Source organism: Triplophysa rosa, linkage group LG24 (assembly GCF_024868665.1).
Source record: "Triplophysa rosa linkage group LG24, Trosa_1v2, whole genome shotgun sequence".
Classification (NCBI taxonomy): domain Eukaryota; kingdom Metazoa; phylum Chordata; class Actinopteri; order Cypriniformes; family Nemacheilidae; genus Triplophysa; species Triplophysa rosa.
The window spans coordinates 6,822,122-6,953,322 of record NC_079913.1 but is presented as its reverse complement, the minus strand read 5'-3'; the positions used below and the strand labels follow the sequence as shown (position 1 = coordinate 6,953,322).

The 131,201-nt window shown below is 38.2% G+C and overlaps 12 protein-coding genes across 19 annotated transcripts; 4 read left to right on the top strand and 8 right to left on the bottom strand.

Annotated features, from left to right (window-relative positions):
- Positions 1-13,298: 13,298 nt before the first annotated feature.
- On the bottom strand, positions 13,299-37,288 carry ube2h (ubiquitin-conjugating enzyme E2H (UBC8 homolog, yeast)). Its single transcript, XM_057323908.1, has 7 exons — positions 37,028-37,288; positions 21,393-21,469; positions 20,340-20,414; positions 20,072-20,111; positions 19,609-19,661; positions 18,355-18,483; positions 13,299-16,934 (listed from the first exon to the last, which is right to left on the bottom strand). Exons 1-7 carry the CDS (start codon positions 37,276-37,278, stop codon positions 16,810-16,812), a joined length of 750 nt encoding a protein of 249 aa, XP_057179891.1. The 5' UTR covers positions 37,279-37,288; the 3' UTR covers positions 13,299-16,809.
- Positions 37,289-37,665: 377 nt separating this feature from the next.
- zc3hc1 (zinc finger, C3HC-type containing 1) lies at positions 37,666-43,094 on the bottom strand. Its single transcript, XM_057324289.1, has 10 exons — positions 42,469-43,094; positions 41,922-42,024; positions 41,500-41,650; positions 41,335-41,418; positions 41,121-41,248; positions 40,873-41,021; positions 40,527-40,782; positions 39,121-39,324; positions 38,618-38,830; positions 37,666-38,523 (listed from the first exon to the last, which is right to left on the bottom strand). The coding sequence occupies exons 3-10, from the start codon at positions 41,609-41,611 to the stop codon at positions 38,452-38,454; spliced, it is 1,218 nt and encodes a 405-aa protein (XP_057180272.1). The 5' UTR covers positions 41,612-41,650; positions 41,922-42,024; positions 42,469-43,094; the 3' UTR covers positions 37,666-38,451.
- A 1,146-nt stretch (positions 43,095-44,240) lies between these two features.
- Positions 44,241-51,570, top strand: klhdc10 (kelch domain containing 10). Of its 2 annotated transcripts, XM_057324697.1 has the most exons (10): positions 44,241-44,519; positions 46,678-46,770; positions 47,648-47,869; positions 48,081-48,235; positions 48,321-48,469; positions 48,704-48,788; positions 48,939-49,005; positions 49,116-49,163; positions 49,244-49,383; positions 49,463-51,570. In XM_057324697.1, the coding sequence occupies exons 1-10, from the start codon at positions 44,411-44,413 to the stop codon at positions 49,670-49,672; spliced, it is 1,278 nt and encodes a 425-aa protein (XP_057180680.1). In that variant the 5' UTR covers positions 44,241-44,410; the 3' UTR covers positions 49,673-51,570. The 2 variants fall into 2 exon arrangements, with proteins under 2 accessions (XP_057180680.1, XP_057180681.1); XM_057324698.1 differs by lacking the exon at positions 46,678-46,770.
- A 55-nt stretch (positions 51,571-51,625) lies between these two features.
- Positions 51,626-59,157, bottom strand: cax1 (cation/H+ exchanger protein 1). Its single transcript, XM_057324696.1, is given in 20 exon segments — positions 51,626-51,893; positions 52,348-52,456; positions 52,543-52,621; positions 52,713-52,807; positions 52,960-53,105; positions 53,199-53,317; positions 53,402-53,439; positions 53,530-53,648; positions 53,769-53,868; positions 53,999-54,182; positions 54,775-54,916; positions 55,034-55,133; positions 55,632-55,817; positions 56,273-56,455; positions 56,670-56,731; positions 56,845-56,961; positions 57,200-57,308; positions 57,430-57,542; positions 57,816-57,971; positions 59,051-59,157. Coding segments are annotated over 20 exon segments (2,334 nt in total). The 5' UTR covers positions 59,154-59,157; the 3' UTR covers positions 51,626-51,819.
- Positions 59,158-59,510: 353 nt separating this feature from the next.
- On the bottom strand, positions 59,511-67,949 carry smo (smoothened, frizzled class receptor). Its single transcript, XM_057324846.1, has 12 exons — positions 67,112-67,949; positions 66,379-66,587; positions 66,076-66,285; positions 65,401-65,573; positions 65,003-65,222; positions 64,792-64,915; positions 64,610-64,702; positions 64,216-64,324; positions 63,876-64,061; positions 63,634-63,782; positions 63,298-63,432; positions 59,511-63,004 (listed from the first exon to the last, which is right to left on the bottom strand). The coding sequence occupies exons 1-12, from the start codon at positions 67,374-67,376 to the stop codon at positions 62,400-62,402; spliced, it is 2,478 nt and encodes an 825-aa protein (XP_057180829.1). The 5' UTR covers positions 67,377-67,949; the 3' UTR covers positions 59,511-62,399.
- Positions 67,950-69,363: 1,414 nt separating this feature from the next.
- On the bottom strand, positions 69,364-75,427 carry tspan33a (tetraspanin 33a). The gene is made up of 8 exons (XM_057324292.1): positions 75,118-75,427; positions 72,296-72,350; positions 71,905-72,032; positions 71,695-71,769; positions 71,044-71,139; positions 70,798-70,926; positions 70,302-70,463; positions 69,364-70,211 (listed from the first exon to the last, which is right to left on the bottom strand). The coding sequence occupies exons 1-8, from the start codon at positions 75,205-75,207 to the stop codon at positions 70,110-70,112; spliced, it is 837 nt and encodes a 278-aa protein (XP_057180275.1). The 5' UTR covers positions 75,208-75,427; the 3' UTR covers positions 69,364-70,109.
- Positions 75,428-76,072: 645 nt separating this feature from the next.
- On the top strand, positions 76,073-87,723 carry slc26a5 (solute carrier family 26 member 5). Of its 3 annotated transcripts, none has more exons than XM_057323622.1 (20): positions 76,073-76,203; positions 76,292-76,318; positions 77,692-77,957; positions 78,459-78,598; positions 78,682-78,792; positions 81,218-81,390; positions 81,642-81,806; positions 81,974-82,126; positions 82,224-82,306; positions 82,389-82,536; positions 82,910-83,023; positions 83,215-83,292; positions 83,499-83,594; positions 83,839-83,945; positions 84,238-84,307; positions 84,869-84,961; positions 85,182-85,307; positions 85,629-85,838; positions 86,103-86,157; positions 86,392-87,723. In XM_057323622.1, the coding sequence occupies exons 3-20, from the start codon at positions 77,803-77,805 to the stop codon at positions 86,520-86,522; spliced, it is 2,208 nt and encodes a 735-aa protein (XP_057179605.1). In that variant the 5' UTR covers positions 76,073-76,203; positions 76,292-76,318; positions 77,692-77,802; the 3' UTR covers positions 86,523-87,723. The 3 variants fall into 3 exon arrangements, with proteins under 3 accessions (XP_057179605.1, XP_057179604.1, XP_057179606.1); XM_057323621.1 differs by having other exon boundaries at positions 76,292-76,322; XM_057323623.1 differs by lacking the exon at positions 76,292-76,318 and having other exon boundaries at positions 76,075-76,203.
- On the bottom strand, positions 87,724-90,791 carry psmc2 (proteasome 26S subunit, ATPase 2). The gene is made up of 12 exons (XM_057323624.1): positions 90,622-90,791; positions 90,248-90,285; positions 90,061-90,142; positions 89,832-89,931; positions 89,618-89,749; positions 89,467-89,539; positions 89,277-89,372; positions 89,024-89,188; positions 88,854-88,941; positions 88,440-88,642; positions 88,185-88,281; positions 87,724-88,000 (listed from the first exon to the last, which is right to left on the bottom strand). The coding sequence occupies exons 1-12, from the start codon at positions 90,689-90,691 to the stop codon at positions 87,843-87,845; spliced, it is 1,302 nt and encodes a 433-aa protein (XP_057179607.1). The 5' UTR covers positions 90,692-90,791; the 3' UTR covers positions 87,724-87,842.
- A 114-nt stretch (positions 90,792-90,905) lies between these two features.
- Positions 90,906-95,619, top strand: prdm4 (PR domain containing 4). 2 transcript variants are annotated; one of them, XM_057323619.1, is made up of 12 exons: positions 90,906-91,015; positions 91,366-91,417; positions 91,504-91,619; positions 91,699-91,887; positions 92,049-92,813; positions 92,890-93,039; positions 93,348-93,466; positions 93,599-93,684; positions 93,806-93,933; positions 94,052-94,477; positions 94,592-94,760; positions 94,928-95,619. In XM_057323619.1, the coding sequence occupies exons 3-12, from the start codon at positions 91,505-91,507 to the stop codon at positions 95,241-95,243; spliced, it is 2,463 nt and encodes an 820-aa protein (XP_057179602.1). In that variant the 5' UTR covers positions 90,906-91,015; positions 91,366-91,417; position 91,504; the 3' UTR covers positions 95,244-95,619. The 2 variants fall into 2 exon arrangements, with proteins under 2 accessions (XP_057179602.1, XP_057179603.1); XM_057323620.1 differs by having other exon boundaries at positions 90,934-91,417.
- Positions 95,620-95,816: 197 nt separating this feature from the next.
- Positions 95,817-99,146, top strand: akr1b1.2 (aldo-keto reductase family 1, member B1 (aldose reductase), tandem duplicate 2). The gene is made up of 10 exons (XM_057323625.1): positions 95,817-95,980; positions 96,573-96,740; positions 96,856-96,972; positions 97,105-97,182; positions 97,277-97,399; positions 97,735-97,841; positions 97,976-98,057; positions 98,141-98,224; positions 98,538-98,620; positions 98,731-99,146. The coding sequence occupies exons 1-10, from the start codon at positions 95,915-95,917 to the stop codon at positions 98,771-98,773; spliced, it is 951 nt and encodes a 316-aa protein (XP_057179608.1). The 5' UTR covers positions 95,817-95,914; the 3' UTR covers positions 98,774-99,146.
- Positions 99,147-99,152: 6 nt separating this feature from the next.
- On the bottom strand, positions 99,153-102,414 carry akr1b1.1 (aldo-keto reductase family 1, member B1 (aldose reductase), tandem duplicate 1). 2 transcript variants are annotated; one of them, XM_057323627.1, is made up of 10 exons: positions 102,199-102,414; positions 101,733-101,932; positions 101,268-101,384; positions 101,080-101,157; positions 100,863-100,985; positions 100,634-100,740; positions 100,305-100,386; positions 99,967-100,050; positions 99,743-99,825; positions 99,153-99,658 (listed from the first exon to the last, which is right to left on the bottom strand). In XM_057323627.1, the coding sequence occupies exons 2-10, from the start codon at positions 101,781-101,783 to the stop codon at positions 99,616-99,618; spliced, it is 768 nt and encodes a 255-aa protein (XP_057179610.1). In that variant the 5' UTR covers positions 101,784-101,932; positions 102,199-102,414; the 3' UTR covers positions 99,153-99,615. The 2 variants fall into 2 exon arrangements, with proteins under 2 accessions (XP_057179610.1, XP_057179609.1); XM_057323626.1 differs by having other exon boundaries at positions 101,733-101,900.
- A 5,514-nt stretch (positions 102,415-107,928) lies between these two features.
- On the bottom strand, positions 107,929-130,806 carry shisal1a (shisa like 1a). Of its 3 annotated transcripts, XM_057323486.1 has the most exons (6): positions 130,547-130,806; positions 124,416-124,455; positions 122,760-122,940; positions 117,467-117,680; positions 115,074-115,367; positions 107,929-109,193 (listed from the first exon to the last, which is right to left on the bottom strand). In XM_057323486.1, coding segments are annotated over exons 3-6 (576 nt in total). In that variant the 5' UTR covers positions 122,827-122,940; positions 124,416-124,455; positions 130,547-130,806; the 3' UTR covers positions 107,929-109,192. The 3 variants fall into 3 exon arrangements, with proteins under 3 accessions (XP_057179469.1, XP_057179470.1, XP_057179471.1); XM_057323487.1 differs by lacking the exon at positions 124,416-124,455; XM_057323488.1 differs by lacking the exon at positions 107,929-109,193 and having other exon boundaries at positions 115,073-115,367.
- Positions 130,807-131,201: the final 395 nt, after the last annotated feature.

Here is a 131,201-nt window from a genome sequence, read left to right as displayed (position 1 = left end):
TTCGCACGATGGTAAAACACTGGTCCAGAAGCACTTCTGTTTTTTTATATCTTACACAAAATTTAATCTTATTCGTGCAACATTTTAATTCTGTTATAAATGTTCTTTTGGTTGTGTCTTGTTCAAATATTGGTGTAGCATTAAAAAACTGAAACAGGAAGTTCTTATGGATCAGCATTGGAGCAGCGTTTACGTTTTTCGGAGTGGTCTATAAAATTATATTAAAACCAATTCATGTGAAAAGTTGCAAAATTATAATTTTTTAAAATGTGTCATCTTTCATGGACTGTTACTGTAGTGTCTTCAGTTTAAAATGTCGATCGTCCTTTAGAGAGAGCAACTTTACTCCAGAATCTCCTTTTTTTCTAGACAGATCTATTTCTTCCAGGTGTGAGGGGTTTGATCTCAGAGCTGAAGTCAGAGCAAAGCAACCTTCATCTGTGATATTACAATGATCCAACCTGTTGAGAACAGTGACACTCCTCTTTGTTCACAACACACACATCAGTTCGCCATATGAACTTTTGTACAAATGCAAAATAGTTTCATTGGTCTTAACATGTTTACATTTATGCTTACATTTTAGTACTGGCAGAATCATGCAGAATGTTAAATATAAAAAGCACTTTAACCTTAATATAGTCAATGCCCAAAAAAAACGTAAAAAAACGTCAACAAAAAAGTGAAATATTTGTGAACAAATTCACAACTTGTACACACTTAAAAAGATGTTCACAAATGAATAAATATGACAGTGATGAATCGACGTGCTGGTTTAAGGGCCAGAGAGGGTCCGTCATTTGAATGCATGTGGAATGAATTCCCCACATGTAAACTTCAGGGTTTTGTGCTTGTGATCAACAAATAGTGAAGTCGGATGCAAAGAGAGGACAATGGGGTGGTGATGGGGGGAAATACAGTACAAGAGTATCACTAAACAAGCTAAAGTTGTCTATAATACACTGTCCAAGCTGTAAAATGCACAGGAATCCTCATTAGTTTTATCTTTTTATGAGGCCTGCCATTAGCTCAGACAACACAAAAAGCCGTCTGGTGGTGTTGTGTCATCAGGGGAATTGGGCAGAGGTATTGATTGTGTTAAGGAGAGGATGTGAGGCTCTGATGGGGCTGAAGGAGCGGTCTCTGCAGGAGGCTCGTTCCTCCAGCCTGGAGCTGCAAAAACTCTGGACCAGAGCTTTAATCTCTACTAATCGTATCTTAATACACACTGCATCCCTCTGGTCCTCTCTCTTACACACACACACACACACATGCAAGAGTTCTGAACTAATGGATTATCCCCTCTATCTATCTATCTATCTATCTATCTATCTATCTATCTATCTATCTATCTATCTATCTATCTATCTATCATCTATCTATGTTTTAGCATACTATTATAATACAATTTCCATCCATCCTTTAGCATTAGATTCCCTGACGTGGTGAATAAAATTCACAGATACTGAAGCAGGCGATGCATTATTCCCAGTCACCATCAATATCACATCATCACTTTCGTACATCGTGTGATGTTCTCACCACCACATGCACCCCGGCACCAGACAGTGCGTAAGAGAGATGGACCCTAATCTCATTCCACTAATGCTCCCTTTACATTAGAGCACAGACCAAGCTCTGTCTCGCCCGTGCTTTTGCTCTCTCTCCTAACCAGGGATTATTCACTGAATGAGAGAGAGAGGGTAGTTGGTACAGAGGAGGGGGCCTGAAAAATGCTGTGTAACCCGACCCGTGCGGCCCATCTGGAGAAGGCCCACATGGACAGAGATTTCCCACAAAGCTATTACTGCAGCAGGAATCTGACACAATGCGTCTTTCTTCTCTCGTTTGCATATTTGCATCAGATTTTTCGGCACGGACAGGTAAACGCACGCATTCACAGGTAGAAAAGAAACAAGCGAAGAAAGCTAAATTTAAGGGAATATTCCAATGCTCCTGTGCCATTGTGAAGCATAAGCATCATAGTCGTTGTACGGGACGCGCCCCACCCCCAAAACTTCAGTGGTCGATCAATATGGGTTTTTAATGACCCCTTTTTAAGATATTACATTTCACATTGATTATTATCTTATCTGTAGTGATAACTGACCACAATGCATGCAAATAAAAAAACTGAATCTCCTGCGCAGTTTCAAATTCAAGTGCTTAACGCATGTAAAGGGAATTCATAGCATTACACTATGAAGGGTAATGTTTTTAGTCTGCACAAATTGATTTATGCAAAAGAAGATAAAGAGGACTTAATCCAGCAATCCTCTCTTCACCTACATGAGCAGCCCCTGACCCAGATACAGGGCCAGGATCTCCTCTTACCATGCACGCTATACAAAACACAAGCTGTTCCACACAAATGCTGAACCACTGAGTTGTATTTTAGACATTTGCTTTATTTATTTGTAAACATGAAAACACGTTGCTCTTAAAACTTTTACCTATTTATAATAAACATTCCATGCTCCATATTAGAAAAAAGAAACCCATGGTAAAAAAATGAGATTCACATTAGAGATTGGGGCAATGCAACGGCAACATCAAAAACAGACATGGAAGTCAGATCGTGACTGAAGCATCAGGAGCTTTGAGACTGTGGTGTGCAGGGGGAATATTTGAATCTCAGCCCAACCTGCAGCACTGTCAGTCACTCACTCAGGGTGGGGCCTGTGACATCACTGAAACACAGCTTTAACACTTCTGCTTAAAAGCTTTCCGCTTATTCTCGGGTTCACGGTTGAGATGTTCTCAAGTAGTAGTTGGCAAGTCTAGAACCACCGGATCTGACTATCTCACCAGTGTGAGTTCTACCATTGCCAAATACCATCAGAGTACATTGAACTCCAAAGCAAAAAGGTTCATGCGCATACTACAGGGATTTGAGATAAATGTGAGTTTCATTGTGAATTCTAAAACTAACAAATGTCTAAATTGGGTTGCAACATATTTTGATTAACAATGCTTTTCAGTAGTAATCGACTGGTCGTGTGATTTCAAAATGGCAGATGTGGTGAGGTAACCCATCCTATGAAAAACATGTCTGACATCATTGCAATCTCGTTCCAAACATTTTTACTAAAGTGCCATTAACTCCTGGAGTACAAAAAACTGAGTACAGCTGAGAAAGAATAATGAGTTAAGAGAATAAACAGGCATAAATTTAGACTCGGTGGCACAATGTTTTAGTCAGCGAGTATAGCATTACATACAGTGATGGAAAATTGTTTGTGAAAAATGTTCCTTTGAAAGCGCATACACTTTATTGATCGATGAAGATGCAGTTGCTTTTAAGAGGAGCCACGGCTGTTAGATGAATATCTGAGCATCCTCCGATAAAAATCCTTCCTGACGTCTGATGCTAAAACCATTTTAGTGTCATAATGTGTCACAATGTGCACATCTTTTTTTACCGTAAATCCACAGCGAGGAACTCTTTTTGGGGTTTCCACTGCACTGAAAGAAAGCAAAATGTCTCTTCGAAGAACTCCCGAGATTATCGATTTTTTGGCTTCCCGCAGCAAAGGTCACTTCTTAATTTACATACGGCAGAAGAACCGAAAATAGAACGTGACAAAGACGGAGATGACGGATCAAACATGTCAACGGCCTGTCTGTCCTTTAACTCATGTAGGGTTGTGATATTTCGCTGCATTTCTGTCTTCTCCCATATTGGCACTACACATAATTGCTCAACGTATATATAAAGAAGCAAAAATGTGCTAGTGCCAAAACAGGCAAAGACGAGTGACAGGAGAGCATGTGAAGTCAATCTGTCCACACAGCCGAGAAAGGAAGCCCAGGTTATCCAGCCATCCATGTGAGTCCCTGAGTCAAGACACCTCTGATATAAATGCCATGAAAGAAAGAAGAAAAGAAACACATAGATAAAGTAAACTGGGGTAAAATGCGTTGCCACGTGGTTCTTTCTCTGCTCTGTTTATGGCCCTTTGGTAATTCACTGATCGTGTGTTTTCACAGTGAATTCTACCAGTGCCATACACAGAACAGGAGTCTGTCAGCTTTGCCCAATCATCAGCCAGCTCTTAGGACAACCAGTCACCAATGAAAGAAAGAGTGAGCTAAGAGGGAATGTGGGGGGGTTGAGGAGGTGTAGAAGAACCCTTTTTCCTAAAAGGACAGAGAGGGAGAAAGACAGAGCTTGTAAAAAAGAGAAAATGCTAAAGCGCATCATACAGTAGGTTCTACAGTGTGTCCATAGCTAATGTATAAAGTGAAGATCAATAAAACAGTGAAATGTTGCTTTTATAAGCTGTAAATGTATTTCCATATTTTTGTTTACCAGAATTGAAACTTCGGTTCTATATCGCAAGCTAAGATTAGTGTCTTTGTTATACTGATGCTATAGGAAAGAAAATGGTTACAGTAAATATTACATTTTGAATAACAGAAAAGTTCTGGACAAAAAAAAGATTATCTCGTCACAGGAAAATGCACTAAAGAGAAGAACATCCCAGGTTATTGTATGATAGACCAGAGCTTTCAGTTGCATTGAAACAACTGCTGAGAAAACTGCCTTTCCAAAAACAACAGACCTTCACCATATCACCTTCAAGTAAGATCATCTAAAGGTCTTAACATAAACCAAACCGATCTCAAGTCACTGTTTAATAAAGTGATATGAAAGACGCCGTGTTGCTGGGTTCATTAGATTTAAGAAAGAAAACCCAATATTGCACAAGCACACATTACCCGAGAGAACTAGCACCTTCCCAGTTCCCATATCATTCCCTCTATTAGGCCTCCATCACATATATTAAGTATGATTCTATGCCATCTGCTAGGGAGAATCCACCAGACCTACGGCACCCTCCTCCTCTATAGCCAAACCCTGCAGCCCCACCCTGGAGGACCCAGGAACCATTAGCTCCTACTCCCTTTGCTCCAAGAGGAGATGGAGGCCAGATTGATTCCAGCTCAAAAATGATGTTCTAAGTGATTTTTCAGACGCCCAAATGGCTCCCGGAGCAGGACTCTTGCAATTTCCTGGAATAATCAATACCTCTAAAAAGCCAAGATGAGAAGTGTGCATAGTCAGATTGGTCTGGCTCGTTTGGTTTCCCTGCATAATGAAAGACAAAAATTCCTATACAATAATAACATAATTAAATCTTTATGATTCATTTTTGTTAGGTGTCTTGGCATAAAGGATTGTTAAATCTAAAATTTTGGGCAAAAACATTTTGGAAGAAAAAGCCATCCCAATTAATATGCAAAATCTGCAGTTTATACAACCACTATGCTTGAGGCAAAACCATAATCTTCTAACATAAAAAAATATTACAAATCTTAGAGTTAATTTAGGTGATTTGGTAAAAGTTGATTTAATTCAATAACCCACCATGAATTTATTTGTACTTTAATAAAACGGATATTTTCCACTAAAGGAATATTTAGACAAATGTTTTATATTATTGTTAATCATGTTATTATTATTATTTATCATTATAATTATCTTATTATTTTTATTATTATTTTGATAACTTGGTTATAAAATCAAAACCAAATTATTTGTATTTTTTTATATGATAAAGGATTATAAAATTATTTCTATACAATTGTTTGTTTGTTTGTTTGTTTGTTTGTTTAGGGTCATCAGGGTCTGGTCTTGAATGGGCTTTACATGGCATTTTGCCTGCACTGCGTCAAATTCTTTTTTTTTTTGCATTAAATACATCCAAAGTTACAACGTGTGTCTTAATTGAAGGCAAATTCATATTATTTTATTTATTCAAATTAAAAACTTTAAGCGTTGGTCACCTCTTGTTAAACTCAATGACTGTCTCAAAGCATTTGTGTTAATCGCATTTGTCGAATTACCGAGTATCTCCACGAAGTTCAGTTATTTTTGGAGAGATTTGGCTAGACCAGCCCAGTCTCCCCAAAAGGACACCGCCCGGGGCGACGTGCGCTCTCAAGGTGATTGAAGACAAAACAATCATTGTGTATAGCTTGTGGATTGTTTACCTGTGAAACATTCTTTAAAAAATGAAATACACATATATACTGTGCTGCAGTCCGTCGTGATGTTGGGAGATATAAAATTGTTCAGGTGCATGGTCTAAAAGTTTGGCAACCTACCTGAAAAATTTTGTCTAAATAAATCTAGATTATTTTTTTATAACCCAGGCGTTTATTGCGCATTTTTCTTCTTTTTTTATACGCACGGTTGCCCAGCAATGAGATTTTCCAACTAAACAAATCTCTTTAAACATATGCAAACGACGCAGGCCTTTTAACAACACTTGAAAAATCATATCGAATAATAACTGAAACGCATTTCGTTAAATGAAGGACCCTAGAAAGGTTTTAATATGATGCCCTGTACAAACTGCAAATACATTTCAACGCATGCCCTCTATTCTTACGTTAGGGCAATAAATATAATATTTAGTTAACAAGTATTAACAAACATAAACTGAAACTACACCTATATTTTAAAATACTTAAAAATGTATATTTTATTACTTTAGTTTAGCGGGGTAATCCGCAACAGTTAATGAATCCAAACGTAATTCCGCAGATTGTATTGCACAAAGAGTACGCAGCGTTTAATAGGCTACACAAATGCTATTATAAGTCTAAAATTTAGCATTTGCTCTCAGAAATCATTGAAAATCTTACCTGATGCGTGCGTCTCAAATCCTATTTTTTCAGACTCGGAATCTTCATTTAGTTTCTTTCTGCGCACTCACAAAAAAAACTAAAACCTAAAAGCCGGTTTTAATTCCCACATTTGCACATATTCAAAGGCATCTAAACGAATTCTATCGAAAAACTACCTGACTCGAAACGACTCAGCCAAGCCAGGCTGAAGTGAAGCACCTCCGTCGATCCTCTGCCGTTTTTAAAACCATTCGCTTCTACGCGTGACTCTCATAAACAGGAACACGAGATTTCTCAAGCTCTCTCACCGCATAATCGTGGATTTTTCAATGAGACAAAGAAGTCAAAGCGTCCTCACTGACTTCCTGAGTATCAAATAACAAATGCAGCCCAGTTTCCCCCACCTTACATATTCTCCCTCTCTCCTCTTTTCAAACGCTTCACTCTTTTTCACCTGGAGAGTCGCTGTACCTGCGCGTTGGCTCCAGGTGCTCGAGAACTCCCGAAATTCAGCTTTCCTCTTCTCAACATGTAGACAAAATTAAGCATCTCTATGTTTAGTCTGCAGCACCGAGGATTGGGCAGTGGAAAAGAGAATAAATTGTAAGCATCTTACCCCAATGCCGAAGGAATTATCCAACCCTCCTCTTGTCTCGTGCATTTTGCGATGTCACTAACGCAGGTGCTTTTTTTCTGTCCTTTTAAGGTGGAGCTGCCGGGAGGCGAGGCCACCTTAAACGCTCTGTGATTGAGCTATGCTGCAGTCTAAGCATACAGCTGTCACTGGGTTAGTTGATTTTCGGATTAACAGATTTTAAATCTGGATTCGTTTTTAATTTTTACCACACAAAATGATGATGCTAGCACATTTTTGTTTTTGTGATGACGGCACGTTATGTCGTGCCTTGGGGATATAGGCCTGCCTTGATTTTGTTTGGCAAAGATAACGGCGTTCAAACTATTTCTGTAGGCTACGTACTGAATTTCGAGTCGCAGCAGGCAATGCCGCTTCTCCAACATAAAACTGTAGATATTGCAAAAATGCTTTTATGTTCATTGCACCCATACGCGTATATTTTTTCACGCGTTGTAATAAAAATAAAAGTAGCCTATAATGTGTTCTAATTAACAGATTATTTGTTTACATTTTGGTTTGTATATAGGCTATACATGTTTATAATGTCGCAATGTTGCGTAATTGTAATGTGTTGTTCAATTTAGCAAGCAAGGCCGCAGGCGCACACAAATGCGGTCTAAATGTGACGTGTTAGGCTATGTCTGAAGTGGGCCAGGACAGGTGTTTACCTGTGTGAACGGCAAACAAAAGGGGCTCTGTATAGAGAGAGAGAGAGAGAGAGAGAGAGAGAGAGAGAGAGAGAGAGGGGTAAAAGGGGGAATTGGAAGGCTTTGTAGCCATAGGCAGTGCGGTGCCTATTGTGTTTGTAAATTTTTTAGTTTTTTGTTATTATTTCGATTATCACCAAGTGGCGTTTTTCGTTTAGCATTAAGTCAGGAAAGTACAGAAATAGCATGAAAAATGTGTGTTCCTGCTATTTCTGTACTTTCCTGACTTAATGCTTAACGAAAAACGCCACTGGGTGTTAATCGAAATAAAAAAAAATTAATAAATTTACAAACACAATAGGCACCGCACTGCCATATGGCTGCATCTATTTTAAATGAAATAAATATGAAAAATAAAATACCTTTAGCAATACCATTTGAAACGGGGAAACGGTTTGCTTTAGTTATCCCCCGCGTGTGTCCCTCTGGTCTTGGGTTTTAGGATCAGATGACATCATCCAGATGGTCAGTAATGAACAGGCGTTCAAACATACCATTTCATCTGCTCTATATGCCTGCAGGCCCTACAAGCTATGAGCATCCTTTTACATAACGCTTCTCTGTTAGTATATGCTGCTGTTTTTGTCAGTCCAGCCTTATGCAGAGCGCAGGTTGCTTCAACATTTTAAAATAAACTCTCCGAACTATATGCTGTTATTGATTTAGATGCACCATTTACCAGTACAGACGTCTACATTTGCTTTTTGCTTCTATTTAATAATCTATTAGACCTATTCAATTATTGTCTCTATAGAAAATACACTTAAATTAGAATTTAATAGACTTTGGATAGCCTAATGTGGGCAATAATAGGCGTATACTGGCTACGCCCCTTGGGAGACATAGCGTATATAAACGTCAAACAGGCACAGACGAAATTTCAGCTGTCAATCTAAAATCACAACTCTCGTGAGTAAATAAAATATTGAGCTATTATACGCATTACCCCATGCAGGCGTCACTTGAGACAGCATCCCTCCACCCTCGAAGACGTCAGGACTTCAAGGACATCTTTAGACCAGGCGCAGTGTGGTGCATCTGGTCCACAGCTCGCAGGCTGCAAGCGATGCTGTCCTCCATTGGGTCGCTCTTCATATTTATACCAGTCCACGATACCCACAATCCTCGAGTCCACTTACCTGCTGTTGATAATTGAAGCCTTACACCGACACCTCAGTGGAAAAAAAGCGTCTCCATATTTTTAAATTATGCCAGTAGTGTTAGTCTGGCGGCTCTGGTTACATCTTTTCAAACCGAGTAGCCCAGTGAAATCTATCCCCGGGCTTCTTTGTTGACCAGGCAGCCCGGGACGCATCACCTCCTCTCTTCATTCACCTGATTAACTTCTGGAAAAGTCGAAACACGAGCCACAGATCACCTGTGTGAGGGCCACACATTAATAGCTGAGTGATGCTCCTGAATTTTTAAAACAGTCATTTCGTTGCATGCTATACCTGCCCGTCCCGGGCCCATATGACGTTCAGAGTTCAGCCCTCCCCACCTGCCGGGGCGGGTATCGGGTGTAACCGGGCCGCTCTTCTGGCACGACTGGCTCTCATCGAAGGATACATGATACCGGTGCGCGGAACAAAGAGCGTGTGGTGGAATAGTTTACAGATGACCAGCGGTGCATTTGATATATTGACAAACCCACACACTGCATAAACCTCGTGCGTGTGCCATTCTTACAACACATTCTCAGGCAATGCTTTTAAAAATATGAAATGTATTTTAATAAGCAGTTTATGCCAAATTAATCTACAGTCCGAAATACGAGTGTTTGGGAGTTATAAAAGCTTTTGGGTGCAGTGTTTTGCGCTGCGTTCATTTTTAAGTTTCAATTGGAAAAATACCCATTTATTTTAATGGTTACATAAAAAAATCTGTAGTATTTTTACGTTGTAGTAGATGCAATTAAATATTTTTGCTTTAGATATTTTAGATGTGTTTAAATAGAAGATAATTGCTTTTATGACATCATACTTGATTCTGATTGGTCAATCGTGAATCGTTTAGTCGGCCTAATCTGGACTACATGTATTTCTTCTCGTTTTTTTTTGTATTAACACTGCATCGTTATATTTACATAGCGTAAATTATAATAAAGTTTATAAATGAAGTAAATAATTATCCTAAAAGAGAAACGTTTATTTCAAATATACAATATGATATGACATTAATCAGTTATATAGCCTAGGCCTAACATCCTGTGTTGCAAATGTAATCCACTATACAGGATTAAAGCGGAAATAATTTATCTCGCTATGAAAGAAAGCAGGGATAGGCCTATATTCATATTGAGAATATCAAAAGAAGAAACAAAGCAGATCTCTTTAAACAAATATTAAAAACAATAAACGAATATTGCAGACAGTGGTCTAAACGAGTGCCATATTTGTTTCATCCAAACAAATATATTGTTTAAAGGAGCCATTTGTAAATTCTCAGTTAAATTCTCAATAGTTTGCAGTCATTTATTTGCACATCTCCACTGCTGTTTTCTAAAGAACATTTCAGAGCATCATGAAAAAGCTTTCAAACAGCAGCAACAACATAAAACGTGCATTGCTGACTACTGAAAGTCATTTTTATCATCCTTGAGGAAACAATATTGTGGTAACACCGGAAAATGTTGATAATCAAGACTGCATAAAGACTGCAAGGATTTCTAAAATCGATTAAATATGGGAGCCTGCTTTTTTTAGCCATTAAACGGAAAAAACTTTAATAACAGTTGGCAGCTATATACCTGCAATTATATGAGCATTATTAGGCTAAAATACTGATAGAATAACTGCAATAATAATTTTTGTTCAGTCAAAGAACGTATGTCTCTTATTACTTCATATCAGCAACATTTTATATAGTTGGTATAATTATTCTCTATGAAGACGGTGAGTCAGAGCATCTGCCAGTTGTGCTTTTGTGTGAAGCCTTTTTAATCAGACGATCATCCATTAATAACGGAGTCGAGCTGGTATACTGTAGTAACCGAGAACTCGACATGAGAGACGCTCAGCCGGTCCAGACCCATCGTCTCACATGTCAGCATCAGCATCAGCATCAGGGTGGCATTTCAACTGGAGATGGCTTCTTTGACAATACATTGTGCTTTTGTTTTCTCTCACTTATTTTTATTTTTTGTTTACAATATGGTCTTATTAGCCTGTTTGTGTAGCCTAGTCCTCAATTCATGCTGTGATGGAATATAATGATTTACGGAACACATTTACGGACGAACTTTCAAAAGTGCACGGGGTTATAGTTAGATAGATATCAGCCACCACAGAATTCGTAAATAAAATCTACTTCTAAATTATTTTTTTTTAGTAATTTTTTATTTAATTTCTATTTAGAATCATTTCTTAAGCACTGTCAAAAATCTTTGGATACCTTTGCTTAATTGTGCATCTGTAGCCTGTCAATCTATCCCATTGTTGTGATAACAAACGCTATAACAGTGTCTTTAATTGTTGTCCAAATGTAAGTGATTATTTAAGGAATTAACAAATATAAAAGAAGGTTGGTGGTATCAGTTTTCTCCTGCGAGTTCAGCAAACCTGAGGGACAAGTCACGTGACAATAAAGCCTGATTATGGCCAATCAAAGCATCCGCCTGGGGCTGGGCATTGCGTCATATGGACCTGTAGCCCTCTTGACCATCGCACTGCAGATAAAGGCTTCTAAATATTTCATTGAGCAGCTCATGTTTCTCCAGCACTGAGGTCAGATCTTTGGAAAGAACTGGCATACACATCTCCGCCCAAGCCCCAAGCACTCTTTACCAGACTGCTTACGGAAATTTTTTGGCTTGATAAAGATGTTAATGGCGAAATTTGTCAGCAGTGGGTGCAAAAATCCGAAGTATAAATAAAGCAGAGGTGTAAAAACACCGAATTAGAACAGTATAAATTAATATCATACATTACACTATAGAATACAATAGACAACTTCATAGCATTGAATAATATTTAAAATTGAATAGACAATTTATTAGAATAGAATATAAACAAAAGAGACATAGCTTAATATCATTTAGCAAACGGGAATACAGAAAGTAATAGAATGAAACAGAAAAGACAACTTTAGAATAGAATAGAATAGAATAGAATAGACAGCAGGGTATCAAACATTATAAACGACATAACAGCAGAAGGACTTTCACTCACAGATCCAGATTATAAAAGGAACCCCATTTTAATCCAGAGAGAAGAGAGAAATGCATACGTTAACTTCATCTCTTTTTCCTTAAACTTGAAAGAACAAGATTAGATAGATTGGTGCGTGACAGGGACATTTTGGTGGAAAATATTAAATTGCCATTATGTTACCTAACGATTTCTTTCCATGTACTCTACTTCCCAACGACGATATCGCCCCCTGCAGGCCAACGGCGTTGGTACAGTTTCACTGTTTTTCTGCTTGGCAGAATTTGAGCGACACCTAGTGGTGTGTTTTGCAGTGTCCATGTAAAATGATAATACTGGCAATTTTAGCAATGTAATTCATTTGTTGATCATAAATAATAATAATAATAGTTAATTAATTTGTTCAGTATTCAATCCATTATTACATTACGATGGTACTAAAACTGTTCTTAGAGTAGACACACTTTATGGCCCAGTTTCACAGACAAGGTTTAAGGCTAGTTCCAGACTAAAATGAATATTTGACCTGTCTTAACTGAATATAACTTGCCCTGAAATGTCTTAAAATATATCAGTGACGTTGTTTTGTCTTAAGATGCTCACCAGTAATATATTCTTCTATTCTTCTCAGGCATTTTTACAAAAGCGACATAAATATCTTAATTCAACTAAGGCATAATCCTGGTGTAAAATAAACCTTGTCTGTGAAACCGAGCCTATATTTTTAAAATATTTTATAACTGACTATTGGAGTGCGTTTATTAACACGGAAATAACTGAAAATGTGGATTGATCATCCTATTTATGGCTTTAGTAGTGCTTAAAGTGTAATACTTATCTTTAAACTGTTTTTGCTACAAAAAACATAGGTCAGACTAAGATGCATTCTCTTTAGACAAACAGTTAATAAAAAGCATGAATAATCGTCTTTAACGCACAATATTTTCCTCACTTTTCGACTTGTGCATTGACTGTCATTGTTCAAAATAGGCCTATAATACATGTCACAAACGGCTAACACACAGTAAATGCATTACACAGACATTTCTAAGGCAGAGGATGAATGTGAATGTTCGCCCAGAGCTGCCTCGAAATTAAAAATATTACATTTTGATTTACATTCCTGAATATTTAATCTAACAAACAAAAAACCAAGACGCAAAGCATTTTGTACACATATTTAATATTTTATTAAAAAAGAAGTTATTACAGTTTACTGTACACAGCTATTTAAGAGATTATAATCCTATAGATAAAGAGCATTTGTCTTTTGTGACAGGCATGCCCACTTCACAATGCAAAAGATAAAAGAAAAGGCAAAAATAAAGAGTAAGGTTAATGGATAAGGAAATAAAAGGGGCAAATTACCGTAATACCTGTGATTAACAAAAAGTGTATGTTTTGATTTTTTTATCAGCGTATCACACACTAGGTACTAAATACAGATACTATTAAAAAAATCCATGCTGTGTGCCCACATAAGCCCGATGTCTGAGCACCCTTTGAAGCACAGGTATAAAAATTAAAGAAGTGGACAGCCAGGACTCAACTAGACTGGACTCTACACCAGACGCATGCAAAAGTGCACTGGAGAGCTGCTCAACACAAATGCAAGAGGAGATGTGATGCCATCGACCCAGAGGCCCAATAGGGCAAGCCTCTGAGGCCATGACAGCCGGAAGACAAAACTCTTCTTCCCTCTCTCTTTCTCTCTCCCTATCAAACAAACAGCTGGAGATCTTGACATTAATAACTGCTGTCCCCTGAACGTGTGTAGATGTGTAGTGCGTGTTTAAGCACTGCGGGTTTATGGGTGCGAAACAAAAAGGAACACACTGTAATTGTTTATTCCACCCCAACCACTAAACCAACTCTGAAGAGCGCCCTCTATCCTCAAACACAAGATATTGTCAATATTACCTGCTCCAAATGGGTGCCTCTGTTTTATTGACATTACAAAATAAATCTGAAAATTAGTAAATAATAAAAAATAAATTCACAATTTCAGTATCATTTCAAATTAAACTTGTAATGGAAGCACACAAATACATGTTTATTTCTCAGCTTCTTTAGTCAATTTTACTCTTTGACATGACAGTTAAAAACAAAGAAACAAATATTAGAACTAAATTTCCACAAGTCCAGGGAGCAAAAATAAAGCAGAAATAAAAGAAAGAGAGAGGCGGAGTGTGTTGTTCCTTATGACACACTGTGTGTGTGTGTTTGTTGCTATGCAACCAAACCACAATCGAGATGCATTTTTCATGTATCTGAGAGACAAGGGTGGGAAGGCCGTGTTGTATGGGAAACAAAGCCTCAATTCAAAAGAAAAGAAAAAGAAGACATCTCTCCCTCTGATTAAGAGACGCAGATTCACATCACCTCACATCGGTCCACTGCCCGTCTCTCGACTACCCCTCACTCAAACACAATACTGCATACAGGTGAGAAAGATGGTGTTTATGTAGAAAACCAGACCGGAAAATATTTGAACTTTTCTTCATTGCACTATTCGGCCAATTCTAGACACGGGCTAAACTTCAAAACTCTTGTTTTGCCCATGAAACATCGATCTGAGAAAACAGCAGAACGCAACTCTGGAGGATAAATATTGGCAGCTTTGTAACAACCACACGAGCCAAGTTTTGAACAGAAAACCCTATGCTATTCCACGGAGGCTGACATCCGCGAAGCTTTTATTTTCCAGACAATGAATAAATCTGGCGGACTGTTTGGCGTCATAATGTGAGAATACTGAATAAACACAACCGAACCAACTAAACGTGGTTCTTCGTGTTTTATATGTTGATTTCTGCAGGTGCGTGTTAAAAATCAAAAGCTCTTTATACAGAACACATCTGCCGTGCCAGCAAAAACTCACCTCCACGTTAGTAAATGTTACTCACTTCAACTAAAACCACAAGTAGGTTCTTATGAATCCTAACCGACGGAGGCAAATCTAACCAAACCTAATCCACCGGATAATGTGTATCCTGACAAGCAGGTTAAGCAAAACTTAAATCCATATGAACATTTTGACTTCACCACCCAGTAAACTAACTAGATCTACATGAGGTCAAACAACATCTAGCGTAGATACAGTATGCACAAGCAATAGGAAAGATGATTACTACAAATGTCTCTTCGACTTTTCTTCGAAGTCCTACACAACTCCACTTCCGTATCATACCACAACGTACAAAAAAGGGAGCCGAAAAGGATGCGAGACAGTAACAGAAAGACAAACACTCTTTTCATATACATTGTTATTAGAAAATGGAACATGGAGAGGCCAGACAGGGCACAGACTGTACTGTTCCTCAGGTGTCTAGAAAATAAAGACTTGTGCTCTTGTTCCTAGACATTTTGAGATGTCTTAAAATCCAGCCAGGGCTTCCACAAAGCAAAAAAACAACAAAAAAAACAGAGCTAGTTGAAAATTAGTGAGCTTCTGTTGAATCTCTGTGTGCTAGCCTCTTTATCTACATCTTTTAGAGACACTCATGTCAAAAGATTTGGAATATAAAGGGAGAGGTGGGGATATTTCCACAGTAGACAAACTGGAGCGGAACTGTGGGACTGGTTTGTATCTATAGACATTAATCAGGGTAAACGCCATATTTAATTTTTTGCAAATAAAAACTAAGATGTGAGGGATAGGTTGTGCTTGTGAAGGTTTTGTCATGTCTAATTTTCACAATACAGGGTTTTTTTTGGTCACCAAATACTTTGCAAAGATGTTTTTATCAATGTTGGGACGGCTAACCGATCGACAGCAAAGTAAAGAACACTGCAACCCAATAAACAAACAATACATCTAACGCTCACAGCTTTGTTTTCATTGGAAAAAATTGATGACATTCTGTAAAATCCTGATGATCATCTTGACACAGCGTGGAAACTTTCCCCCAAGGTGAGACCCAAATAAAAAGTGAAATAAAACGAAAACTAAAATCAACAAAATAACCTGCCATTTCCTTCGGCTAACATTTTTATCGTCACTTAAAAAAAATACAGCTGTTCAAAGAGAAAACAAACAAAAACGACAACCAGGCGATTATTCAAAATGACTTGCACTGGGAAGGTCGAATGGAATCGATCAAACCGCTGAGGTGAAACGAAGAAACAGGGATGTGTCTGGCAAAATGCGTCCAATCCAACAGCAACAACTCCAATTGAAGACCGTCCTCTAATCTGAGGGGGTTTACACGTCAGGGCATCACGGACAGAACCCGCAGGCGTCTCTGATACGCTAGTACGTCACAAGGGAGAAAAAGATGGGCACCCCCGCTTAAATACAGCCTCTGTTTAGAATCCGGTTCGAAAGGTGGATCAGGGAGGAGATGACATGCATTACGGCTGCGCGGCTAGGAAGGTGGAATCGGAGCGAACACTACGAGCCTTTCTTTCAGTGGGGTGACGGAGAGAGCGAGTGAGAGAGTGAAAGAGAGGTCAAGGGAAAAAAAAACAACCACCAGAAAGTAGAGACGGAACACCTAGAGAGGGTGCTGTATTCATCGTCAACGCTAGATATCCATAAAAATCCTGGTTTAGTAATAATAATAATAATAATAACGATAAAAAAAATCACCTTGTTTAAATATGAATCTTTATAGTCTGCTTCGCATGGTTAGGAAATCATATAGTCTCTGTGGTAAAGGGGAGAAACTGTCGCCCCTAACTACAACTCCATGTCCTGCGCTTCGTCCTCTGAAAAATCAGACATGGAGCTTTCTGAAGAGGAATCGCCTGCTCCTTCCTCCTGCTCCTTCAGGGCCTCCTCTGTTGCATATTTCTGGATGTATTCTGGGTGAAAAGGAAAAAGAGCGGGTATGCGGTCAGACAGAATGGCGATTCTTTTATATTGCACACAAAGTTAGCTCACTGCCATCTAGGAACCTCTTGCCTCTGCGAAGTGCATTAAAATCCTTTAGCGCACGGCTAGCTGTGGATTATCCCGCTTATACCACGGTCATTTGCCAAGTTAAATCTTTATTGATGTTTACAGTGAAATTTTTGATCAAACAGGTGAAAATTACAGTGATTTTGTCAGTTACATTTCAAATGTAATCAAACTGACTGGAGCTACCTGTGCGTTAAAGGGTTTTAAAGCACACCTTCCAGCCAATCAGAATCGAGTATTCAAACAGACCATGGTATAAAATAGGTTATCCGAGTATTTCCTTAATAAACAGTGTGCAAAACAGTGCACATAATGCAAATCAAGAGACAGATTAGAAAAAAATGTCACCTTGCGTGAAACTTTCTCAATAGACCAAAATGTAAGTTCATTTGCTACCTATGATTACAGTAAAACTAAAAGAGCACATTCATTTTTTTATCAACAGAGAGCTGTAGATTACATATACTTGGTATAAATTGATAATTAGGAAGTATTAATCAAAATAGGAAAATTGACCACGTTTCTCTGACACAGCTGTGTTACTGACATATAAAGACCATTTTGAAAGACGTAAATAACACTGGTCCTCCTGAAGCACTTCCTGTTTCAGTTTTTTATGAGTCTTAAATGTGTTAGTTTAAGACATTTTGATTTCATTTTTAATGTTGTGATGGTTGTTTTTTGTTCTAATGTTGGGAACAGGAAAGTGCTTCTGTCGTTTTGAAAATTTGAGAATATGTGCATGGACTTACACGTCCCTCCTTTGGTAGCTAAAAATAGAATATCAAATATATCAAACCCGATTTGTGATATCTTTTTAAGCATCGTCACATCTAAAACTTAAACGCATGCATGCATTTTTCCAAGCAGATGTGAAATACAGTGGTGGAAAAAGTTAAGAGACCTCTCCAAAATTGTTTTCTACTTTTCAGAATGTACCATTTACAGGTATGTGTTTAAGAAAAATGATCATTTTTGTTTCATTCTGTCAATTAATGACTAAATTCAGAATAAAAATATTGTTTCGATTTGCATTTATTTGCAAAAAAACTGAAACTGGACAAACTGGTCAAAACAACAAAAAAGCAATGTTTTCAAATCTTGAATACTGCAAAGAAACCGCTTTTATGCGTCTTGGCATGCTCTCAGTCTTGCACATTGCTGTCGGATGACTTTGTCACTCCTGAGGTTTGTTAATGTTGGAATTCAACAGACAATGCACGGGAATGGCTGCAAAAGGCACAACTGGAGTGACCTCTTATTTTCTCAAGACCTGTATGATGATACACATAAGCCCAGAGACTACAAGACACTTCAGATCACCTTTGATTTTCTGTTTGTAGTCCTCTGGCCGGTGCAGGTACATGGCTGCGGCGTCCCCGTTCAGAGGGTCGATGGGGTTCGGGTAGGCCAGCAACTGTGGCAAAAACGACTCGAAGATATTGGTGAGATCTGGAAGGACAAAGACAGGAAACTGAGCCTTTAATACAGGATCACTGGATGTTGTGTTATGAGCTTTACACGTGGCACAAAACTGAGTATTTGTGGCGAGTGACGCGATTATGGTTTAATCTCTCTTGTGCGAGAGCTGCAGTCGTGTATCTCCGTCATAGGCAGGACTGTATGTTCTGGCTGTCAGTCTTTCATACGAATACACAAACTGGACAATGGCACAAGGCAGCTGAGTACATCTAAATTAAGCAGGGGATCATGTGGAGTCAGCTGGTCTTTATGCAAAATAAACCCCCACGGGGTGATCGAGACCTTGCTTGTGACACGGCTACTTGTCAAACAAACAAATAAACATCAAATATTGAGGATAATGTATCAGAACATCACTTTCCAGAAAGCTCATATATATAAAAGGTAGAACCCAACAACACTGTCAATGTAAAAACCAAAGTCAGCTATTTGAAACCTGTTATTGTTATGGAGAACAAAGAAAATTGAGATAGATGAACACACGGTTGTTTTATCATGCTTGTCAGGTGAAGCGATGCCGTTTTCTGAGCTTGCAGGTATTAGGCTCACTGACAGAAGGTAAGAGGATTATGGTACACGGCGATCCGCTCTATTTCTCAAGCCACATCAATGCAATTTGTTCTATTCCTAACCTGTACATCTGATAATATAAACAGTTTCATCGGAAGCACGCATCGATCTGGCTAGTGACTAATAACATAACTATTTATATTTTATTTATATTAATATTTTATTGTATAATGATTGTATTAAATAAACGATTTGTTGAATTTTATTGTATATAATGTTTAATTAAATAAACAATTTATTTAGATTAGTTACAAGTTTAGCCAAGTAAAGGATTTTCTACTGGTTAAAAAAACCTGGCTAGACGTACGTTTAACTTGCTAACTAATGTAATTTACTTGTCATTTCTTTTGCTTGTTATCAGAAATAATCTACAGGGACTCTATTCTTTGCGGACGTTTACCGGAAGTTAAGTTTGGGCCACAAAAGCGTGAATGCGCAGTTACGTTTGTTTAACTGCAACAACTGTTGCGTCCGTCTATACGTGAAGGGTGAATCGAACGGTGAAGATCACATGCACACACATACCATAAAGAGCGGTCCATGTCTGATTGATCACATCTAAACACACGGTCCCTGACCTGGACAAAAAAAGTGACACATTAAAGAAACACAAAACAGAAGCATAAAATAAAAACTATTTCTACTTGAAATCTTTATAATTCATACAGAGTGTACATTTCTTATAGTAACATGATGATAAAATGAATCCATGCAGTTGTTTCACGCAGACTGTAAAAGTTCACCTTGCAACACAGGAATTTCATTTGTTTGCGAAAAAAAGAGCTTTTTTTCTTATTATTTTCAACACAATTTATATTATATTATTCTATGAACATCATTTGATTCACTTTGCTTTGGTGTATTACTCTTAGGGGCGATTCACATTTTGCGTCTAAAACCGCGTGTTAAGTACTCAAAAAGCACCTAAAAGACCCAAAGGTTAAAGAGCCACTAATGTGCTGTGATCTCTCATAAAAAGGAGACTTACGCTTCATCGATGTTCGGATGAAAAATCTTATTCATAAATCCTGTGAAGAGATGAATAAAGATGACATCACAGACAGAACTGAATTGCACAACACTGGTTGTGTCTTACATCAAACAAACTGACATCACAGAAAACTAATCCACCTTACACACCTCATGAGTGACTCTTGGAATGTACTCTGCCCATCATTTTAAAACCACACCAATTTGGTTTGCTTCAGAAAACATTTAAGTGTCCTTTTGAGATCCATGTGTAAGCAATACATTACCTATAGATGGAGATTTGAAGGGGTATTTGTCAGGAAGATCTACTCGCACCTTCCATACGCCGCCTTCATACGGTGCTGACGCAAAAAAACCAGAAACAAACAATGGCTAGTAAGACACAATGCAACGTGCTGATGTTTGCGTGTTTTGAAAAGACAAGCAGTAATGCCTACATGCATCTCTAAGTGACTAAGAGAACAGTCTTTGTATTCAAAAATGACTGTGTGTGGGCACAACAGCACTACCTAATTTGATCATTACAAACTGGGCATTTAAAGGAACACACGTGTGGGTGTGTACACATGTGTACTGCTGTTGTCGGTAGGATCTGAATTTGTTGGGGCACGGCGCAACATGCGTTCCATCCAAGAATAGCCTTCCGCAATATGACCTGTGTGACTTAGCAGCTCTAACTAGGAAAGGTGGCAATGCTGGAGAAGCCACAGCAAAGGCTCATTTCTGTTTTGAAATGGACCCCAATAACAACAAAAACACACTCCACTGAGTTCTTTTTTGGTGAACAATGACGGCACGTCCGAAACTAGGAGATGTGTGGGGTGAGCGTGGTTAAATTTGCTGTAGTGTCATCGATGATTCATGTGATAGCTGGTTAGAGGCATCGACTGACTAATTCTCATTTTTTGAAGTTAAATTTCACCCTACAGTTAAAAAAAAGAAAACGAAGGAGAAAACACTGTTATAGCTCATTTGCCTAATTGTCATAATTGTGTCATGATGAAAAAAAGAAAATAGTCACAAATATTTATTTATTTTGCTTTACAAAAAATTAATTTTGTATTTTTGAATGAGGTCACTTGTGCGCAATGAACCTCACCTGAATCACATCCATTATAGGGGTAATATCAATAACAATAACATTATTAAAATCAATAACAACAATAGTAATAATAATAATTTAAAACCTTTTTATTTATTATTATTATTATAACAATAAAAACACAATAATAACACATAATACCTGCTAATGGGTGAGATAATTGGGTGAAATGTATGGGATACATCTGAATGTTCAGGCAAAACAAATAAAAACTTACTTCCTTGTGGTCCATAAAACTTGACTACAAATTCGTTGAGTCCACTCAAGATCGTGACTTCATGTTTACTCTCAATGCTATAAGAAAACTGTTAAGGCAAACTCAAGCATTTCGATATTAGTCAAACCAACTTGCAACAAAAACATTTTTTTTTCAGACAATACATCACCGGAAGGGTCAACTTTCCCCTGTGAGCTTTTTATAAAGTTTAATCTAAGTCAGATTCGATTCGATGATGAGTTTACAAAAATGACTATTAACCTCAAATGACAAAGGGCAGGAAAAAATACATTTATTTTGTCGCACAGCCACTGTTGAGGAGCGGAACACAAAAATAGACTTTCCAGCTATTAAAAATAAAGTCTGTACCAACAGATCAATCAAAGTATTTGCAAAGATCCTCACTTTATCCATCGACCTTCAATAAGTATCATTAGGTTCAGTTCAACGGATCAAATTGCAAAAACGCACCCAGCGATGCACAAACACACACGAGGCATCAAAGCAACTCAATACGATGCTGCTGTCATTAGCTATGGCTGTCAGCTTGTCACTTCTCATATTGCCAGCACAGACAGCAGAAGTCAGACCCTCGCCGAGCAAGACAATACACGTTTAACAACCGAGACCATGGCGAGACCAGGGGATCCTAAAAGAGTCCTTGATCTCTGCTTGATTCCATAAACTCAGCATTATCAAGCAGACTTGGCCATTGTCATGTTTTTTTTATCTGATGATGCTATCAGTGTGTATCGTGTGTCAGCTGTTGTGTAGGTTCTGCCGTGACTTAAAGCCTGGATTGGAGAGGTTTTGTTGAAATTGTAATGTATGGATTTTATATGAATATAGATAAATGGAAGCTATATGGGAAAACAATAATCGATGTTTAAAAATACTTATAAATGTATAATGAAGTCAGTTAAGTCAAGTCTGTTAAAATAAAAGTTTGTTCCATGTGATCAACTGTTCAATTACTTTTTATTTATTTATTTATTTATGTCAAATGTCTAGTGATTTAATTTCATTTTCGATTAAACCGATCATTCTTTTTCTTGTCGAGGGGATCTTGAAGACACCAGCTTGCAGTCCTGTTCTTTGCATTTTTCACAAATTATACAATGCAGTTATCTCAATTTAGGGGAACAGGTCACCCAAAAAATCATCATTTACTGACCCTCAAGTTGTTCCAAAGCTGTATAAAAATCTTTATTCTGTTGAACACAAAAGAAGATATTTTAAAGAATGCGGGGAAACTAAACAGTTCTTGGGCACCATTAACTACCATATAGTTTTTCCCGTATGGACTATGGAAGTCTATAGTGCCCCAGATCTGCTACAAATATTCATCCAAATATCTTTCTTTGTGTTCAGCAGAACAACAAAATTTGACGGTGAGTACATGATGACGGAAGTTTCATTTCTGGGTGAACTGTTCCTTTAAATCTGAACAACATGAGACACACAGGTATCAACAGAGATATGGTGGCTGAATATTGAACATTTTTTTCATTTTTTTATCCCAAGAGATCAGATTTAGTTCAGGAATGCGGCCATCTGGAAGATCGTACAGGTCGCTTGTCATATAAAGATGGAGGTGTTTTTGGAGGCTTGTGCCTGTATAGTCATTCAAAAAACAGTTTCTACACTCACACAGAAACATGAAGTCTTTGAAGGCAGTTTAATAGACTGGCCCGCTGTTTCATTATCACAGTAACCCCACAGGAAGTGAGAAATTCATATTTTCAGTACAGGCAGAAAAATACATGTCACTTTGATCTGCAAGCCATCTTCTGCATCGTTCATTTAACATCTCTTAATATGCGAGATACAATCCTCTAACAATTCTTCAGCAGGAATATAGCACACGTTCGTCCTCTGAGGCATTGGTGACACAGATTTAAAATAGACAGCTATTAATTGTTCCTGTAGCTCAATTGGTAGAGCATTGCATTAGCAACACAAATGTCATGGGTTTGATCTCCAGGGAACACAAATACTGATAAAAAATGTATAGATTGAAGGTACTGTAATCTGCTTTGGATAAAAGCCATGTGTCCAATTTTGATGTCCAAGTGGTCCATTTATAATCCTCATATAATGTCTACCCACCTATCTCATCCTCTCCCCTTCAATGCATTTGCATAATGGTATATTATGGCTTAATCTGAACAATGTTCTTGATCGTACGTGTATAATGTAATCCCATGTTTACACGTCAGATCAATAACCTAAAGACTTAAAGGGGCAGTACACTCAAATATCTAACAAACAAGTTCTTCACACACAACTGTGCTCTAGCATTTCTTCCACTCATTTTTGGTTGTCCGTCCCTTTAAAGGGATAGTTCACCCAAAAATGAAATATTTTGTCATTATTTACTCACCCTCAAGTTGTTCCAACCCTGTATAAATGTCTTTGTTCAGGCTGAACACAAAGATAGATTTATGGAAGAAGGTTTGTAACCAAACAGTTCTGGGGCACTAAAAAAAAGTTGCTTTTTAAAAATATTTGTTCTGTTGAACAGAAAACAAGACATTTTGAAAAATCTAGGAAAGCAAACAGTTCTGGGGCACTATTGACGAACATTGTAATTCTTCCTTCATTGGTAGTCAAAAGTACCCCAGAACATTCTTCCAAATATCTTTCTCTGTGTTCGGCAGAGCAACAAAATGCATTCAGATTTGGAACAACTCGTGGGTGAGTAAATGATGACAGAATTTTTATTTTTTGGGTGAACAATCCCTTTCAGAAACACAGTCAGACCAGCGCTCGTGAGGTTTCGGCAACAAACGCTCCAGACATCCGCCAGCTGTTACAGTTGGTGGCACAATGTCGTCTTATGAGCACATTATTACTAATATTTGTAAACTCGTGTGAACAAACAGGCTGAGACTAGCATGCGTTTGGGATGATGATCTAATAAGGAAGCTGTCTTGCGTGGTGCGTTTGGTTGAAAAGTACAAAAAATCGCCAGCAGCTATGCGGCTAAACTCCACTTGGTTTTTACAGATTTCTTTCTTTCTTGTTTCAAATAAACAACATAACAGTAACAAAAATGAGATAAAAACTGTAATACAGGCACGCAGTCGGACGAACAGGTAAAGTGTGTTGTCAGTGTTTTCATTCACGCTGCTAAACCTAACCTGACGGCCGTGTTAAATCGCACCGTGAGTCACAGACTTCAATTAGAATTCAATCTGTCTACTGTGAGAAAGACTCAAACACAAACACAGGTTTCCCTTCCCTTCCTTCCTATAGCAACATATCTCTCCATTTACTCAGATTCGCCAAGGATGAGCGGTGGTGTCCATCAAGACTCGTAAGCACATGAGTGTGTCCTTTCCCCAAACACGTTCATTCATTATTACTAACAAAGACGAGAGAGAATATCGTTCTCCAGACGCTAATGCGAACGGCTGGTGCGGGGAAAATATTTGCCATCTGTGTGAAAAACAGTCTCCTTGTTAGCTCCACGTTACTTACAGATGATTAAAGATAACACATCACCGTTCTCCCGCAGGCCTGATGCGTTTGTGTGAGCGTCGTGATCTAAAATATTCATGTTGATGCCAGGAGCTGTGGACATTCTGTCCGGCGCATTTGCAATTTGTAGCACTCTGACACCTTAAGTTCACCTACTGTGTCTTAACAGTAGCATCTGGAGTTCATGGTACACATGTATTAAAGCACAAGCACAGTCACGCTTGGGTCCTCCCACAAACCAAATAGCCAAATCAGGATTTTGTGCTATTGACCATTTTTACTTAAACCTAACATGAAGTGCGACAGAGCACAACACTGACCATACACTATGTTAGTTTTAGTTGTTTTACTCATTCATTGGAGGGACAGTTCACCCAAATTCTGTCATCATTTACTCACCCTCGAGTTGTTCCAAATGTGTATAAATGTATTTGTTCTGATGAACACAGAGAAAGATATTTGGAAGTATGCTTGTAACCAAACAGTTCTTGGCCATCATTGACTACCATAGTAGGAAAAATTACAATGGAAGTCAATAGTGGCCCAGAACTGTTTGCTTTCCTACTTTCTTCAAAATATCTTCTCTTGTGTTCAACAAAGAAATTTATAAAGCAATTTTTCCTACTATGGTAGTCAATGGTGGCCAAGAACTGTTTGGATATAAGCATTCTTCCAAATATCTTTCTCTGTGTTCATCAGAACAAAGATATTTATACAGATTTGGAACAACTTGAGGTTAAGTAAATAAGGACAGAATTTTCATTTTTGGGTGAACTGTCCCTTTACGTTTTCCAAACGTGTCGCAACTAATATTTTCTGGATGGTTTCTTGGGCGCTGCATAATAGTCCGATGCTTACATCACTACTAAAGCAACCAATGCCGAAACACCATATATTAATTTCACAATCTAAACAAATAGATCCGATTTCACCACTTGCAAAATGAAAGTGTGAATAATCTATCCTAAGAATCAGATCTACAAAACAAATTGGTTTTGTCTGCAGTGTGAACGAAAGCTTTTTGTGCGAAAACGCAGCAAGGATATCACTGTCTGCAGCCATGCACTCACAGCCACGCGCACCATTTTTCTCAAGTTAGGCGGATGAAAGACAGGAAGTGTGGCAGATTTTAGTCTGCACAACACACTGAAAGGAAGTACAGAAGTTCACAGATGGAAAAAAGAGAACAGTCGCCTTAAGATTTCATTTAACCAGAAACTGAAAATGGGTCACAATTTGCATGGGGTTAAAAAGGACGCCATCTATGGACACTTCCTATCCTAGTGTAACCTCACACCTTCCCCAGGCAGCTGCCGGACTCAATGACTCGCTGTGTAAATGTGCTCCGCTCTGGACTAAAGTTATGTTATGTTATGTTATGTTATGTTATGTTATATGTACGGCCCACATGGGTCACGTTAGTTGTAAGGGTATAAGCATAGGGTTTTCTTTACGTTAACATGGATGGCAGCAGTTTAACAAGTTTGGCGTCGGCAAACTGAAGTAAAAGAAGGAACTGGAAACAGACAGACGTCTGTCAATGGTTAGTAAACCATCGCTGACAGAAGTACAGTTAAGCTAATGTTTTTCAATCTTTCAGTTAAGTCACTGCCTTAGAAGGACCGTTCACCCAAAAATGAAAATGCTTTTATTATTTATTCAACCTCATGTTATTCCAAATCGGTTTGAGAAGATATTTCGTGAAATGTCCCAGTGGTTTTGTGCCAAACAATGGAAGTCAATAAGGTCCAATGTTGCTTGGTTTGAAGCCATATACAGATGGATCTCACTGTACCACAGCAACAATTTAAACCGAGCACACCGGTCAAAACAGTGACCCCAGACACAACCACACATAAAATGCCAATTTTCACATTCTTGCTTATTATTGGGCCTCTATATTGTATATATTCCTTACATATGTGAGATGAACAGCACAGATGCAAACATGTGATCTACAGTATATGGGCCTCTTATAGATGCTTATACTACTATTAGGGATGTAACGATTCACCGTGAGCCGGTTGAAAATCGATTATAATGTGTGACGATTCAAATCGGTTGAAGTGTGAACTGAATTGCAATACATTTTTTGAACAGCAGGGGCCGCTATTTTCACTGCAGACATGCTGATATTTCTTAAATGCAAAAAAATCCAAGAAAAGCACAGACAGTATTAGTTTGTTTATATTAAAGAGACCTTTTCTTTTATTAATTTGTTTTAAAATTGCAGTTTAGTTTTTGTTATTTGAAATAAAACATAATTTTACTATACAAAGAAACGTGAAGCATTTAAGAAATAATGCAAGGGAAGTTGTTCATTTTTAATTTTTCAACTCATTTTGTAAAAATAAATTCGTGAGTAAATCGTGAATAAATCGCATCGTGAGATCAGAATCGTGAATCGCATCGCATCGTGAGCTGAGTGAATCGTTACATCCCTAACTACTATTATGAACCACTTCGTATAAACATGAATGTTAGTAGCCATCTGTAACCATCTTTGAGGTCTGTTGAATAAACGTTGTCACATTTGCAAGCCGTTGCTAACATGCATATCACACACCTATGGGACATACTGGCACATAAGTGTGCATCTGTTGATCTAAAAGCAAACAGCAGGCGGTCGGTCGTGTGTGTACAGTACCACCGGTCTTCTTCAACAAAGCACAACTAAAAGCTTTTACCTGCAAGATTTGCAACTTTATTCGCATCTTTCAACCTGCCACATAGCTGCCCTTAAACCCAAGCAAGAAGTAATGACTACTAGGTCCCACAAAAACTGACAGAGTATGTAAACAGAAAAAAAGAAGCTTAACACCCTTTTGAATACACTGATCTATTCAGGGTTATATTTAAGCTATAAAAGCACATGGGTGGTATTTTTAGCTGCTTCTATTTGGGGAGGGGAACACTGCACACTGATGGTGTAAGCTAACATCTATGGATGCATATTAAAATACACACGAAGATGACTAAAGACAGATGCATGAGCACTATGGAGCCAGTCTCGGTGTTACCTTGAGCTGGTGGAAATGTTGACCATCGTGATTGTGTGTTTAGCAGGGTCGAAGCCCAGCTGACCTCTGGCACACATGGCTAGAACGGACCCTGTCCTTAAATGGTGTCCGTTATGCCCAAAGCCATTTCACACAGGGTCCCATAAAGAAATTCACAAGAAGCTTCGAAGACTGAACTGGAAATGTAGTAGCGACAAAATAATGCTTTCTGTTGGCAACACTGGATCGCAAAGAACCAATGTAAGAATGTGTTTGTTTATGTTAACAAGATAGAACGTACACCCATTTGGCTACAAACCCAAGCAACAGATTTGGCTACTTGTGTCACTGTGGCTAAAAACAATACATTTAACAATTATTTAACTTTGATCGTCTAAAGAAAAAGTGAGGAAGGGAGCAAAAAATAGGACAAATCCATTGACACCGCCTTGCTTATGGTTTTACATCTGGGTGGCTTACTTACAACTAAGAAAAATATAAAGCCTGTTGTAACCTTAAGGACAGGAAATGACATCAGAGGCTCACAATTTCTGCAGTTAAAAAGCGGTTTCAGATGTGCATGTCCGCTGCAATACTCTCTTACAGAAACCAATATCACATAACCTGACAAACCTTCACTTTTAATCTGAAGCCAGATGTCTTTATCGTTTCTATTAATTGAATGTGCATTGATTGTTCTCTGTAAGGGAAATAACCAGGACCAGCGTAATTCTTCCTAAAATCAATTTCCCTATGCAAAGCAACCACACAAAACTGACCACACGCACCTAACATTCCAAAACTGTACAAGTGTTAAAAACTTCCATCTCATCCTCGATAAGAAATGGCATAAACCTGCTTAACATATCAAGTCCAAAAGCCAGACCGTGTTAGGCCAGGACGAAACGTGAAGCATTTCGATCACTGTAAAGCAAGGCAAATCTGTTTTGATTTACTCCGCATGTGAGGGGCTAACCTCCGACATCCCAGGTTTCCTATTCCAAGCGGAATGCTGTAATCTGAAGCACTGTGTTGGGATAAAAACGTATCCCAGAGGCCTGCACATAAGCCAAGAATACTGATGGAGCAGAAGAGACAGAAAAAGAAAAGCCTCGACACACTTTACATATCAATGCCAGTCTGAAGCCACAGTTCAAGGCAGTAAAATCTAAATGGAAATGCTCTCCTGGTTAGAAAACTGCAACTTGTGCAATGCAACGTATGAACTATACTTGTGTCCCATATGGTAAACGATTCAATGACATGGCCGCACATGAAATTGCGTTTCCAAGAATTAAGACAATGAGTAGAGGCATTAAAAGGCAATAGCGTTAATAAAGGATCTTTCTGCTCTCCTAAGGCCAGGTCGTGAACACAAACCAGCTCAATGCCACTTTCAGCCAGAATTTCAAACCCATGCAGTGGCCAAGTAGAACCTGATCTCATTTCCATAGACAAACAGCAACAGAGTACAACAATGCGTTTTCATTAGTCTTCTGTTTAGTGTAATTCCACCATCACATTATTAAAATGCTTATTTGTCCCCTCTATTTTCCAGAACAAGGGTTCCCAAAATGTATTTAAAGAACCACTGAAATATGTTAAAAGCGGCCCTAACACACTCGGTTTCTGCCAATCTCATATTAATCTCGAGTACCTATAGAGTAGTATTGCATACTTCATATCTTCGAAGAGTATTTAGTTTGATCACATTTATAAAAGATAGATACAGCTGTACGATTATTTCCGAAAGCAAACGGCGCGTGTGGGGGGGAGGGGTAGGCTGAACTGAAGCACGTGCGCACCCATTGCCAACAAAACACAGACATCAGTTTCACTCACCGCATGCGGTTCATGTCCGGCATCTTTTAGCGCTGGGACGGCTCCATATATCAGTTTCAAACGATCTCTAAATCCAGCGTTATATCCACCGTTTATATAACATTCATCACCCAAATGCAGTGAACAAACAAACACCTGAACTTCGCAAACGTACGCTCTCTCTCTCTCTCTCCTGCACACAAGTGAAACTGACGTCTGCGCATGCTCCTTCTCCTGCTCTCCTTGCTGCCGCGTGGGCGTGCCGCATGCTTTTCTGGGAGAATTGTCCAATAAGGGACTAAGAAAAATTGTTACGAAACAGTTTTATATGTTCGAAAAAAACTTTCTGAAACCTGTACGATCGCTGGGGGAGTGTATCGAGCACAGAAATTTTACTTAAAACACCCAACTTGTTTTTTGACAAGTTAACCATGTTAAGCATGAGAAGACAGCGCGTTTAACATTGTAGAGAAGTCAGAATGCATGACACACCGTTGCACCACCCCTTTAAAATGGAAATGATGAGGGGGAGAAATACATATTCACTCTCTTATAGCAGAGTACTTTTTTGTGCTTGTCATTGTGACTTTATACGACTCAGAGTGTTGAAAAGAACAAAACCCACAGAAAAACATTAAGAGACCATTTAAAATTTTATTAAAAATATATTTTAAAACTTTTTCTACATAAATGTACAAATATTACTGTTGTATTGTTTAAAAGTGAATATGAACTTGTTTTCTTTGCAGTATTTGAGGTCTGAAAAAATACAGAGCATCCTTTCTGTTATTTTGACCCGTTTCTCCAGTTTTCATTTTCTGTAAATAAATACAAATAGAAACGGTTTATTTTAAAATTTGGGAGAAATATTGCTAGTGCTTCACAGAATGATAGAAAAAAAAACATTTGACCTAAACATACCTAGAAATATTAAATTCAGAAAAACTGAAAATAATTTTGAAATTATCTCTTATTTTTTTTATATATATATATATATATATAGTACTTAACTAGCATTCAATTATAAAAAACTATCTAAACTATCAAATTTGCATCTTTATATTGTTTTCAACACTAAACATAATGTACATAATAACCTTCGGATCAGTGAAGTCATCCAAGCCAATTGAATGAGGAAGTGAGCTTTCTGACCGACTTAGTACTTCAGACTGTGTTCTATTCAGTCTGATTCACCAGTTAGCAGCACCAAATGATCTGTTCTGGAACAGGACAGCGCGTTGTCAAAATGTTATTTATGCAGGAAATACTGGAGTCTATATGAGGAAGATTATTATTACCTAATAATGTTCCAAACAAGTTTGATCAAGCCACTTTAACCTTATGTCACCTTAATGGGTGGTATGCTTCCTTTCAGAACAAGAGTTGCTGACATCTACATACACGAACAAAAGATCAAAAAAGCCTAGTCTTGGTTTTCTGGCTGCTCTAAGCAGGTTTCTAAAGGGGTTACAAAGGGCAGGGTCCATCAGCACTCAACACACCACGGCTCAGGCACGCATATCACCTGAAACATCCTGCAGCGCTCTGATTAAGCGTCTGCACCTCAGCTGATTACACGCCTCTCACCGTCGCAATACTTCAAATAAACAAGTGCTACTAAACTTGCCATATCCATACTGTTATTACACTCTCACCATGCATCAGATAGTCCAATATAGGTCAGGAAGATATTAATACACATCAAAGATAATCTGATTATCAAGTTTAACACGGTCGATTACATTAGTTCATCTTCGGCTTTTAGATTTGATCAAAGAGGTGATCGTTGTGTGTTTTGGACCGTTGTAAAAAGCATCTCATCTATTCTCTAAGGAGGGGGGCATGCATGCACGCCGCAGCCCCACATCATCAGACAAAGAGAGGAACTAGGAGTGCATCTGTTTTTCAGCCCGAGGTTGGCCATGCGTGCAGGAAACCGCAGTGTTATTGTGGGATTACAGAGGGCCTCAAATCTCCCACTGTCAGGGGACAGACGCATCCACGAACCGGCTATTTACTGTCCCCGTCTGTCAAATTGACTGTAACAGAAACAACCCTTTACAATATTACTGTATAAGACTCTGCTAAAGAGATTATTTAAAATGTTCAAGTTAATTATTTCTCTTTAAACTATAAATAACACACAATTATTTTACAAGGCATATCAATATGTTAATATATATTTATATAAACAAATAAAAAATTAGGAGGTGGTAGAAATCGTGACGGGCACGAGCAGTGAGGTTTTGAGACTCCAGCAAACGGGGCAGGCCGGATGTCATCTCGCACACAAAGAGGGCCAATCACACCGAATAAAGCTTGGTCCTACACACCAGGGCCTCAGTCTCAGCACCACAGGAATCCAACGCACTTCAATAAACACACAGGGCGTTTGCACAATCTCTCGCTCCACTTTAGGCACCTGAAAACCTCTGAACGTCTTACCTCGATTAATAATAAATGCTGGCATACTAAGAATTCCTACCTTGAGTTTTACCCTCTGAGCTTCATGCCACTCCCCCTTCTTGCCAAGCCACATACATGGAGTGTGGTAACAAACCTTGAGGCTGACAACAGCTGGTATTATGACGGAGACTCCGTGCCAAAGAAAGACAGCGTTCTCGTGGTAAGGTGCGAATCAGCCTGAGATAGTGGCTTGCTTCACGGCATTACTATTCGATCACTAACAGCCTTTCGGGAGAATTTGATACAGCCAAATGCTGTTTACAAACAGTGATGCCTGGGTATCTTAGAGAAGGTGGGATTGCATAACCCTCTTTGAAGACGTCTAACAGTAAATCTCTTTATTTTTCGGTTTAGAATTGCTTAGATGGCCTTTGTTTACGTGTCTTAAAGTGATAGTTCACCCAAAAATACCTAATTCTGTCATCATTTACTCACCCTCTTTGTCATTTCAAACCTGTATGACTTTCTTCCGCAGAACACAAAAGAAGATATTTTTAAAAATGTTTTAACTGGCCCCCATTCCCTTTTATTGGTTTTGTGTCCATACAACGGAAGTGAATGGCGGCCAGTGCTGTTTGGTAACCAACTTTCTTTAAAATATCTTCTTTTGTGTTCTGCAGAAGAAAGAAAGTCATAAAGGTTTGAAATGACAAAGAGGGTGAGTAAATGATAACAGAATTTTCCTTTTTGGGGGAACTCTGCAGCCGAACGAGTGGATAGAAGCAGTATTGCTTTTAGTTCATAATCCCCTACTGTTTCTTAGCAGTCATAACCATGGAATACTCGGCTGATGGTAAAAATGTGTGCATATTTAAAAAAATATGCAAGAGCTAAAAGCAATCCCAGTGGCCACTACAGCATTTATAAACGGGTCATGAATGTATTCTCATTTCTCAAATAATTCCTCAGAGAGATTAACAAGACACAGTAAGACTAGCACTTGATAAAAGGATAGTTTACCCAAAAATGAAAATTCTGTCATGAATTACTCACTCTCTAGTGGTTCCAAACCTGTATACATTTCTTTGTTTGGTTGAACACAGAGAAATATATTTGGACGAATGCTTGTAACCAAACCCCATTGACTACCATAGTAGGAAAATTTACAATGGTAGTCAAAAGTGCCCCAGAACTGTTTGCTGTCCTACATTCTTCAAAATATCTTATTTTGTCTTCAACAGAACAAAGAAATTGATAAAGTAATGTTTCCCTATGGTAGTCAATGGTGGCAAGAACTGTTTGGTTATAAGCATTCTTCCAAATGGTTTTCTTGGTGTTCATCAGAACAAAGAAATTTATACAGATTTAGAACAACTCGAGACTTGTAATGTGAGTGAAGACCACTATCTAAAATGGGAATGGTTCAGACACATCACTGTAAGCATTAAAACATAACAATAAAGCTGTCTGCTTCAGCCGCAAGAACTTTAACTGATTCGACAAAAATTGTGAAACACATTGCAAACAAGATTAGTCAAACCTTTGGGTGCTCAGTGAAATGGTACACCTGACCGATTGCTAAAGATTTCATGAGGATAAATCATTACACACACGAGGTAAATTGACCTTGTTAACTATTGATGCGCATTAAAGCCAATGAAATCAGTATGAAATGAGCACGTTTGTTACATTTGGTCTAGATAATCAGATCAAGGTTTGGCAATGCGAGAAAAAAAAACACAAGATAAGATCCAGCAGAGCTCAGTCTATGCTGATTAAATCAGGAGTTTCGGATAAATTAATTCACAAGACCTACATCCTTCAACGAACAGATGATACGCCAAATGAGAAATGCAACAGATGTTACGCAACATATTTACAGTATGCTATTCCATGCTTTTGCATGGGAACAGCCAGCTCTGACCTGTTTGAACATGTTTCAGAAGTATCTGGTGATGTCAACGATGGGTCATCATCCCTCTCTCTCTCTCTCTCTCTCTCCCTCTCAAGCTTAAGAAGTGCTTAAGGGAGCTCGGCAACGCCGAGGTCATTCAGACACTTATTTTGCGAATTCCCAGTTGAGCATGCTCCAGATTTGCAGCTCTCTGGTGCCTGAACAAAATTACGGCACGTGGATGATCGCAGTGTCCGATCATCGGAACAACACTGCCTAACTGGTCCTCCTGCCATTCCTGTCCTTTATAAGGAGGTATGAATTTCAGGTTTTGGTTACACATAGAGGTCAAAGGGAGAATGCATCAGTGACTCACCAAACCAATGCGCTTTAAAGACAATGATGCTTAGATCACATGCAGCAGGACTTCCACGCAGTTGCAAACACTTGCCCCAAGCAACAGGAGGAACTTTGGAAACCTGTTCGCAGTTGTCATATGCCTGTCGGTCTCCACATAAGGGGATAGGGAAGTTGGCTGTTACTGCACATTTTGGGGGAGGGTGGGCTACTTAGCATGTGTTTTGCAAAAGCTCTAAGGAATGGGAGAAATTTACTAGTCAACCCACCAAAGACGTGCCATTCCTGTTCTAGACTATCTACAAATCTTTGCATGATTAAACTTACTGTATTTAAAGCTGCAACTCGTCAGTTTTTTAAAAAGTAATAAACAAAATATGTAATAGAAGGAGGAAACTTAATTGTCTGATAATGATTTATATTTCGAGCCGTCGGGTACAAGTTCATTCTTTAAAATAATTATGTATTTTGTGTTTCAAACACTATCTAGAGGCAAGAGTCACTTTAAAGGTAAAGTACCATTTCTGTGCCACTAGCATCACGGAACGAAAGACCAAAATAATGCCGTTTTCAAACAGAAACACATGTCAAAAAAATGTCTTTGGTTATACTGATAAAGGCGCTTTAGATGCTCAGGCAAACACAGCACCACAAGTGTTTACATTTACCTATAAATGGCTCCTATTCTACTCCAACATCCAAAAAAGATAGAAAAAAAACATTTTTTAATTTAGTATCCAGTTTGGACAATTACTGTGCTCGTGTTTTCCTAGTAAATGGTTTGTGGGCATCCAAAATAATTATACAGGAGGCCAAAATTACATCATTACCGTTTTTATCTTTGTGTACATGTCTGAATTCCTCCGCCTAACTACTCTGAAAGGAGGAACATTTTGGCCTTACTTGTTACACCTGCTTGAAGTGCTGTAAATTATTTGCCCCTACCATCAGCCGTTTAAAGTAATTAAAGCTTTTCACATTTACCCTCCACCCCCCAGCCCAGATCCTGATCTTCAAGAAGGAAAAACTGTCGTTCAAATGTTTAGTCCCGCCCACTTGCAGTTTCCGGGTAGTAACAGACGGTCCAATCAAAAAGCAAGTTCCTGCTGAAGACAAAAACATAACGAGACATTCCCAGAGTCTTTCATGATTTACAACGTAGTTTCACAGTGGCCTTTTAAATATGCACTTCATAAAATTACAATCAATCGGCATTAACTATTCGTATGAACAAGTTGAGCTCAAACAATGTGAAACACGAAACTTTACAAATCTTAAGAGCAAACAAACATATTCTTTAAGTTTAACATAGAACGACACCACAGCACTTCATAAATGATCAACAAAACGTGACAAACGCGAGTTCACAGTTTAAAAAAACACGAGTTCTAGATATTTAGACGCACAAAAAAAAATACTCAAAACACAATGACAGCACAGCCAAAACACGTACGATACGAATGTTTGGGTACACGCGCACAACCGATTTTTGACCCCGCTGCAGCAAAAGTGTGCGATAAACACAACTCAACAAAAACTTTTGTTGTGTGTCATGACATGTAAACTAAATAGATTCTTATGGATGGTTGTGACACCGAGTCAACATCCACACCCCAACGACTGTATCAACAACACAACTTCCCCTTCCTCGCGTCAAAAGCTTTAAAATCAGAAAAAGAGAGAATCTGGAGAGAAAACGAATTTCCTGTCAGCACGTTTAACCCCAAACGAGAACATTCAACCTTAACAAAAGCCAGAAAAACAAGATGGATTCTCGATGCAAGGGAGAAAAACAGTCATACAAACGTCATTTCATCCCATTTAAGGGTTGTGCAATGACATTAAATGTGAAGTTTGTCTCATTTCTGATGTGCTATTATGTCAAGTGCTTTGCTGGATTAAACCTAAGGCCGTCTTTACTGTTATTTACATCAACAAACTGTACACGCGGACCCTGTTTTTTTTTCTTCATTTTGTATAAATCTATCTATCCGTGCTAGCAGACAAAGACACACCTACAGATGTCTATTTGGACAATTGTCCGGGAACAAAAACAATCAAAAATAAATAAATAACTGTCTGTTATGTTGGTTGTGCTAACTCGCTAGCAGGCCAAATGCATTAACAGCAACATTCACTATTTAAATCGAAAACATGTCTCATTTTGTCAAATATTATATAAATACAGATATCTGAACGTTAGATGTACAAATGTGCATTTGAATCCAACGGATGTCAAGTCTTAATGTGGCTTTGACACCAGTAAATAAGAGCAAAGCGACGAGAAAAACACACAAGACACAGAGCAATACATCTGCTATAAATAATCCTCAACATTTCTGCCTTTGAACACGGACAACGTACAAATGTGATCGAGAAAAATCATATTTTTAGCTTTAGTCTGCGAATTGTGTTATTTGAGAAACGAACGTCTGCAATTCTTGGCTTTGTTGCTGGCCGCACTGACAACCATCAAAACACTTTTGTTGTCAAAAGCTGATCACCATCCAGTAAACGATTTTAATGGCTTTGACAACTGTTTTTCATATCACGCGAACACGCAGGACGGTTTAAAGACAGTATGAGATATGTTTTCGGACGATTGTCATGAATACTGGAGGTATTTGTTAGCAACAGCTTTACAGTATTTGTGTTGTTTATATCTTAAAGGATACAGTTTCACCACGTCTGTGTCCATTCGTCTTTTGCCCGGACTTGGAGACGACATCTTTATCTCTCCTCTTTCAGATGACCAAAGCTCAAATCTTCTGCGTCTGATTCTTGATCCCTTGGCCTCTATCGAAACTGTATATTTTTGAACATTGGCATACGGCAGGCTGTCGGTTCTTGAGTTATTTTTCGCTCTCCACTTTCTGTCCGCAGCGGATAGTACTGGTAGTTCTCTGCCCGAACAGCTCTCTCTCATAGCTATCTATCCCTCCGCGGGTGACGTCATGTAAACGCGCCGAAAGGTGTCCCCCCTCCTTCTATGCGGTGTTTTAGGTAACGTCATAAACAGCGGACGACTCAAATTTGTAGTCCTAAAAATTGTAAACTTTTAATCCTTTTCGTCTTTTGTGACCATTAAACTAAAAAAAGTTGTTGTTTGTGTTACTGGATTATTATATTTCAGTATTAGTGGTTAGATATCTTTTCCAGTGTATATGTTTCCAGTGTTTTCAAGTTTCAAGGGGAAATTGTAGCTATCAAACTGTTCTGAAATGGTGTCTCTTCATGTACTAACAAGTTGTAATTACAGATTTAAAAGTATCCCTTTCAAACACAAAATGAAAAGAAATATGTTTATTACACTTTGTAATAAAGAGATGCACTCAGATTTGCATTATGGAGGAGACTACAAGTAGCAAAAATAGGAAGACAATCAAACCAAAACCATTTGCATTACCTTTCAAATTATGGCACATCTATATAAGATAGCATTTGGATAGAAGACAGTGTGGAAATCTTAAAAACAAGGGAGAAAAATAAAATCTTGTTTGTTCCATTCACATTTATGTAAGTCACTGTACACATTTGAACAATGCAAACCAAAAAAAACACAGAAACCTGCAATCACTGGAATATTTTTTTTTTAAATCTAAACTGGAATATTTTTTTTGCTAAACTAAAATCCAAAAAATGTCCAGGGATGATACAACTAGCATGTCTTCCAGTGTAAATCTAAGAGTTCACTAAAGCGTACCTAAAGTTAGGCTAGATCTGACCCTATAAAGCCTGCCCAGAAGAGACCAGGACTATCTGGCAGTCCACTTAAAATCTGCGGCTCGTCTTTTGATGACCGCAGGCCAACTGTGGTTTAAAGTGTATTGATACCACCAAATGGTCAGGCCAAACAGTGTTATAAGGTTACAACTTCCCAGAAGAACTCTGGCAGTCTTTTGTGCTCCTAAACAAGTTCTGTTCGCACAGGTCGCTTGATCCGTGTGGATTTACTGTCCCTTTCACAACCAAACCAAAAACTGTAAACAAGACTCACATGTTTAAAAACACTCTTACATGAAACGCCTGTCATCATTATCTAGGACAGTATTCCATTAATATCACAAGAGCGTCCCAGTCCTCCTTCCAAATAAAACAACTACTGGGGTGGGGAGGAGACCTGCCATTGTCGGAATATGGAGAACACTCTTTTCGATTTGTCATGTGGACCCTGGGGGGAAATAAACAGGTTAGCATTCGAAACTATAAACAGTACAACATATCAAGTCTTTTGAACAGTCTTTATAAAATTGTATTTGGTTCACCTGAGATGGACTGGTTCCTATTGGGCTGATGCTCCTTTTCATGGATAAGAAGAGAGTCAGTGCTGCTTTCCAACCAGGTTGAGGGAGTTCTGCCTCAGATCCAACCAAGACAGAGCCATCTGGATTTCCCTGCTCCTGTTCCACACTCACCCAAGGACACCAGTCTCTGTGCTGGGCTACTGGGTCAAATGCATTCCTGTGCATGAACCCTTCCTACAATACCACAACAACAAAAATATCAATGAGGTGGTGTTTAAATTTAGTAGCATTTGTTCAGTTGTGCTACACAAACAAGACCAACGAGACGTATAAAGGAAACATTCGATTTTTTGTGATGACTTCACAAAAAAGTCTCCCACCACCAGATTTTTTTACCCAGTCTGAAACACAATCTCTTGACAAAAATGCCTTTAATCTTTTTTTTTAATCATGATCCATTCCTAGGGCAATCCTCAACTTCTCAATACTGCTAAAGAGGTATTTCCAACACAGGTTGTCCTTACTGGGCAACAGGCAGAGGAGAGGTGCGGTCGTTTTGATTTCCTCTGTGGGCTGGAAGGCACGTCTACCGTCAGGCTGTCCCCCTGACCCCTGCTGCGGGTCATGGGTCTCTTGCCCCTGGGTAAGGGACTGGGTAGCTCATCATGCGGGATAGGTGACTCTCTTGTTCTGGTACGAGGAAACAGTGGGGATGAGGTGTTCTCCATCTATATTCAAAAGCACAACCCAAAACAAACCATGCCAAAAGTCAATATAAACAATAAGGACAAACATACATTAACTTGTATTATTTAGCTTATGGTAACTTGTAGTTACTTAAAAGTAGGGCTGTGCCGATAAACGATATCATATCGAATCGCGATAGAATGTATTTCAAAAACGATGATAAGCTATTGGCATTTTGACTCGATATGGATTAATCTTACAGTCTAACAGAACGCAGAAATAAACGCAACAACAGTCAGTCAGCGTGCAGCTTTTATCATGCGCGTCAAAGTACAAAGTCCATTTCATACTGCACTTGGCAAAGAAAATTCAACATGAGGAGGAAAACATTACTGGAAGCGGAAACAAAGGTGAAACTAACCTCGAGTTGTCATCACGCGGTTTATCAAGTGTCTTATGTTTTTTCGCAATCGCCGGTTAAACGAAACAAACTTTAGGCGCAATTGCAAGCGAGTTACTTCGAAAATCAAGCACAAACGTTTTTATATCCATCGTTAACATATCTGCTAACATGAGCTGGTGCTTATGAAACAAACCAGCGCTGCCCTGTACAGATTAGAGATGTAATGAAATGAGTTTGTGTGCACATTAAAATATTGAACCTTGTATGTAAGATGCTTGCATGATTAAAGAAATGTACTACAGTTTATGTGAGAAGTCTTTAAAGTTCACTGAATACATTGAATGAATCCCAATACTCGAGCAATACATTATTGCAGCGGTATGTATGTGCGCAGGTGCTGAGCCAATAGCGTTCTAATGTACGCAGTAACGGAGTCCTTTCATTGGTTGAATGTAGTGAATGAACACTCCCTTTACTTAACGAGTCAATTGAGTCAAAATGAGACTGAATGAACTGGTACACGTTGTTTGTGGCCTTAGATCCTCTGTGTTGCAACAGTGCATTTCATTTAATTGAATTTTAACTGGTTAAAGGTTAACTTTTGTTAATAAACTGTATTTAAAATAGATTATTTTAAATACAGTTTTTTAATTAAATATATATCGAAATAAATATCGTTATCGATCAATATAGAAAAAAACTATCGAGTTTACTTTTTTGCCATATCGCCCAGCCCTACTTAAAAGGTTTTTAGTGTGAAACATACGCAAGAATATACAGTATAATATATAAACTCATTGATCAAGCACATTAAGTAAGATAAATGCAGGTTAAGCAAACCTGCTCAGACCGCAAAGAGTCCTGACTACGCAGCTTCATGCGACATGGCGTGGGGGATTGAGATGGTGAGGTGGGTGTCCCCCTATCCCCACCTGTACTTTGAGATGGAGTCGAAGTAGCGGCACATGTCGGAGACTGCGGTGGGTTTTCACCCTCTCCCGAAAAGCTCTCCATTTGAAAGAAGTTCCACAGTCCAACCTTTCTCATGCAATATGAACAGGTGAGGATAGGCAGATTCATAGCGTTTAGTGCTGGGCTATCAGGTAATACAGAGAGAAGTTTTTTGAGTCCAGAAACCAATACACTAGAAAATACCACAGTCAAAGATCATCGTTTGGATCTTTACCTGGCCGCCCAACCACAAAGAGCTACAATGCATGCTGCCACCTGTACAGACAGCAGGTCTGATGAGACTTTAGAGGGAGAACCTGCCTGCTTCAGATGTTCATCTTCAATCAGCTGCAGAAGGACACTTATGACATCTTCGGTCAATGTCTGGGAAAGAGAAACATTCAGATTGAGCCACAAATCTAAGACACAAGGGTTAAAGTTGAATGATTCTTGTACTCTAAGGCATGAGGACACGCATCATACCATAGCTTTGAGCCGCTCCGGCTTCATAGCAGGCAACTGCTGTTCCAGAAGACAAGCACTCTTAAAACGTTCTAGAAAGGCACCAAGCAGAACTGTAGGTTCATTAATAGGAACCATCCAGAATCGATCTACAAAAAAATGAAACAAAATAACTATGTCTGATTAAAGCAACAAAGAGAACAATGGCAGTCATAAAAGTGCTGGTGAACCTCACCTGGACATGGAAAATCTGGCCAAGAACAGAATTTCTCATGTTGTGTCTTAAGTTGCTCCAGCAACTCCGAAATCCGTCCCTTGTCTGAAGAGTAAACAAATTATTGAGTTAACTGGATAAGATAGCAGATCCGAACCAAAACTTGGCGTGAAAGGTAAAACTCACATTTCTGGAAGTCCAGTGTTGGCTGAATGCTTGCACAGAGAAAAGCCTGGCAACTACAACACTTTAACATATCGCAGTCTACATTGATCCAGCCGTATCGCGCACATCTCATTGGAGAGAGTACACTGGGTTTTCCGGCCCATTTTAGACAGTGCTCTTGTTAAGGACAGATACGTAAATTTAAAAGAATCAACAAACCAGCAATCGATTTCTGTTAGGGATTTCATTCATTTATGTCATGTCTGGTAGAGATGATTCATAAACTGAACGCTTTATTAAACATCTTAAAATAACCTGAGACACAATTCCAAATGTTCAGGATTCATCTTTACCAAATTAAGATCTAGATTAAAATCCATCTTTAGACATTGACGTGTGTATTTTCAAAGCAAAATCCTCTGTTAGTAAGAATAAAAGGATATTGAGTATGACTCCACTCTTAAGAAAAATGCTTCCTTGTTCGCTGCCTCGCAAGGAGCATTGCCAAGGCCATTTGGAGACTATGTGCTCGGATCCTGCTGTGAACTGAGATATGTAAAGGAATGCAAAACTCAATCAGGACTGACGTTTGTCCATTTTTAGACATGAATGGAATGCATGTGAAATAGCACTCTTCTATTATACCTTACAGCAGAATATACATTTGACACAAATGCATTATATCAGTCAAAACGTGGATCATATGGGTAGATGCGGTCAATGTGAGGTGCATGCATGCAAAAGATCAATGATGTTTTACAAAGAAATTACGTAATCTACGATGCATTTAAATGAGCTATTTAAGTAATTTGAGTGATTGTAATCTGAACATACATGCAGTTTTTATGGATGCATCCATTACGCCACAAATACGTGCAAATCGTTCATTAGTTTCTAGTAAATTTATCCGCCGACTGGATTGTTCACCGCCCCTGCCCCGCTTTCCTCCCGCACATACTGACTTCACTTTGGCTACATTAAAACTCTTACCAGTTTAACACGTTGTTTTCTGAGGCGACCCCTTCGTTGAGAAGTTCTCGTACTTTCAAAGGTGATACGAGAGGAGATTTGTTTTGTTTTTCACCATTTTCTTGCCGATTTGCACGGCTGCCGAGCGCCGCCATGTTTGGTGTCTGTCTCTAACACTCCCGTTGGAAGATATAAATTATCAACATTTTCACACAGTTCCGCCCCCTCCCTTACTAAAATGACCATGGTAACCGCTGTAACCCCTTAAAATAGTTAAAGAAGCTCTAAAATATTTTTATGATATTTCTGTATTTTTTACATTTTATGCACATGTTGGCTCCTAACAAATTACAACAGTTACTATGACTGTACAGTAGATAGTACTGACTACTGCAGTTCTTAACAATAATGTCACTGTAATGTTGTAACAGAGGAAAATAGATATAATAGGTTATGTACCCACTAAGGAAGCTGTAGGAAATAAATTATGGTATGTCAGAATGCTTATTCGGCTCCTTCAGTGTGACAACATGCTAGTGTGCACATATTACATTTATCAGTAGGGGATAGGCAGTTCAACTTAATATGAAATGATAATTCAAACTAAGTCTGTATACAAGCCTATTTTTCCTTTTTCTTTTTCATTAAAGAGGCCCTATTACGCCCTTTCACAAAGTTTTCATTTTAAAGTACCGGTGAAATTAAAAATGACAATTCTTATTTTTTTATGAAATATTGCAGCGTTTATAGTAAATAGCTGATCAATGTGGGTCATTTTCTTTTTAAAATGTATGTACCCTCATAATCTAAAATCTGAAAATGCACTTCCGCCCTATCCATCTCAAATGATGTAAATTAGACGGCTCGGCCGGAGCAGAGCCATTGATAGAGAGAGTCGCGTCTTCAGTTTTTTCACAGTTTCAATAGTTCCCGGAAGTTACTAGTAACGCATGGAGCTGCGACTAAACAGACCAACTGAGGTAAACTTCTAACCCATTTAAAGACGAAAGCCATTTAATGAATAAAAAATGAAAGAAATAAAGCATTTAAAGAGAAAACATAACTTCCCAGAACTATCTGAAGGCTCCATGAATCACGTGACGCTCCAGCGTTTTGGACTTCGTTGGCAGAACTCTCTGCTCTGGGCGGAGCATCCGTTAACTCCTCCCCTTCAACTGTCTGCTTCCAGTATAATTTCAAAATCAATGCAATAGCTGTTTCTACACATCCAATCAATTCGCGGTGAAAAACGCAAGCCACGCCCACCATCTGCTTTGAAAATCCTTTTCACTCGGAACTTCCGGTTGACGGGGACTTTAATTTTTGAGCAGAAATTACTTGGTTTCAAAAGAATGTCTCACATAATGGATTTTAAACATCAGGGAATTTTGCAGTGCAGCCTGAACTGTCATATTGACATTACTGACTTTGAAGTGTGTATCGTGAAAATATTTTAAATTGCACAACTCAACTGTTTTCTCAGATATGTCTATCAGGACAAAAGGATTAGGGTACATTTTAGAAGTACAACTTTATTTTAGATTCCTTTAAAGAAATTACACATCATGATATGACTGTTTTTAAATTTAATTTGAGGATAGATCTTGAAGTTTTTCATCCAAATGAATAAAATACACACAAAGACAACAATCAACACACATCAACAATAAATATTATGTTAGGCTCCAATCTTGATTAGTTTTGAATTTTAAAAACTTTTATTTTGAAATGCGTAAACCACGTCTAATTATGGCTTATTATTTTCATAGCTTGTGTTTTTTTTGTGGCCATCTTGAAGGTTTTCATCGGCGTTTCTGCCTTCACATCAATTTCAGAGGCGACCCGGTCAGATCCATCTGTTCATTTTAAACGGCTGTTTTTGGGGAGAATGGGTTGAGTTATGCCCTGTTTTACGACTCTGTCAGTGGAAGGAAGCCCTGTTGATTCTGAGTGCGTATAGTGGATGCAGCGCGTGGTTTTTGGAGAGATGTCTGCCGCAGAAGCAGTGCACAGCCCGGACAGACTCAATCAGTTTGAGAGGCTGACTGGAAGGCCCCCGCTAAGAGCTGCAGGTCAGTGGAGACTCGGCAAAAGACCCAACTTTTAAAATTAAAATAACAGTACTTCTTGATATGTTTATTTAGTCTTATTGATGTATGTAGTGATATTTTGCACGGTTACATCGTTATTTCCATCTCTCGCGCTGTTAGCATCTAGCGTTAGCCGTGTAGCCAAATTGCTAGTCGTTTGCTAACAAACTTTACAAGTTTACGTATATTTAGTATTTTTTTCTGTCATATTGTCTAAGTGTAAGTGTTGTAGGCATTCAGGCATTAAACACTGTTATTGTAACGTTACCGATCTGGACAACTTAAAAGGCATGTCACCACTAGCTGTCAAACTTAATTAACTGTATATTNTACGTATATTTAGTATTTTTTTCTGTCATATTGTCTAAGTGTAAGTGTTGTAGGCATTCAGGCATTAAACACTGTTATTGTAACGTTACCGATCTGGACAACTTAAAAGGCATGTCACCACTAGCTGTCAAACTTAATTAACTGTATATTGAATAATATTTATCAATATAGTATTCATTTTTGTGTTTAATGTTTGCCTTATTGTTATTTGTATGACTAAATATGAAGAGTTTATTTCCAAAAAGAGATAACGTGTTAGTTTGCTGTAGTTATTATGGCTTAAATCAAAACAAATCAACTGCAGTTTGATTGATATTAATTGGAATGCACAATAAAAAACATGATTTTTGCCTAATTAAAAAAACGCAGTTATCTCTTTTTGGAAATAAACTCTTCATATTTTGCCATATTGCCAGGTGAGCGTGTTTTGCTAAAAATGAACGTTTGTGTGTAGACGTATCAAAATCAAGATTTATGGTCAGAAAATGTAAATTCCTCAACCGTTTCAGAAGAATGCCAATGTAATTCTCCAAAGAAACATTTAAATGTTGATGGTGTTCTGTGCAATTTATCGTGTTCTTGGACATAAAATGTTATTATTTGTTCAAACTCAAAATCAACAGAAGTGTTTGCGGTCATCTTGTGTATGTTGGATGTTCTAATAAAGTTCTAATAAAGTTCAAAGACAAATTAATTGCATAAGGTTTTTAGGGATAGCAGAGTTCTTTTTTAAAGGTTTTGGCCAAATGACTAGAAATGCATACCATCTTTAAAATGTATGTGACAAGAAAATTACATTATAGTTTATAGTTCAGAAATGTATTTTACTTGCCAGTTTTGATTGACTTTATGGGTCACAACATGGGTAAAAAATATTGTCTGTTTCTGCCACACATGCACTTCTGTGAAAAATCTTTAAACTGATGTACATCTGTCGCATTGATGCACACCACCAGCTCTAGATACTTGTATCGTCCTATATATACATGTTATATGATCTACTGGGTTTCGTGCAAACGCATAATGTGCATTTCTCATGCAAACTTCTAAATGCCACATCCTTGGCTAACTACTACTATTTTACCTGTTCTAAATAGGAGGAGCCAACTGTTTTTTTAAATCCATTGTAAACCGTTTCAACAGAGCCCTAGCAAGATGTTTTGCATAATCTAAGTGGCTCATGTGCAACCATGTGACTTGTTTATCATTTGGCACAGTGGTCAAATCTGCTGTTATGGCATTAGATTGTTTGTTATTGTTTATCATGACAGCTTTTAATAGCATTGATAAGTAACAACATCAGCTAGCTTTGTCTTTGCTCCTCTGTTTGGTTTTGTATCAAATGCATGTTTGTTTTCTTTTGATTGTATGGAAATGCCCAAAATCACAAGCGGTCATCTAGATTGTTGTTCGTGAATGAGTGGTATTGCCAAAAGCTATAGCTGTTTCACTTTGAGATAATCCATGTTGATCTGGTGCAGATTACGGCTTTAATGTGATTTTTTTTTTTTTGCCCCACCCACTTTCATTGTGATTTTTGCCCCTCCCCCTTTCATTGTTATTTTTTAAAGGAATGTTTTCTGAGGCTGTTTGTTGAAAACTGTGGGCTATGTTGCAATAGAGCTATTAGAGCCACGGTGGCTCCGTACATTACCTTTAATTTTTTCCCAAAATCCGTTTGCCCCATTGAATAGCATCAGTCATGGTCAGAATGTTTGTCCAGTATGTGTCTTGTTTATTTCTTTTATTTTGCCATTGTCCTTTTGTTGTTGTTATTTTGTTTGTCTGACTGCGGTAATTGTGGTAACAGGCTCTAAGAAGAGAGTTTGCTGGCTACAAGCTCGAAGAATCCTGAGCCAACCCTGCCCCAGTCTACGGATCCCTAACAGGTTTTTAAGAGAAGGTGGGTAATAGGCTTTAACTGAACCTTAAAAAAAAAGAACCCACAAATCTAGAACCCCAAATATGTGGGGGCAAATTTGACATTGCACGCCTCCCCCATGCTGCTGTTCCACCACCCTCTCTTCAAAACTCCTTTTCTTCACTGTGGTGCGAAATCACCACTCTTTCTCCCGGGCTCTTTCTGCTAAGCTTTCATTGTGGCAAAGCTGGGGCAGGATGGCCAACGTTTTCATCCGGTTGTGAGTGAAGAATGTCTTTCGGTTGCTTTTATTTCATTTATTTGTGTCTCAGTTTTTTTTCTGTTCCCTCCCATCCTTGTTAGATCACCCTTCAATGTTTCCACTCAGGTGTATCATCTGGGTTTCAAGTCAAATTCAGTGGCAGGATATTTGCAAACGGTGAGGCTGCTCGCTCGCACGTGCCTTGAGAATATTTTGAGTTGAACGCGCCGGTCAGGATTGGTCACTTGAACAGACTGACCGGTTTGGGGTGTTTTTTAGGCAAAGCTGGAAAGATTTTTATCAAGCACAAAGTAAAGCATTTGTTGGGTACAAAAGTCTTCTGCTGTCTTGTGTAGTTTCAGCGTGAGCTAATGATGTAGTTTCTATTTATTTTACAGGTGAGTGATGAAGAACCAACTCAAAAGGGCCTTTATAGAACCGTCCTGTGAATACATAAATGTTAATAAGAAATCATTGTATCGGGTTGCCAGATTTTTCCAGCAGCAGTTGGATTAAATCTAATTTGAAAACGATTTTTTTCCCCTCTACCTTTCAAAAGATTAGCTAGTCCTGTAAGGATTTCCCCTCCTAACCACTAACTGAGGTCTTCAGCTGTGTGTTGTCTCATCATCAATAGGCTGCTGTCTGTCTCTGTAGGTCACAGAGCGCCTCCGGCCCGGAGCGGCCATCGCTGCGTAGCTGACAACACCAACCTTTATGTGTTTGGAGGCTACAACCCTGACTACGACGAATCGGGAGGTTCAGAGAATGAAGATTACCCGCTGTTCAGAGAGCTGTGGAGGTTCCACTTTGCCACTGGGACGTGGCAACAGATTCGCACAGAGGGGTTCATGCCCACCGAACTGGCTTCCATGTCAGGTAAATGTCGGAATGTTTTGGTGAGAAGAGAGCTCAAAAAGTCTCATGTTTTATTATTTTTAATACTTTACAATTTCTCCAAAAGCATTTTTTTATTATGTCACATGTGCATACAGTATGTGACACCTTTTTGATGATGGAAGTATTTTAAAGCCACACAGCTGTTTCCAGCAAGAAACTCTCGTAACCATCTTCTGCATACATCACACAGCTGTTTTGCATGGAAACAACCTGCTCGTGTTTGGTGGGACTGGAATCCCGTTCGGTGAAAACAACGGAAACGATGTTCACGTATGCAACGTTAAATACAAACGATGGTCTCTGCTCAACTGCAGGGGCAAGAAACCTAATCGAATATATGGACAGGTTGATTGCTTTAACATATGGAATATTTTATTGATAATAATATCAATCAAACATACTAACATATTCCTGTTTTTGTGATCTTCAGGCCATGGCCATCATCAATGGCTTCTTGTACGTATTTGGAGGTACAACAGGCTACATTTATAGCACCGATCTCCACAGATTGGATCTGACGACACGCGAGTGGATTCATCTAAAACCTAACAATCCTCCGGATGATCTGCCTGAGGAGCGGTGAGTGACCTATGACAAGTAACCATAAAGGTTGAATGATAGGAAAGAAGATATATAGCTACCAAACTACACAGCTGTCTATAAGAAAACTGTATCGGTATTGCGCTTTTATTTATTTGCTTCTGTAGTTGTTACTTGACGAAATCAATGCGATGTGAAATATATTTTGTTATTGTTGCACTCCAGCACTTTTTGGCTGATGTGGTAAATATATGCTGTATGTGTTTCTTATAGATATAGACATGAAATAGCTCATGATGGGCAGAGGATATATATTCTTGGTGGTGGAACGTCCTGGACTTCATACCCATTAGACAAGGTACAAATCATCCATGTGTTACCAATTTAGGCAGTGTTTACTTAAATACACAGTAAACGTCCTCGTGGTAATGTAGGCAGGTGGGACTGATTTTGTTGGTTCATATTGTTCTTCCTCTTTCATTGTAATCACTCCGTTTCAACTGCTCAGATACACGCGTATAACCTCGAAACAAATTCCTGGGAGGAAATCACGACGAAACCTCATGATAGAATAGGTAACAAAATGATCAACTTTTTAACTTTAATTATTTAATTTAATTAATTATCTAATGGATGGGAAAACGTGCTTTGCATTAAGCTGTTATTGTGTGCGGTTTTCTTTCAGGATACCCCGCCCCTCGGCGATGTCATAGTTGTGTGCAGATTAAAAATGGTAAGTAGTTATTGTTGAATAGGATGCTCACGTGGATAATCCAGTTTTTGTGATCGCAGTTTATTGTTTCTTTGCTACAGATGTATTTATATGTGGAGGTTATAATGGTGAACTAATACTGGATGACCTGTGGAAGATCAACCTGCAGACGTTCCAGTGGAGTAAACTACCTGCAGTGATGCCTGAACCTGCGTACTTCCACTGTGCTGCTGTTACCCCGGTGAGTTCACACGGCAACCAACCCAATTTGGGATTTCATTTTTACTCTGCATTTCAAAACCTTCCCTTTTTGATCTCAGGCTGGCTGCATGTACATTCACGGCGGAGTGGTGAACATCCACGAGAATAAACGGACTGGTTCCTTGTTTAAGATCTGGTTGGTGGTGCCTAGCCTGCTGGAGCTGTGTTGGGAGCGTCTGCTCAAAGCCTTCCCACACCTGGCCCAACTTACCCCGATACAGCTGCTAAACTTGGGCCTTACCCAGGAACTCATTGAACGCTTGAAATGAAGACGAGAGGATGCGAGAGACAGATTGTGTACGAACCGTTCGTGTACCTTTTTATTATTTTCAAGCTGATCACAGGAAGAACGACGACGCTTGAGCCAACGCACGGACAGAGAGAACACGACCCCATCCTACTTCTGCAGGTGTCCTAAAACAGCCCGCCTTAAAACCAAAAACTATAGGATGCCTTTTGAGTTGTTTTGTTTGTTTTGCGTATGCACCTTTTAATTATTTGAAAAACAATCCAAAACATAAATTTATACAGTAGAGAGGAGGTTCTTCTCAAACACTATTGGTCAGTGACCTGAATTTGTTTCGTCTTGAGATTGTAATATTGTTATTTATTGGCCTTCGGTAGTTGTCTTGTTGTTTTTACTGATGTATCTTAATTCTGTTTCTTTCCTCTTCTGTCAAGGAATTATTTAAGTTTTATCAATCGCCACACTTATTTAATTGGCAGTGATGTAAGTTGTGGTAAATGAGTTTCAACTCTACAGTTCACTACTGACCGGACTTATGCAGAACTGTTGATGCCTGGGATCGGGTTTAAGGTTTTTACTTGTTGTAAGTCAGTGCTGAGCAAGTGTTAAAGGCTTGAATGTTTTAGCAAAATTGCAAACTGTTGATAACGAATGTTGGGTGTGAATGTTGAGTTGTCTCAGTTCTTCCTCAGATGCCACAGCTCAGATTTGCAGAAACATCTGCGTGTTAGGCACAACCACAGACCAAGTAATGTTTAAACAAAGCTGTACAAAGTCATAGCAAACTGTTTCCATGTTCTTGTCACCCAAGTTTTGTAAACCAATCCCTACATCACTGTGAACAAGGTGCTCCTTAATTTCCTTTTAATGCTTTTACTGAAATAAAATCTACTGTTTATTTTTCTGTAAACCGATCATCCCTCATCTAAATATTTGAATTATATTTGACGCTCAAGCCAACGGCAGACACTCATTTTAATTGATCTAGTGCCTTTCCAAGAAAGACCTGATAATGTGCTAAATTCAACACCAAGCCTTGCTAATCGCACTTTATTTTAATTCAAATTCTAGTCGTGGACACGCTGAATTTACAGTAACGATGAAAAAGAAATGTGCACATTTATAGCTTTCTAGCACTTGATAAATATATTCTAAATAATAAACAACGAACAAAAATTTTTCAAAATGCCATGCCTGCTCAGCACAATGCTAATAATACTGCAAATCTTTTGGGCCTTGTGTATATCTGTAGTTTAAAGGAAAAAACATAATTTAGCAATAATGTAGCCGAACATCTTTTTACTACGCTGACCTGTCAAAGCTCTGTATTTAAAACATCACTGGTTTAAACGCCAAATAAAGCATCATGAATTCAGAGGTAATGCATTTTGCTATGTTGAATGACCTAATCCATTATTCACTTAAAACAATTGAAATATTCACATTTTGTAGCCGTTTAACTGCATTGTTAGACACCAGCAAATGATTGAGTTCATTGCTATTTTACACCCTACAAAACCGATACAGATAGACAGCTGTTTATTTGTCTTTCCAAGGTAGTCTTGCATTAGAGCAAGGTCACATCCATGCCCATAATACTACTCGCTGCCATTTTGTGCATGTCTGGATACCTGTTTGCATGGGTCAGGACTAAAGGTGCTTGTTATACAGGCAATGTGCAGACCATGGCAACTTTTGTTATTTCCAGAATCGTTTGAACCACGCAGTGGAATATTTCACATCGAGTTGTACTATATTTCTTTGTGTTTTTGGATGAGGGGGTCTCCCTGGACTGAAGTTACCCAGTTGTGCAGCAAATGTTCAAGGTACTCAGCAGGTACCTACAACTTGTGTTCCAGTTTTGTGTTTTATTGTTGGAAAGATTAATAAACTTGTTCAAACTGGTGGTTGTGTCTTTGGGGTTATCAAATATGTTTGTACACACACAATGTCAAGAAAGGATAATGAAAACAATACAATTTTTTATTAGTATACATTGCTACATCAATTTTTTTACGCAAGTAAAATATTTTTATCCATATTTTTTCTTAGCTCTTAAATGTAAGCCTGGTAACACTGGAGCTCTGACATTTAATTTGCTGGAAAAACAATGTTATAAGACAAACATACGAACTACAGATATTTCAACAATAAAACTGCAAATATTTCTTAGCAGCCGAGTGGAGCAGGTGCAAAAAAGTACAAGGCCAGGAGAATGAGGTAAACAACTACCAGAGCTGTGCCTGTACAGGAACAAAAAACAGTTTAGGTTAAGTTGACACAAATGACAGTATATCATTTTATGTAATGTAAAAATATCTCCCAAGCATACGCCGTACTGAATAATACAAACAATAAACCAAACACAAAAACAATGCACAATAAACAAAACGGGTATACATTAAAGGGAAAAAAGATCACAATATCGTGACAAAATAAAAATTAATTATACTTTTGGTAAAATTCATCATCAATTTTGTGTTTCGTAATGTATTTGGTCAACAAATAACACTCAAAACACGTTTGTAATGAGGAACAGAGACGGTTTGTAACCACTGCGATTGTTAAAGCAAAATTTGAGATTTGAAATTGGTGCTGCAGAATAGTATTGATAATTGTGGTTTTAAAAATCAGAGTTATACCAATATATTGTGACACCTGTAATAGCTATATTATATATACACTAATAACACGTACCCTGGAAGTAGTCCGACTTTCCATCCATAAATATGTAGTTGACCAGGATAACGCTGAAGATGCTCGCCCACAAGTGTAAATCACTGAATAAAAGAACAAATCCAACATCCTGCCAAAGACAAAAAACCTGATATAATGCATATTCTTTACCACGCTGCAAATGTATAAAACAGCCAACCTTTGAGTTTCACTTACATAAAATGCATTGAACAAGATCAATAATGGTATTTGCAGCATGCACACTTGCACTGCTATACAGCTTCCCACTTCCAAACTAGATGACAAAAATAATTACATTACATTACAGACACATCCATATTGCATTTTAAATACAGCACTTTATTTTAACACTAAATAGTTTCAACCTGAGACTGATGTTGTTCTGAAGAGCAAATTGGACTCCATTGACAATCTCAGGGAGCTCAGGAACCATGGCTAACACAGTAACTCCTATGAAATACTGCAACAACATAGCACAACACAGTAAGACTGTACCTACAATGTCATACTAAAAAAATTGCATTTAAAGTGTTATACAGAGATCAAATTGTGCATAAACGTAATACAGGGTTTAGGATGGTACACATGTGCGCACGTAATATGAGTATGTACCTGTGAGACACTGGAGTTAGAAATGATGGGTCTGATGTTCTCGGTGCAGAGATCCGCGCAAGCTGCCATCATGAGGGTAGCCAGTATGAGCACCACCAGAGCTCTCAGTCTAGACCAATGGACCACTGCACCATGGTCACTTAAAACTGACACATCGAGATTAAGAATTAGAAATAAAATCCCGAAGCATAAAGCATGAATGTGTCACACAGTCCTCCACCACCCTGGCAAACACACACCTTGACTGTGACCGTCGCTGATGTGGATGTCATAAATGTGCGAATGAGTTTTCAAGGTGAAGATGAGACCGATGAGATACGCCGCAGGTAACAGGACAGATATGGTGTACACTAAAGGCCTGAAAACACAATTTTTGGTGTAATTAAGCAAATTATATACTTAAAACTTTTAAACCTGTTTTAGAATGGGTTTCAACACTTACTCAATGTGGCTCAAAAATAGAGGTCGATTGTTTTCGCTCTGTAGGACAAGTTGTAGAAAAGTACAATTTAATTTTTGTGATTTGCATCCTACCATTGAGCCTTAAAACTTATCAACATTTCAACATACCAGGTCATAGTGTCAATTGTTGCATATGAAGGGTTTTGAGGAGTTATTAGGAGAGTTGTTGCAGCCTTCACATATAAAGTTTCCATAAGCTTTTGAAAACAGCGTGGGGGCAAAAACACCTGTGATCGGACATAGAGATCAAACACAATCCCAACTCAACCTCTGCCTCTTCAAAGGTACTAGAAAGGGAAAAATATGCATTTTCATGAATTATTTCAAATGTTTGCATTATTTCTTACCTCCCACAGATATGAAGAGCAAGGCAGAGCTGACGCCGGCCGATCTGCTGTTGAACCTCTGCTCTCTATGCTTAAAGCCCCCAATGATCATACAGATCCCCTATAGAACGCTCACCAAACATGGGCAAAACAAACAGAGAACATAACCAAAATTAGCCTTCATTTGTAACGTCCAATGTTTGTGGCTTTATCACACATGCAAAGTATAGTATACAAACTTCTGTTCTCACAGGTACGAAAAGGATGCAGCCCAGCAGCGTGCCGGTGAGGGCGGATTTCACAACCTCTGCGTAGCATCTGCTGCCTGCGCGGTGGCCCTGAAGCAAAGCTGTGATGTAGAAGGCCATTTCTGTGATGGAGCCGAACGTGGCGTTCACAACTGCTCCCACCGCTAAGTTACTCTGTGCTGAAATACTACAGATGTATTCGCAGTATACCATTAGAACAGTGTTTCCAATAGCAAGGCATTCTTTAAAATTGATTACAAAAGACAAAATGACCAATGAAAATCTAAAAGTATTCTCTACTAAAAGTGATGCGTTTGCCTGTCAAGGCCCAAGAGAAAATCAACAAAATATTAATAACAGATTAAATCTGTTGTGGTCAATGGAGCTTTTTGCTTATGCATTTTTTGTTTTGTATATTAAAATAAAAACTATTCCCCGATATGTTGTAGTTTGTCTTTTTTAATGTGTTTTTTAAATAAATACCTTATCCAAGTTGAATTTTCTAGAACCTCTGCACTGTAAAAAATTATTTGTTGCTTTTTGTTGGAATGAATTTTGAGTTCATTCAACTTAAAAATATTAGTTAACGCAATGAATTTGATGCAAACTTGTTATAATCTCTATAAAATGTAACTTTTTTTATTTGTTGAACCAAAAAAAAATTTCACAGTGTGGGAACATTTAAAGGCAAATTTTGCACAAATTTGCCATCCAGAAATCCTGTTTGACCATTATACTGTATATTCCTTATAAACATGGATTTTCCATTGAATTTTTACCTTGCTATTCCCATTCCAATGAAGTACGACAGCGGGATAATAGAGGTCACAGATGTGGCAAACTTTGCTTCAGAGCTCACATAATAATGCTCTCTGTCCACATAACCGTTCACCAGAGTGATGATAACCAAGGGCAGCAGGTCTGAATGAAAGCTTTTAAAGAGTTTAACAGATCCTAAGAGAACACTCATGCTTACAGATGCACAAATCCTTTATTAGATTACAAAGGGTTTAAAACAGGACCAATTTTAAAGGATACTGACAGCAAACACATTGATTCCTTCCACAGTGTATTTGTAGTAATACCAGTTGAAAGCATGATAACAGCACAGCAGAACTTTGGTCTCACAGCCGTGTGGCTAAAAACAAGCAGTAGATCAAACATACAGTTAAAGTCCCTGTGAACCGGAAGTTGCGATCGTTTTTACTTCTGTATTTTGACGCATTTCCGAGTGAAATGGAATTTCAAATGAGAAAATAGCAGGCGTGGCTTTTGTCTTTCTCTGCGATTTGATTGGATGTATAAAAACATCCGTTGCATTTTGAAATTGAACTGGCAGCAGTCTGACAGCTGAAGGGGAGGAGTTAACGGATGCTCTTGCACAAGCTGTCTAACACGTCATTTTAGATGGATAGTCATTACAGGAAGGAAGTGCATTTTCAGATTTTAACTAAAGATTATTTGGGCACATGTATTTTAAAAAGAGAATGTTACAATAAACGCTGCAATATTTAATGAAAAAATAGGCATTGTAATTTTTTATTTCACTGGGACTTTAAGCTTGATAACTTTACATATAATGTAAAAGCCAGACTGAATGTGTCAGATAACAGAAAATGAAAGATGCCATGCTTACCTTTTTCACCGTGTGAATTTTGACCTCTTCGGGTGGCATGAGCAGGATGGTGCTCAAGGTCCTAGCATTCATCTTTGCCACAGGGATGGTAAAAACGATCATCCAGGAGATGAAGATGGCCAGGCAATGAACCACAGCCAGCAGGGGGTATCCCAGCACCAACCAAACGTAAGTGCTCAGCCGACACTATGGAATTAGAACATTTTTAGACATGTCAATGTCAGTGGCCATACCTCAGGTCATTTAAAGTCCCAGTGAAATTAAAAATTACAATGGCTATTTTTTCATGAAATATTGCAGCGCTTATTGTAAATAGTTTATCAATGCGAGTCATTCTCTTTTTAAAAATCGTGTGCCCTCAAAATGATCGCAACTTCTGGTTCACGGAAGCTTATAGTCAAATGTGTTCCAGCCGTATACATTTAATTATAGTAACATTCAACTTCAGATCTTTATGAACATTTTTTAGTGAATAGGGTGCATATTTACACACTTATCCAAACTTACTCTGTTAAACTTGTGACTTACAGTTTAGTTGTTACAAGAAAAGTTCCCAGTTAAAGAAAGTTCACCCCAAAATTTAGATTTCACCTAAAAATCCTAAGTGTCTTTAAACATCTGAATGTAAATGTCAGTCTTACCCAGTAACGTCTCTGTTTGGTGGGAGGAGCAATGACAGGCATTTCTGTGGTGACGGCAGGAGCGGAGCGCAGCAGAGGCGTAGACTCCTTCTCCTCCAAAGACTCCTTAACCTCATCCACCTCCTCCGGAATGGCCTCGCAATGTGGAAATTTCATACAACATTTCCTCACCGAGCTGTTGCTCTGAAAGAGGTATTTGAGACCATCAAAGGAGAGATGTCACGTTTAGGTTTAAGCTTCTGTGAAATTGGATTCATGGTTGCTGAAATCAGTTATCACATGGCGATTCAGAATGAATGGCGTATTTTATAAACTAGGCTGTCTTTGATGAATCAGTCCTCAGTCACTGAAATGCTCAAATGAATGCTTCAACAATGTGATTTCTTGCATTTCTTACCTTTTTCAATGCTTTTCCAAAGGGCCATAAAAAATAACCTGACAGCTGCAAACATAGTTTTCCTTTCACAAAGCAAGACAGAACAGATTCTGGAAATGCTACAGCATCATAGTAAAAATTGAAATGAGCTAATAATGAAAACAATGGCAAAAAAATGTGAATATATCAAACATACCATATGGGATTCCAGCAATGGAGCAGAACATTAACAGACTAACCAAGAAGTACAATAAAGAGATCCACCAGCCAAACAGTAAAACATACACTACATTCCCAATAGTGACCAGTGAACCTGAGCAAGAGAAGCACATACTGCATATGAGAAGTACACAAAATACAGTCCTTCTTATAAACAGACTAAATTGACTCCTAGATGTATTTATTTGTTCATCTTACACTCATAAAGTGTCCAACCTAAACAATTTATTGGTATTCCAATTTGTTTTACATTCAAACATCATGTGCGACTTAAATGTCAAAATATTTTTCGGATTGATTGTTTTTGATTTTCTGGTTGGTTTGTTTCTCACCTGAATGATGTTTGATATAGTTGAGCTCAGAATAAAGCTCCTTAACCACATCCGATCTGTCCTCGATGGGCCGCTCGGTCACGTGACTTTTCCATTTCCTGAAACCAAACTGTCATGCAAACGACCAAATGATTTATTTTCCAACTACTCCAAGAATTATTACAAACATTACAGCAGCCCAGACAGTTAATGCAGGGTGGAATATTTAAGGAGCAGTCACATTCACACACCCTGTAGTTGTTGGCGAGTTTATGCGCCTCCACCTCGTTTTCCGCTCGGATGGTGGTCCTGATACTCGTCTCCTGCCAAACGTCATCCATGCACCGTGAATGCAGGGAATGCCCTGGAAAGAAGGATTATTAGTAAAGTTAATATATATAATATATTAAAAGACATTAAAATAATAAAATCAAGGCAAAAATTTCGAATTTTATGCACCCTGTAACAAATTAAAGTTACAATTATTTAAATATCTGTTCATATTAATAAAATTCAACCCAGCTAAATAAGACTGTTTATAGTTTAAAAAACAAACTTGTATTTTGCAATTGGTTAATTTCTGACGTTTTACATGGAAGTGCTCATCATCAGTGAATAGGCGATGATAACCACTCACTGTGGGCAGAGACACATTTCGGGGTGTAATGTCCTAAATACTGCGAGGTACAGGGAGAGGGGGTGTCAGGAATCTCATGGTAAGCACCAGCCACACATAGTCTGTCGCACTGGGAGCTATAGCGGCGACCTTTCAGCTCATGGTCCCAGAGGGGCTCTAAAGGTCATACAGAAAAAAAAACATATCATTGGATTTAGAGGTTTCTCATGGTCATCTGCAGACTTTGGTAGTCCCCGACCAGCCAGTGTGGAACTAACACAAGACTGCTGAGCGTCACATGAAAACTCCGTGTCTGATCACATTCTTTATGGCATAAAACTTTTTTAAGATACAAGAAACAGAGGTTATATATGAAATATGTACAACATTTCAACACAATAAGCCTTATTTAAGTTAAAATTCTATAACGTTTCTTACTAAAAATAAAACAAATTCTAATTTATAATAAATAAAACACAACAGACGATGTATCACATTTCAACACAAGAAGCCCAATGTACTTATTGACCTGTCCTGCGAATTTGAGATGGAAATCATTTCATGTTAAAATAAATGGAATGAAATTAATTGAAAGATCAGGTCTCATTGTGAGCCATTGTTATACCACAACCCAATATTATTGCATTGGCCATGAAAAATATTTATGTTTATATTTTGCAAAATGTTTATATTATTATGTTTATATTTTGTGAGGAGTGGCCAATGTTGAGACGACATAAATCAGAGACGGCTAAAAATAAATGTGAATATGTCTGAATAAACAAATATACAAACATGTTAACCCGTGTCTTTTGTGTTCACTGTACAAAAAAAACGGTTGTGTTGGTAGGGAAAGTTCATCAAAGAATGAAAATTCTGTCTTCATTTACAGGTTTGGAACACCCTGAGGATATGAGTAAATGATGACAGAATTTTCATTTTTGGGTAAACTATCCCTTTAAGTAACGTGAACAGGTGAAATAAATCAGTACAGGTGTACCAAATGACCTACAAAAAGTTCAGGAACAAACATCTCCAAAGTTACTAGTTACGATTTCCTCTTTTTTCAACGAACAATAAAATTACTAATATTACGTTTCGCATTACGTAAATTATACTTTCTATAGATTAGGTTGGTGCCAAAACGAACAAACAAACAATACAAAAAACAATCGCATAAAACTCAATGAATGCAGTGTCAATGAGCGGACAATGTGAGTAAAGGTGTGATATGTAATGTGAAATGTAAAACTCACCTGAACTCTCCGTGGACCGTCGCCTTCGACTGTCCACATCAGCGGACATCGTGTGTTTGGTGTGAGCCATCAGCCCTACTGCAGCCGCGCACTGCACTGCCATGCGTTGATCTCCACTGCCTGCGCGCGCCCACGATGGCGAGAACGCGCTGCGGTGTAGCTGGCAACTATAATGCCATTGTTCGATTTTTCCTTTCGCTACGGTTAGTATCGTTCATAATGGAGAGCCTAATTCATATAAATAAACAATAATATAATTTTAGATATTATTTCCAGTATTTTTGTTTTAATTCAATTAAACGATATAGGTTAATGTTTTTTGACAAAACGATATATCGAAAAAAACAGTACAGACACAATATGGTTTCCATGAAGAACAATACAATTCCCACTATAACCATTAAATCCACTGGACTTTCTGTGATCACTGGTTTGGGAATAAACAATAAAGACACAATGCAAAGATGTGTTTATTGTATAAACTAATTACAAAATATAACACTCTTTCAAAACACTGACAGCTATGAATTGATTAAAGGTCAAGACTCGGCTTTATACCTTTAGATCTGAATACATTTGTTAAAACCGGCATCATCTAGCATGGAGCACAGATGTACCATGTTTCTCTACACACAAACATATATACTGTACTCTTGGTGACATGAAATTAAATTCATGATAAAACTCCTTTTTAGGTGGCAAAGCCTTTTGGAAACTGAAAATAGCCCTGTAACGTTGTATCTTTTTTACTTAGTTTTAATACAATTATTAATTAAAGGTGTCAAAACTACAATATTTACATTGGAATGAGACTCTCTCTCTCACACACGCGCACACACACATGTCTGGTTTATTATCTCTGTGGGGACAGTCCATAGGCGTAATGAGTTGTATACTGTACAAACTGTATATTCTATCCCCTATCCCTAACCCTACCCCTAAACCTAAAGATCATAGAAAACTTTTTGCATTTTTAGATTTTTAAAAAATATTGTTCTGTTCAATTTATAAGCTGTTTTGCCCATGGGGACCTCAATTTTGGTCCCCACGGTGACACGAGTCCCCATTGAGTTGGTGTGCATTCAGGTTTAGGTCCCCACTGGGATATACAAACATGAACACACACATTTTTATGAGGAAACAAAAGCATCAGCAATGAGGGAAAATATCAACACAGTCAAACAGCACAAACACTTTCTTTAAACACTTCTGCAAAAAATACATTCTTGAAGGACAGCTTCAATTAGTCAATAACACGCTGCACCGCTGCAGTTTTTGTTAATACTGCCACTGATATTAACAAAAAGCTAAGCAAAACTGAGACAGAAAAAATAATAAAAGTGTAAATGAGCTTAACACCTCAACCCAAATGCACAAACAAAATTCCAAATGTGAAACTTGTAAAAATCACCCCATTGGGCGTGAAAAACAAATATATGTTATCTAAAGTATGTACAATATGAAATAACATAAAACAAAGAAAAACAAAGTACAAAAATAGTATTTTTAATAGCGATGTACAGTAATAAATGTAAATGGATTCAGCTACCATACAATCAACTCATATATTTTTTATGACAAAAACAATGCCCTTCATATTCTCTTCTTTGAATGAAAGAGGTGGACTTGTTTGTATTGCACCAGGCAATTTCTTTTAAGTAAAAATAATAGCTTTGAATAAACTCTTTTTCAACTAATGAAATTTGTCAAGTTCCCTTTCTTCAGCAGAAAACTGTGGCAACCTTTAAAACGGGCATGAACAGTTTCTTTTTTGTTCAGGTGGGTGGTTCGTCCATCTGCAATAAGCATGAGAAAGTCATGGTCTGTCCAGAGCTGTTGAAAAACAGAGTTACGACACTCGCATTGACGTCCGTTGGAAGAATGGTATGCGGAAGTAACTTGTGTCTTCTTGTTTTACATCTTGTTTGAATAATCATATTATCCAGTACGTCACGCATTTTTTAAGCTCCACTAAAAACAGCACTCAGTGTTCACAAATACTGTAGTCAAGCACACACATTCACAGTGCGGTTAGCAATTTAGTCGATCACGCTGTCTCTGTCAGCTCTGTGTCTGCTCTTAAATGGTGCGGCAGGGCACAGAGGTGCTCGCAGCGCAGAGCCGTTCGACTTTGTTTGAAACCATTTTAAAGAAAAGAGCACCTCAACTTAATCTAAAACATAAGCATCCCACACAATTTTGCTTTTGGTGGGCTACTTTTCTATTACAGTGTGCTTCTTGCTTGTATGCTGCACAGTTCACCGAACACCAGTGATGTGTTGTGTTTCTACTTGAATGATTCCATTTAAACAGTTTCCTTAAAGGGATAGTTTACTCAAAATATCATCATTTCTGGTCATTCAAATATAATTTATTCTAACATCGTTTACTAACCTTATGTTGCCGGAAACCTGTATATAACTCTTCTGTGAAACACAAAAGATGATATTTTGAGAAATGTCTCAATGGTTTTGTGGATCTCAATGGGGTTCAGTGTTAACATTGTTCTTAAACAAATCTTACAAATCTCTCAAAGGTTGACATGAGAATGAGTGAATGATGACAGGATTTGATGAGAAAATCTTTCCCATTCTCTATAAATAATATCATCAATGAATGTCCTGGTAACATGTAAGATGGAGCAAGTACAACATAAGACTATAGGATGCAAAATATCGCCTGCTTATCGTTATCATAAAATCCTAGAAAATATCTAGAAATCATTTTTTTTGCCAATATCGCCACACCCCCAAGTCAACGTAGTATTCCGTGTACACAATGTGCTAATATATTTACCAAAATGTATGCAAATATAGTTGCTGTTGTCTTTCCCGCTAAAACCCATTCAAGGTTGACAGCGCGGATTCGTTTGGAACTATTGAGCGCTCCATGAACCACGTGACGAAGCAGCGGCGAGATCAAAGTGTGTCTCAACTCTGTTTTTCAATGGCTCTGGGTCTGTCAGGTCAGCATAGGATGCAGCACCTATGTGTTTTTCTCCACACGAAGCACCAAACAGCAATGATGGCTCAACCAATGACTGGAGATTGGCTGCAGAATTTACACACTTTCCCTTTAAACCAAGATTAGGAACTGTGTGGCATTCTTTCATGAAGCACCATGACATACTGATGTCATAATAGTCACGCTAGCAAACTGGCACTCTGGAACAGCGTCGAAACACATATCAATGTGCTAAATGCATAAATGTCTGCATTTTAATCATGTCAGTTCAGAAATCCAAATCACTGGGCTGCATGACATCTTTAGGGGAGCCAGCATAGTTATAACCCATCATCTGCTCCATGTTTTTGTCTGTGAGCAAAAATGAGCACCAACTCCAAGTACTTTAAAAATCTGAGTCTGCATCCATTAGCTCGGCCTCCATAAGATTGGTTCTGGAGTGTATTGGAATACCCCTCCTGCCATCTCCTCGTGGCACAACATTAGTCCTGCCAGCATCCATTACAGAAGGCTCCTGCCCAAGGAAAACCCCATTAGGTTGCCACGACGATTGCTGGAAGCTACCCGAGTCATCCTGCATGCCGTTCCTAAGGGTCAGGGGATTGGCAATGGGAAGGCTGGAGGGTTTGTTGCATAGGTTGGAGGGATGGTATCCCAGTCCACCGTACCTCTCCTGGTACGGAAGAGGACAAGAAGGACGGAATTCAGGGAAGGCCCCTGGAAGCACATCTTGTTCTTCTTGCTGTTGTCTCTGCTGCTGCTCCCACAGGTTAGCCACCAGACTCCGGTGACCTGGCAGCTTCGGAAGACGCGGCACAGCGCTGGACCCAAACTCCCGTCTATGGTAGGTGGGATTTCTTTCATTCGCTAAGGGATCTGTTGGCTGCATTTCCTTTCTCCGCTTTTTCTTTTTCTTCTTTCTTTTAATCATTTCGGGAGATATTTCAGCTTCGACCATCCACAGCTTGTTTCTCTCCTCTGGGGGTGGAACTGTACAGAAATGCGTTTTATTAATATGTGATATTTTCATGCACTTAAAATATATTATTTCACTGTATTCCCAAATATTTTGGTTTGGTTCTATAAGGGAATTTATGGCAATGGCAATAATATCGAAACGCTATCCAGACATAAAAGTAACTTGTTTTTTTAACTTGATATTGCTTTCAGCTACCCATAAGAGTCACATCTTAAATTGCCAGAAATTTGCCAAAAAATGACAAAATTGCGTGCAGAATAATCTTCAAAACAACAATGGCTGTAAATGTGTGTGGAGTGCTAACCAGGTGTTCCGGTGGGCGTCACTGAGATGTCCTGCGGTAAGATTGCACCTCTTCTAGCCACCATCTTTGTTACATGTTGGGCCCATGCAGAAGACATTTCCATCGACGGCTCATTCAGGTCAAAGTTGATTCCGGCTGTTCGAAAGGGTTAAATAGTCAATAACTATAATCTCAAAATCTCTTTGATTTCATTTTACACACTGAAATATTTTACTGCCAGGCTTTACTAAAAACACTAAAAAAACATTTAAACTAATTTCCATAGATTCTCCAGGCCTGGAAATTGTGAAATTATGAGACATTTCCAAATTTGACCCTAGATGAGTAGATGCTTACCCACAGGCCCCTCATGAGAGACAGTGTGAATGCTAAAGGACAGCTCTTTCTCTGGATCCTTCTGCAGCTCTTTCCGCTTCGAGAACGCCTTGGCAATCATCTTACTCTTCTTGATGCGTTTGGGCTCGTCATCACTTCGTCCAATGATTCTTGGATGGAAGTAACATACTTGATGTTATGCTTAACTCATAATCACACACTTAAAATTACAATTACATCAGAAATATTTCTGTTGCTTATACCTGCACCAAGTGCGTTTCCAGATAAGGATGGTAGCTTTGGTCCAAACCCACGTGCTCATGACGATGCCTGTGCCGAACATGGAGAAGAGGTTGATCTTTTCTACAAGCAGACTGGGCCTGTTCTTGATGGCACACTCAGGGATCGGCTTGTTGGTCTGGTGAGCTATAGTGACATTAGCTTCACACCTGGATGGAAAATGTTACATTACAATCTTTGTTGCACTTTGAAGTATGACAACCAGAGAACAATGTAAGCTGGACAAAGTTAAAGTCAGAAAGAATTTTACTTTCTGACAAACACAGACATATTTTTTAGCAAATGGACAAGACAAAGACTCACAGGACATATTCCCTGAAGCTTTTTTCCCACTCAGCCTGATTGAAAAAGTCATAGAAATGGCAGCCAAACGTGATTAAAACAAAACCGAAGGCCAAGAATCCAAATATACCTGAAAACGTAAGAGAAAACAATCATTTCACAACCCCTAAATCAATGAACATAAACGTATAAAACCATAAAACTGTATATTCAGTAATGCCTATTAACATGTCCAAAGCTATTTTTGTCCTTTATTCCCAGCAATTAAACAACAATTGATATAATAAATCATTGCTGAACATATCAGAATATGTTGGCATACTGACCAGAATGACCTTTGTCTCATTTCAATGTAAATGGGCTTTATTTTTGTTTTATTTTAAAAAGATTAAAAATACAGGAAAACATAACTCACCAAGCCTCAGCATGGTCTCGTTGATTTTACTAGCGGCTTTTTCACTCAGTAGCCCAGGATGGTTACTCTTAATAGAGAACAACGTCATAACCCCTGAAAAAACAGCCTCGGTTCAATCCACACTGACAAATACATTGACGTAAATCTCTTCGTACCATTCAAATCCATCTGATCTCTTTTACCGCGTATTAGGAAATAGCCGCCAACGACGAGGACCACTCCGATGGGAGCCAAAACAAACCCGGCACGGTATCTATAGTTCTTATAGCCGACAAAGCAAATGCCACTAACCGAATCTCCATCCACCTGCAAAACATTTCACAGTCAAATATGGAGAAAATTGCAATTTCACAAAGGAAAATAACATGGCAAAACTGTCATTAGCTGTCTCACCTCTGCAATGGCCAGTATGGCTACAGTCAGTATGAAGGGAATGGACCATGTGACCAGGTGGAAATAGGATGTTTTTCCAGACAAGGGCTGATGAGTGGTACCCAGGGCTTTGAATGATGTGTGCCAGGCATAGGTGAGCATAACAAACCAAATGACCCCAGACATAAGAGAATAATACACAATGACGAATATAATCACACATGATAGCGTCTCGGTGGACCTGGAATAAAGATAAGCCATGGAAAACCTCATTAGTCATAAAAAGTCATCAAAAAAAGTCATAACCAATATGAATTCCTTATTAGTATTTGCATTTCTAAAATCCACATTTGTAAAATTCAGCGTTAACTGTAATCGGATCTTCTCCAAGGTGGATTTTCCATTGACTTCATACTTACGATGGCTCTCCAAGCCGCATGGTGTTGTCACTTTTGCACACAATCTCTTTGCGAGCTCCTTCCATAAACTGAGCGAGCCATCCAATACTACCGATGAAAAAACAAGCATTGACGTAAAAGAGGATGACAGCAGGGTAACGGTTGGAATTCTTCCAGTCGGCAAGAAATGTGGCCTGTGGGAAAATATGAATGGGAATGAGATGCAAAATTAAAAGCAAACCTGCACCTCATCTAAAAAGTACTGCGCACATCGTTGAGCTGTAATAAAAGTACGGTAATAAAACGTAAACCATCTTACGGCACTTCAATGAATCTGTTAGCCAATGCATACAAGTGTCACAACTGCTTATGAAATACTCAAGAGAGAAAATAAATTCTTTCACATTTGGAGATGAATTTACATGACTTTTCCATAAAATTTTCAGTAATTTTTGATTACATCTAAATAAAAAATTTGAGAGGGCATAACTAAAAAATAACTGTCACTATAGAAATTTCTGTGATTCACATTTTGTCAGCCCAGTTCCAAAAAGACATGACTTTTCTCTGTGTGCTCTTTTAATTGCGTACAGTCAGCCAATCAGATTACATCATGCCAGATAAAGGAAGTGTTTTTCCATTTTCTACGCAATATGCATCATACAGTCAGAAAATGGTCTGGGGGTGTTCACCTACCAGAGTAAAGAAGGTGCATAAGAGGGTGATGGATCCAAAGATAGCGATGTAGCTGTGCATGTCAGAGTGCTCCTCCTCTGTGAACAGGGGATTGTTACACTGGATCCCACAGCCCTCCACATCCTTGTACCAGCTGGCTTGGATATCAGTTTTGACCAAAGGAGCCTCACACTGTCCGGATGTATTGAACTTGATCTTCTGAACCTCATTCTGAAAGTCAAAGAGTCAATGGGGTCACACGATGATGAAACTGTATCCAAACAAAAACGAATACCCCTGTAACACTCATTTAGTTTTTCTTACCTGGCAACCCTTAGGAAATTTGTCCTTGAATTCACACTTGAGAAAGTTAGGCCAGCCTCTTTCCTGCTCAACAATACTGCACGGTGTGCGTGTAGATTGGCACAGGTGTTGGCTGGGCAGTTCGACCTTTCCGTTCTCGCACTTCGGCATGTACACGGCACACAGCAATGGCTGAATCACAGCCCAACAGCGAGGAGCGTTTCTCAGGCCTGGGCACAAGAAATTTTGAGAGAGTTGCAGAGGGGAACTCATATTGGCTGGTTGCTTATGATAATACCATACCGTGACAATTTTAGGTTATATGTATCTATGCTGCATTTAGTCTATGCTGTAAAAGACGTTGCTATTTTATTTTTTATATGTAGGCTATGGGAAATGGCCCTTTTAGAACAATACAGGGAACACCTGTAAATAGAGGTGTGAACCTTAGTGGAAAGGGATGAATTGGTCATTATTGGGTACTTGTGAAAATTAAGAACACCGTGACTTCCCATTATAACTGATGTTAAAATCATTTGCAAATTTTTTACCAGTATATCATATAAATATAAAATATATATTTTATGCAATGCAAAACAGAAAACAAACACACATTAAAAACACAAGTCCTTGTCAGGGAGTCTAATGCTAAGAATAACTACAAACATTTACACGTTGGTTCCAAATGATAACAGTTGTAAATAGCCTACCATTTAGTCTTTGAATTACATTTTAATTTCACATACATACTCACCAGACCACATGGCCAATTTCTCAAAGGCTTCCTCTTGAGTTTCTGAGTCTTCAGCCAGAACCAGAGACGTGTGCGAATAAGGCAAAGGTGAACCCAGACATGTGTTGTATTTTAGCACTTCGCAAGTTGTCGTTTTCTTACAATAGTCGTTGAATATCGTTTCATTTGTGTGTAAGATAACGGCCCGGGCGGCCATGAAGCTGGCTGCCCAGATCCAAAGCATCCTAAAGCCTCCAACAATGGGACATAGGCGATTGGAGGACATCTTGGAGGCGCAACAATGTAACAACGTTTCATCAAATGTTTCCAAAAAACTTTTTCCAATAGCGCGTAAGGCGCTGAAGGCTTTCAAACTAATACAAACTCGCCAAAGTGCGGATAATTCCTAGATTCTTCATCGAACCTTTCCTTTTCGTTCAAAGAAATTCCTTTTCGTCCTTGTCCCAAAGTTTTCTAGGCTTTCTTTCTGATGTTGAAAAGCCATTCATCGCACAAAACCTGCGCAGCAGTTGTTTAAAACGCGCTATTTACCTTTGCATTTTTCTACTCTAAAAAGTTAGAAGACATCCAAGAGAGCCTTCACCATCCCCCACTTTTCTGATGGAGAGAAAAAAATCTTGCCTTCCTTGAAAAGTCTGGGACTGTAACATGATCCCGGGACTGCGCGCTCCATCCCCCCTTGAGCGCGCCCCTGTCCCAAAGTTTACAGCAAAAGAGAAGCGAGAGAAATGTTGTCAAAACTCATCTGTTCATCAGACGGATCGGACGCGACTGACCTGAAATCCAGTCGCTAAATGTCTTTGACTCACCCAAGAATCCGTTTTTTCCTGGTTCTGGTATGCGCATGGAGGGGGTGCACGCACACACAAATAACAAAAACTTCAGCTCCTCACCCATCCCCCGCATATTGGGGCAAAACAACCCATGCCAGCCTACAATAAAACCATACATATTAAAGTGCTTCTCTCATTTCTGCCATTTCTGATGTCTAATTAGAAATTTCGAGCAGTCTTTTGATATAATTTTCTAAAATGCAAATATTTATAAAAATACATATTTATCAGGTATCAACAACGATAATGATACTTATATTCTAGATACAGGGGAGTAAAAAACAAAATGTTATTTATATTGATTGGAATCATTTGCATCATATTTATTATAACATTACAATTATATGAATACAATCGTGGCCAAAATTTCAACATTAAGGAAACAGCAAAATTTTATATCCGATGATTTTATATATTACACATACATTTTGGAATTTAGATACACCCCTTCGTATAATGTTTGCTCAAACTGCTTCTCGTGGTATGTTTGTAGTGGTCTTAACTCATGGCTATCAGTGTTTATTGCTCAGAAGGAAATTTGCCTGCTGTCTTCATGAACCTGTGGGATTTTATGATAGTTATTTACCATTATACCAAGTTTCCTGAGCCTTCTGTAACTGTGATTGATGACTGACTTCATCTCATTTAATTGTCTTACATTATTATTGTCTTTTCATCTTATCCCCACGGGCACAGCAGATTTCTCAAATTTGGAAGTTGCCATGGTAACTAAACAAAATTCTCCAAGGAGTGGAATAAATTTGTGTAGTATGGTGAATCAGATTAAGGCCGCAGCACTTGTTGGTCTCGAAGTGGATGGTAAAATATGCTATGTGTGTTCCCAGCACAGGGCCTCCTTAAAACCCCTGTCTAACATGTCTGCTAAGGAATGAGCCAATGAGAGACACAGACCAGGGACCACACACACACACACACACACACACACAAGCCCCAAATGGGAGAGCCTGGTCCAAAAAGTCTCTCTTGCTCTTAAACACACACGCACACGTTTATGTTTATATGCATTTATACAAAATAATACCTCTAGTGTTTTCATATTTCAGCAGATGATTTTCCAGTGATCTTCAAACAACATTAAAGAGATAATTCATCTAAGAATAAAAATCCTTTCATTGATCTCAAAATGAAGGTATTATCTGGAAACTAGATTTTCAGATACATTTTAGTACAGCAATCGATCTTCCCTGTTCTCAACAAACTGCACTTTTGATTTCTCTGCCGAGTGAACTACACCAGGTTTGCATTTCCTACAATGTCTATGAATGTGTCTTTGTAGTGTGTGGTTAAGGTTCAAGCTCACTGTAAAAACCCTAGCATGTGCAACACTGTTTTTTATTTGCAATTCTCTATAGATTTACAGGCTTTTGCAGATTATTTAGTTTTAATAAAAGAAAAAGAGTAATATATTGTACAATGCATATTTGCATGTGTATTTAATGTCATTAAACATGATAGTACTACATCTAATAATAATGCAATAGTAATTTAATGTAAAAATAATATCTATGTTATTAGTATTATATAATAACGTGAGCGGTTAACAATGATGAATTAACATGTTTTTGTTTTAATAGGTAAAGGAGGTGTTGTCAGAATACTATCAGGAACGTAAACACTTGATGGTCTGACCAACAGAAGCATGTTGTGTTTGTGTTATGACCAGATGTTGTTGATAAGGAGACCATTTATGGAAGATTACAGCCATAAAGTGTAGAGCTTCGAGTACTGTTGGTCATAGCAGGAACTTTTATCCAAAGCAACTTAAAAATAAAGTACATCACAAGCAAATTGTCATCGTGTTATATATCAACAAGTTCCTTTTGCTAAATAAAAATGTACACTTAATGGAAATTTAGTTTTGAAAATCAATGAAGTACAAGAGAATCTACGTTTATCCTTTGTTAGGATTACAATGCTCAAAAAACAAAATCTGTTGCACATAAAATAGTTTTATTGACCTATTGTGTATCTCACATGATTTATACAAATATTCATACTTATAAAAGCTTATGCAAATGGATTTGTTGCACATCTCAAATCATGACTCGGATAGCTCTGTGATCTTTGTTTTCCTAATTCAAAGTACAATTCATTTCAGGCAATTCAGGGAGTATTCCAGTACAGTGAAGTACAGTACAGTGAGTTCAGCTCCAGGGGTCTGAGCGATGTTGAAGGTTGTAGTTTTGTAATTTAATCTGATCCTGGATTTGATTAATAAGGATCTGGGAGAGCAGGATTCCAACCAGCTGATAGAGAGAAAAAGAGAGGCTGTCAGATTAATGAAATCCTAAAAAGTGAAATGCGTAAAGTAACCGTCATGATATATTACTGGTCACCTGTGGGATGGCCAGGCCCAGCGCAATGCCTCCCAGTAGAAACAGGTTGCTGTGGATCCAGTTTACTACTTTATCAATACAGCCGTTGGTGTTGATAAATGCACCAGCTTCTTGGTAATTGAAACCCTGCATCCCTTGACCACACATAGTATTTATAATACCCTGGCAAAGAGACGAAGATTAGAACTAGAATAAATATATTTTATCATGTATAAAATAAGGAAATATATGCAGTGGCCATAAAAAATGGTCCCTGTTTAGACTCATACAACCCACTCCTGATCCAATGGAATTTTTCAAATAATGTTTTAAAAGCAGTTTGTTAGGTTTTATTAAAAAAAGAAAAACAAAACGTATAAAGTATTTCGCCGATTGTCAAACAGTGACATTAATACAATTTAAGTGTGACATTTTTTTGGGGGCCACTGTAGATGTACTGTATGATTATACATAATTAATTTCATAGCACAAACAAGTTCATCAGAATTTTATTCACCTCGTCTTTTGCGAGCAAACAGCAGGAGTACGGAACTGAGCAGCGTTCTTTGCTGGGGTTTTCTTTAGAACAATTGAAGTACATGTTCTGAGACCAGTCCATGTAAGAGATCCCTCCACAGCAGTTGAACTTCCCATCAAAAAGATAAAAACATATTCATTATCAAAATATAACAGAATCACTATACAAACATGATCTAACATGCAAATATGTAAATTAAGAAACACATGCATTCACAGTTCTGACCTGTTTTTGTCCATAGTCTATTAGATTTTGTAGGTCTAGATCATCTCTGTAATGCTTGATAGCACTATTAACCATATCTGTTACTTTGCCACGTGCCTGTAAGAGCAAAATGCACGAATAACTGTTATTTTCAACATTTGAGATATTTCATGAATAACTGTGATATTTCAAAAGGTTTGATATTTACTTTATTAAGAGCAGACATAAAAAGCAAAATGCAAGTTGCTTTATCTCAGCTCAGTTATGCCGAGTAGTTGTAAACTACAGTAACAAGTAACAGACAGTAGAGGGCGCAATGTTTTAACTTAAAAACATTGTATGCTTGTAATGGGAACTAATGCAGGTCTTGTTATATCATGCCCAGAATCTTTAAACACGGTACTTATGACTGTCTCTACAAACCACTCAGTGACAGAGACCTTTAATAGTTTTAGTAAAATAGCATAAGTTGAACCTATTGTCTTAAAGATCAAAAAAACTGAGTCAAAAAGGTCACGTATGTACATTTTAAAGTCAGGTCCATACTTGTACTGTATGTTATGTGGCTAGTGGTATACATACTCAGTTTGCTATGTTATTTTATAAATACAGTACACCTATCAGCCAATCAGAGTGAAGTGCTTTCCAAAGCTGATTCATGATGTTGTTTACCCTGTCTGAGAAGACAAATCCCAAAACACCAGCCACTAGCTGCAGCAGAAAGATGATAGTCAAGCAGATGCAGAACTGCAGGAGAACAAACAAAATACAAAATAAAACAATGTGCTTTATATTTGACGATGAATTATCTTTGCTTTATTTCAAATGTATTTAAACAGCATTTTGCTCATCCTGCTGAATCTCATTTGCCTGTCTACTGACCGTTTGCAGTAAGCAGATGTTCTCTCTCAGAGAACCCACACAGCCACAGAACGTGATGAAGAACATCATGATCCCCACAATCATCAGTAACAGAGCGGGGTCTATAGTCAGGCAGGCCAACGCTGTCTCTGCGTATAGACACATAACAAACACACATATATTTTATAGATGTGAGGATGGATATTCATTGAGTGATAAATGATGACCCCGAAAGCCTGAATTTGAGATTTGTCTATCAAAGCATCAAAAAAGAGTGTTTGTATTTTCATTTTAAGTTCGTTTTCATAAACAATAAAACACGTTCTGCTTTTAAAACATGATGTTGTTGTAAAAAAAGAGCTATTTACAGGGTTGTTTTGGAAACAATGTCATTGCAAGTAAACACACTTACCATGTTTTACTATCCTGGAATAAACGCCAATAGATATCAGGACCAGTGCGATTATCTAGAATGGACAGATAAGGTAGACGTCAATTACAGTCCGTTTTTAAAATTAAAAGGGATGCTGTACGTTCTGTACTCTACTTCTAAGTATAGTTTCTAATACATTTTCTGTAGGATGTGGCAAAATTAAATTATTACTTTTTTTCGTTAGCTTTTTTCTCAATCATATAACAGGATTTAAATGTGTAAATGCTTTAGATAGCTAAAGGTCTTATTGTGTTCACTGTTTAAACAGAGGATTGTGAATCTGCATGTATAAAAATGCAAACGCATTAGAATGTGAAAAAGTTCATTTGATGAAGAGCGTCAGGAAATTCTTCACGAAGAAGTGAAACTTCAGAGTGTTTTTACACTCCAGTACTCTGAGTTTGACACAATGTAGCCCGCTCTCTCTGAAACAGCTATCAGGTTACTATGAAACGCTGCATCCTTTCATTCCTGTCTGAGAAAGCAGTGCCTCTAAGAGATCACTTCAAAGCCAAAAAAAATCTACTTTGAGGAACTTTTTTAACCAGTTTTGAACCTTGAGAAGCCAACTTATTTACTTACTAAAAGACTATTATTTCACTCTGCTTTTTCAATAGGCCCTGTAGATCAACACATACAGGATGATGCTAGCAACACTAAGGTTATGGGTTTGAATCGTATGGGACACACATGATGATAACTTCCAAAACAAACTTTCGTGTTGGATACACTGTATTTCTCTGTAGATCATAAATATGACTTCAAAATGCACAAAATTGGAAATTTAGGAATGGAAATTTAGTTAAGTCATTAACTCAATTTTAAAATAAATGTGTAGGTAATAAGTACCCTTTATTTTATTGTAATATAATTGCATATTATTCATTAAAAAAATTGACCATATAATCACATATTAGGCCAAATTCAGAGCTCCTATTTTAATACAATAATGAAGAAAAATGATGACATATTATAAGGCAAATATTATAATTTGGATTGATGGGTCTCAAGCGGCAATTCAAGAATGTAATCAACTCTCTGACATATTACACACACAAAGAAAAACAAGTTTGCACATGTTTTAGTACTTCTGCAAATAACTTTTCACAACTCCTTAGAATCTGTCTTCAGGTTAAAGATTCACTACCACAGGTTCCAAACTCTTACAATCTTAAGTAATACAATAACACAATAAGTAATACAATTATTAAGTTACATAAGAGTGTGGAATACTGTACTCTCAACACTGAGCACTCAACATTTCCACAGGTACATTACAATTCTTTATTGTAACACTAAAAGCACAGATGTGTATTCCTATTCCATCAAACAAAAAAAGAGGGTTTGGTGCCTGCCTATCCCTTTAGTGCATTGAGAACGACAAAGAACCAACCTAATGTCAACAACAGTCCTGCAGCCAAATGCTCAGTATTATAATGGGTTATAATAATAATAAATGAATAGATGTTGAGGCTTACAGCACGAAATCCCCTTAGGTATTTGCATTTGCGTATACACCAGCAAGCATTGCAATCCACTACAGAGTTGTAATTGCAATTTTTTAAATGGTTACATTGTTGCTTTGAGGAGACAAATCTGCCTCACTGTTAATCACCTAGTTCATTTAAATTTGAAAGCTGAATGATCCAAGACTGTGTGTAGTAATCCACGACTGTTTTAAATATTTTGGGTATCTGTTTCTACTAAAGAGGCATTATTCATTTAGGTCTATTATTTACTTAATACTACAGGGCAACAAATAAAAGAAGCATGGGGCCCCCACTCACCCAAAACACACTGGGTTTCTCTATCAGCATATGAATCAATGAGACCCGCTGCTTAGCAACAGGCACGGGTTCAAAAAAGTAAGCTGGCAGTATCAAGATTTTAACAGAAGAGGGTTTTGTTGATGAGGTCTAATGTAAAGTCATTATTATTCTAGCCAGATCTTATCACGCAGCAGGCGCTGTGTATTGGTGAAAAATGCGGGGTGAGAGTTTGACAGAAATTCTGAGTTGTTTTCTCATTATAGCTTATATCTAGTCAAGATCAAACAGGTTTAGGTGCTGTCCTGGGTCGAATGAAATGTTATGCATGCTCTAAGTATTCCAAGCATCTACCCTGTGGTTAAGTAATATGCAGTTGTTGAAACATGCCCATAGGTGGTGTTTTATTTTAACTGAACACACTATTGACTAAAAGTAGCTTGAGATGTGTACTGCTAAATCCCTGCTGAATTAAAAACAAAAGAAACCTTCCTAGAAAGTCGAATGGATTTAATGGTTATAATGGGAATTGAATTGGTTTTAGAGACTTTAAAGATCTCTTGTCTTTACTGGTAATGTGTTACTGGTGGGATGTTACCTGGAAGATGGAAACCAATATGGCAGATATACCTATACAACATATGCCAATACAACATATATTGGTTTGGTACACCAATATAACCATTAAATTCTATTGGAATGAGGCACAAAATGCACCACATATAGCAAGTTTGTAATGGTTTTAATAAAAACAGCTATTTGTATTGGAAACCATTACAATTTTTATTGTTTTTTGTCCTCAGCAGGGATATGATCTGTCATTAGTGTGCAAGTAAATTAAATACAAATGTGTAGCCTACATGTATGCTCCGTATTCAACAACAAGAGGAAGTTTAAAAGTAATTTGGTTAAACATTAATAAATCCGAGACGAGGAGGAACTACAATGTTTTTTATATAATGCAACATTTTGTATCACTAATATAAAGATTGCCTTTTTACTTATTATTTACTTATAGGTATGCGCGTCACTTACCCAAAATATCACGTTGAAGAAAAAAAGCAGATACTTCACCACTGGACTCACGAAAGAATGGTCCTCGTCATATTTCGATGTTCTTGACATGATCAGAGGTGTATGATGTTTCTCACCTACAAACCTTAAACGTCACCTCTGAACTAGATCATCTTGCTGAATCAGATTCGGTTCTTTCTAAAACGACTCTCGTCAACTTTCTCGCACCGCAAACGATCGCGCCGTGTATAATTACAAAAACGCATCACAACGAATGCGTGCTTTCTGTCTTAAAAGGCATTTCCTGACTTAAGAAGGTCAATGAACTAAAAAAAGCTGAACAACACAGAGCCCATGTGCAGAACAAGCGTCAGTGGGCGTATCCTTCCTCGCTTTTTATCGACTTAACTTACCTGTGTGTGAAGGTGAATCCAAAACACTCTCCGTACTATTGTGAACTATAAACTGTTAAAACCATTACAAAAGTTTGGATTTCTTTATGCAGATTGGGTAGGATTTTAAAGTCTTTTTTGATTACATGTCTATTATAATGTCCCATACCCTTTAAACCCTCTAGTTGTATTTTGCCATACAGTATTTTAGCTGAGAAACAGATTCTCCAAAACCATTAAGTTTTTAATAGGCTATATGAAGATATTTATTTTTCTTCATTGTTCTGTACAAATAAGTCATCACTTTTTGAAGATATTGCTTAGGTGATACACAAGAGGGCGCCATGACATTACACTTGCCCTTGGAAATTACTTTGGAAAAACAGCATCCTTGTTTGTATTCTTACATATTTTTTACGTTGTTTTATCTTTGTAATAATGTGCAGTTTCACATCTATAAAGTTTTTATATTTTTATCGTTATTTAACGATTTTTTATTTTAACGCTCCAAGAAAGGAAAACTACATATCCCACGATCCATTTCGCGAATAAAGTGACGCATGAGGTTGACGTAGAGCCTCACGCATGGATTACGCAGCTGTCGCCTGCAATAAAGGGCTTTCCCTGTTACACAGTAACAAGAGTCCCAATGCTCGCTCACTTGTCAACTAAATTCACCCACCTTGGGTCATTTGCAGGACGGGAGCGGTGAGAGGTAGGATGCTCTTCGCTTCTTTACCCTCTTTAAACCGCAACGCAAAACCTTTTGGCTATACTGTAACTGTATCATACCTGTCTAACAGGTTCTCGGAGTCGGACGTCTGAAAAGAGTGGGTAGGTTCTTATGTTTTCTTTTATTGATTTTTAAACCTGACCGAAGTATTTCGTACAGGCAAACAGTCACGTACAGTGTCATTGCGTCATGACTCCGCAGATAGCGCTTGTTTACGTTTTTGCATGCATGTTGGTGGTCGTATGTCAGTATTTGAGTCTTATATTTTGTTAACAAAACTCACTTCAGAGAATTGCATCAGCATATCCAAGAGACACGAACGATTCAACACACACCAAAAACACAATACAAATTCTAATTACAAATACCATTAAAATCATTACAGAATTATTTTATATATATATATACACGGTTGTGTGTGTGTGCGTGTGTTCATGTTTGTATATCCCGGTGGGGACCTAAACCTGAATACACACCAACACATGGGGACTCGTGTCACCGTGGGGACCAAAATTGAGGTCCCCATGGGCAAAAAAGCTAATAAATTGTACAGAACAATATTTTTTACAAATCTAAAAATGCAAAAAGTGTTCTATGATCTTTAGGTTTAGGGATAGGGTTAGGGTTAGGGGATAGAATATACAGTTTGTACAGTATAAAAACATTACGCCTATGGACTGTCCCCACGGGGATAGTCAACCAAAGCCGTGTGTGCGTGTGTGTGTGTGTGTTACAGTTGGATTTAATGAAGTTGTATTAGTTTACATTCCACCCAACACCATAACAGAAGAGACCACTATAGTTTCCGTTAAAACCAATACCTACTGTATATACCCAATATTCCCATTACAACCATCAAATCCATTAGAAATTCTGTGTTTGTTTGTTTTCTGCTGGACATTTATGCATGGTAAAACCATGTAAGTATCGTATAGTCATGTGCTGTGCAAAAAATGGACGGGGTCATACAGCACATTATGACTTATGGGTTGCACAAGCTTTATGCTGTGTCCTTGAGTTATGTTTTGTGCTTTAGACAGACTGGGGTTGGAACTATTTGTACGCGTTATCAGTCACACACAAGTAAATAACATTTCATTTTTTTAAAGCAAAGCCTTTTTGGTTTCTCTAAAATGGATAAGTTGGACGACCTATAAGATTTATGCATTTACCTTAGTTATTGCTTATAGTGCAATAGTCAAGTATGTGACGCATCCAATGCATGACAAATCAACACCAACTTCTCTGGCAAGTTGTAAATGCCAAAACCTGTTACCGTTCAGGGTTATTTTAAGGACTTGTAATCCTACACCAGCACAGTTTGTACACGGTCGCCCCCTTTAAAAACCAAGGGGGTGGTTGTCAATGTAACTGTATTGAGTATTGACTATCATAACATGTCATAACGCTGTAAGTCACCTGAAATAAAACCAACACTGTGGTTCCAAGTAGTTTTTTCTTTCTTCACAGACTGATCTCTTCCCACCATATAGTGAAAACAGGAAGTGGAAGTGTAGAAAGAACACGTGTGCAACCACTAGGTCTCCAGCAGCCTGATATGCCTGCATTTACACTGTTGCTATGGAACAAATAACCGCCAGCGAGGAACCGTCCACCGCGGCGATATACCGCGTGGAACGACCAGTATTTAGTGAAAGTTATCTTGACTCTGGACTTCTACATAGGAAGAAGAGAACACCCAAGTCGTGTATACGGAGGGTTAAGGAGCAGCTCCGGTAGGGTTATTTTATTATGTCCTGCTGTCTTTGTTATTGTTTATTGCGTTTTGATCTGATTGAATCGGATTTGCAAATTTAAAGAGGAAATAAACGGAACATGTGAATTTGCTTTCTCACTAGTAGACTCAGATCTCAGACCTGTGAGTCCTGTTATGTATACTGTTATTACTAAACAAAAATCACCTTTGTTTGCTGTATTTGGGAAAGAAACTGTTTGGGTCTTATCTGAGACTAGAAGTGCCTAATAAAAAAAAGTCAGCTTTAACATGATAAAACCATACAACTGCGTGAATAACCATTGGTCATTTATGATGTCTTCCTTGTTTTATGATATCATCTTATCATACCGGTAAGGTTTCAGCGCTACCAGTAAATTTACACAACAATACAAAGTGACACGTTTGAACTGCATCGGTTAAACTTGTCTGCCCCCATCTGCTCCTGATAAAATCCTTGACTTTAAGGATACATATCATTTACACTTCTATTGGTTTTCAGCTGTTCATCTGAGAAAGCCAAATCTGTTGCGCTTAGTTTTCTGCCTATTATAACATGGCTGCCATCATATCCAGTGAAAGAATACCTGTTCGGGGACATTGTTTCTGGTATCAGCACAGGTGTGATGCAGCTACCTCAAGGTCAGCGCTATTCAATAACGCTCAATCAAATGATCTGTGAATCTATGTATCTGACCGGTTTTTCTCTCCCTCGCTTTCAACAGGTCTTGCTTATGCGATGTTAGCAGCCGTGCCTCCTGTGTTTGGCTTATATTCATCTTTTTATCCTGTCTTGTTGTATACATTCTTCGGTACCTCCAAACATATTTCAATAGGTAAGGCCCGCCGGCACGCATGCCATGCTATTAATGAAACGCTTGAGGCTTGAAATGTGACATGCCGGCTCAGTTTAGCAAAGTCACTGTTATTAAGCGTACCGCTTTTTAACTGAAGCGCTGGTAGGATGTGCCAACCTCTTTAGGGAAAGGCTGGTGCTGTTGCGCAGACGCAACAAATGTAGAAATCAGGTAGTATGTCGGATAATGTGCATCACATCGGGTGTTTTCAGTGTAAACATCTATTTTGTTTATAATGGGAATGCTTGGGAGCCATTTTTTATTCTCATTATAGAGAACCATCTGTTTTTCCCAGCATCCCGAGTCCTTTCCAGGAGGTATAGTCCTACCAGGGAGTCAGTTTTCCTTGAGTTGGTTTTTGCCAAGAGTACACGTCGACCACACCAAGGTTGCTCATATAGTAAAGTTCTGTATTTCGTAAAAGAAAGCGGAGAAACTCGCACCACAGCGTTTCTGAGAACTGGTGGTCCAGACATGTAGTTTTTACGGTTGGGTAGATGCCCCGTGGCGCTATTTTCGTCTCCCGTTTAGGCTGATGTTCAACCCCTCTGAAGTCTCTGCGGGACATTAGAAACACCACAGTGAAAATAGATCAAAGGTTCAAAAGTCAGGTTAGCCAAACCAGAGTTGTTGCTTCAATATCGTGCTGCTTGGACCACATGGATGGAAGAGAGAGAGTGAGGGAGATGGTGGACTTTAGGCCAAGTGTTCTGGTGCACAGAGGCATGTCGCCTCTTGTTTAAACAACACTCGTGCTTTACCCCTGTATGGTGTATTGGCAATAAAAAAACAGAATCACTTGCGTAGGGCTTTATCTAGATGGAGAGGCAAAGCAAGGCTCAGTACTCTATTCATTAGGTCTCTGTACACATACACAAGTGCACTGGGACTCATTTGCTAGCATTGCTAAATCTGCACACTTTGTTTACTTTAAAGTGAAGCAGTGATTACGGTACTTGTTTGTCTGTTACACAGTGGCTTTGTCAGACTCCTTTCCACAATGATAAGAGTTTAAGTGTGTAGTACCTGTAAAACTATAGAATGCTTTGAATGCATTGCAAAATGGACATACAGACAGTGACTTGATTTGAAAGGTTATTTATCAGAGCAGTGCATTAGGGGAAAAAACTAAAGGGGCCTGAAATTTAAAAGGAAATGAATGTTGTTGCATTATAGATGCAAAATAATAAACTAAATTACATTTGGGTAGTTGACGAATAAATCATACAGGTTTCCTATGGTGTAACACATAGCAAAATTCAGAAAACAAACTGTTAATAAAACATTGTTTTATATGATTCATATTTATAGGGGTGGTTTCCTGGACAGGGTTTGAGCCTAGTCCCAGACTAACCTAAATGTTTAGTGGGCGGTTTCCCAGACAAGGATTATCTTAAGACAGGACTAGGCCTTAGTTAAATTAGGATAATTAAGTTGTTTTAAAAAACATACTTTACAAAAAAAATATTACTGTGTGCATCTTGAGACAAAACAATCACAGTGATATATTTTAAGATATGTCAGTGCGAGTTGTTTTCGATCAAGGCATCTCTCACATTTAAGTTAGTCTGAGACTAGGTTTAAACCCTGTCTGGGAAACCGCCCCATAGTGTCTTGATCGAAAACAACTTGCACTAACATATCTTAACATATATCAGTGCGATTGTTTTGTCTCAAGATGCACACCAGTAATGTTTTTTTGTTAAGTATGTTTTTAAAAACGACTTGAATATCTTAATTTAACTAAGGCCTAGTCCTGGCTGTAGCTAATCCCTGTCCGGGAAACCGCCCCAAAATAGTTTAAGAGAGATTTATCTTCATTGTTTGTTTTTTCGAAATTTTTGCCATCACACCGTAGGGCAAATTTGCATGTTAGTCTGTCAACTACCCATTTAGTTTTTCTAGAAGCGTTACTATTATTATTTTACTATAATTATTATTTCACAAAAGTCATTTTGTTAGGTTTTAATAGACAGCGATCAAAAAACCTTTCAAAAGTAATAGTATTTAGACATTTTTGGAGTTAATGTGGTTACTCTGCTGGGATACACATGTGCGATCTTCATACATTGAAAATGAATTGCATAAATAGCAAAGAAATGTGTGTTTATTTTTTTCTGAGAAAATGTGTTAATGCTGTATTAATACAAAGTATTTTTTGTACTGTAGAACACATACATTTTTTCACAGTTGTTTCACATATATTTTAAATGTTGCACTAAATGTCTGTTAAATTACAGTGAAGCATTTGTTTGCTATTTGTCATCTATATGCAATACAATTCATACAACAAGGGCTAACAGCTAATAATGGCAACTAAATGTGATCCATAGTGCTGTTTAAGTTTAAGAATATGACACCTTCCTAAGATCTTCTATGGGCAAATGTTTTTGTATTCCTGCAGGTACATTTGCAGTAATAAGTCTGATGATTGGCGGTGTCGCTGTAAGGGAAGCCCCGGACTCCATGTTTGCAGTCAATGGGACCAATGCATCCCAGGTGGTGAATTTTGAGGACCGTGATGCCAGGAGGGTAGAAGTGGTTGTAGCTCTAACAACACTAGTAGGACTCATTCAGGTAAGCTATTTAATTAACCATCAATAAATAAATCATCGATGGTCAGCTTTGTGCATTTACCTGTACAAGAAACAAGTGTGGGATAATATTACTGTAAACATATGAGAACAAGTTAATGGATGCCTCATGCTGTTTATAATAAACACACGGAATGGAATACTGCATAACTTCTACCCACATTCTCAAGTTGATGGTTGGGCATGAATCTTACTGACCGTAGCCTACTTTCACTGTGTTTTGATGTTCTGTAGTTTGTTCTGGGTCTGCTGAGATTCGGCTTTCTGGCGATCTATCTCACCGAGCCTCTGGTGCGAGGTTTCACCACAGCCGCTGCGGTGCACGTCTCGGTTTCACAGCTCAAGTACCTGTTGGGGGTGCCCACTGCGAGGTTCAACGGTCCTCTGTCTGTCGTCTATGTGCGTAACCAACACCCTGTTTTGATACGCTGTCCACAGTTATAAAAATGTTGACTTTTCCTTCACTTTTAGTTTTTTTTCATTCAGCAGACACTTTCATTTTACCAGTTGCCATGTGCAGTCTTTTGAAGTTAAAGCCATGTTTTCCGGTTTCGTTTCGAACACAGAGCATTGAGGCTGTCATCATGAACATCACAAGCACTAATATTGTCACTCTTATCATTGGACTGGTGTGCACCGTGTTCCTTTACGGGGTGAAAGACTTCAACGACCGCTTTAAGAAGAAACTACCCATCCCAATCCCTGGAGAGATCATAGTGGTAAGGCCTTGCATATGAAACATTGTGCTAACGTGTTCAAATTGTCATCAATTATAAATATTTGACATTTAAAAGGAAATACAATTGTTCTTTAAAGGTAATCGTCTCCACTGGGGTCTCGTACGGGATGGTTATGTCTGAAAACTATGGTGTAGATGTTGTGGGTCAAATTCCCACCGGGTAAGGTCATGCAGCCATTTGCTTTGCTTAAATATACAAAACTGAAACCGGTTTACATTTTGTAATCCATCTTTCTTTTAAGGTTGCTGCTACCCAAGGTTCCAGACTTCTCTGTGTTTCCCAACCTCCTCACAGACGCCATAGCTATAGCCGTTGTTGGCTTTTCAATCGCTATCTCACTAGCCAAAACCTTTGCTCTCAAGCACGGATACAGTGTGGATGGAAACCAGGTAGAGAATCATTTGTATTTCACAGCGGAGTTCTTGTTGTGCACCATCATTCAACGTTTTTTTATGGCGTTTTGAAGGGCAAAACCAGCTAGAGGCCACAGTTACTTAGTTACTTGCCATTTAGTAGATCTTTTTATCCAAAGTGACTTATAGTGCAATAATTGCAAAGCCATGCGAAGAGCGAAGCACCATGCCAAGTCTACTGAAGAGAATTAATGTGACCTTATAACTTACAAGTTCCCCGATTCAAGTTTTCCTTCAGAGAAAACCTCAGTTTATCAATCAGAAAATGATCTTGAATACTTCATACTTCATTTTTTTTATGATCCTGAGGTGCAAACAGTATCATTGTGTATTGTTTTTGTGATTGTAGGAGCTCATCGCACTGGGGCTCTGTAACTTTGTCAGTTCGTTCTTCCACACGTTCGTTGTCACCGCATCGATGTCTCGCAGCCTGGTACAGGAAAGCACAGGAGGACATACCGAAGTAAGTGACACGCACACGTACTCCCATTCAAGTGCGGCAGGCGTTCAAAATGTTTTCCTTATATGGAGTGTGTTCCTGTGCTGATGACATCACAGTGGCTGCATAACTGTCATAAAACCATAAAGATAAGATAAAGAGGTTTGCTTCCTGAAGCCAAATTGATTTTATTATGTTAATGTGTGTGTCTGTAGATTGCAGGACTCTTGGCGTCTATACTTGTGCTACTGGTGGTGGTGGCCATCGGATTTGTCTTTCAGCCTTTACCTACAGTAAGTGCAGAGCTGCACCGTATGCACAAAACCTTATGTGATCAAACTAAATGGCTCAACATGTGTGGCCTTTCTAGGAAAATGCAATATAATCTGATTTACGTAAATGACCAAAACCCTCCTGTCAGAACATAAGAATTCTTGTGCAAGACACGAAACGTCAGATGAAGTGTTTTTAATACAGTATACTGTCATCTTTTTATCAGACAGTGTTGGCTGCTATAATCATGGTCAATCTCCTGGGGATGTTTAAGCAAATTAAAGACATTCCTGCATTATGGAGAACCAGCAAGATTGAACTGGTAAGTAGTTTTGATTACATTTTGTCCACTGTTGAGTTACACCCTGCTGTTCTTACAGATTACATGTACTCAACATTTGATAAACCTGATAGCCTTGAAGGGCTCAAGAAAATGCATTGTGCATAAAACGTTGTGAAAATTTCGCTCTGTAAACTTTATCAATGTGTTAATGAAGTAAGGTTATTTTTTAGGACATTGTGAAATATAGTTCTGTTGTTGTTAATGAGTGATGTTTTGTATTCAGGCAATATGGCTGGTGTCCTTTATCGCCTCTGTTCTTCTGGGTCTGGATTATGGACTGGTGGTGGCCATGGGCTTTGCCATACTGACAGTTGTTTTCAGAACACAGTGGTAAATACACTCTTACATTATTCCAATGCCAACTGATGCGTGACACACGGTTTTTATCTGTTTTATAACAGATCAGTCGACTTCTTATTTTTCGCTTTCTTGGAAGAGTATTTATTTAATGTTAAAGCCTATGAAAGAAAGAAATAATGTATAAAATTTATTTCTGATTTCTGTTTGATTTTGTGGATTGATCCTATTAAACGTTTTGGGCTTGTTTTATGAAATATTCATTTTACAGTATTATTGGTGTAATGATGATGATGATGTCTATTTTCTGATCTTTCTATTGTAGCCCAAAAAATGCTGTTCTTGGACAAATCTCTGATACAGGACTATATTTTGATGTGGATGAGTATGAAGAGGTAACGAAGACATTTCACTGTCAAAAAATAACTTTTTGCATCTTTATCCATCTCTACATGAACCATCTCCATTTTTATTGTGTTAGTAACCCAGACCTTAAAGGGATAGTTCACACTAAAATGAACATTATGTCATCATTGACTAACCCTCATGTAATTTCAAACTTTTTTTATTTGGCAGAAGACCAAAGAAGATATTTTAAAGAATGTTGGAAACAAAAACACGTTGGGTTTCATTCACTTCTATTGTATGCACTCAAAACCAATGCAAGTCAATGGGGACCAACGGTTTGCTGTTTCCCACATTCTTCAAAATATCTTCTTTTGTGTTCTGGCAAATAAAGAGAGCCATACACGTTTGAAATTATATGAGGGTGAGTAAATGATGACAGAATTTTCATTTTTGGGTGAACTATCCCTTTAACATCATACGTTCCCAATCACCAACACGTACTCTGCGTTTGGAAGTCACGCAAACCCAGTCAGACATGATTTAATCCTTTTATCCTTTTTCCCACAAACGTTGTCCTCTTATCTGCGTGTTTTATTCTCTTTCTCAAGGCTGAGGAATGCTCAGGGATTAAGATTTTTCAGTCTAATACCTCAATCTACTTTGCAAACAGTGACTTGTATGTAAGCGCCCTCAAAGCAAAGGTGAGCATCAGTTTTTTAAATAACTCTAGGTTTGAGATATTTAAGAAATGAGACATTTCTTCTACTTTTGTATTTTCATGTTCTCCCCTTGAGTGTGTTCGATATGCTCTACAGTGATATGAAAGCTGTTCCCATGAACAGCAGGTGTGTTTGACCTCACTCCAGTGTTTTGCACACATGATAGTTTTGTTATTCTGTACTTTTTGTTTTGTGACTACAGACTGGAGTCAATCCAGCGAAACTTCTCGCGGCAAGGCAATCGCAGCTTAAATACGCTCACAGAGACACCGGGGGGAAGAAATCGAAACAGAGTTTACCATCTAAGAAAAACGCTGTTGTTTTATTGGTATGCATTTTATGAACCTGTCATATTCCAGGAAATTGTCACCTTAAATCTATTCATATGCATAAAATACAACACTTGAAGGTTTACAGTGTCATATGATGTAACATCTTGTTTAGATTATGAATCAGTCCTTCCTGGTAATGATGCAGCATGTTTTAGTTATGAGTGTTATGAGGATGGCACTAGCAGCGTCAAGGTCATGGGTTTATTTCTTATTAGATTGTGCTTACTGATCAAATGTATTGCTTTAACGTACTGCAAAACGCTTTAGATGAAGCAACTGATAATAAATGTAAATATAAATGTTCGGCGCCACAACAGGATATGGAGTTGGGTGTCACTCATGAGGTGGTGGCCGGGGCAGACAAACGGATGGATGTGTATACTAATGGACGGGCCAATGAAACCCAGACAGAGTCCGAATCGGAGGATGAATTTTTCCTGCAGCGTCTGACCCCCATTCACTCCATCATACTGGACTTAACCCCGGTTAACTTCATTGATTCTGTAGGGGCCAAAGCCATTAAATCTGTGAGTAGACAACCCGTATTTTCTATTAACTTTCTATGTAATACATCTATGGAAGACATTTTTGACTGCATCCAGCTGAATGTATAAATTAGACTTATATATGATTGTAACAGCTTATAATTTTAAATAAGATGAATATTATTAATAATCATGCTAGCTAGTTTAATTATTTGAAAAATATTAAACTGATTGATCATATTAGGACAGCAATATTAAGTCATTTGTGGTCAGAATTGTTGATATAATTGTTTCATTGTCCTGCAGGTGATTAAGGAGTATGCAACAATCAATGTAAAAATCGTCCTTTCTGGATGTAGCAGTAAGTGTTATTAACAGAAGTACATTTAGAATCTTTAAATGAATGTAATTATATTTAAATACATGTTGCATTGCAATTTTAAAAGCGTTTCTGATATTTTTGTGGTAAACATCTCCACCTAGAGTTGAACCTAGTAAATGCATATCAGTGGGAGAGAGCAATATAGACAATTCAATTTCAAATTCAGTGCTTTGTTACATTTTAAACCTTTTGCTTTGTTTGTGTGTTTTGCAGGGACTCTTCTATCTGATCTCAGGACACTACAGTTTTTTACTGAGCCAGTGACCCCTGACCTCATTTTCCCCACTATTCATGATGCGGTGTTGCACTGTCAAAACAGGAAAGACCTGCCCACTTGTATCTGACAGCCAATGATTGCAAATGGCGGGACTGATAGTTGCACTGCGTGTAGTGTTGAAACAGATGCTGTTAAAGTGCTGTTACTCCCGAGTCACTTTACCTTTTGGTTGTCATGGTAACAAAAGGAGACCGAGACAATCCTGGTGTAAGGAACGGGTCAAAACATTTTAGATGGACACATTTTTATGATGTGAATACACCAGCACGTGATGGGCTTAACGTCATTGTCCCTGTTTAATTATTACATGAGCCGTGATCTTAAGCTCTGCTGTACATTGTTACTGACGACTAGAGAAGTATGTTTTTTTTTCTTTTAAGTGCAATTAGGTTAGATGGACACTTGACCAGTGTTTATTTTTTGCGTTGGTCTGGGGCTTTTATTGACATTCCATGTATGAGTTTTACAATCATGTTGTTACCAGACTAACTGGCTATAGTATTCAGCAAATAAGCAGTTTAATATGTTACACATTATCAAAATGCTGAACACAGAATTGCAGTGGCGATGACACTGCCTTTTATTTCCTTTTATATTTTTGACAGATGTTTCTGACAAGGCACCATGCAAAATATAGATTTTTTTGTTTATCGTTTAGTCCTAAGAATTCTTACTGTATTTTTTTTCTTCCATTCAAACTGGGTCTCTTCATGCCAAAAATGATGAAGGTGCTTTATTGGTAAATTTTCTTTTTTAGGAACATTAACTTACAAGTGGATTTAGATTAATGAAACAACAGATTTCATCAAGTGCTTTTTAGGCATTCCTGTCTATGGAGCATTACATGGAAGTGTGTCTCAATGTGTCCTCAGACTCAAACCGATCAGATATTTTGAAAGACGGAACTGACCACTTTGAGCACTTTTAAGTCAGAAGAAGGATTCGCACGTATTTTCTCATTGCTTTTGAGATGTTTCTATACGATTATTTAAATTCTTTTTCCTTCTCGCAGTAATGAAGACCAAAAATGAACTACATTTTATGTGGTGCATTTTATTGTGACTTTTTATGCTTTGTGGATTTTAGATATTTTTGTAGAATAACTAAAGCTAAAATAACTCTTAAATTATTAAATGTTTATTCCACACAAGTGCCTTTCGTTTTTTATATTTTTACCAGTCAATTAAATTTTTTAACTAACCAAAGAAGACCAAAAGAAATGTTTCAAATGCAGCATAAATATTGAAATAATAAACAAGGCATAGAAATGAAGTGTAATATGGATAATGTTTTTATTGATTCAATATCACAGAAAAGTGACAAGACATACATGAGAATCTGTTTGAACTATCAAGTGAAACACAAACACAGGAGAAAATAAATCTATTTAGTTATAAGTCATGTAGCGAGGTGTGGCGCTGAACTTGGCGTAGGATTTGATGACTTTGTTCACAGCCTCCAGAAAATCTTTCTCCGTGGCAATTTTTCGACGAGCTCGGATGGCAAACATGCCTGCCTCTGTACACACGCTGCGAATCTCAGCACCTGCGTGGAAAACACAATACACAATGTTAACTAAAGCAAGTGAAACATCAATGTTGCTTAAAGTGTTTCCTTCAATGTTTTGCCCAACTTATGCCTATGTGTAAGGTAAAAGGCGACTATTTCATTGTCCGCTGAATATTGTGTCCGTAGATGTTTGTCAGTAGAACTAGAGGTCAGAACTCACCTGTGCTGTTGGGACAAAGGCGTGCTAGAAGCTCAAAGCGGATATCTCTTTCAACACTCATAGAGCGGGCATGGATCTTAAAGATGTGGGTACGCCCCTGGAAAATACAAATAGACAAATTATATTTTCTGATATCACAATGTAATTTTATATGACACCATGTTTTTTTTTTTGAGGCAGTAAAGAGCATCACATATTGGATTTAGGAAATATGAATAGCTTTCATAAATGAATGATTTAGTATTTAACACTTACTTCCAAGTCAGGCAAGCTGAACTCAATCTTTCTGTCCAGTCTACCAGGTCTCATAAGAGCAGGATCAAGCGTGTCTGGTCTGTTGGTGGCCATTAAGACTTTAATGTTTCCTCTGGGATCGAAGCCATCCAGCTGATTAATCAACTCCAGCATAGTCCTCTGGACTTCATTATCACCGCCAGCTCCATCATCGAATCGGGCACCTGCAAGAAAACAGCATTACTAATATAACCAAATCATCATTGGATTTGAGATTAAGATTAAAAAGGATCTTCTGAGACTGAGATGTTAGGGTTTAAGGCTTCGGACTGCCAGCGGTCCCTAGCTTCACTTTATCCAGATGCCACATGGGACCATAATCCAGCCTTGACTGTATTGTAGTGTCTGTATATTATAAACAAAAAAAGAAATCACCTCCAATAGCATCAATTTCATCAAAGAAGATTAGACAGGCTTTCTTAGTTCTCGCCATCTCAAACAGTTCGCGAACCATCCTGGCACCCTAAATAAGGCACAAAAACATAGCAATTGAGTTTTGTTTTCAAAATGTGTATTGCTTTCTGCTGGAGAGGAAAGACACTTACCTCTCCAACATACTTCTGAACCAGCTCGGATCCAATGACTCTGATGAAGCAGGCATCAGTACGGTTAGCCACAGCTCGGGCACACAGGGTCTTTCCCGTACCGGGGGGTCCGAATAGCAAGACACCCTTTGGAGGCTCAATACCCAGATTCACAAAGCGCTCCGGCTGGAGTTAGGACAAAATGAGAGAACAGTAGTTGAAAATTAACAGATAGTGTTGTTTATTTTTTAATAGCAATGCATTAATGACTTACATGGAGCAGAGGGGTCTCAACCACTTCTCTGAGCTTCTCTATCTGCTCTTTGCATCCTCCAACATCACTATAGGTCACATCAGGCTTCTCCTCCACCTGTTCACATCAATAAGTTTTAATTAAGTGTGACCTTTTTTTACATACTTTTAGTTTTAACATGTTTGCCAAAGAAATTGGAACTATTGCTTACCTGCATCATAGTGACGGTGGGATCAATTTTGGGTGGCAGTGGAATGTGGATCTGATACTTATTCCTGTCAACACTGTTTACAGAAGATTGTAAGATCAATGAGATGTCTCTGAAGTGAAACAAGACAGTGTACAATGCATTTCCTCCTTACCCAACTCTCATGCCTTCTTCAATGTCAGTCGGAGCGACCTGATCACTCAGGTCCACAACAAACTTGGCAAATTGTTTCACATTAATGATGTACTTTGGATCCTCAGAGTCAGCGTTGATTATCTTGGTGCATCTATGAACAAATAAAATCAGACAAAGATTTAAATCATTTAATACGTTTATACATGTTCCTTGTGTCATAAGTACCCTCACACCTGGCCACTTGCAGGGGCTGTTCGCTCTGCAGAGTCTGTTTGTCTGCTGCCAGATCCCATAGTGCCGGAGGGGCCAGACCTGTATCAGATTCTTTAATGCCTGTAGCACACAAAAGATGAAGCAGTGCAAGGATATCAGAACTTCACCATATGCTATTGTAATCTTAATGAATGTGTAGATCCACATATCACAATTAAAGTTGGAATTTCACAATAACAGGACACTAACCTGTAAGCTCATTGATTTTCTTCAGAAGCGACTGGATATCATCTTCCACCTGTTTAATCTGTCTCGAGTAAGTGCTTTGGCCCTATTCACAAACACATAATGCACGGATTACTTGCAAGTGACATTACTCAGACCGTCCAATATGAAATCCAATGTGCAAACACTGTATTTTTCTAGTTACACTCACATAAGTTTTCAGGAGTGCAATGTCTCCTTCATCCAAAGCTGAAAAATAACACAATGATCAGGACCAACAATAGATGACAATAATATGACAACATTTTGATCTGCTCATTTTGAAATTGCTCAATACTAACTAACTTAATAACGTTAACTGTTTAACAGATGACACTCTCTAATTGGTTTGTCTTAAACACGCCACATCTCATATCATTAACATAATGGATTAAAGAGGTTAAATGCACTTTCGAAATAGGTTTGTCATAAACATATTTGCTTTTTGTTGACCATTTTCAAACTACAGTGCAGCTACTTAGCAAATGCTAACCTGCTTGCTAATTTCATCAATTCGTCAAAACACAAAACGCCTCAAAATAATACCTCGAATTGGTTTGTCTTCCTTTTCCTCTTCTTTTATTTTGCGTTGGTCGGAACCTAAATGGTCAGGCATGACTACTTTCTGCCTTTCAAATAAATCCGTACAGTGACTGTTAAAGCAAGATTACACAGCAGGTTTTCAGACGAACAGCCGCAGTACTTTTGTTTTCCGGTTCAGGCGGACACAGGATACGGACCCTATTTCAAAATAAAAGTCTATAAATTGGTCGCGACACTCTTGCCTGATCACCCAAGCCAACTGTAGGAACCGACCGCGTGGTCGGACCCTTATTTTGAAACATAACCCCTCCTTGAGTCATACATCGTTTGCCTTTAGCAATGTTATTGTTTTCATATCGTGTATCTTCTACGGAGAGGTTATTTTTGGGTCTTGAATGTCAGTAAATCATTTTTTTCTGTTTTTAAAAAAACATTCACCCTCTCATGCGTTTACAAAGACATTCATTCCAGTTAATATTGCGTCGGTTTTACACTGGTGAACTTGCTAACATGTTTTTGAAACCCTTTCTCTTTTGACTCGTTCTCGTGGTCGTTTTTTACTTAACATGTATTTGTTAAATTGGTTAAGACATTCAGTGATTAATTTGTGTTTTTTAACGTAGTCACTGTAGTAAGATAAAGAAGATTTTCAATTTAAAAAATCTGAAACTTCTCAGATTTTGTTTAAAAACAGATGGTATTAGAACACTTAAATTGTTCTATTACTAATTTTTTTACTATTTACAGATTCAAGAATGCATCCATCACATTCAATGCCTTAACTGATCTGTACTGTCAGGTAAACATACAAATGCACGTGACTTTTTCTGCACATACATACGAGTTATATTTTAATTCTGAATCTATACCATGTTTTTTGTTTAGCATGAACGACATGAACCTCAGCCCAGTGGGCATGGACCAGCTCAGCGTGCCCCCTGTGAGTGCGAGTCACCTCTGCCTTCCCACATCTCCAACCCACAACCCCATCACCACTCCAGGTAAGGGCACAAAAGCTGTTTTGCTTTGACAATGTTCTGTATTGTATAAGTTTCATAACACTGCCTGGTTTAATTTAAGGCATGCCAGTCGCTATACCCAGCTTGGGTCCATCCCTTGGACCGCTCCCTTCAGCACTGTCCCTGATGTTACCCATGGGTCCTTTAGGGGACAGAGGTGTGATGTGTGGCCTTCCAGAGAGAAATTATACTTTACCACCTCCTCCATATCCCCACCTGGAGAGTAGCTACTTCAGACATATTCTTCCAGGTAACACTGCATAAGTTATACTCTAAACCAGGGGTTGTCATCTTTTTCCGACCCAGGAACCCTCAATATAATTTTTAAAATATGTTACATGACACTGGCTTGTAACATATTTATTGATGCAGGAACCAAATAAAAAACATGTTTCTTCGACTCTTGTTTAGGTATTCTGTCATATCTGGCAGATCGTCCACCACCTCAATACATTCATCCGAGCAGCCTTAACATGGACGGAACTCTTTCTGTGTCCAACAACAACCCCTCTGGCTTAGATCCATACAGTGTTCCAGGTGGGCCTCTAGAACAGGGCCTGGTGTCCCTAGACTCACGGCAGGTCGGAGGCCAAACCGATCTCCACCAAGGCGGATCTCACGAAGTGCAGCTGGACACGACAGGACTAACCATGGAGTCACGTGTCAGTAGTCCCATGTCTCACGATGGAATGGAAGAGGACTTGGCCACCATGGAGGGTGTAGTGGTGGCAGAGACCCAACAGCAGCTCGGGACCAGACCTCAGCCTCATGAAGGTTTGGTGGGTGTGGACTCCTCAGGAGGTGTCATGCCCTTGCACGGAGCAGGATTGGAACTGCAAGTGGTGATGGAGCAGGAGCATATGGGAGGAAGAGTAGGAACCAACACTACAGGAGCAGGTGGTCCTGGTTCTCTGGGTGAAGCCTTGCACTCCACTGGAGAGCTGAGCTCTGGGGTGGTTAGCGTTGTGCTTACCGGTGCCATGCGCCCACAGACTCAACTAGAACCAGTTCCTTTACACGGACCTTCAGGTATGGGACTTGAACCCGTCAATGTGTCACCCATCACTGCTGAGGTGTCTCTAGGGCCAGACAACAGTCTGGTGTTGGTGAACTCTACATTGCAGCTAGAAGACTCAACATCCAATAAGGAAAACATGGCCACTGCTTTTAACTTTTGTAAGTGTTGTGTAGTCATTGGGTTCGGGCTCCCATGTGCTTTGGAACCATTTTAATGCAGTTTATTGTCTTCAAGGGTGCACTTTGTGTGAACGGTCATATTCCTCTGACTGCCCTGAGCATGGACCTGTCACATTCATCCCAGACACGCCCATTCAGAGTAGAGCCCGCCTCTCTCTGCCCCACCCCTTGTGCCTCCGGATTTCTGTAACTGATGAGCCGATTGGTAAGTAAAGCAGATGTACTGTTCTAAGTCTGAAACTTTTTTATCCTTAAAGGTCCAGTGTGTATTTTTTTGGAGGATCTATTGACAGAAATGCAATATAATAGACATAACTATGTCTTCAGAGGTGACCTTACATATTGAAGCGTTATGTTTTTATTATCTAGAATGAGCTATTTCTATCTACATACACTGCAGGTCCCATTACATGGAACCCTTACGAGGGTCCAATAGCCTTTTCAACATTTTGCAATGACTGAAATGAACAAATATTTTGTTGCACTGCTGAAGTCAGTTTCCGTTGATTGTAGGTGTGTTTGCTAGAGAAACCATACCTTCACGTACCTGCTTTGGGCCTATGGTTGGACAGCACTGCAGCAGCGTGGAACTTACAGACTGGTCTGACAAAGACACTCCTCAAATATGGAAGGTTAGTATCACATCTTAAAATTAACCAAGCGTTTAAAAATGTTATCACACTTTATTTTATCATTACATATACATGTTTGTTACTATCCAGACAATGACAGTAGTATATCACTGTTTCCTTATTGCAAAATAGATGTTCCATAACGATATTCAAGAGTTCTGTATCGTAACGACAGATGAGCATGAATGCAACTGGATGATGTTTGTACGGAAAGCAAGGTAACAACTTTGCTCTTATCTATAATATACACATATCTGAATTACCAGACATCGGAATTGTATAATCTGAATTAAATCAGAAAGATGTCACAAAAAATGATAGATCAATTTCTATTTGCAGATCGTCAGAGGAGCGAAATCTTGTGGCGTATATTGACAACGGGAAGCTTTATTTCTGCACATCCAGAGAAATACTGCCAGACCAGGAGCTGCTGCTCTATTACAGCAGGGACTACAGCAGGCAGCTGGGTGTGACAATGCATCCCTTTGAAGGCCAAATATAAACAAACATCTTGAAAGAGATCTTAATACCAACTAACTATTCTTAAATAATTCATAACTAACAGCTATTGCCATGTCTCTTCAGGTGTACCAGCAGTTCCAGAAGGCCAGATTTGCCACTGTGGAAAAGAATGTGCCTCTTTCACCGAATTTAAATCTCACTTGAACAGCCACGCCCAGAGTCATAGCCCTGCCCAGGACCACCCTGCTCACACCACCCACAGCCAATCACAACAGCAGGAAAAGGTGACCAACGAAGGATCCCGATCAGCTTCCCCTCCACAGTGGCAGTGCCATTCGGATGTGAATGAACATTCCAGTAGCAACGGGCACACTCACGGCCGCGAGAGGAAGTTTAAATGCAGCATGTGCACGAGAGCGTTTACCACGTCCACTAAACTGAACGTGCATTTCATGGGTCACATGGGCATGAGACCACACAAGTGCAGCTACTGCAGCAAGGCTTTCAGTGACCCCAGCAATCTTAGAAAACACCTGAAAATTCACACAGGTAAAAACTTATGACATAGATCAGTTATGCTTCAGAACCCAGATTTATGCATTTGATGTGTTTTATAATCTGCATTTACAACAGTAGAAATATGTATGCTTTCTGTTTGTGCAGGTCAGAAGAACTTCAGGTGTACAGTATGTGGGAAGTCCTTTACTCAGAAAGCACACGTGGAATCTCATATGGCTATACACAATGGTATCAAGAACATTAAGTGTGAACATTGTGATAGGATGTTTGTGCGAAAACAAGACCTCAAGCAGCACATGTATTCACATTCACTGTAAGACCAGGTTTTATCTTAATATCTTTGCTTTGGAAATTCACGCAACTTTAGTGTTAAATAAGTTCCGATTTATCTTCATTTACTGATGTTTATTTAAAGAAATTATGCCAGATTTTCATCTCTTCTAATGTCACCTTGTTGATTTTTGTCTCTCGCCTTTCTAGAGACCGCCAGATAACCTGTCCGAAATGTGACAAGCAGTTCTTAAAAACTGACCATCTCAAGAAACATTTAAATTCTCACGACGGCAAACGGGATTTTATTTGTGAAAAATGCAACAAGGGCTTTCTCACCAAATACCACCTCACACGACACCTCAAAATCTGCAAGGGGCCGAAAACTGGTAGAAGGGCAGCACATGGGGAAGAAGGGGATGAGGACGAGGACGAGGACGAAGTTGAGGAAGACACGAGGGGTACGAAGGACACGAAGGACACGAAGGACAGATTAATCCAGCTAATGATGAGGATTGCAGAATAGGCATGGGGACGTATTCTTCCGAAAAAAGTCTCTAACTTTATACTAAAATGTTAAACGTAATGCCTTGTTTAGACTATTTATTTATCCTTATCTTCTTTTTTCATTTTAAGACTCTAAATTCATGTTGCCAAAATCCATGTATTCATCAAGTGGATAACAGATCGCAACAATGTAATTAGATTTAAATAAGTATTATGAGTCAGTTGTCACTTTTAAATATATTATTAATCAGAAATTGAACAAATGACATTTTGAGTTTTTACCCCAGTGCTTCTGTTTTTTTCTGTGTAATGTATTTGTTTACAGCAATAGTGCCTGTTTGGTACACTTGCGTCTCGGTATTGTATTTATTTTGTAAATAAATGAATTCTTCAAATGTTATACTCAAAACATGTTTATTATCATATGCCACTAAACAAGAATAGATTACATTATTTTGTATAATTACAAAATTATTAACAATGGGCAGAAAAAAGAAAATTAGTGATTTAAAGCGTTTCATGTTTTCAGACCCAGTGACGTTAGTTACGTACGTCTTACGTAACGTTACTTGGCACGTTCAGTCCAGACTGTACAATCGATTCCGAGCTCGTTCACCTCTGCGCAGCAAAGGCGGTTGGACTTTAAACATTTCTGTTAATGTTAAACGCGCTTATCTTTACTTGTTCACCATGGCAACCTTCGTGAAGCTTAACACCGGGGCAAATATGCCCATCGTTGGTCTGGGCACGTGGAAGGTATGGTTTAGTTTACTTTACTTTTGTTGCCAAAATGGATCATGTTAAAACGCATAATCGGTGCTTGCACGTTGCATTGAGAAGCACGCTCTTAATAAGCAAAAACAAAAAGCATACATAAATGATAATATATGACATATAGTTGGATACATTAAATACAACTTAGTGCAATTGCACATTATTTATTATTATTAAATGAGTCGCGTGGCGTAAGTTTAGAGAAAAAGTTTCAAAGATTCAATTAGAAGTTTGTTATTTTGGATGTTTGGTTTGAACTAACGTTAAGTGATTATAATGAAGTTACAGTAAAGTAAAAATCCCCATATGATAATCAAACTTTCAATGAGACCTTTATTAGATAAAAGTTAGATTAGATATTCGGAGGTCTAGAAGCCGAAGGACAAGAACTTTGCTCTCAAATGCTTGAATAAGTTTGGTACTAATAACTTCAGTGAAATAAGTATCATTATATAAAAATATATTATTTACCTAATAAATAAATAATAAGTGGGAAATAAATAATGATTATTAGTTTTTTTTCTAACTGTAAGGTATTTCAGGGATTTCGCTAATGAAAACTGTTCGGTTTCAGTCTCCTCCAGGTAAAGTGGCAGAAGCTGTTAAAGCAGCCATTGCTGCAGGCTACAGACACATTGATGGGGCCATGGTGTACCAAAACGAAACTGAGGTCGGAGAGGGAATTCAGGCTATGATAAAAGAAGGAGTGGTTAAAAGAGAAGAGCTGTTTGTGGTCAGCAAGGTTTGTCAGATTGTATCACTAAGGACTATTTTATTTCTTTCATGAGATTTCTTAAATTGATTCAATATTGTGACAAGTGTAGATGTTATAATTGCGTGTATTTTTGTCTGGACAGCTCTGGTGCACCTTTCATGACAAGTCCCTAGTAAAGGGTGCCTGTCAGAAGACTTTAAGTGACCTGAAGTTGGACTACCTGGATCTTTACCTGGTTCACTGGCCAATGGGCTTTAAGGTGATTTATTCTTTTGTTGTTTTTTATTGTAATTCGTGGTTGCATTCAGTGTTTGTGCCCATTCTTGAATCCAAGAATTGAAACAAATTTTCTCAACAATGGCAAATCTTGAATGTCATTGTTGCTTTTCAGGCCGGGTCAGAGCTGTTTCCACTGGACAGCGAGGGGTTAACCATTAGTGACGATACCAATTTTTTGGACACCTGGGAGGTAAGATGTCATCAGCAATAATGAATACTGCATTTGATCTGTTGGATTTCTCGCTATTAGCAGAAATGATTGTGACATAATATTTGTGATATAGGCCATGGAGGAGTTAGTTGATGCCGGGTTGGTTAAGGCCATCGGTATATCTAACTTCAATCGAGAGCAAATTGAAGCTATCCTAAACAAACCAGGACTGAAGTACACACCTGCCAACAATCAGGTCAGTATACTCTCAGATGGGCATCAGCGTGGTTTCATATGACTCGCAATTACAGATGAACAGAAAGGTCAGCATTTATCCGATGAACAGTGTTTCGCCCAAAGCAACTACGTAATGCAGTTGTCCCTTTAATTTCCTGTGGTTTCTTAAGGACAGACACCATTCTTTGTCTGATTATGGTCTTGAAATGCCATTAGGACACTGTCTGCAGGCATAATGCTTATCATGAGAACAGGGAATTCTTTTTTGGTTTTACTTTTAAAGCAAACACGTTCACATTTCAGCATGTTGTGAAAATATTATATAAAAAGTAAATATTCTGAATTTCTTTTTAGGTTGAGTGCCATCCATATCTGTCTCAGGAGAAACTGATCAGCTACTGTCAGTCCAAAAACATTACAGTGACTGCGTATAGTCCTCTGGGATCACCAGACAGGCCATGGTAGACAAACTTTTTTTTAAAATTGCATCGTTAACATTTGTAGCATATTATATCTATATAACATGTGAGAGTATGTGCATATGATCACTTCATACGGTTGCCATGGATACCATTTACACTTCTCTTAAACTTAGGGCCAAACCAGAAGATCCCTCACTGCTTGAAGATCCACACATCAAAGCCATAGCAGAGAAGCACAAAAAGACCACCGCCCAGGTATGGAGACTGAGACAGTCATCATGATTTGGATCTTGTTATTTACTCCATACATGACATGTTTGCTTAACATTTATGTACAGGTCCTGATCCGCTTCCACATTCAGAGGAATGTGATTGTCATCCCCAAGTCTATTACACCTCAGCGGATTCAAGAGAACTTTCAAGTAAGTGTATTGCCTTGTAATTTGATGTATTTGTGTACAACAGTATTGGGTGGTACTTCATTTTATCCATTAGGATTTGATCCATTAGGTAGCTTCTCCCACCCACATGTCAAAAGATGAAGAAGTTTTAATGCAGTATTTTCTGAAGATATTTTTGTCATGTGTACTGATACATCATGCACAGTAACACCAATAGGAAAAATAAATAATAATTGGATACATAATAATAAATAATAATAAGGAAGAAAAGATTACTTGTTGTCTTAGGGGTTTCTGAATAAATATTTAAAAAAGGTGTTGAATTGTTCCACAGGTCTTTGATTTTGAACTGAGCGATGAGGAGGTGAAGACCATCTTGGGCTTTAACAGGAACTTCAGGGTTTGTCCAATGCATTGGTGAGTATGCTTTCCTATATAAAAAAGGATGTACAGCTTAATTTTTGACACTGCATTATTTAATAGTAATCTATTTTCTTATCTAATATGTGATTTCTCGTGTCATGCAGGGGGGTGAAGCACAAAGACTACCCATTTAATGCTGAATTTTAAAAGAACATGCCCAAAATGCTGTCGGGTCAAATTAGATTTCTGGTGTTCCTGGTATTATTGCAGTGGCCTTTGATTAAATGTGAAAATGTTCTTGCAAAACGTAGCATACTGTTACTGAAAAATTGTAAACCTTAGAGTTCATTCTTGATGTGTTAATTTCCAAAAATGGAAGCACACAAGTCTTGTTATAGCAACAGCTATATGAATGAAATGCACTTGCTGAAATGTCTTCACCATCAACTGTAGACTTTACAGTCTTGTTTGTCTGTTTTAATGCATTGTAAATGTGAAACTGTTACAGTGTACAGGCTTGCATGGCTCTTCCAAAAAATGTCTCGGAAACAAAAAAATAAATAAATATTCAAGAAACGAATGCACTTGCCAATTTGTTTTATTTGAAAGATGATACAAACTTTGCACAGAAACAAAGTTTTTTTTCAAACAAGTTATGGTGGTTCAGGGAATTGTTTTTATATATGGCACACTCCTTTTCAAAACATGATTAGAAAAACACTCAGTTTATTTGCAAGAGCAGGTGTTGTTTTGTATATCGAATGATGCTTTGACACTAAACTTGTCTGCTTTCTGGTTTGTTTTTGAATGTAAAGAATAGGCCCGGTTCTCAAGGATTTGTTAACAAATACTTCAAACTTTTAACTTCATCAAGTTTGGCCCCGCAAATGGGTGTTGAACAAATACTAACAACAGTTTTTATCAGTTATCACAGTCATCTCTGCCGTGTCGTAGACAGACAGACGTACTTCAGTGGTCCCAGAAAGGAATTCAGGAGTTATCTGGAATCGCATTGCAGTTCCGATGTGCCAAACCCTGTTCATTCACGTTCAGCATTCTGCATTCAGTGGATAATCCTTATGATAGGATGCCCTGAAGAAATTAAAGAAACAAAAAATAAGCCAAGGAACCTTATACTTTACGGTTACTTCTTTGATCTGCATAACAGTCACTCACCATTCCAACATAAATGCCCTCCAGTTTCTATTAAAACTGAAGATAGTATCCATGTCCTCTTTGGTTAGTTTAAAATCAAAGACCTGCAGCAAGAAAATAAAAGATTCTATATTGACATACTGTAAGTATATAGCGTCTACAAACATATGTAACTGTTTTTACTCAAGTGCTGGTGCATCACGTAGAAAACATGGATGTACGTTATTTATTATAATTCAAAATACCTGGAAATTCTCTTTGATTCGTTCAGGGGTTATAGATTTGGGAATGACCACGACGTTTCTTTCCATGTGAAAGCGAATTAGGACCTGCGAAGAACATTCTCTACTTAGAAAATCATACAGTATGATGAAGGAAATCATTTTTAAATGTATACATTGCAAATGACGGACATCTTAGACTCGGTTTAAAAAAGGCAAGGGTTTCCTTTTTTCTAACTCTCATCAGTGTTTTACTGTCGTATGACTATAGCAAATACACTTTCATAAGCATATCCTAAGTAATAAAAAGCTCTTATTACTTTGCACCTATTATTACTATACCTTATTGGGTTTACACCTACCTGTGCTGTAGTTTTACCGTACTTATCTGCAATGGCCTTGATCTTTGGCTCCTGCAGGAGGGACGGCTCATCCGGCTCTGCCCTATAGGTAGTAAAAACTTTATGTAGTATGCAGCACCAATTCATATGTATAGACTAGCTGAAGTTACAAATATTTCATTGTTAAATAATCTTTTCACTCATCAAATAAGCAAATCTGTGACATTGAGTATGTGGCACAACATGCTTTTTAGGACATTCTCTGCCTCACCCAAAGCAAATCGTGTTAGCAACGTTGTTTGTTTGTTGACTTATTTTATAACATTTTATTTGCTATTGAAGGTACCTACCATGGTCTAGTTGGGGAACCAAGAGGACTATATGCAGTGACAGTAATGCCTTTAGAGTGACAGTAGTTAATGAGCTTTTCCTGAGTCAGGTACGGGTGGCACTCAATCTGGGCATGAAAAACATGAGTGTCAGCTGGATTAAATGACTTAAGTTTATACAAACCAGAAAGTCTTAATTTAAACCTGTTTGAGGTTACGTTCTGTAGATGTACTGCAAACAACACAATACCTGATTGTTGGCAGGTTTGTACTTGAGTCCTGGTTTGTTCAGGATTGTCTCCATCTGATCTCGGTTAAAGTTGGAAATACCAATGGCTTTAACCAGTCCAGCATCCACCAACTCTTCCATTGCCTATTTTGAATAACAGCAAGAATGTTGTATCAAGCCTGTAAATTACTCTGATCAAAGGGTCTTATTACTGTTATTACTTATTGTTATTTATTACCTCCCATGTCTCCAGAAAGTTGCTGTTGTCTGGATAAACATGGCCATTTTCATCACATGGGAAAAGCTCTTTTCCAGGCTGCAAGTTAAAATACATAGGTGTTCTTACAGTACTATACCGGTCTTGTTTATAATAATTTATTATTATGCATAATGTAACAGTAGTACACGCAGTTCTGAATAATGTACCTTAACACCCATTGGAAAATGCATTAGGTACAGATCAACATAGTCCAGTTTAAGGTCACTTAGCGTTTTTTCACACGCCCCTCTGACCAAGTGCTTCTCGTGGTATGTGCACCACAGCTGGAAAAAAAATGCAAGATTCAATTTTGCATTTGTATGAAGTAAAATGTCACTTTCAGTTCTTCAAAAAAAAAGAAACATTACTTCCATTACAAATGTTTCTATTGTGGTAAAAAAAAAAACATGCGCGAGTTTGCGCTATTGCGTAATTACACTTAAAAGGCATGAACAGTTGATTATCGCACAAACAAAGATATGCATTATACAAATACATTGTAAACTATATTATGAGTGACTCAGTTTAATGCTGTGTGAAATTCCACAGCACATGACCAGATCTGTAAGACCATATCTCTAGTCATGTGCCCCAGAAAAGAATCAAATCTATACATTAAAATGTGCATTTACCTTGCTGACTATGAAAAGATCTTCTCTCTTCACCACCCCCTGGTTAATCATATCATTTATACCGGTTCCAACTTCAGTCTCATTTTCATAGACATGGGCCCCATCAATGTGGCGATAGCCGGCTAGGATAGCTGCCTTCACAGCCTCCGTTACCGTTCCTGGTTCAGACTGAGTTTGTGGATTTTTTAGTTTTAAATCTCCTTTGAATACATTTTCAAAAAGCTTTTAAGCCTCTAAACAATTAATCAATAAAGAATTAAGAAAAGTATAGTAATTTATTCTACATGGTTAATTTATCTGACAAATGAAAATAACAAATGCCACATAATTGCTTAGTAGATGTTAACAAAATAATATTATTATACAACGAACACTATTGAAAAATAGTCTATAATAAAAAACAATACAGATAAACCATATTAATAAAAATATGAAATCGTACTTAACAAAAAAAGTGAATACTTACCCTCCAGGTTCCCAGGCCAACAAGGGGCATTTTAGCTCCATTATAAAGAGTTACAAAAGTCATAATTACAATTTATGTTAAAGCACTTAATAAATACAATATAAAAGACTTGTTAGTCTGCACACTTCTGAATCCCAGAGACAGGGGAAATCACAAGCCTGAGGAGTGACGCCTACTACGCCAAGTCAGAGGGTTTTTTATCTAGATTTGATTGGCCAGGTCTAAATCCACCCCCTGGTAGGGTAAAGGGTTTCTGTAATGGTTTCTGTAACCAGCAATTACTTTTATCTATGGGTCCAACATCAAACGATTTCTTTCCAGATAAAATATATATTATTAGAATTTTTTTTAAACTAATGCATAAAAATAGACCCGGTCAACTACTACTACTACTACTAATAATAATAACAATAGAATGTGTCGTGTAATGTATTATATTATATTGAGAAGAAATTTGGAGTTCGTTCATTGCGCGCGCCATGGGCTTTTATTATGAAACTGTATTTCCTGCTGTTAACTTGTTACGTGTCTGATACCTCTGAGATGCCGCCAAATTCAAAAAGGTAAAAATAGATATAAAACAAAGCGGACGGGGGCGGTCCAATATAGTGTATTGTAGGAAACTTCATACTTTTGCTATGTATGTATAAATTGTAAATACTGTATCGATCACAAATATCTGATTTACATTTCAGACGTAGCCTCTGAGTAACAAGTGTTTCTGTCAGTAACAAATAAATATCGAACACGCTAAACAAACGGAGAACATAACATTATTAACAGTTACCCAATGTCCTGTTATAATTGACACCTGTCAGTGAGTTATCTTTTTCTACAAGCAAATGTTAAGTTATTTGTTTCTTTTAACCAAACTGCACTTTTGCTTCTTTGAAGTGATTTTGTTGATGTTTCGTAATTCAAGGTCTCACAATACGGTACGTTGTTTTGCTTAGTTTGATATAAACAATAACTGACAACCACTTGAGATGTCATTTTCCCCGCACTCTCTCTTCGTGTTTACATTTCATCGCAAATATTATGTAAATATTTACATGTCTTGATACTTTTTTAAGCTTTCCTAGTCATAACAAGTATATAACGTTTGCTATTTTAACTTTTGTTAAGGACTATTTAACGAGAGATAAAAATATTATAAAATAAAATTACAAAATACTTTAAATTATCGCGCCCAGTTTCATGGTACCACGACATATTTTTTTGTGTGCTAGTCTGCTCTCTGTAAGTTCTGTACCGTCCGCTAGATGTCAGCAGCACGACGTTATTAAAATGTGCTTTTTCTTCACTGCTTGCAAGTGCAGTTTTTAACAACTCCAGCAGCTTTCAGTAACAAAGCAAGCAAAATGTATGCTTTTTATTGTATATAAATCATTATGTTACTTTGATAAAAAGTAAAATTTCAAATAAAAGATTTTATTTATTTAAACTTTATCACAGCTGGGCATGTTTAGAGCTAATAATATGAATATAATGCTTAAAATATGTTGGCCAACACAGTGTGAATATTGTCTGTCCTAATTCAATTTCTTATTTATCTTCTGTCCAATTCTGTCGCTTCCTCTGGTTGCCACAACAAGGCGCAACGTGACTCAAGAAAATGAAATTCCTGCCTTCCTTTGTTTTCTTAGCTCACAGAGAAGCATAAAATCAATACAGTTGTATTATAACTCAAAGCAGCAAAGGGCAGATGTTTGTGGGAGGTTGTTTGGAGTCCCTCAGTCCATTCACTCTGTAAGTGTTTCCAGCTGGGATAGGATAGACTGCTGCCTGCCCAGCTGCTGTGCACTGACCTTCCACATTCAGCAGGAGGGACAGAATCATTTGGTAATGCCAGAGAGCCGCACACGGATTTTAAAGATTCGAGTTTCCTAGAGGAAAATTCAACTTTGCAGAAACATTTACAGGTTATACATTAAAGGTGTAAATTGCGATTCATGCAATTTGCGGGACAAATCAACAACTTTATAATGACGTTAAAATTAGTTTTTTATTTGGAACAAAAACGGGAAGGTGCAAATCAATATGTTTGTAGTGGAATAATAATTTAAATGTAATGGTTCTAACCAGCAATATTTTTTTCCTGGTTAACAGAGACATTTATAAGGCAGATCCATAATGTAAACCACTTTGTTGTGCTCATAAAAAAACATAGGGAGTTTTATTCTCAGCTTGACTTGGACAGATCTCCGTCATTCTTTCTGGAATAATTTTAGCCCCTTAAGCATGAATCCCACCTCTAACAATCAATTCACGTTGAGTGTTGAAGAGGTTTATTACAGGCCAGCCATTGTCTGTGAGAGCATAATGAATTTAATTAAAAAGGGGAGTGAAAAAGCCAAAAACATAAAATGTGACCAAATAGGCTATTTCAATATTTGTTTGGTTTAATTCGACACTCATCCGTAACTTTGGTTTAAGTCTTCTCCTCATTAAACTATAGTAAACACAAGGGCAATGTCTTTTCTTCCTCCATTTGTGTTATCTAATTTCCCACTCATCTCAAACAATCAATTACCTGACTGAAGTAAAGCCTATAATGCCTTTAGCTGAAAATTGTCTTCGCACCCATGCAAGCCAAATAAACCAGATTAGCCGGTGATGATTGAATTCCAAAGGCCTGAGCTCCTGACTGGGACAAATTTCCTCATCTGCCAAAGTCCTCCAGCAGCCAGGCGATAAGTCTTGTGTGAACAGCTCATGATTAGTCCTCGCTTTAGAAAGAACATTTGTGGCCCTTTCAGTGCTTTTTAGGATATGAAAGATGAAAATGATTCTAGTTAAATGCTTAGCATCATTTTATTAGTTTGTATTATCAGCAACAATTTGATGTTAAAAATAAAAAATAAATAAATAAAACGAATTCAGTTGTAAAAATCTGTAAAGAATTTAATAGTATTTGGCATTTAGAGCACTCCAGACATGTGCAAAACCTGGTGATTTCCATCATATTCCAAACAGCATCTCTGCTTCACATCTTCAAAGGACATTCTGTCCTTTTGTGTAATGTTGGTGAAACAAGAATAAATGACCCTTCATTAAACATCAACAGATCAAAGCATATTATGCATATTAAAAATAACAATTACCTGTACACATTCAGTTTGTGTGCGTCTGAAACACCTGCAGACAAAGATCTTAATACCAGATGACATGAAGATTAAGTGTAAAAGAGATTTTATGTGACCTGGTCACATGTCGATTTGTTAAACATGTTCAACAGGGCCTTGCGTAATACAACATCAATATGGCGATCAGTAGCCACATGTGATAAATCACATCCAGTCGCTTTCATGGGGGAAGCATCAGGTGCCTGTGGCATAGATTGCTGCCCTAGTTTCATATGCTTGGAGATCATCCCAGCATTATTCAAACAGGTGTGGGACGGTACTGTAAGTGTAAATATCCACATTTTTTGGGGAAATCTGTGACACAGACTTGCTTTTAGGGGGAATCACTGAAAGGTAGTTTAATACTCAAGCTAGGGCAAACAGTTATTAATTCTAAAGAAACATTGGGAATGAATATACACAATCAGACGATATCCCACGAGGGCCATTGTCTGCACAACGTGAATGTAACTTTAGTGTGTTTGGTAGGCTTGAGATATTTAATAGCTCTTCTGAGACCGTGATAAAGTTTCAGTGCATGCATAAAGAGCCCTGTCTGTGCTTAATGAGCTAATCCGTTTAATGCTAACTTCATACCACCCAAAGAACAGCTCCCTGCCTCCCCTCAGACACCAGACAGCGGCAGGGCTATAAATAGGCCTTTAATAGATTAATGCGCTTGTTATGATTTGTTGCCATGTCGCAGTCAGATCCAGGACGAGAACTACTGACAAATGGGTTTTTTTTAGAAGGCGTAAAACAATTACCATATTATTATCTGTTGCTCTCGCTCTGTTTGAAGTGTGCAACCTGTGGACATTACTATCCCATAAGGCAATGGTGGCAGAGGTGCCGTCAGGTTTAGAAATGGAAGAGAATCGTGTACCTCTTTTCAAAGTTCTGTTATTACCAAGAAAATTATTATTTTACTCACAGATGTTGAATGACATCCAAGTACATTTATTTTTGTGATGTCGTCATCTAACAGTGTACAGCATGTACACGTTATACTACACACAAATTGCACATTATCATCCATAAAGAAGTGAGTTCCTCATGGAAGTCAGTACTGTATATACTCTCAAAGAACAGAAATTCAGACTCAGTTTGGTCTTTTTTACATCTCAGGTTTTTCACCGATGCCACATGTGTTTCTCCGCTTGTTCTCCTGCCATTTCAAGCTTTAATGATGTGACTTTCTGTTTCAAACACTCAGACAGGGCTGGTCTTCCAAGTGTTCCACAGCTGTTGCCTGTATCATTTTAGTGGTCCGGGTTTCTATGTTCAGATGGAAAATTCAGAAATAGCTGGTCTCACAAACTCATTTGAGCTCTGTTGCCCCCTTAGAGACAAGCTTCCAGCCTTGGAACCAATTAGAGCAGGAGGACTCCCTTCAACAGTCCACCAGAGGCATCTTCAGTGCGGAGAGAGAGAGAGAGAGAGAGAGCCAGGTGCTACTGTCATTTCTCTGGAGGAGTAATCAACAGCATTTCTCTTTTAAGGTGAGATGGAAGGTCTTTTTGAGTGCCGGTACACACTATGTCTATGTCGGACTGCTGTTGGTACAGTATATGTGAAGAGAATTTAAAGGGGCTATATCACAAGGAATCATGTGATTAAAGTGAGTTCACCCAAAAATGATCATTTATAAATAGTCATTTAAAACCTGTATGACTCTTTCTTCCGTAGAACACAAAAGAAGATATTTTGAAGAATGGTGTTAACTGGTACTCATTCACTTGCATTGGTTTTGTTTCCGACGCTATTCGGTAACTTTCTTCAAAATATCTTCTTTTGTGTTCTGCGGAAGAAAGAAAGTCTTGAGTAAATTATGAATTTTCATTTTTGGGTGAAGACTTCATTTTTCTCTGTAGACGTCATTGAATTGTAAAAACATACTGTAACAAATCTTAAAAGGTTTTCCCTGTAGCCCAAAAAGATTTATTCAGAAATGTATTCAAAAACTTGAAATATAACCATATGCCGGCCCGCATTTGTACATAGACACCTGTTCAAAACTTGGCCCGTCTAGCCACGGTGAGGTGATAGGCAGGATGTAAAGTAAAAAGTGAGAAAGTCAGCCAAACCTTTATGACTTTGTGTCACATCTGATACTTCTGAAGGTATGAAAGAGTGACGGACTTTACGTTTTAACAAGGTCTGGAATTGTTTCAGTGGCACATTTTGGTGCTGAATCTGTCACAATGTAATGGAGGCTTTTGTTGAAGGGTGAGGCAATACAAATTTAATTGGAATAAATCAAATACCTGTAGCTCATGCCTGAAGCCTATTTTTCATGCAGAGGTGTTTACACAGAAGTCTTAAAGGTAAAGGATCCAAAAAGAAAAAGATGTAGTTCAATTTTAATGGTCAGAGAGAAGAGGTTAAATTTTCTTAAAAATATAAAAATATTATTTAAAATACACAGGCAGCTGTATTGGTCAAGTGGACTAAATTTAAATGTATTTAAATAAAATAAATAATAAAATAATATATTAGAAAAAATCTTACATTCAAAGAGTAATTTAATCTAATAAAACACATTTAAATTAAGTTTAAGAGGGACAAAAAGATGGAGAAATCCAGTAGACGTCCAAAAACACTGCAAAAGATAAATCTTTATTTCTCCCAACAGTAAAAAGTTAACATGTGCAATTACAACTTAACTTCCCCCACCCACACCTTTAACCCCATAATAAAAACAGAAAAAAGTTGGTGGACGGCCATATCACACTTCAACTGAAGTACCAACCACTATCACAGAACAAGGTGCTAGGCATACTACAGATTTACCTTAAGGCAGTTTATACCATTATAACTTATTACTCCAAAACATGACATATGTCTCTTCCCTCCATGAGGGGAAAACTATTAGATTCACCTTAAATAGTTAAAACAAGATCACAACAATTTCTCCTCTATACACAACACAACTCAGCACAATGCTGTGTGTTATTGCAGGTGAATACTCACAGCCTAACTGTGGCTAATGTTTTCTATGTCTAAACTGTTTCAACTCAGTGCACAAGTTCAATTGGGATAGAAATAATGTGTCTGTCTTTCTACAATGAAGTGAACAATATTTGTCTTGCGTGTATAAAGATCTACACTTCATTTAGCAATCCCACTTAGTCAAGTTTCATTGTATGGTTCATAGGTCAATAAATGACAGATGTATCCCAATAGTTGTTTCTATTGCTATTGCTGTAGAAGTAATTTTCCACACCTAGACTTTCAGTAGTAACATATGTTTCAAGGTCTTACAAAGTGTCGTATAAGGGTGATGTAATTTCCTGGAAACAAGATGAGTTTAATTAAATCCACAACCAAACAACTTTGTCAACACATTTTCTATGACATACTGTAGGACCAAATTTGACGCTGGTTACGTTCCTTTCACGCAATGTGATTTAAAATCAAACTCTTGGGTAACCGTAGTTAACTAATCCTATTCTTCTACTTCAACATAAGCCGACCAATGGCTTCACAGCAGTGCAAACGCAAGACGACTACTAGAGAGTAACATGGAGTTGACAGTCTCGTCTCTAGCTTTCGGTAAAGTCTTTATCCCTGCATCTAACCCTTAATGACAAGGGAAGGTAGTGGGTGTAAAAGACAACAGTTTTATCAAAGTCCTTTCATCAGTTGCTTGAAAGTAGATGCAGCTGGTAGTAGATGCCAAACAGCCATCTGATTGGTCCAGCTGTCAATGGTGGACGCTCAGTCTCAGCTTTAGCATGTAGAGAAAATGTCCTTCAGCATATCTGTCGGAGGTAGACATCACGGTCCGAGTCACGAATGTGGATGGAGCCAAGACAAGAGCTTCCAAATTTCTGCTGGCGCATCCATACTGGATCAAAAGCTGAATATCTAGTGAAGCATAAAGAGAGAAGATAAAAATGTAAAATTCTTTTTTATAAAACTTGGACATCCACTCAGTATGTTCTTTTTATAAACCTCCATTACTTTTGATGTTTCTATTATTCAAGATGGCCCAATGATCAGAAATTCGAATAAAAATTTCACATGCTAATTATCTGCAGAATATAATGTCAGTATTTTAGATACAGATACATTTCAAATGTGTGCTCTCTGTCAGTATCTATAAAGGAAAACGGTGGAGCATCTCCTAGTGGATCAGATGTGTTGATTAAACCCTTGTGGATGCAGACAACAGCTCCTTGGGCAAGCCAGAGCTTGATCGAGCTCTGCGTTCACAAACAATCTCGCATCACTGCTGCTTGTGTAGACTTTGTATAGGGAGCTGAGGAGATGACGTATTTTTGTATGTAAAACCCGGAAGTGAGTTAGCATTTTAGGACTTCTGGTTCCATCGCTCCAAAGTCTATGGGTTTTTTTAATGGGTTTTTAGTAAATCGCCCTAAATAAGGTCTGTGGTAAACAAAACCTCAAAAATTTTTCACATTTTATTCTATGACATAAAACACACCAATTATAACCCGCTTGTGATTTTTTAATGCCTTATTGTGTCTTAAAAACGGCGGTTGCTAACAAGTTGCTAAAAGCAACTACTTCCTTTGGCGGGGACGTTAGACGTCATCGGGCATATAAAGCTCACAAATAATGCAGCATGGGCACAGATCTCTTAAAACGTAAATGCGGATTCATTCACTGAGTAATTACTTACCAGGGAACACATTTTTAATAAAGTTTGAAAGAGTTGTCGGAGGCTTGGTGGTAGTGACGTTGATATTGAGCGACATTAAGTGAAGTCTGTTTTTTAGCATCGTGCTAGCTTTTTACTTCTACCGATTGTATTTCGGCTTCAAAAGTAACAAATGTTGTGTTAATTTGTAAAGATTATCTTGATAGACAAAACGTGTAAACATTATAAACCTTTGTTAATCACAGAGCTTATTTTTTGCGATCTTCTAGAAGTCTATGGGAAAAATGCATAGGCTTTCGGTCGAGGGAACCAGCCAGCGCAGTGCTTACTTCTGAGTTAGCCTACAAAAATATGTCATCTCTGAGCCTCTCCATTGCTAATAAGGCCCGAAACAGATCCCAGACTGACCCAAAACAGAACTTTCACCAAATTCTTTTAAGTTAACAAAGTTAATACAGTATATTGTATTTCAGTTACCCCACCGCAACTCTGTAAATCTACTTTTCTCTATCATAAATAGAGGATAATAAAAAAACTGTGGACTTCAGAGGAAGAAGTACCCAAGGAAAGTCTGAATTGTTTTTGAGTAAATGTTGGTAAAATGGCCACTTGACCGCTGGCACTCTTGAGGCGTAACTCTTACAAACTCTTACAAACATTTGGATTCCTCTGCCATTTGAGCGGAGTCTTGTTTGTCTCATAAATGGAAACGTCAGATAAATATGGAATGTTTAATCTGCCTGTTCCTGCAAAGTATTTCTGTTTGTAATGATGAATGTCTTCCGGACATTGGATTTTCAAGAATTTGGCGAAAGTTTAAGGAATGTCCAAGGCTTTGGCCTACTTTAGAGAAGGGGCTGTCTACACAGAGCCCCCGGCTCATTTATAATGCATTACAGAATGCTTTTAAACAATGTAGGCCATGAGCACAGACAGGTTTGTTGGTCTCGGGGAACACGTCTCGGAGGAACACACCACTGTTCATGTGGAGTTGAAATGTCTCCGGTTCACACACAGGTCTTTCCCAACTCCACAGGGAGTCTGGTAAATACTTAAAATAGTACATTCTAGATTTAGCAGTAACCTCAAATTTAATTAAAGGAATAGTATACCCAAAAATGAAAATTACATCATTTACATAACCTCATGCTTTTCCAGATGTACTGTATGTGATTTTCTTCATATGTCATATTGAATATGTTCTTTGTATATTCCGACAATTGTAGAATGCAACATACAAATCAAAGGTCATACATCTTGGATGGCATAAGGGTGAGTGAATGATTTTTGCAAATGTAAATGCTTTTGGATAAACTATTTCTTTAGGTTCTTAATACAAATAAAAGTTCTACTTTATAGTCGGCATGAAAATGAAGTAACTGTGGGGTTTTCTTCTGAATTGTGTCAAAATCACGTAATACACAATGCAACATTCCATAAAAAATAAGATTTGGCTTTCATGGTACATGCATTTTACCAGCAGACGAATGTAGTCTTATGTTTGTATGTGTGAGGGAAAGCACGTTTTTCTGTCCTTTATCTCAATCCGAGCCAAACCTCTGGGCTCAGACAATGGTGAGTCACTTTATCCTGAGATATTTACACAGGATGAGAGCTCCTTCTGCGCACGGCAGACTTATCAGCTGGCCTCACTGGGTTTGCCCCCTCTCAACACCATAACCCCTGAGAGATGATTGCTGTGGGAAATGATGCTGAGGCGTTTTGTGAGCATTTGAGTGACATTAGGATATTTTTTTTCCAGTTTTCAGCGACTGGAGTCCTTTCGGAGCAAAATAGCTTCATGAATATATGAATATCCGGATGATATGAAAAGGAATCTGAATGGCTTGTAAATTTTTAAATAATGGTCACTGCCAGATTCCATTAGAAAACAAATATTGAGTGTCGCCTTAGCATTGATGTTAAATTCAAGGGCTTTTACACATTCTAATTGGTTGAAAGGGATACTTCACCCAAAAATGAAAATACTTTCATCATTTATTTGCCCTCAAGAGCTTTTACACATTCTAATTGGTTTAAAGGGATACTTCACCCCAAAATTAAAATACTTTCATCATTTATTTGCCCTCATGTTATTTAAAACCACTATGACTTTTCTTTAGAAGAACACAAAAGAATATATTTTCAATAACGTTGGTAACCAAAAACACTGATCCTCAAACATTTCTCAAATGATCTTCTTGTGTGTTTTACAGAAGAAAGAATCACATACAGGTTTTGAATGACAAAAGAGTAAATAAACGATGACAACATTTTTATTTTTGGGTGGCCTATCACTATAAAGTATTGCGTTCAAAGTAGAAGGGCAAAATCTTAAACGTCGCTTGATGCCTCATCAGTTTCCTGTTAAAGATATAATGATCCAGCAATCGTTTTGTCAGTCTTTTTATTAAAGTTCTCGGACCACACAGAAAATTTTTGATTATTTTCCTGCATCTGCAAAACCAGTGTTGATGTCATCTAACAACAAGAAAACTCCAAGAACCGTCAAGCAGTTTACGAAAGCTACAGGAACCTGTTGAAAGATCATGTAATTATTACCACATGGCCTCTTTAATGCCTCTTATGCAATTTTTTATATAATTGCATAAGATTCATAAGACTTTAATGAGTCTTTGTGTAACAATGGCCTATTTGGATTACTGCCAATAAAACAACCTGCAGGTAGACAAACTCCCAACGGTATGAGAGCGGGAGCTGTACAGTAAGAGCTTAACTCAACATCATTGAGTGCACAGATGTGCAGAGTATGTGTTTGTGATCGAGTGTGTTCAGCAGGAGATTCGGTGACTTTTCAGCACCAAATTCAGTGATAAACTGTTACAGATGTCAAAACTCTACTGTATTATAAAATGTACAAAAACATGCTTGTAGGAAATGTTGCAGATCTCAGAAATGAGATTGATTTATTTGGTTTAGGTAGTCCAGGTTGGGCTGGTTAACTTTTTTCACTTATCACCTGATGTTAGGTGCTATATAGACACCATTATGTCGGCACAATGGTCTTCATTGATGGCGTAGCCTTTTTTCTGTATTCTGATATTTTTGGGACAGGTGGATGTCTGCTTTTGCAGAATAGCTACGATTTAAATGAATGGGAATGCTAACAGATCTCCCAGGTGTTGGAGATGTCCTTGATTTAGGTCTTGGCAAGACACGTAATGTCAAGTTTCATTTGTGGCAATTTAATTTGAGAGGTCCGGGATAGACTAATGAATTGAGGTGACTAGTCGAACACTTTTAGGTTAACGCTGTAATGCACATCTGTACTTCATTTATTTATATATTTAAACACGTTTGGTTGTCAAGTTTAAGCATACAAGCTACTCCACCAATTATGAAATAAATCAGAAACAGCTGGAGAGCGGTAGTTAACAAGATAAATTTTCTGCTTTAAAACCCGAGGGATGCAGGGTTGAGCTCAGCTTCTGGAAAATGCCAACGGAACTACAGTAAGTAATAGATACATTGGGGTAAGGAGATACTTTTAGGTAATCCATCAATTTCATAAATAGTTCAGAAAAATTTGGACAGCTTTTTGAAAAGCTGCAGAAAATCTTGACAAGGCAAGACAGACTAAAGGAGGGCAGAGGAATGCTTTAACTTGTAAATTATTTCCTGTCAAAAGCATGCAGGTGGATGACTTTAATTATCAGCACCTGCACAACACGCACGCACGCGCACGCACGCACGCACACACACACACACACACACACACACACACACACACACACACACACACAAAGATCAACCAGACGGAAGGGGGCAGGACAAAATCACATTATCTCGCTCGCTCGCTATCTCGCTCAATGATGAGTGTTTGCATTATTGTGATTTTCCAGCATTGAGAGTGGTCATCTATCATCTTGAGGTGTTAAATAACTATGGTTTGCTATTCTGAATGTTTAAGAATATAGGCCTAACAAAAAGCTGATGCAGACATCAGATAAGCTGATTTGCAGACGTCTTGATGCGAACCTAATCTCAAGTATGCCGATACTCAATTAACCTTATCCAGGAAGATTCTTGCGGAGTCTGCAGCCGAAAAGGGAAGCGTAATGTAGCCATGCATCCTCCTGTCTTATCTCTGAGCTGTGAGAGCTTCATTTCTCTGGCATCTTCAAAGTGTGAGACACATCATCATCATCACATTACACGCTAGATTCCACTCGCTTGCCTCCAGACGTTCTGCTATCAGACACGGGGCAACATGACAGGACAGGTGTGCAAAGAGAGGGACGAGGATGAGTGAACAGGAAGCTTGATCGCTCATTTTAGTGTTCAATATACTTTTGAACTAACTCTCTGTTTTAGATCACATGTCTTTTGACTGCCTACAGCCTGTTCGCTAACCATAAGACACACCCAAACCTTAATATCAGCTCTGTCCTACTGTGGGCAAAGTGGCAAAACATTTGGGTGGCATGGATCCAAATCGGATGCCAAGGGTTGCCATGTGAAGGTCATGACAGGTGACAGCAGCAAACTCATCTGAACTCCCATCTGAAACCATTCTTGAAGTGTCTGAGTACCAAGGATGTGTACTGGAGACTCTGTTCTTTTGAACTATTTAAAAGGTCAGATTTCATCCTTTTATTAAACAATGTCTGCTCGGCGGTTAATATTTATGTTGCGAGAGTATTCTGGTGTACAGCAGATGATGTCTACTTGAAAAGCACGAAATGCTTTCCTCAGACATCTGCTTTGCAGGGTTTTGCATACAGTACACAAATCACGTGCAAACAAAACTATAGAGTTTGTTTTAGTCTGCAGGATTTCCTCTACATGGGAGACAAGATTCTCATATGAGACTTTTTCTTTTCTTAAAAAAACAAATGCTTTAAAGGGATTCTTCACCCAATGTTGGTAACCGAATAACAGCGTTACCCATTCACTTCTATTGTATAGACACTAAATCAATGCAAGTCAATGGGTACCACCATTGTTCGGTTACCAACATTCTTTAAAATATCTTCTTTTGAGTTCTGCAGAAGAAAGAAAGAAATGAATTTTCCAAACCTATACTGTGCCAATGTAACATGGGCTCCTGGGCTTTTTTGCCATATGGAAATTCCCCCAAACCAATAATGTAACATACTCACTAGGCTGTAGAGTTTTGGAAGGTGAGAAGCGTAGGGCTCTGTGTCTCCCCTCTCAAGCTGTGCCTCGGATGGTGGTGGTGACCCAGCATTGAACCCACATTCTGTTCTCCCTCCTGAGCTGCGCTGTGCCATTGACTCCTGGCCTGTTTCAGCCATCGACCACCCAGCCCCCATTTCTCTAGGTAGACCCGGCACAACTCGTAGTTCATAGCCGAGTAGTACAAGAAGTCCAAAGCCAGGAGGACCATTACGAAAAAGCCGTAAATCCACACACCAATGAGGGCAGTGTAATTGCTAAATGCACAAAGAGGAAAAACGTTAGATAAAATACGTGTTTTGTATATTGATACAGAGAGAATTTATTTAGTAAAAAGCCAAGATTTTGGAGATTAGATGATAACTTTCACAATCATTGTATAGCTGGTAACGTACCAAGCCATTCACATCCTAGCCATTTTTCAATAGAAAAATGGAGCAAGAAAGAAAAAAGCTCATTTTGAATGAGAAACGGGAATCTCATTACTAGGGAGAATGGGCCTGATTTCCTTCCACTTAAATTAAAAGGGAGGTCAGCACCCATGCAGCGCTGGTAAAAGTGCTGTAATTGCTTTCCACTGGCCTCTGATATTACTTTGGCAGGATTTTGTGTGGGTCAGACAGGCAGCGCGTAACCGCGGTGCTGTACTGCTTAGACCAGCGAACAGCCAGCGTCTGGAATGCTACAGTCACACAGAAGGATCAATTTCACTTGAGGGGTGAAATAATATTTTCATGCTTGACCAGAGCAAGGACACGGTGCCCTTTATGTTACCATCCCGTGGTGAGGATAAGAATGAATTGATTTGATTTGGATGTGTGCTGTGATGTTTTTCAGACGGATGTCTGTGTATAGATGACATGGTTGATTAAAACAACAGTTTTTCGTGTGCACATTTGATGTCAGTATAGGTAAATGCTCCTATGAGGCAATGTCAGGGTAGGACAATGCATTCTGTGGACAGTACCTTTTACATGCAAATATGTTTCTTTTATCATCAGTATAAACAAATTTCTTATGTATCCAAATAAAGGGACCAATAGTTAAAGAACAAATCTGAAAATTGGTAAGGGTGTGTCCCCATCAATTTTATTTCAGGTACAGCCCTGACCACAATTCAGTTATTGAAGCAGATCTGTTCACTTTTTTTTGGTTGTATTTTCATTTTTTATTAATTTAAAAACAGTACCAATAAAATAACACATCTAACACTTAGTAATGATATACAAAGTTATACAATAATTTTCTTATGTATTATTTTGTACAAGGCTATACTGAAAGTGAACAGAATTGCTGCTGGACCCCTAGGAAGTAAATGTTCACGACTCCCCTAATTGTGGGTCCACCTGGTCATACTGTACTACTGACAGCTTGCCATCATGCGAATGTGCTTGTCATCAGTTTTGTTCATCAACCCTTTCTGCCAAATACTTGTTGTACATTCATGTGTTTGCATATTTGCTTTATATTGCGTTTTGGAGTTTCATATATTAGAATGGCAAAGAAAACACTTTGCAGCAAAAACAAACAAAAAACATCAATTCCTCTTATTCAGCTGGAGGGATAAACATGCCATGATGATATTCGGAAGAAAGGCGTCACTCTCCTGATCTCTGGTCTGGCTCACTGCTCCAGAGTAATTTCTCAAACTTTGTTACTTTAACGGTCTGCAGGGAAATTTCTACAGGACTGCTAGTGTGCTGGTTATTATTACAGTACAGTAAGGGATTTCACAACATGGATCAGAATCTTGTCGGGAGAAAGCATAGACTGCTGTATCTGTTGTAGGATCTCAGTGTTCAGACTCTAATTCTATATGTGTAGAAAGTAACAGTCAATGGCCATTTCATGAAATGTGTTCTGATGCAAGCAGATTTGACAGTATCTCTACCAAACTGATGAGAAAATAAGGTCAGAAAAAAGTGTGAACCAGAAATGTTCAATATTCTACAATTAGCAACACCACAGCATTCGTTCATATGTTCATATTTCTTTGTATATTGACTGTAAAATTGTTCACTGTTAACTCAAAAGTATTTCAAAGATGTCCTAACCAGTCATGATGTGACGTAATTTGTCTAAAAAAATATAAACAACACCCACATCAACAATAAGAATATATTTGACGTTTGAAATGCAAAGCAGAAGTTTTGGACCAATGAGATGTCACTTTGGGCGGAGCTACCCGGAAAGACACCCTAGAAATGGAAACCAAGCGCTTGACAAAATAGCTTGTTGCATCTGGTTAGGACATGGTGCAATAGCCTAGCAAAAGTAAACTATGGAAAAGAAAATTGAACAGCACAGTATAGAATTTCTCAAACACTTTTACTGTTTCTCGGGACCAGCCACTCACTTGTGGGTAAAGCCGTCTGAATTGGTGGTGAGGTTGAGCTGCATCACACTCTGAAACTCGGTTTCGTTGCAACAATATTTGAAGGTCGTGTTGTTATGGTGACAGCAGAATATGTAGGTCTTGTTGTCTGATAGTCGAGGGCAGTGGAAACCGAAGTGATAGCGCCCCTTGTGGTCGGAGTAAGGCTCGCACACCCTGAAGTGTGCAGAGAGAGCTGCGGAGAGAGAAAAGAAACTGAGGATGAAGGAGATAAAGTACGTCTTTCACTGGTCGATGGAGCTGAGTGATTTCTGACATAATTTGTGATCCAAATCGAGGCGGGATAAATGACTTCTTATGCGTGCTCAATAGAGATTATCGGTGTGGAACAGACGAAGTTTAGAAGGGTACAAGTGGGACAGAGAGAGAGATTTATGGATCAGATCTTTTATGTCTGCAAATTAGAGCTATGGCAGCTAAACGGTGCCAACTCATTAAATATGGCCTTTCTGACTCTTAGAAGTTGGTGACATGGCACATTTCCTCTTCAAGATTATTAGCAACGTAGGAGAGAAGGGTTTTAATATCATACATGACACGACAAACATGTTCGTCTCGCAGCAAAGCAGATGGCGCCCCATCTTGTGAACTAATTCGCCATCGAACACTCCTGCCATCGGTAATTGCTCAGATAATGAAGTTCCTACAATCTCCATATGAGCGGACGAGTATCTGAGGAAAATTCCTTGCTTGATATCTCTTTTCTGAAAAAAAACCTGAACAATTCCCTAGCGCTCTTGAGCAATACCCATAGATCCATTCAAAAAGCACAGCTGCTCATCTTTAATGCTTCATATTCAGGTTTACGGAGGTAGGAAGCAGCATGCTGTCATTTGCATATAGATGAGTGCGGTCTGAGAAGGCTGGATTAGTAAGTGGAATATAGGGACACTAGAGTTCTCTATCAGGTCCTCTCTTGTATTTGATAAACCCTGCTGTCCATTTTACACTATATTAATATTTGTGATGGAGTTGTTCGCTCGGCGGCCATCTTGGCAGTGCACCTTGGGCATTTTCTATGTAAGCTATAGGGACTAGCATATTTTGTTTTAATGATAAATTGCACCATATTAGCAAACAAATAATCAATTATGCTTTATAAATTCAGATTACTAGAAACTAGACCGAACCATCTAATGTGCAGTCTGTTTCTACTGTTTGCTTTAGTTCACTTCATTCATTTTTCTTTGTGGTTGGTCCCTTTTTACACTGTCCCTATTTGAACCGTTCAGTGCTGTTGTGGGAAAAAGTTGTTGGTGATTCTTTGTTTAAACTTTCCCTGAGGAGCAACGGCTAGGTTCTCAATCATTTCCATTCACAATATTTCTCCAATACATCAGATATGAATCATACTCCCGTAATGAATCAGCAGAGAAGGAGACCTGGAAACGACTCGCTGGAACTGAGATGAAACAATTAATTAACATTAATTGCAGTGAATCAAAGTTGAATAAGAGAGACAAAAATATTACGAGACAGGAAACAATTTAATGTTTGCCGCATTTGACCCCTCGCTAATAACCAAAATGCCCAGTTACGTGAGTACGCAGGCATACAAAAAAGGCCGGTAATGATCGGAATAAATCAGCGCTGACAGCAGCGTGGGCCAGAGAGCCCTCCAGCACCACCTCTGACCCCATAAAGAGCTCAGTATTGCAAAGGAAGTTATTTGGCAGCGCTCCGGCTATGTATCCATCAACCAAATAAGCAAAATCTCAGGTCTCTTATATTTGGGCAGAATAGAAAAAGCTATGGTGTGAAATGAAAACCACCTGTTGGATATTCTTTCTCTTTTCCTTCATGGTAGCAAGACTAATCGAGTGTTTTTTTTTTGGTTATTATCAACACCCGCTACAGTCTCAGCATTGACAACTAACACGTTGGTTCATGCTCATTTCACCAGAAGTGAGGATGAAATATGAGTGTGAGTGCGCCAGGTGAATGGAAACCTGATTGCTTTGAAACACTAAGTATTACGTAAGTACACTCGTGATGCAGTGGTTTTTTTTTTGGTCCTAACCAGCCACGACAAGCGATAGACATTATGTCACTTGTAAATTCGACTAATTACAGATGAATATTTATGTAAAGTGGATGTTTGTCCACATACTTTATAGCAATCATGGAGCCAGGGAAGACGTCGTCCCGCGTGTGCCGTTTTGAAAAAGAATACAATTGTTTCAATTATAGTTATATGTAAATTTGCCGGATGCAAATGAGGGTCAGCGCTAATTTTACGGGCGTGTTTGTGCCATTACCTGATTTGCTAAATTCCTTTAGGGAGCTTGTGTAAATAAACGGTGTTTCTCCCCAGCATGTGTATCACAGTCAAAAGCATACACAGACACACTGAAGTAATTTAGCCAGTAAGCCCACTTCCCCTTCACCTAACACTGTGTTTGCTGGCAGGTTCCTCACACTTCTGCTTATACACAACATTCAGAACCCACATGCTGAGATAGAGGCACGTAAGAACTGCTTAGACATGCCTGAACGGTAAAGTGAACCGTGATGTCTTGCTTTCTGAAGACAGAATCCAGAAAGTATGTCTTTTTATGCTTATCGAGTCCAACGAATGTTGTAAGGATACTGCACTGACCATACATGGATAGGTTTAGGTCTATTAACCTCAGGCGAAGGCAGATTTTGGATTGGGTTTAATGCATTACGAAGCCAAACACAAGGCTGTGCGGACGTTTGAAGGTGAAAGTTCACCTTCTTGTGGGAGTTTTGGCAGATGAAGGGAATCAGCATGTGTTTTCTGGCAGAACTCCTGGAGAGAGCGGATCTACCTGGTTGTGTTTTATAATGATGGTGGATTGTAGCTCACGCTCATTATAACGGGTTACATGCCTGCAAAAGAACATTCCATGAAAGAAATATTAAATATTCGCAGATGTTTGACAATGGGGCCGTGTCCTGAAATTACGTTTTGGTAATTGTGTCCGTCTTTGTTGCAATTATAATGTCTGCGCAAACTGTCAGCAGAATGTTTTTATGAATAATTTTGCACAATGTTCTTTTATGACATTAAGCTTTTTTTTTAAACATCTTGTCTGGCATGAGCACACTTTAAGCACAAAGTTTTGTTTCATATATTCAGGTCAGTAAACAACAAGTGTGAGTTAATTCTGCATTCTCATCTCTTGAAATATTATTAGATGATTGTACTGTGAATAGTTGCGTTCATCATTTTGGCTTGTGGTGTCCTAATCATAAACCACTACTAATCTATTGCAATCAGGTATTAAATTTGCTGATTTAAGAACTAATTTAAAGCAGCAATTCGTATATTTTGCAATATTGCATACTTATCTTTACATGAATTGTAGTCAAATCTAATAAGATTTATAACAGAGTTATAACAGTTGCGAATCAGGCTGAGGTGAGTAGACAGTTTTGAAGTTGAACACAGATTTTTTTATTGAATTTCTCAATATTTTACCCATAAAAAGTTACTTATTGCACTGAAATATAATTCAAACAGTTTTTGTGCAAAGTTTTTATGCATCAAGTTTCATGCAAAATTACTTATTTGTCTTATTCATGTAATTTGCCTGGTGCAGTTAACGTTGCGCTATTTCCCCTTGTGAAAAGAAGCTTGTAGAGATTTTTTAAATTTTCTTTTGATCATAGCCGCATTTATTTAAGAAGATGGTTAAAAGAGCCTATAACTGGGCACAGATAGATGGTATAATTCAGAATACTTTCAGCATTTTAAAGAGCAGATTCATATAGCATATGGTAAAGAGCTATATACCTAGACCCAGATTAGTACACTAGATAGAAGTGTTCCTTGTTATCTAACCCAGCACTCAATCTCAGGATCAGCCTGCAAGCTGGAGAAATAAGGCATGCAAATTGCAATAAGCATGTTATTTACTTATTTATTTCATTTTTTGGGTGGCATAACCTGATTTGCATAATTACATTAGTGAATTGGCCGATAAAACAACCCAGACAGTGTTTGCAAATAAACAATGGTTTTTGTGGGCTAAATAAATTCTTCTTGAGTAAAGAACTTCAGGCTTTGCTTATTTGGCCAAATATTAGGAGAGCAACTAAACAGACTTCAAATGATACGACATTTGCTATAAGACTCCCTAAACATTTCCCTAAATGTCTCTTGTATTTGATTTTGTTTTTTCTCATATTCTCATCCCCTGTTACAGCGGCATGTTTCAGAGCTCAATCCAAAACACACATCTGTCATCACCCCAGCCTTTAACGTAATGGCAGAATAAGGCTCGAGGGTTTTTTGCTGCCTGTTTGTCTTACATGAAATGTGGAAGTAGATTTTGAATGCATCTGAGGGCCATTTTCCAAAAGATTTGATTAAATGTTCCCTGTTGAACAGATGTAGTTGCAGTTCATTTTGTAAAAAAGGAAAACCAAAGACATATTACTATTATACCCAGGAGTGATAGAAAGAAAAAGCTTTTCTATTTTATGTAGTCTATTTCAATTTTTTTTATTTCAGTTGTTCATATAGCTCTATTTTACAATACACACTGATCAAAGCAGCTTTACAAAACAGAAGAAAAACAAGAAAATAATGGGAAGGAGATTAAAAATAGAGTGCTTTACTACCACCGCAGCAAGCCAAAGGCAACAGTGGCAAACTCTCTAAGATGTTAAAAATATAAAGAATACATTTTGCAAGTCACTACTGCTCAGCTCGAAAGTCGCTTTGCCGTAGTGTCAATACATGTATAGCATCTATATTGGCTTTAATAATAAATGCATACTTTGCAATGCAATGCATACTTTCAGTACTTTCAGTCTGCGCAGAAAGAGCAACTCCAAGTTCAATCTGGAGTGACTCATTTGAGTTCTCGGTCTAAGCCCAGTCACAATACTTGTGAGAAAGTCTAAAATGAATCTGCCAAGTCAAATCCTTCAGCTCATGACTACTGAAGGCACACGACTGACACAATGTGTGTTTTCATTTCCCCAAGTAAAACTCAGAGCTGAGGCTCATAATTTTTTCCAATACTTAATAGCTGCATTCATATTTGAAAATGACAGCAGTACATCCCAAACTGTACAGCAGCAGGAGGGGTTAACTAAAAGTCCACTTTCTAACTCATGAGTGTGTTTTTAAAGATGTACTTATTCTCCTAATACATTTACATTACAGTAAATATTAGGTAGAACTGAATAACTGCAGTAATTCTGAAACAGGATCACTATAATGTGGATTTGAATTACTTTATGGTTTAACTTTATATGGGCATGTATTATCTAGGCTTACCCGCAGTGGACAGCAGGATAAAGATGACGGCCAGTGTGTTGAAAGACCAGCGGCCGTGCATGATCATCTCTCTGCCCTCATGAAGACACAGTGGGTGGAGAGAGAGTGTGTGTGGGGGGCTTTAGCGGTCAACACACACTCATTGCTCAGTGCCTGGTGGTCATAATCTTTACTGCAAGCTCTGAAAGAAAGCATAAATATAGACGCTTAAACTTCACAGGCTACACGCATTGCTCAGCACAAGGAATTTATGGACTCGAGGTCTGTTATTTGAAAAAAACCCCGATATATATGCTTTATTTTTTTGTTACATTGAACTTTGTTTTAACAGGCGTTTATGTTTAAAAGTAAACTATAGTAAGAGTAGTGCAGATTCACTTTAGTAATGCAAATGAAAACAAGATTTCAATAATTAGTCTATTCAATAATTTGTTCAGCATAAAAAACTTTATTAAAACATATTTTCAATGTTTTGTCATCTGAGCAGTTAAAGTGATAGTTCAACCAAACATGATAATTTTGTCATCATTTCCTCACCCTCTTGTCATTTCAAACCTGTTTGAAACACGTCCCGTTGAATAAGCCCACCCTCGCCATTGATTTACAGGTTTCTGTACAAGTCAGAGGAAACGCAATCGCAAAGGGATTTGCGATTTCATTTGAGTTTTGGCAGGCTTAATACGCGACGCCAGAGGAAGTGAAATATCATATGGGCAATTGCTATTGCGATTTAAATATGGCAGGGTCGTAACTCATAACACAGAGGTAATTCATTTGCAAATAGACTTTGCTTTTCCTTTTGAAATTTGGCAGACATTGTACGTTCGCGTAAATGCAAATGCAAATGTTTTGCATTTGCGTTTTAATAATGTCACAATTTTGACACGAACAAATAGAAAATGCATTTGCAAATGCAGTTTGCAATACCTTTTTAATTTAGTCTGCAAAATCATTCCATGCAGCACGATGTGACGTGCTATCCTTAAAGGCAACTAACTATTGATGAAATGGAACTGCATTGCATATTGTATGTATATAGCTAAAGGGCTTTATATGAACATCTGGATGAGTGCTTGTATGTATGTGTTTAGCCCCTAGCTGAAACTCCCTCAGTTTTTAAAGATAAATCAGAAACGCCACCTCTGTTTTTCTATGTATACTATACCATCTATTTTATATCTTTCTGTGTGTTTACACAGCAGTCAGCAGGTCTGTGTTTGGTTTACAGCTACACTAACAGCCCGATCGCTCTGAGCTATCCGTCTGTCATAACACGTCACCATGCCAATCCGCTTCCCTCGCCCTCACAACCCTCTGAATGGCTTGTTGGCAGTCACAAACACTCCCTCTTGCCAGCATAAACGGAAACACACCACACATACACAAAACAAATTTTAAATTCATGCTTTTGGCAGGCGCTTTTATCCAAGCGTATTCAAAGTGTACGTTTGTGTGTTTCATGGGAATCGAACCCATTGCCTTAGCATTGTTGGTTTAATGCATCAGTCGGGTTACAGGAACATTACGCACAAGAGGCCAAGTAGGCAAACAACTTGTCTATACAAATTTATACACATTCATATTGGCAAGATAAACTCTCATTTAAATATTATCCATTGCATGCAAACATGGTATAAAAAATGTATTCGACAGTACCAGCAGCCTGCAACAGGTTGGGGATTTTCTCAGGATGCACCTGAAAAAAAAAGAGTTAGTGTCTGTAATTATTGTATATGAGTATTTGCTTATTGTCCTGAAGCTCGGTTGGTAGAGCGTTGCATGACGGGCGCAAAGGTTGTGGGTTCAAATCTTAGATATCACACATATTGATAAAAAAATGTATCCCCTTGAATGCACTGTAAGTCACTTTGGAAAAAAGCATCTGCCAAATGCCTAAAATTTAAATAAAAAATACATGTAAGCATATGAATAAAGCATCTCTGTTTGAGTTTATTGATGTTTCTTTTAATAGTCTGAGAATACAATCAAGGTCTGAGAATACACCGAACATATGCTGCGTGGCTCAGATGGAAACTAACGCAGCACTTTTATATGCTAAAACCAGAAAACAAAAAACATATGGTAATCAACATTGTCCTACGCACATGCACATGGCTTTAATGTTACCGTGGAAACTCAGAGAAAGTTGAGTCAACGTTAACCCGAACCTGCATTGTATGCCAAAATGCAGCCCTATATATACTGTATATCTTGTGGACAAAACTTTTACACATCCACACAAATACAGAAATCAACACATTTAATAATGTACAGTATGTAATACTGTATATAAAACATACGTGACACATCCCTTACAGAAAGGTCAGTGATGCTATCAAATGGTAAACTACTCAATGAGTACTCAATGAGGACTACTATCATGGTCAATGTCCAAAAACAACATGTGGTGTACTGTACTACCATGATTTTACCATGGTGCTCATGGTATACAATGTACAATCACACAGCTTTTCAACTTTATACACAAATTCCTGCTTTCATACACTCCACCTGCTCTAAAGGTGTGAGAGACATCATGTTTTATATAGAGAGCATCTTCAAATGTGTGCTTTAATTCTTTGACAATTTTTTTTCTTCTACAGATTGTCCGTGTGCGAGTTCTGTTCAGCCAAGAAAAGAAACAATATTTATGCAAGCAGTCTGGAAATGTTTGAAAATAAGACTACAGGACAGATGCCATTAGTAACAATGAAAAATAAGGACAGCTTTGGAGGAAGATGTTGGTGTTAGAAACGGGCTCCAAGAACACAATGTGTTCCTGGGAGTTTGGATCAGTGGTTCTGTAACAGAAGCATGCTGCATATGGCTGTGATTCTCAAACATTTGTGCCTGAGCGCTGCCACTCCTGGCAGTACATCACATATTGCTTCACAGAAGGAAAAGTGTGAAGAACTGTCTTCTCCCAAGGCAACACTACACGGTGTGTTTATCTATTCCTTTCGGGTGAGTGTGTATCTGATAGTGTAGGTGCGTGCATATGTGTGAAAGGGAGAGAGAACGGGAGGTGCTCACGTTGCCTCCAAGCAACAGATTTGACCACGTCGCAGAAGCCCTTTCTCTCGAAAGGTCAATTAATATTTATATCCGTATGCTCGGAAGTCATCTGCATACCTTTTTTCTCCTCCTGCTGAACAATGAAGTAGATACAACACTCTAATGGTTCTTGAATGTGTACGATTGCTCGTTCATTATTTATTAGGAAAAACATTGCACGCTGATGTCAGTTTAGAAGACAAAACATTATCCTTTGAGACTTAACGCTGTTGTATGAACAAGGTCCTTACAGTTCTTTTGGTTCCGATGGGTTAAATTTCCTGTATGACAGATCTGATTGGATGATGTGTCCCAAGCCCATTTCATGCATCTTAGAGCCTTCTACTTTCATATTACAAAATACTTTCTTGCATTTATATGAAAATAAGTATTTAACCAGAGTATCGCTACTTGGCCACCAATGAGAAAAATAATTTTTGCATGCAGAATGGTATAGAATAAAATCCACCAGTAATACCAGTCAAACCTTGAACTCCTGGGTGGACCAGATGACCTGTCCCATACACATGACTGGACAGAATTTATTAAGATCCCCCTCTCATAGGAAAATGAACGTGCCAGGCAATAAGACCGAGTATAAAAGCCAGTCCCTGTATCATAATTTTGGATCATTTTCCTCATTAAATCCAACCGATATTCCCTACGGTTTCTGAAACGTGCGCAAGAGTTCGAGCTGGCACTAAGAAAAGGAGGGACCACTTGCGGAGAGTCCAACCGCTCACAACCCAAGCAAACTATTCAAAATCAAAACCTCTGCACGGACAAATTTAAACTGTCTCTGAATTTCAATAATGTCCCTCAGTTGGTCTTTTGCCATACTTCCACATGGCTAGACTATTTGACGGCAAAACTTTGTCCCTCCACAACAACTAACTCTACTATAAATCAGAAGTGAATGCGAATCTTTGAGTGTGCGCGATTCAACTTGCATTGTTTATCTAAGATGTCACAATTTGTACCAAAAGATTTAGTGTTACATTATGCCTTTGGCAGCCTACAAAAATGCAAAGTATGCAACTAGTGTACTAGATATGGTTTAGGGTTTATCTGTGGCTTAGCTACAGTTCTCTTGAAGAAATGTAATTAGACGAGTGTGGAACGCTGAAGAGATAAGGAAAAGTTCATTTAGATAACATGAACAAGCGTCGTAAGCATTGCCTTTTTAGTACTGTACACTCTGTTCTCTGAACATCCCCATAGTTACTGTACCATCAACATCCTTAACAAACAGAGCGAAAAGCTGCTCTAGCAATACAAACACGTCATTTACATGCATTGTTGTGTCCTTAAAATTTCCCCCTTGACATGCTTACAATTGACACCTTTTTAAAACGGATGAAAGTATAGACCACTTCGCAAGATGTAAACACTGGTCCAGAAGCACTTCCGGTTATTTATTTATTAATGTTATTATTAATAAAATCTTACAATTATAATTAATTCTGAAAGATGTTTGTTTAACATTTGAAATAGGTTAGAAATATTCTGTGGGTTGTATTTTGTTCAAACGTTTGCGTAGTGAAACAGGAAGTTCCTCTCGACCAGCGTTACACCAGCCTTGTTTATGTCATCCGAAGTGGTCTATAGAACTCCAGATGTTGCAGGCTTTGAATCTTCCTTCCTCTTTTCTTTAATAATTGAAAGATTAGAAGATTCCTAGGAAGTAAATGCATTATCTGTCTGTTTAAATTTACATTTACATTTATTCATTTGGCAGAAGCTTTTATCCAAAGGGACTTACAAGTAGGAGAGCATTTAAACATTTTGTCAACACGCTAAACAGTAAATAAGAGATCAACAGCCACAAATAGCTTTATATCCTCCATTTCTCAGTCCATTTCTGCCTAATTCCCTCTCTCACTCTCTCTGTTGTCATCTCACTAAAGAACTGTTTATGGCTCCTCTGTGTCGTTTTTCCCCGCTGATGTGAGAGTGATGGAAAAAGGTGTATTCATTACACGCATTAACGCTCATTGTCTTTAAACATCTGAGATGGCCTTGTGTGTAAACGTCCATCACCTCCACCACCTTAAATCTACCTGCAGTATGTTTGACTTCAGAAGCATCATCTATACCAGCCGTAACTGTGCCACAGGCATTTGGCGTTTGAAACCAAAGCATGAGGTGCAGGGCCGTGTACAGACATTTTGAGGGGCAGTGGCCGAAACAAAAAAAATGGCACTAAGGGTTGGGGCAGGAGAAGACAGCACACGCTCTTAGAAATGTCTTTCTACTTATCACACAGGCACAGTAGCACAGTAGTAAATATGTACATCTATATTTTATGTTGTACCATGTTAAGGTACAACTTTTTTAAAACATTTCAATACAGCATTTTCACAATAATGTTGATTTGTTGAAATAAAAATAAAAAAATCGACATTATTTGCAGGTGCAAAAGTGATATTTGCATTTATGCATTTGGCAGATGCTTTTATCCAACGAGACTTACATTGTATCATACTATACATTTGTTTCTGACTATGTGCAATCCCTTGGATTGAACCCATGACCTTGCCGTTGCTATAGTGCCATGCTCTAACCACTGAGCTACAGGAAACATTGATGCATTAACAATAACATTAACAAACGATGAAATGATTTTCACATGCTCTCCTGCTATCTGGGCTCCTATAATATGGTCTTAATCAAATGTTATTTATGATACAGTATATGTTATAGATTACTGGTTTCAACTAAGAAAATAGACAATGGGAAATGTACCGCACAGCAGTTACAGGGTGACAAACTGTCAGCTTTGTGAAGATTTTCTACAAAGTGTGCCAATAACTGCAAATTTGATGTTATTTATATCAGATCGACACAACAATTTGATTTGACAAGAATTCTCACTTTCTTATCAGCACATGGATATTTTGTACCAGTTGTTAGGAGTTAGCACCAATAATAGAAAACTAGGAGCAAAACATTACAAACAAAAAACAAATGATTAATTCTGCGTGTCAAGCACTGTTTGTAATGTGGATAATGTCCTTACAGTGTTGGGATGAACGTCTTCACTCCAGCGTGCGGACAGAGACTGATTCAAAGAAGCTTTATGATGAGGTGTAATAGAAGGTCTGTTGGGTCTCATATAGTTTTTGTGACTTTTAACAAACGCATTCAAAGCAAACCGGCTGGAGGCATACAGAATGGGTTGTTTCTAATTAAGTGGTCATCTCTCTCTCTCTCTCTCTCTCTCTCTCTCTCTGCAAAAGCCAGATAACCGGTGCTGCTGGGGCAAAAGTGGCTGAATTATGGGCTTCATTAATACCAGCGTCTTTGTTATCCTCCTAAATGTATTTCTCACCTATGAGATGACACGCCGAGGCTAAAATTAGCAGCCTACATTAGGCTTCCCATTCAGAGAGACCATTTTCCGGATGGCGCTTCCGAACGGCCTGACACTAAATAAATACGCATGATGATAAATGAGTTTAAACACGGGGAAGGGAAGCAAATTAGAAAGTCTTTAAGCACACGCTGAAAGATGCCTGGGTTGTAATGCGTTTCATTCACAAAAATACTCGGGTGGTCTCATAGAAGTCAGATACTCCTGATGTAATGTCAACACTAAAATATTCTTTGATCGTAGATGTCACTTAGGAATAAATGTTAGGGGGGGTAAAGCCAGAAATGGAAATTCAACTAGAAAGACAGCTGTTGATTTGTTGAGGAGATGTGTCTAGATCTAGCTGTGAGAGTTCTGACAGCTCACTGTTGTGATCCATAGAAAGCAGCGTGAGAGCTCAGTCCAAATTCATTCATCACTTCTCAGCCGAAAACATGTTTTGATAAACTGAAGTATGCTTGAGTGTACAACTGACATCTCAACCACTCAAGCAAACACACACGCACATGCACACAGTCTGATAAATAACAGAGGTGAGGAACCCAATTAGTAGTTCTCGGGCTGTTGTTACAGTGATTAAAATGAAAATTATGGTAATATTTAATCTCCCTCTTGTCATTTCAAACATGTATGACTTTGCTTCTTCTGCAAAACACAAAAGAAGATATTTTGAAGAAAGGTAACCGAACAGCACTGGACCCCATTCACTTCTATTGTAAGGACGCAAAACCTATGTCAAGTGAATGGGGTCCAGTTAACAGCATTTTTCAAAATATCTTCTTTTGTGTTCTGCGGAAGAAAGAAAGTCGTACAGGTTTGAAAAGACAAGAGGGTAAGTAAACGATGACACAATTTTTATTTTTGGGTGAACTATGACTTTAAAGTACACACACCGAGACTGGTTGTCAGTCTGTTGTTGACTTTAACAAGTTCATTACATTTTCCCCTCCCAGCATCCTTATCGCTTGGCAAACACTTTGCAAGTTACGCACAAGCTTAGCCGTCCACGCTCCCGTTTCCAAGTTACCACAATATCTCCTGACGTTCTCGCTCTAGTGCCGAGCAATAGGAAAATCCAGACGCCCATTATTTATTCCACATAAACACAAACAGCACAGTCAGGCTCCCACATCATTATTATCTAAGCTTAAAGATCGGATGCATCATCTCAGGTGTACCCAAAACAGCAGCCCCATTATACTCTCCATCTCCATCAATATTGTCAACTCCATCTATTCACATACTGTACAGTAGAAAAAACGGTCCACTTCAATGCATGAGTTCAGATAATTTGACTGCACTTTCAAACAAGAAAACAAGACGCATTTAATGTTAATGAAAAGCAGAGAACCATCCTTACCTCCTTGTGTCTTTTTTCCTGTTGAAGTCAGTTTGCCTGATGTTACAGCATTTTGAAAGAGTCTCCCGCTCAGCGCAGTATGCTGCGCTCACGCAGGTACACGCTCATTCTGCTGTTCCAGTTAGTGTACAGTCACCGACTGTCGTGTGCGAGTAGATGAACGGCGGTAAAGAGGAGGGGAAACAAGCACTTCTGCCCTCTTCCTTCCACGCGTTGTGCGCCTGCACTTAAACTGCGCGCAGACAGAGCGGCTGAGCGAGAAAGGCAGAGGATGGGAGGGAGATGGTGTGTGTGGATCAGGTTTGCCTTTGTTTTTGTGGTACTAAATGTCCCCATTAGGGTAGTAAAACCTGCTATCACTAACATTGTAGAGACCGGCTAATGGTCCCCATAAGGAAAATGGCTTAATAGATGTAATGGTTGGCTTGATAGCTCATTCATAATGAAATTTTCATTATTTACTCATTGTAAAAACAGAATGATATAGAAAGCATAAAATGATCAGTTTATGCTGATCCTTTCTATTTAATGGAAGTAAATGGTGACTGCAGCTGTTGAAGTGAGTCTTCAATTTCATATTGTTCCTTATACACATATCATATGTCTTAAGTGGTATGGGCTACTGTTATGATGCTTATACAGTATATTATGATGG

What these genes read in the sequence shown, in the direction of transcription:
- ube2h (XM_057323908.1), bottom strand. Translation starts at nt 37,278, where the DNA reads ATGAGAGAGAGCTGTTCGGGCAGAGAACTACCAGTACTATCCGCTGCG. An exon ending in CATCCGAACATCGATGAAGC is followed by an intron (nt 19,662 to 20,071) that starts GTAAGTCTCCTT and finishes TTTTTTGTCCAG; the next exon opens with GTCAGGGACCGTGTGTTTAG. An exon ending in GACATGGACCGCTCTTTATG is followed by an intron (nt 18,484 to 19,608) that starts GTATGTGTGTGC and finishes TTGTCCTTCCAG; the next exon opens with ATCTCACCAATATCTTCGAG.
- zc3hc1 (XM_057324289.1), bottom strand. Translation starts at nt 41,611, where the DNA reads ATGAGATGTGCGCGATACGGCTGGATCAATGTAGACTGCGATATGTTA. An exon ending in CTTTGTGGTTGGGCGGCCAG is followed by an intron (nt 40,783 to 40,872) that starts GTAAAGATCCAA and finishes ATTACCTGATAG; the next exon opens with CCCAGCACTAAACGCTATGA. An exon ending in ACTCTTTGCGGTCTGAGCAG is followed by an intron (nt 39,325 to 40,526) that starts GTTTGCTTAACC and finishes TTTTGAATATAG; the next exon opens with ATGGAGAACACCTCATCCCC.
- klhdc10 (XM_057324697.1), top strand. Translation starts at nt 44,411, where the DNA reads ATGCAGCGCGTGGTTTTTGGAGAGATGTCTGCCGCAGAAGCAGTGCAC. An exon ending in CTTCATACCCATTAGACAAG is followed by an intron (nt 48,789 to 48,938) that starts GTACAAATCATC and finishes TCAACTGCTCAG; the next exon opens with ATACACGCGTATAACCTCGA. An exon ending in TTGTGTGCAGATTAAAAATG is followed by an intron (nt 49,164 to 49,243) that starts GTAAGTAGTTAT and finishes TCTTTGCTACAG; the next exon opens with ATGTATTTATATGTGGAGGT.
- smo (XM_057324846.1), bottom strand. Translation starts at nt 67,376, where the DNA reads ATGTCCTCCAATCGCCTATGTCCCATTGTTGGAGGCTTTAGGATGCTT. An exon ending in TATGCACCTTCTTTACTCTG is followed by an intron (nt 65,574 to 66,075) that starts GTAGGTGAACAC and finishes ATTTTCCCACAG; the next exon opens with GCCACATTTCTTGCCGACTG. An exon ending in TGGAAACGCACTTGGTGCAG is followed by an intron (nt 63,783 to 63,875) that starts GTATAAGCAACA and finishes CTTCCATCCAAG; the next exon opens with AATCATTGGACGAAGTGATG.
- tspan33a (XM_057324292.1), bottom strand. Translation starts at nt 75,207, where the DNA reads ATGTCAAGAACATCGAAATATGACGAGGACCATTCTTTCGTGAGTCCA. An exon ending in TAGACTATGGACAAAAACAG is followed by an intron (nt 70,927 to 71,043) that starts GTCAGAACTGTG and finishes TTTGATGGGAAG; the next exon opens with TTCAACTGCTGTGGAGGGAT. An exon ending in TGGGCCTGGCCATCCCACAG is followed by an intron (nt 70,212 to 70,301) that starts GTGACCAGTAAT and finishes TCTCTCTATCAG; the next exon opens with CTGGTTGGAATCCTGCTCTC.
- slc26a5 (XM_057323622.1), top strand. Translation starts at nt 77,803, where the DNA reads ATGGAACAAATAACCGCCAGCGAGGAACCGTCCACCGCGGCGATATAC. An exon ending in TCCCTGGAGAGATCATAGTG is followed by an intron (nt 82,127 to 82,223) that starts GTAAGGCCTTGC and finishes TGTTCTTTAAAG; the next exon opens with GTAATCGTCTCCACTGGGGT. An exon ending in ATGTGGATGAGTATGAAGAG is followed by an intron (nt 84,308 to 84,868) that starts GTAACGAAGACA and finishes CTCTTTCTCAAG; the next exon opens with GCTGAGGAATGCTCAGGGAT.
- psmc2 (XM_057323624.1), bottom strand. Translation starts at nt 90,691, where the DNA reads ATGCCTGACCATTTAGGTTCCGACCAACGCAAAATAAAAGAAGAGGAA. An exon ending in CAGCCCCTGCAAGTGGCCAG is followed by an intron (nt 89,750 to 89,831) that starts GTGTGAGGGTAC and finishes ATTTGTTCATAG; the next exon opens with ATGCACCAAGATAATCAACG. An exon ending in CCTTTGTCCCAACAGCACAG is followed by an intron (nt 88,001 to 88,184) that starts GTGAGTTCTGAC and finishes TTTTCCACGCAG; the next exon opens with GTGCTGAGATTCGCAGCGTG.
- prdm4 (XM_057323619.1), top strand. Translation starts at nt 91,505, where the DNA reads ATGAACGACATGAACCTCAGCCCAGTGGGCATGGACCAGCTCAGCGTG. An exon ending in CTTCAGACATATTCTTCCAG is followed by an intron (nt 91,888 to 92,048) that starts GTAACACTGCAT and finishes ACTCTTGTTTAG; the next exon opens with GTATTCTGTCATATCTGGCA. An exon ending in ATGTTTGTACGGAAAGCAAG is followed by an intron (nt 93,685 to 93,805) that starts GTAACAACTTTG and finishes TTCTATTTGCAG; the next exon opens with ATCGTCAGAGGAGCGAAATC.
- akr1b1.2 (XM_057323625.1), top strand. Translation starts at nt 95,915, where the DNA reads ATGGCAACCTTCGTGAAGCTTAACACCGGGGCAAATATGCCCATCGTT. An exon ending in GGATCACCAGACAGGCCATG is followed by an intron (nt 97,842 to 97,975) that starts GTAGACAAACTT and finishes TCTTAAACTTAG; the next exon opens with GGCCAAACCAGAAGATCCCT. An exon ending in ACAAAAAGACCACCGCCCAG is followed by an intron (nt 98,058 to 98,140) that starts GTATGGAGACTG and finishes ATTTATGTACAG; the next exon opens with GTCCTGATCCGCTTCCACAT.
- akr1b1.1 (XM_057323626.1), bottom strand. Translation starts at nt 102,261, where the DNA reads ATGACTTTTGTAACTCTTTATAATGGAGCTAAAATGCCCCTTGTTGGC. An exon ending in TTGGCCTGGGAACCTGGAGG is followed by an intron (nt 101,901 to 102,198) that starts GTAAGTATTCAC and finishes CCACAAACTCAG; the next exon opens with TCTGAACCAGGAACGGTAAC. An exon ending in ATCTTTTCATAGTCAGCAAG is followed by an intron (nt 101,385 to 101,732) that starts GTAAATGCACAT and finishes TTTTTTTTCCAG; the next exon opens with CTGTGGTGCACATACCACGA.
- shisal1a (XM_057323486.1), bottom strand. Translation starts at nt 122,826, where the DNA reads ATGATCATGCACGGCCGCTGGTCTTTCAACACACTGGCCGTCATCTTT. An exon ending in TATCCTGCTGTCCACTGCGG is followed by an intron (nt 117,681 to 122,759) that starts GTAAGCCTAGAT and finishes CTCTCTCCGCAG; the next exon opens with CTCTCTCTGCACACTTCAGG. An exon ending in TCAGACGGCTTTACCCACAA is followed by an intron (nt 115,368 to 117,466) that starts GTGAGTGGCTGG and finishes TTGTGCATTTAG; the next exon opens with CAATTACACTGCCCTCATTG.